We start from the raw sequence: 144179 nt of genomic DNA, 5'->3' as shown, positions 1-144179 counted from the left end.
TAAAAGGCCTGGACAGATACGGCAAAGTTATTTCCCATGGTAGAGGATTCTAGGACAAGAGGGTACAACTTCAGGATTGAAGGAGGTCCTTTTAGAACTGCAATGCGGAGAAATTGCTTTAGTCAGGGAGTGGTAAATCTGTGCAATTTGTGACCATGAGCAGCTGTGGAGGCCATGTCATTGGGTGTATTTAAGGCATGGATAGATAGGTTCTTGATTAGCCAGGGCATCAAAGGGTATGGGGTGAAAGCAGGGGAGTGGGGATGACTGGATGAAGTGGATCAGCTCATGATTGAATGGTGGAGCAGACTTGATGGGCTGAATGGCCTACTCTTGCTCCTATATCTATGGTCTTATGGTCTAACACAGTTTTAAAGCCCGAGCTGGTATCACATCCACACATTTTAAATTTGAAGATGAAGCTGATCCATAGGTCACACAGCCATAATCAAGTACCAATTTAGACAGATATAAATAATCCACAGAGATTTTTGTGTAGCACCCCAGGAATTACCACAGAGACCCGAGGATATTTAATGCCCCTTTACAGTTATCAATTATTTTACTGATATGGTGCTTCCATGTCAGGTTATTATACAGCCACATGCCAAATAATCTGATCACTGACACTTCCAGAGTTTGACAAATTTCAAACCAAGTGCCGGTCCATTGATCCTCTGTAAAACACAACACTTGTGTTTTAGTGACTGAAAGCTTCAAAGCCCATCTATTTGCCCACTGTTCAACCTTATTAATCACTAATTGCATTCTATATACTGTTAAATTCATACTTCTATCTCTAATCCACAAAGCTCCATCATCTCCAAATCGTGATTTACCCACCCTGTATCCGTCTCAGAGAAAACATCATTCATCTTTAGGATATCTTGCACAATAAAGGGCCACACTATAGAGTACATAGCTGCATTATGTTCCCCTCTGCAATTATAACAATTAATGTTACACCTTCACAATCTTCATATTTATGTCCCCCGCCACACTTACTACATCTCAGTTTCCCACAAGGTACTGCCGCAACATTCCCAAACCTGTGACATTTGTAATGTTTAAGAGGAGGTGGGACATGCTCATAAATCAATACAGATAAACTATCTATCCTTTCCACATTTCTGACAACTTGCAATCTCTTTACCTCCTTAACCTTGCCTCCCAATAAATGAGATTTAACCTCTTCTATCGAAATCTCCAACGGAACTCCTGTATAACACTCCTGATGCCTCTATTTTCATTCAGCAACATAGATACTACCTTTTGCCAAGTAATGTCTTCAAACGGAATGCCTTCTCACACTGATTCTTATCACTACAAATGATTAACACATCACCTCCTCGTAAAGTACGAGCACAATCTATATTCCCTATAGCCGTTTTTAACTCTGTAGTTGATAGAAGAAGGCTGTTCCAGGTCAAGCTTAAACGATATTTTGAAGCTTTCTTCCCTTATTTTTTCAAAATATCCCGCCCTTCCTCTCATTCACTTGAAATTATTCAAATATTATGTTTCTTTTTTCATTTTCCAGATCTAGATTCAACTTCATTCCAACCTCCTTCCACCAACCCAGATGCACCCAAATCCTCCATTTGCAGTTTCCTGTTCAAATCCTCACCCCGACCTGAACTCACACTATTTCCCAACATCCCCACACTGTTCACAGCCTGCGCTACCAGCCGCCACACCTCCCAGCCAAGCCTCGAACCCCCAACTGAACCTCTTCCCCTTCTGATTTTAATGGCGGTTGGCAGTCCAACCTAAAGGTGCACTACCACCACCACCTGGACTGGAGTGTGTTGCAGAGAGTTGGGAAATAAATACCTGCTCGCTCTTTATCAGATGAAGACTAAATTGCCCCAAAAGGCTCTATGGATGGTAAGTAATGGAAGACAATATTGTGAATGAAATTAAAGCCACTTCCATAACTTGGTAAAGTTTTTTAATGAAAACTATCAATTCCCAAGATGCTAGTGCGGCCTGCATTTGCTTTCAAGCAACCTTATGTGGTTTACATTGTAAAAGAATGTGTTCAACTGTTTCACAATGATGACAACAGAGTGATGTTTCCAGCAAGATACAAGGAACAATTAAGCATAGAATGCCCAATTCTAAGTCAAGTCAATATAATTCCTTCATTTCTTACCCCCTTCTCCCATCAATCCAACAGTTCTGTGTATTCAGTGAAGGTGGCTCCCTTACGGTCATTATCCCACAAGTCTTGCTATAATCCCCTGATTCTTAGCCCCACCACCCTTTCACCTTCTGATTTGCAAAGTGGAAGGTCTATACCCACAGATGAACTTTTAACAGCTTTTTTGGTCAAATAACCAACCCGGACATTCCCCTCAACACCTTTATGTGCAGGGACCCATAAGAAGTAGACATATAGACCAATACTTTGAATATGGTCTATGGGGTGTCAGGGAGGGGTAGCACCTCTGGTGGGGGAACATGTCGCGTCCTTTTCAGGGCGGTTAGTCCACCTTTGGTCCCCACCTGGCACTCAGCTCTCACCAGTGGCTCCCCGTAGCTGTTTGCATGCGACAGCAGCCACACCCCGGGCAACGGCTTCGACAAGCCGGCTAAACCAGGTGAGGGTAGCCGACGGGTCTCAAACCCTCGGTGAGACAGGGAGTTGTCTATCCCAGCACGTGAAGACAGACTCCGGTGGATTGAGCGGACGAGACCAATGGAAGATCCAACAGTCAAGAAGGCGGTCTCTGCAAGCGTCGTGGAACGTGTAGGGCAGGACAAGACACAAAAGACGTCCTGGTCATCCACTGCGCCTCGTCCCATCTCCAGCCGTCTCGACTCTGTCTTGCCACTGGACCCAGATGGGAATTGGGAAGAGAGAGTGAGGCTGATGCTACGCAACTCTCCCTCACTTAAATCCAAATCATGCGCTAGTCTATGGTGTCGAGGTCCTCATCGACGTCAATGATGGACGAACAACAACTTTGAATATGAAGTAAAGTTTGAAGAGCTTCCTGCAATAAATCTGACCTACTGCTAGAATGACCTTTTTTAAGACTCATCAAAGCCGAAAAATAATCTGAACAAATTACAACTTTACAAGAACAAATTTCTTTCATCTATTGTAAGCCCAAAATGATGGCAACCAAATTCTGCTGTATACACTGATAAACGGTCAGTAAGACGTTAGTTTATTGTTACCTGTAATTCAGGCACACCAACATTCCCAGTTAAATTATCTTTGGATCCACCAGTACAAATGGTTAACATATCAAAATAATTTTCCTTAACATACTGATGAACCAGGATCCTTAGACCATTAAGTCTTGCAACCTAAAATCAACTAAAGTGGGACATACTGCATAATCCAGCAAACCCATATTCCTAGCATGATGAGAATCCGGCCACTCAAAACTAAAAACACTCTTCTTGTGATATTCCCAACAGTCTTCCAACACACTTTTAACAGGATGATCATTCCTCTGCCCCCTCAATTTAACCCAGTGTGATAACAATAACTTCAAACTCCACAACTGTAAGGGTAATTGTCCCATTACAACAGTAAAACTGAAACAGGAGATGGCCTTACTGCACCACAACACAGTATTAAAGCCTGAGATTGTATCACATCCAAACATTTTAAGTTTGAAGATGAAGCTGATCCATAAGCCACACTTGGATTGGAGGATAGGAGGATTGTGGATGTTGTTCCCTTATTCAAGAAAGGGAGTAGAGATAGCCCAGGAAATTATAGACTGGTGAGTCTTACTTCAGTGGTTGGTAAGTTGATGGAGAAGATCCTGAGAGGCAGGATTTATGAACATTTGGAGAGGCATAATATGATTAGGAATAGTCAGCTTGGCTTTGTTAAAGGCAGGCCGTGCCTTATGAGCCAGATTGAATTTTTTGAGGATGTGACTAAACACATCGATGAAGGTAGAGCTGTAGATGTAGTGTATATGGATTTTAGCAAGACATTTGATAAGGTACCCCATGCAAGGCTTATTGAGAAAGTCAGGAGGCATGGGATCCAAGGGGACATTGCTTTGTGGATCCAGAACTGTCTTGCCCACAGAAGGCAAAGGGTGGTTGTAGACCGGTCATATTCTGCATGGAGGTTAGTCACCAGTGGTGTGCCTCAGGTATCTGTTCTGGGATCCCGGCTCTTCATGATTTTTATAAATGACCTGGATGAGAAGGTGGAGAGATGGGTTAGTAAATTTGCTGATGACACAAAGTTTGGGGGTGTTGTGGATAGTGTGGAGGGCTGTCAGAGGTTACAGCAGGACATTGATCGGATGCAAAATTGGGCTGAGAAGTGGCAGATGGAGTTCAACCCAGATAAGTGTGAGGTGGTTCATTTTGTTAGGTCAAATATGATGGCAGAGTATAGCACTATGGAGGATCAGAGGGATCCTGGGGTCTGAATCTATAGGACACTCAAAGCTGCTACACAGGTTGACTCTGTGGTTAAGAAGGTGTACAGTGCATTGGCGTTCATCAGCCATGGGACTGAGTTTAAGAGCCGAGAGGTAATGTTACAGCTATATAGGACCCTGGTCAGACCCCCACTTGGAGAACTGTGCTCAATTCTTCCTATAGTCGCCTCACTATAGGAAGAACATGGAAACCATAGAAAGGGTGCAGAGGAGATTTACAAGGATGTTGCCTGATTGGGGAGCATGCCTTATGAGAATAGGTTGAGTGAACTCGGCTTTCTCTCCTTGGAGCGACGGAGAATGAGTGCTGATCTGATAGAGGTTGATAAGATTATGAGAGGCATTGATCGTGTGGATAGTCAGAGGCTTTTTCCCAGGGCTGAAATGGCTAGCACGAGAGGGCATATCTTTAAGGTGCATGGAAGTAGGTACAGAAGAGATCTCAGGGTAAGTTTTTTTTACTCAGAGAGTGGTGAGTGCATGGAATGGGCTGCTGGCAACGGTGGTGGAGGCAGAAATGACAGGGTCTTTTAAGAGACTCCTGGATAAGTACATAGAGCTCAGAAAAATAGAGGGCTATGGGTAAGCCTAAGTAGTTCTAAGGTGAGGACATGTTCGGCACAGCTTTGTGTGCTGAAGGGCCTGTATTGTGCTGTAGGTTTTCTATGTTTTTTTATGCTTCTACATGGATGATTTGTGAATGCTAGAATTTATGAAATTTATATGTATAGAAACACAGAAACATAGAAAATAGGTGCAGGAGTAGGCCATTCGGCCCTTCGAGCCTGCACCACCATTTATTACGATCATGGCTGATCATCCAACTCAGAACACCGCCCCAGCCTTCCCTCCATACCCCCTGACCCCCCTAGCCACAAGGGCCATATCTAACTCCCTCTTAAATATAGCCAATGAACTGGCCTCAACTGTTTCCTGTGGCAGAGAATTCCACAGATTCACCACTCTCTGTGTGAAGAAGTTTTTCCTAATCTCGGTCCTAAAAGGCTTCCCCTCTATCGTCAAACTGTGACCCCTCGTTCTGGACTTCCCCAACATCGGGAACAATCTTCCTGCATCTAGCCTGTCCAATCCCCTTAGGATCTTATACGTTTCAATCAGATCCCCCCTCAATCTTCTAAATTCCAACGAGTACAAGCCCAGTTCATCCAGTCTTTCTTCATATGAAAGTCCTGCCATCCCAGGAATCAATCTGGTGAACCTTCTCTGTACTCCCTCTATGGCAAGGATGTTTTTCCTCAGATTAGAGGACCAAGACTGCACACAATACTCCAGGCGTGGTCTCACCAAGGCCTTGTACAACTGCAGTAGTACCTCCCTGCTCCTGTACTCAAATCCTCTCGCTATAAATGCCAGCATACCATTCGCCTTTTTCACCACCTGCTGTACCTGCATGCCCACTTTCAATGACTGGTGTATAATGACACCCAGGTCACGTTGCACCTCCCCTTTTCCTAATCAGCCACCATTCAGATAATAATCTGTTTTCCTATTTTTACCACCAAAGTGGATAACTTCACATTTATCCACATTAAATTGCATCTGCCATGAATTTGCCCACTCACCCAACCTATCCAAGTCACCCTGCATCCTCTTAGCATCCTCCTCACAGCTAACACTGCCACCCAGCTTCGTGTCATCTGCAAACTTGGAGATGCTGCATTTAATTCCCTCATCCAAGTCATTAATATATATTGTAAACATATTGTATTGTAAACATATTGTAAATATATAATTAGTGAACTCTACAATTACTGAAAGCTGTAGGTACTTTGCAAATCTTTAGTTTTTGAAATCTTTATGTAAAATTTGTGATCACTTTAATCAATGAAAGTTAAATATGAGAAAGCTTCATCTACAACTTCTCAATGCTACATTGAAGCTACATCTATAATTTGTGAAATGCACCATTTGAGAATGTTACAATTTATGTCCACAATTTTTCAAAGCTACTGGTATCATTTGTGAAAGTTACAATTTATGAAAATAGCATCTATATCTTTTGATGGTTACAAATTAATGAATATTAACATTTTTGAAAGATATACATATTTTGAAGTATAAAAATTTGTTAAAGCTACATCTATAATTTCTAAATGGTACAATTTGAATGCTATATGTATAATTCATGGAAATTATTATTTATGAAAATTATGTGTATAAGAACTCAATATTGCAATTTCTGAATGTGCATAAATATTGAATGTTAGAATTTGTATAACTTCTGAAAGCTGCAGTTTTTGAAAGCTACACATATAATTTCTGAAGATGACAGTTTGTAAAATTTACACAGTTAATTCGTGATCTGTACAGTTTTTGAATGCTAAAGCTAAAAATTGTGAACACAACACAGTTTGTGTTGTGTATTTACAGATACTTTTACTATGATTTGGAATTTGGTATGATTTGGAATTGGGTATGATTTGGTATTGTTAGAATTTATGAAACAACAGTGTAATTTGAGAATGCTACAATATGTGAAGGCTGCAGGTATAATTTGTGAATACTACATTATTTAAATGTACACTTATAAATTCTGAAGGTGAAGTGTTTGTGAAAATTACCATTGATGTAAACTACATATATAAATTTGAAATGCTAATATTTGTATATACTGCACTTTGTGAAAGGTACATGTATACTTTGTGAATTCTACAATTTGTGAAATCTAATGTATAACTTCTGAATGCTCAGATTTTGAAAGCTATGTTAATAATTTGTGAATGTTATGGTTTGTAAAATTACATATATAATTTGCATACTTAGTGGATACTATAATTGGTGAAGTCTACAATTTATGAAAATTACATACATTTTATATGGGCTAAAAATTTGTGAATGCTACAATCACTTATCACAATTTTTGAAAGGTATCATTTGTGAAAGTTAACAATTTATGGAAAAAATTCATATATATACAGTGAATATTACAATTTTTGAATGCTAGAATTTGTGAAAGCATAATTATAATTTCTACACGTTCCAGTTTGCGAAGGCTACAGGTATAATTTGTGAATTGTAGAATTTGTGAACAGTTCATGTATAATTTGTGAATGTGCCAATTCTCATTTTCACAAATTGTGTGTTACAATTTATAAAATTACATATATAACTTCTAAATTCTAAAATGTATGCATACTGCAATATGTGAAAAGTACATGTATACTTTGTCACCGCTATAACTGGTGAAATCTAATATATAATTTGTGAATGCTATATTTTTTGAAAGCTTCATGTTTAACTTCAGAAAGCTACAATTTTTGAAATCTACACATATAATTTCTGAAGTTTGTAAAAATTACACAGGAAATTACATAGATAATTTGTAAACTGCATAATTTTTGAAAGCTACATGAATAAATTATGAATGCTACAATTTCTGAATGTAACAGGTTTTGAAAACAACAGTGTAATTTGAGAGTGTTCGAATTGATGTTCTCTACAGTTTGTGAAATGTAGATGCGCACTTGGTGAATGCTACAATATGTAAAACTACATGTATAATTTGTGATTGCTACAATTTATAAAGTATACATGTGTATTTTGTGAATAACACAATTTTTAAATGTATCCATATAAATTATGAAGGTAACAGTTTGTGAAAGCCTCATGCATAATTTGTGAACCTGGCAGTTCGTAAAAGCTACATATATACTTTTTGAACTGTACAATTTGTAAAAGGTACATGTAGAATTTTGACTTTTCAGTTTGTGAAAACAACATTTTGTGAAAGTTTCTTGTATATCTTTTGAAGGCTACAGTTTTTGAAAGCTACCTGTATAATTTGGGAATGTTACAGTTTGAAAAAGTTACAGATGTATTTTGTGAAATGTAGAAGTTTTGAAAACTATTTTTGAAAGCTACCTGTATAATTTGGGAATGTTACAGTTTGAAAAAGTTACAGATGTATTTTGTGAAATGTAGAAGTTTTGAAAACTACAGGAATGATTTGTGAACGTTAGAATTTATGAATTTTATACATATAAAATTCTAGACAAGAATAGGATTACTGAAAGCTATATGCACTTGTGAATGCTATAGTTTTTGAAATCTATATGTACAATTTGCAAGTGCCATAATTTATAAAAGTTAACTATAAGAAAGCTTCATCTATAACTCCCTCTATAACTATAACTACCATCTGTGAAAGCTACATATGTAAATTCTGAAGGTTACACTTTGTGGAAACTACATGTCTCCTTTATGAAAGCCACAATTTTGAATGTTACTATTTGTGAAATTTACACTTATAATTTGTGAATGTGGCACATTGTGGAAGATACAGGTATTATTTGCGAGCGCTACACTTTCTAAACTCTATATGTATAACTTGTTAATACTACAATTTGTGAAAGACAGGTATATGAATTGTAAAAGTTACTTAGATTTTTTTTTACAGGCTACAGTTTTTGAAGCTTTATCTATAATTTGTGAAATATCTAATTTGTAAACGCTACAAATTCTGTCACAATTTTTGAAAGGTACTGGTACCATTTGTGAAAGTTACAATTTATGAAAACTACATATACATTTAGTGAATATTATAATTTCTGAATGGTTTATAATATATAAATTCTGAATGTTAGAATTTGTGTATGCTTCACTTTAAAATCTAGATGTTATAGTTTGTGAGCTAAATGTATAATTTATGAACTGTTGAATTTGTGAAAAGTTCATGTATTATTTGTGAATGTTATAATTCCTCATCATCACAATTTGTGAAAGTTACATATATAACTTTAAAGTTCAAAACATTATGCATACTGCAATATGTGAACATATATGTCTATTTTGTGAATGCAGTAATTGGTGAAATCTAATGTATAATTTGTGAGTGCTGCATTTTGAAAACTTCAATTAAAGCTTTGAAAGCTACACATATAATTTCTGAAGGTCACAGTTTGTAAAATTTACAGATTTATTTGATATGTACAGTTTTTGAAAGCTAAGGCTATGAGTTGTGAATGCTGCAATTTGTGAACCTGACAGATTCTGTGTAGTGTATTTATGTATACAATTATAAATACAGGTATTTACAGGTATGATTTGGAAATGTTAGAATTTATTAATCTTACAGGCATAATTTGTGAACGCTACAATATGCGATGGCTGCATGTATAATTTGTGATGGCTACAATTTGTTAAAGATATATGTATAGTCTGTGAACTGTACAATTTGTAAAAGGTATACAGTATGTAGAATTTTGAAAGCTACAATTTGTGAAAACAACATTTTGTGAAAGTTTCACGTATATCGCTTGAAGGCTACAGTTTTTGAAAGCTACGTGTACAGTTGAGAATGCTGTGGCCTGTAAAAATTACACATGTATTTTGTGAAATGTAGAATATTTCAAAACCTCCGCTATAATTTGTGAATGTTAGAATTTATGAATTTTACATGTATAACTCCTGAACATTACGACTACAGCGAGCCATATGTGTAAGGTGTGAATGCTATAGTTTTTTGAAATCTATTTGTAGAATTTGCGAGTGCCACAATTCATAAAAGTTAAATATAAGAAACTCCTCAACACTATAATTTATGAATGTCGGTGCATTCGTGAGGGCTACACTTTTGAAGGGTATGTTAGTTGAAGTCTACAATTTCTGAATGCAACAGGGATAATTTGTAAGTGTTAGAACTGATGAGATTTACATGTATAATTTGTTAGCGCTACTATCTGTGAAAGTCTCATATATAAATTGTGAAGGTTACACTTTGTAGAAACTACATGTATCATTTGTGAATGGCACAATTTTGAATGTTACTATTTGTGAAATTTACACGTATAATTTGTGAATGCAGCACATTGTGAAGATACAGGTATTATTTGCGAGTGCTACACTTTCTAAAATCTATATGTATAATTTGTTAATCCAGTACTACAATTTGTGAGAGGTAGGTGTATAAATTATAAAAGATACCATTTGTGAATCCTATGGGTACAATTTCTGAACACTATAATTTATGAAAATTACATACATACTTAATGAGTGCTGAGATTTGTGAAAGCTCCTTATGTAATTTCTAAAGTCAATGCAGTTTTTGAAGCTACATCTTTAATTTGTGAATGCTACAATTTCTGATCACTAGTGGTACTACTAGTATAATTTGTGAAGTTACAGTTTATGAAAATTACATGTATAAATACTCAATATTACAATTGCTGAATGGTTTATATGTAAAAATTTTGAAGTTAGAATTTGTGAAAGCTTCATTATAATTTCTACATGTTACAGTCTGTGAAGTGTAGAATTTGTGAACACTACAATTTCTATCATCACAATTTATGAACATTTCAATTTATGTAAATGACAACGGTAACTTTAAAAATTCTAAAAATTATGCATACTGCAAAATGTGAAAACTGCAGGTATACTTTGTGATGACTATATTTTATGAAGTCTAATATATATTTTTGAACACAACAATACGTGAAGGTTGCATGTATAATTTGTGAATACTACTTTTTAACATGTACACATAAATTGTGAAGGTTAAAATTTGTGAAAGTTACAATTATGTAAATTACTTATATAATTTAAAATGCTAAAGTATGTGATGACTGCCGTTTGTGAAACTTACTTTATGAATGCTAAAGTTTGTAGTTTTTGAAAACCACGTGTATAATTTGTGAATGCTATGATTTATAAAGTTACATATATAAATTTTGAAAGCTATATGTACGACTTAACAATACTACAATTTCCGAGCGCAGCAATTTTTGAAAGCTACAGGTATACTTTGAGAAAGTTGCTGTTTATGGAAGTTACATGTATTCTTTGTGAAGGCCACAAAAGCTGAAAGGTGTAATTATGAAAAGTACGTGTATACTACAATTTGAGAAATCTTCCTTTATATGCTATTAATTGTATATTATGCAGATAATACACCTATCATTTCTGAACGCCACAACTTGTGAAATGTACAAGTATCATTTGACTACGGTACAATTTGAGCATATTGCATGTTTAATTTGCGAAAGCCATTATTTTTACAAGCGACATGTGTGTAACTTGTGAACGCAACAATTGGTACAAACTACATGTAGAATTTGTGAACGGTACATTTTGTGCACGCAACATGTATAATGTGTAAATATTTAAACATTGACTAGCTGTGAGCGTGCCTGACTTTGACTTAGTTGAGGAAAGAAAATGCGGACAATAGGAATTCATGAAATTCGGAATAATTTCAGGTGTGTGTGCGTCCGGAGTTTTGCCGCCCGCCGGTGAAGGCAGAGGTAATGGACTCGTGCTCTTCCGTTGCTTCTGTCCAATCGCAACCCAAGGATGCAACGGTAATACCCCTCTCCGCTTTCCGCAGAGATCGTTTCCTCCGCGTCTCCCTGGTCCACATGTCCCTCCCCACGGATCGCCCACCCGACACTTATCCCTGTAAGCGTAAGTGCTACACCTGTCCCTACACCTCCTCTCTTGCCACAATTCAGGGCCCTAAACAGTCCTTCCAGGTGCGGCAACACTTCACTTGTGAGTCTGTTGGGGTCATCTGTTGCATCCGGTGCTCCCGGTGCGGCCTCCTCTACATCGGTGAAACCCGACGCAGATTGGAGGACCGCTTCGTCGAGCACCTCCGCTCCATCCGCCAAAACAGACAGGATCTCCCAGTAGCCACCCACTTCATCTCTGCCTCCCATTCCCATTCGGATATGTCCATACATGGCCTCCTCTACTGCCATGATGAGGCTAAACTCAGGTTGGGGGAGCAACACCTCATATGCCGTCTGGGTAGTCTCCAGCCCTTTGGGATAAACATTGAATTCTCTAACTTCCGGTAATTTTCTCCCCCTCCCTTCCCCTATCCCTATGTTACTCTGCCCCCTCCCCAGCTGCCTATCATCTCCCTCACGGTTCCGCCTCCTTCTACTACCCATTGTGTTTTCCCCTACTCCTTCTTCACCTTTCCTGCCTATCACCTCCCTGCCTCCCTTCTCCCAGCCCTTCATCTTTCTCCTTACTGGTTTTTCACCTGGAACCTTCCAGCCTTCTCCTTCCCACCCTCCCCCCACCTTCTTTATAGGGCCTCTGTCCCCACCCTTTTCAGTCGTGACAAACGGTTCCGGCCCGAACCGTTGACTGATCGTTTCCACGGATGCTGCCCGACCTGCTGAGCTTCTCCAGCGTGTTGTGAGTGTTGCTTTGACCTCAGCAACTGCGGAGTATTTTGTGTTTATGCCCATGAATTGTGTGTGTGTCGCCGGGGCGAGGAGAAAACCCACACGTTCTGCTCGGAGCCACGTTGTCTTCTTTGGACTCAAGATGTGGAGCCAAATCGTTCTAGCATGGTATGTACTCAGGTACGGGTCCCGGGACTAACGATGCCCCATCACTGAGAGGAAGGGAACCGATAACCGATAAGGGTTCAGTGAAGTTAGCGGCATCTGGACTTGTGGACGAGGCCGGTTCTATGAGTCGTGTTGACGAGGGTGGAGTGGTAGAAAGACGAGGAGGCAGTGGGAGAGTTTACGAAGAGAGGACACGGCCACAGAATAGAACAGAGACGAGGGATTTCTGTCGACAGAGGTAAAGGATTTTGTGGAATTCATTGCTTCCGATAACTTTGGAACATTTTTGGGATACATTTAAAGCGGAGGTTCTTAGGTATTTAATGAGTAACAGCGTTAATGGTTATGGGAGAAGGCGGGTAATGGATTTGAGATGGATATTAAATCAGCCACGAATGGCGGACTAGACTCGATTGGGCAAATAGCCCGATTCTGCTTCTACGTCGAGAGAGAGTGAGAGAGAGAGCGAGCGAGGGAGAGAGAGAGCGAGCGAGCGCTAGAGCGCGCTAGAGAGCGATCGAGAGAGAGAGGGAGAGAGAGAGCGCGCGCTAGAGAGCGAGCGAGAGAGAGAGCGAGCGAGAGAGAGAGCGAGCGAGCGCTAGAGCGCGCTAGAGAGCGAGCGAGAGAGAGAGCGAGCGAGCGCTAGAGCGCGCTAGAGAGCGAGCGAGAGAGAGAGCGAGCGAGCGCTAGAGCGCGCTAGAGAGCGAGCGAGAGAGAGAGCGAGCGAGCGCTAGAGCGCGCTAGAGAGCGAGAGAGAGAGAGCGAGCGAGCGCTAGAGCGCGCTAGAGAGCGAGAGAGAGAGAGCGAGCGAGCGCTAGACAGCGGGAGAGGGAGATAGAGAGATAGAGAGCGAGAGAGAGAGCGCGCGCTAGAGAGCGACAGAGAGAGAGAGCGCCATGGGAGAGTGTTCCAAAGAAAGAAAATATAAAACGTACGTCACGCCAGACTACCCTAAAGTGTACCCCTGCCTAATAGGGGTCAAAAATAATGACAGTGTTGCTCGCCGCACTGTTTCCAACAGTGACTTTTCAATTGCCCATGGTGGGTTAAGACTGTAAAAGACATAAACACAAGGAATTCTGCAGATGCTGGAAATTCAAGCAACACACATCAAAGTTGCTGGTGAACACAGCAGGCCAGGCAGCATCTGTAGGCAGAGGTGCAGTCGACGTTTCAGGCCGAGACCCTTCGTCAGGACTAACTGAAGGAAGAGCTAGTGAGGGATTTGAAAGTTGGAGGGGGAGGGGGAGATCCAAAATGATAGGAGAAGACAGGAGGGGGAGGGATGGAGCCAAGAGCTGGACAGGTGATTGGCAAAAGGGATATGAGAGGATCATGGGACAGGAGGCCTAGGGAGAAAGAAAAGGGGGAGGAGGAAAAACCCAGAGGACGGGCAAGGGGTATAGTGAGAAGAACAGAGGGAGAAAAAGGAGAGAGAGAGAGAGAAAGAATGTGTGTATATAAATAAATAATATTTGGGGTACCAGGGGGAGGTGGGGCATTAGCAGAAGTTTGAGAATGTTCATGCCATCAGGTTGGAGGCTACCCAGACGGAATATAAGATGAAGCCACACTCAGGTTGGAGGAACAACACCTTCTATCTCATATCCCGAACATTCCTCCAATTACCTTAAAATTATGCCCACTTCTGCCCTGGGAAAAAATCCCTACCTATGGCTTATCATCTCGTACTCCTCTATCAAGTCACCTCTCATCCTGTTTCTCTCCAAAGAGAAAATCCAGAGTTCACTCATAAGATGCGCTCCGCATTCCAGGTAGCATCCCGGTAAACCTCTTCTGTGCCCACTCGAAAGCCTCCACGTTCTCTAATGAGGATGCCTGCCTAACGCTTGCACATCTCTATCGTATCTGCCTTCACCATGATCCCTGGCAGCACATTGCAGGCAGCCAACACTCAGCTAAAAATAACACGTGCCCCAACTTGTATCGAGGCGAAAAGAACTGAGTGAACCAAACTGGTTTGATCAATCTGCAGCATAACTTGCTGACTCTTGAACTCGGTGCTTCGATGAATCAGAATCTGGTTCATTATAAGATCGGTATGTTGCAAGAAGTGTTTTGCCACAGCAGTACAGTGCAAGACAAAAATTAGTGTAGGTTATACACAATTAAACAATGCAAATGGACTGATTCATCATTCGTAATAAACACATACATGCCATACACCTTCTTTACCATCTTATCAATTTGTGCGCCACTTTCATGGAGATCTAGACAAGGATCCAAAGATTCACCTGCCCAACACTATTATTGGTCCTGTCTTTAAATGTGGCCTGTCCCTTTAAATCTGACCTCTTAAAAAGAGCAAAACCTCACACTTGTCCCAATTAAGCCTCACCTGCCATTTCTCTGCCCATCTCTGTAACTGATCTGTATCTCACCGTTTCTGTTGTAATCTTCTGCACTATCCACAATGCCACCAATCGTTGTATCTTTGGTGAACGTAATCACCCATCCTTGCTTTCATCCAGATAATTTACATACATTTTCTTTAACTAGAGAGTCATGAATCTGCAGAATTCTTTGCCATGGGCAGCTGTGGAGGCCAAATCTTTATGTATATTTAAGGCAAAGGATGATAAATTCTTGATTGGTCAGGGCATGAAGGGATACAGGTAAAAAGCCGGATATTGGGGCTGAGAGGAAAGTTGAACCAGCCATGAGATGATGCAGCAGACTCAATGGGCCAAATGGCTCACTTCTGCTCCTTTATCCTATGGTCTTGTATATGATGGTGAACAGGGATTACAACTTGCTCGACACAACACCAGATTGACTGTTTCTAATGAGGCCGTTGTTTTCAAAGTGCCCATAAATCATATCCCATAGAAATATTTAAGGGCAGGTGGAACATTGGCAGAGAACAGACAGCTAGCTGCATAGTTCCAGCTTTCAGATTCTGCAGATTAACTCTTCAAATCAACATTTATTTTTCCTCAGGTGTATCATAGTCTGTATGATCATGGGCAGATCTACTCCTGGTAAGTACATCCTGTCCAGAAGGAACTTCAGACAATGTCTGATCCTGTGTGTGTGTGATGGCACAGTGTGGAGAACAATTAACTCTGTGGCCAAATCCAGAAGTTTGTGATGAGAAGGTGCTGAGTGAGTTTCACCCTGTTTCTGTCCCAGGAAGCGTGTGATGGAATGGAGTGGGAGGGAACTTGACTCTGTGCCTGGATCTGGAGGTATATGATGGGACAGTGTGGAGGGAGCTTCACTCTGTGTCTGACACCAGGAGTATGTGATGGGATGGTGTGGAGGGAGCTTCATTCAGTGTCTTCCCCAGGAGTGTGTGATGGGACATGGTGGAGGGAGCTTCACTCAGTGTCTTCCCCAGGAGTATGTGATGGGACAGTGTGGAGGGAGCTTCACTCTGTGTCTGACACCAGGAGTATGTGATGGGACTGTGGGTGGAGGGAACTTCATCCTGTATCTGAACCTGGGAGTGTGTGATGGGACGGTGTGAAGGGGGATTCACTTTGTGTCTGACACCAGGAGTGTGTGATTGGACAGTGTGGAGGGACCTTCACTCTGTGTCTGACACCAGTAGTGTGTGATGGGACACTGTGTAGGAAGTTTCACTCTGTATCTGTCCCTGAGAGTGTGTGATGGGATGGTAGGGCAATGAAGGTGGGGAGGTGAGGATGATGACCCCCCCCCACCCCCGACCCCACTGACTGCGAACACTCCTCTCCCGACAGTTCCACGGGCCACCTGCTCTTTCAATGAGGCCAATAGTACCCTCATCTGCCGCTGCGTCCTGACTGCTGGGGAGAGCCTGTACCTTAAGGACCACCAGTTGTCTGTCACGGATGTCTGCATCAGGGGTGAGGAAGATGAACTGTGCTGTCGAAACTCCAGCCAGGGTTGGATGGTGGCTGACTGTGTCATCCTGAAGTATCACCAGGGTGACATCCCCAACACTGACTTCTGTGAGATTGGCTTCGGCATTCCAAGTAGGTGCTGGGGGAGAGGCACGTTCCATGAGGGTTTGATACTCCAGAATCCCACTCTTCCCATTGTTTGGTGTCTGGACAATATTCCCCCACACATCCCTTGCAGGGGCACCTGGTTTCCTGTGTTCTGATCTAAATATAACATGAGCCAGCACAGTACGGGAACAGGCCATTCAGCCCAATATGCAGTGCTAGACTATATATTTAATATGTTCATACTTGAATAGTCCCTTCTCCCTACATCACATCAACATTCCTCCATTGTCTGAACAGTCATCTTTCTGTCTAAGAACCTATCAAATGACTGCTGCGTCTGTCTCCACCACCACCTTGGCAGGTCAATCGAGCCACTCAGCACTCGTGGGTCAACAATCTAATTCATTTGCCGTGTACTGTTCCATGTGTTGGAAATTTGCTGTGGTGCATCCCTGTAAGGAGACCTGGCTCAGCACATCTCCTTTGAATTTGCCCCCTTTCACCTTACATGCACACCCTTTGTACACTTTAATCCTGGGAACAAGAAGATACTAGCTTTTGTAATTTCATTACGAGTCTCTACGAATCAAACTTCTTGGAGAGCCAAAACTTGTTGTAAAGTCTCTGAGAAAAAGATTGCAACTGCATGTCTGTAAATTGTTTTGCTGGAAAATGTGTTCTAGTACTTTGTAACAATCAAGCCAATAAGAGTTGAGAGTTTAAGTTGGAATAACTTCCAGAAGTCTGGAAGATTAGCTCATCTTCCAGCTGAGCGGCATGGCAGGTTATTGGATAGTTAATGGACAACTCTGTGGTGTAATGATTACTGCAGGGCTGTCATCATTTCAATCGAGGGGAGAGAATTACAAGATCAAGGTCAGTCATTTCTACTGGAAGATGGTACTGTCAATACTCTGCCCCAGAGGATGTGAAGGATGGACTACTGAGGGAAAGGCATAAAGGTCAGGAAGATTGTGTGGAGGGGGTTTGTAGTAGGGATTGACACCCATGGAAATTGGGACACGAGAGAACATGGGACTTCCACAAGACATTGGTAAGGTGGCACTTGGACGATTGTGTTCAGTTTTGGTCACCTTGCTATAGGGAACATGTCATTGAGTGGAAAGAGTACAGAGGAGCATCACGTGTCTGTTGTCAGGACACCATTCTGAGTTATGGAGATGGGTGGGCAGGTTAGGTCCTTATTCAGCGGAGGACAGGAGACTGGGTTGACCTTAAGGAGGTGTATAAAATCATGAGGGCCATGGGTAGGGTGAAGACGCATGGTTTTTTCCCTAAGGTTGCAAAATCAAGAATTAGAGGGCATGATTTAAGGCAAGATAAGGAAGATTTACTATGAATCCAAGTGGAAATCTTTACACCCAGAGGGTAGTTCATATGTGGAACAAGCTTCCAGAGGAAGTGGCTCAGGCAGATACATTACACTTAAAAGATAGTTCAACAGGTACATGGATAAGAAAGGCTTGGAGGGATATGGGATTGGCTTAGATGAGCATCTTGTCTAGCTGGACCTGTTTGCTTGCTGTGTGACTGTATCTCTGAGCTCCGGAGCAAGCTTGAATGGTGCTCCCATGGCCCTAAGTTCACCAACCATTTACCGACCTCTGGAGAGTGCGGATTTACAGAGAGCATCTCAGAACTAAGACAGAACCCCTGTGCTTTGCAGACTGGGAGTGCCCCAGACAGATGACTGTGGTGGACCAAGTGATTAGCCCACCGGAAGCGATAACTTTGGAGCCAGAGCATGCCTGGAGGAATGGATTGGGCGGAGGAGATGTGCAGGGTGGAACTACAAGTGTGGCTGGGTGGATTGCAGCTCCAGGTGAGGTTTCTCATTCTGAAACTGGGACTTGAGATGAGTGTCTGGAGGGTGTCAGGTTCAGAAGGGGTTAAAAGAACCCAGCAGTAACTGGGCTGTCCTGTCCTCTGTCCCTGGATTACAGCCCCTCTTCCTCTCTATTCCCCTATTGCTCTGCTGTGGGGGCAGTTTTAAACCAGAAGATACAGGAACTGAATAAGACCATTTGTCTCATTGAGTCTGCCTTTCCATACATTCATGGCTGATTTTTTTTTTCCTCAGCCCCACCCTCCCACTTTCTCCCTGTAACCCTCACACCTTCACCCCTCTTCTCAATGTCAAAACTTATTCATATCTGCCTTCAGTACCCTTTCCCAATGGCGATGTCCACAGCCAATGAATTCCACAGTTCTGTGCTCCTCATAATTTTATTCACCTCTATAAAGTCATCTCTCAGTCTTGTATACTCCAGACAATAAAGTCCCAACCTCTCTCCATAACTTAGTCCCTCGATCCTCGGCAACATCTCAGATCTAATCTGCACTCTTTCCAAATTCAGGGCAACTTTCCCCATATCAAGTTGACCAAAGCTGAGCACAATATTCCAAGTGTGGGCTCACTAACAACTCGTACAACCGCAACGTGACCACCCAAGTCCTGCTGTCAGTACCCTGACTGATGAAAGCTCATGTACCAAACACCTTCTTCACCATCTTGTCTACCTGTATCACCACTTTCAGGGAACAATTGATTGGGATTTAAGAAGGGGATAGATAGACTTTTTAATATAACAGACCTGTGATGGAGAGTGAATGGGATTGTAATATGGATGAAGGTGTATCTGGGATGGGTGTGGATGGTGGAGCAGGCACCAGGGGTAACGGATGTCCCATTGTATGTTTCCGGTTGATTTACTCTAATTATATCATTTCCGTTCAGCAGTGACTGTGGTAGTCATCGTGCTTGTTGCTGTGGTTCTCATTCAATGGTAAGTGACTTCGTCCCTTCCTGGGAAAACTCTGAACCACAACTGTGGCTTCCCCTGCACCCCTCTCAGTTCTTCTAGTCCCTACACCCCGTCAACCCATCTCTGTGACCACCCCCCAACTCTGGCCCCTAGGCTCCTCCCATTTCTGTAACCACCTCCAGTCCCTAGACTCCTCCCAATCTCTGTAACCCAATATCTCCCCTAACCCTTCCCAGTCTCTGACTCTTCCCTCCATCTGCTACACCCCTCTTTGACTGCCTCCAACCCTTTGCCTCTGTGATTCTGTGACCTTCCTTTCTGTTCTACTTGCAGATACCCGAAGTGACATCACAATGTGAGACTGGTGAGAACGTTGGCCTGGATTGATCCCCAGGGAACGTCTACACACAGTTAGAACTGATTAACAGCATGGACTGCCTGAAAGGAGTTAGATTAGCAGTCCACTGGAATATATTTTAATATCTGATAAAATAAAATAATCGGAGGCAGAGCTAAGTGGATGATGGCGCCCAACAGCAACTCTTTTGCTTGCATCTTCGGAAGCAGTCCTATTTCCATCATTAATATCTCTATATTTCCCTTTCAGGGTTCCTTTGAAGACCCTGACTATGGTTCTTTGTGGGAATGGGACCCACTCTCGAGGTTCCACGATCAGCCGCTATTCGGCATGCCGTGGTCTCAGCCTATGATTTGACACAATTTCAGAAGCCTAGGTTCTCGATTGATTGGAGTCGCGCAAGTCAAGGGTCAGTGTCACCACAAAAGATCCGTGTGTCATTGAGGGAGTCGGAACATCTGCTGTACACCTGGGATCCATTTAATCTCCAGGTATAGAGCTCGGAAAAAGCGACATAACGGACTTTTAACATCATAATCCAGCGAGTTGTTTGTTATCTCTCTCACTCATTGGAAAATGGACTCACCTCTTTCTCCCTTATTAGGAGAGAGAGAGCCTGCAGCGTGTCAAACTATCGGGTGAACAGTGTAGTCTTTGGGGTAACTGCAAGTCTGTGTCTTTGCTATTGCTTTGCTCACGCTTGAGTGCTGGTAGTGGGTGTGCTTTGTTTTTGCCAGTAGGGGAGGGGGGATTGTTGCTCGCTGCTGCTTACACGTGGGGGACCGGGGAGCCAGGGGGGACCTTTGGGGTTCTAACATTTAACTGTCATTCATTCTTTGGGGCGCTTCTCTGTTTTCATGGATGGTTGCGAAGAAAAGGCATTTCAGGATGTATATTGTATACATTTCTGACATTAAATTGTACCTTTGAACTTGTGAATATCTGTGGTAATATTACTCTGTGTTATGTGTGTACACCCTGGTCTGGAGGAATTTTGTTTCATTTGGTGGTTTACATCTAACAGTTGAATGACAGTAAACCTTAACTTGAGCTTGAACTCAAACTCCCACCCATCAGGCATAAGTCAACTTCTCACCAGCTGACACGAGTCTGATTTACAATAAAGATCAAATAACTGGCTGTGATCTTGCACCTTATCATTTCCCTGCACTGCACTTTCTAATTAACGCTTTATTCTGAATTGTGTCCTTGTTTTATCTCGGTACTACCTCACCATACTGACGTGTGCAATGATCTGTCGGGATGAAACATAAAGCAAAGCTTTTCACTGTATCTCGGTACATCTGTGAAAATAGTAAACCAGAACTGGGCAGCAGACCAAGGTACTTATCAAACGGCTCTGTGTGTTGGGGGGCGTCCCTGATGGGGAAAAAGCACAGTGCCCATGTGGGCAAGGTGCAGACAAGGGCTCTCAGTATGTTGACAGGAGAACATATGTCACTGTGTCACAAACACCCAACATCCTCAGAGCCCCACACACCAACAAGCTCCCACAATGCTGTTAAATTCAGAAGACAACTTTTCATTGCAGCATACACAAACTGCTGAAAGAAGATGTAGTTGGTAAGTAGGACACCTTCAAAAGTGAAAATCTGAGAGTACAATCACAAACAAGAGAAAATCTGCAGATGCTGGAAATCCAAGCAACACACAAAGTGTTGGAGGAACTCGTGAGGCCTTTTCCCTCTCTCACCCATCACCTCCCCCCTTTTCTTTCTTCCATGGTCTTCTGTCCTCTTCCATCAGACTCCCACCTTCTCCAGGCCTCTATCTCTTTCACCGATCAACTTCCCAGCTCTTAACTTCATCCCTCCCCCTTCAGGTTCACCTTTCACCTTGTGTTCTTGCTCCCCTCCCCCACCTTTCAAATCTACTCCTCAGTTTTTTTTCCCATCCTACTGAAGGATCTCGGCCTGAAATATTGATGCTGCCTGGCCTGCTGCGTTCCTCCAGCATTTTGTGTATGTTGTTTGAGAGTACAAAGCTTGACGTGCCCGTCAGAATAAAAGGCAAAGATGATAGATTTAGGAAACCCTGTTTTTCAAGAGAGATTTTGAAGGTTGGTTAAGAAAAAAGTGGTGTCTAGCAGTTACAGGCAGGTAGGAACAAATGAGGTACTTGAGGAGTGTATGAAATTCAAGAGAACACCTAAAGAAATCAGGGGGGCTAAAATAAGGCATGAGGCTTCTCTAGCAAACAAGGTGAAGGAGAATCCTAAGAGCTTCAACAGATATGTTAAGAGCAAGAGGATTGCCAGGGACAAAATTGGTCCTCTGGAAGGTCAGATTGGTAACCCTATGCATGGAATTAAGTGAGAGAGACGAAATCTACAGATATGAGGCAAAGTGGCAGTGCGGTCACTACACAGGTGTTTGCAGTTTTGGGACAAATCTCCAGGGCCTGACAAAGTGTTCCCTCAGGCCCTGTGGAAAGGACAGTGGTTGGCACAATGCATCACAGTACCAGTGATCCAGGTTCAATTTCTGCTGCTGCCTGTAAGAAACTTGTACTTTTTCCCCGGGACCGTGTGGGTTTCGTCTGGGTGCTCAGATTTCCTCCCACAGTTCAAAGATATATCAGTTAGAAGGTTAATGGTCACTGTAAATTTTCCTGTGATTAGGCTAGGAATAAATCGGGGGTTACTGGTAATGAAGGGCCAGAAGGGCTTATTCCATACTGTATCCCAATAAATAATTAAAAACTAGGGTCCTTAGCGGACAGGTGAGATACCTGGAGGATAGCTAATGTTGTTCTGCTGTTTCAGAAAGGCTCTAAGAATAAACTAGGAAATTATAGGCTGATGAGCATGACATCAGTAATGGGAAAGCTATTGGAAGGTATTCCAAGAGACTGGATAAATATGTATTTGGATTGATTAGGAGTAGTCAGCAAGGCTTTGTGCACAGCAGGTTACATCTAACTAATCTTAGAGAGTGTTTTTAGGAAGTTACTATGAAAGTTGACGACAGCAAGGCAGTGGCTGTTGTCCAGATGGACAAAGCATTTGACAAGGTTCCACATGGAAGATTGGTCAAGTAGGTTCAGTTGCTTGGTATTCAAGATGAGGTGGTCAATTATATTAGGAACTGACTTTGTGGGAGAAGCCAAAGGTTTGTAGCGGTTGATTGCCTCTCTGACTGGAGGCCTGTGACTTGTGAAGTCCCGCCAGTGTCAGTGCTGGGTCCACTGTTGTTTTTCATCGATATCAATGATCTGGATGATAATGTGGTTAACCAGTTCAGCAAATTTGCAGATGAAACCAAGATTGTGGGTGTACTGGACAGGGAGGATGACTATCAAAGCTTGCAGTGGGATCTGAACCAACTGGAAAGATGGTAGATGGAATTTAATGCAGAAGAGTGTGAGGTGTTACACTTTGGGAGGACCAACCAGTGAGCAGTAGGGCACTGAGGGGTCAAAGTAGAACAAAGGGATTCTGGAATACAGGTCCATAATTCATTGAAAGTGGTGGCACAGGTAGGTAGTGTCATTAAGAAAACTTTTGGCACATTGGCCTTCAAAGATCAAAGTACTGAGTACAGGAGTCAGGATGTTATGTTAAAATCGTATACGGGTTTGGCGAGGCCTAATTTGGAGTAATGTGTGCACATTTGGTCACCCAGCTACAGTAAAGATATAAATAAGATTGAAAGAGTACAGAGAAAATTTACAAGGATTTTGCTGAGACTGAAATACCTCAGTTATAAGGAAAGATTGAATAGGTTTGAACTTCATTCCCTGGAACATAGAAGACTGAGGGGAGATTTGCAAGAATTTAAATTATGAGGGCTATAGACAGGGTAAATGCAAGCAGGCATTTTTCACTGAGGTTGGGTGGGATGGCAAGCAGAGGTCATGGGTTAAGGATGAAAGGTGAAATATTTAAGGGGATCATGAGGAGAAACTCCTTCACCTGGAGGGTGGTGAGTGTGTACGAGCTGCCAGCGCAAGTGGTGCAAGTGATTTTGGTTTTCATGTTCAAAGAAGTTTGGATAGGATTATGGATGGGAGGGGCATGGAGAGCGATGGTTGGTCAGAGTTGGCAGTTTAAGCAGTTTGGCATGGACTGGATAGCCGAAGGGTTTGTTTCTGCACTGTAGTTTTATCTGATTTTATGACTCTAACTCAGCTGGTCAGGCAGCATCCATGGAGATGAACAAACAGTCGGGGTTTCGGGCCAAGACCTTTTACACGATTGCAAAAGAAGGAGGGAGAGGCCAGAATAAAAAGTTGGGGCAGGGGAGGGGAGATAGCCGGAAGAGGTTAGGTGAACCCAGCTGGGTGGGAAATGTACAGGGCTGGAGATGAAGGAATCTGATCGGAGTGGAGTGTGGACCATTGCAGAAAGAGGAGGAATACAACGGGAGGTGATAGGCAGGTGGGAAGAGGTTAAGGGCTTGAATGGGGAACAAAAGATGAGGGGAGGGGGAATCTCGCGAGACTCTTCAATGAATCCCACAAACTGGGGGAATCTCGCGAGACTCTTCAATGATCCCCACGGACTCGTGTGCCGAGTAAAGAGCAGAACACGCTACAGTATGTGTAATGTGTCAGTTTTAGCAGCAGTACTCCCTGAACAAACAATTGTTATTTTCCTGTCTTCACTGGGAAGCGGAGGAAAGCAATCCCGGCGCCGCACAGAACAAAATGGACGTCATGACTCAAAAGAATTTATTCTGCTTACGTTTAGATAAAACGCGGCTACTGCAGAAACTAACCGCTGGACCAGGTGCCCTGTATGCTACATATGTAAATCTGTATGCAACATGGCTTAGAATGGAAGGAACAAGACAAAATCTGCAGATGCTGGAAATACAAGTTACACACACCTAAATTGCGGAGAAACTCAGCCGGCCAGGCAGAATCTGATGAAAGGTCTCGGCCCGAAACGTCGACTGCACTCTCTACCATAGATGCTGAGTTCCTCCAGCATTTTGTGTGACTTACACAGGAAGGAGCGTCTTCGCTCTGTCGGCCGCAACAGTCAGTATTTCCCACTGGCCACCCAAACCAATTGCTCTTCCTATTCTCACGCTGAATTTTCTGTCTACGATTTCCTCCAATGCCTCAATATGAGCACTAATTCTGTCCAGTCTGATGACATTAACATTGATTGATCTAACTTCTGGTAGCAATCCCCTTAGTTCCCTCTCCCACATTTGGCTTTCCCCTCATTCTATTCATCCTTTCACCTTTGGTTTCCTGTTCCCAACCCCTCCATCTTGTTCCCTTCCTCCTTCCTTTTCTTCCATGGGACACTACCGTCCCCTCTGGTGCTGTATTCCTTATTCTCCAGCTTTTGCCTGTTACAGATTTCTCTCATTATTCCCACCACTCCACCTGCTACCTATGTTCCCCTCCTTCACCAGGTCGAGCACCTGTCGCCTGCGAGCGGTTCTCCTCCCCCTCCCTTCACTGTCTTATTCTGCGCTCTTCCCTTTCATTTCGAGTCTTAATACAGGGTGTTGGTCCAATACGCCGACTGTCCATTTCCCTCCACAGATTCTGCCAGATCTTTGCCTCCTGTCCTGCATTCCAGTATCTCTGTGAGGTCACGGTGGGGAACCTGCAGGGATGGTCGCTACAACTGCAGGGCAGCGGGGTCGCTCGGGAACCGCCCCTCGCGGAGAGAGGAGGGTTGCTTGAGGAAGTAACCCACACACAATGCTGGAGGAACTCAGCAGACCAGGCAACACCTATGGATAAAGAGTACTTGAGGGAGTGTCTGGGACCTCCTCCGTCGCGGGGGCCACAGGGTGGACTGAAGGAGACCTGAAGGGAGAGGGCATCGTGGAAGGTGAAGCAATTATGGGCAAAGGCTTGCCCGAACAACACAATCAAACATCAAATGTATTACTTACCTCTTTTTTTCTGGAGACGCCGAGGAAAGCAGTTCCGATGTGGCGTGGAATGCGGTGGTAACAGAGAGTTCATGTTCATTACTTTCAAAACTAAATACCCTACAAACTAACAGCTGACAATCTCACTGCGAACGGTGTCCTGTCCACGGTTTGTGTAACAGTAAGTGGAGACGTAGAAACACAAGGAAATTAAATGAACTTATCTCTTGTGATTAACTCTCGAGAGTCTGCAAAGTTCCCCACAGACTGGAGTAACAAGTAAACGGCAAACACGTCAGCGAGCAGATGTCAATCAGGTGCCCCGGGCGCAGCGGGAGCGCAGATGACAGGACGAGTTCGCGGCCTGTCATCTGAGCTCTCCAGGTCGGAATCAAAATCAGAATCAGGTTTATCATCGCCGACGTGTGTAGTGAAATTTGTTAACTTAGCAGCAGCAGCAAATGCAATAAATGTTAATATAGAAATTAAAAAAGTAAATCAATGACAGTAAGTATTTACGTATGTATTTTGAATAGATTAAAGATTGTGCAAAAGTCATATCTATTTAAAAACTGAGGTAGTGTTTCTCGGTTAAATGTCCATTTATGAATTGTATAGAGATGGGGGAAGCTGTTCCTGAATCTCTGAGTGTGTGCCTTCAGGCTTCTGTACCTCCTTCCTGATGGTAACAACAGGAACAGGGCATGTCCTGGGTGGTGGGGTCATTAAGATAGACGCCACCTTTCTGCTTGCAGATGTCTTGGGATGCTACGGAGGCTAGTTCCCGAAGGTTAATTCCCGGGATGGCAGGACTGCCAAATGTCGAAAGATTGGAGCGACTGGGCTTGTATACTCTGGAATTTAGAAGGATGAGAGGGGATCTTATTGAAACATATAAGATTATTAAGGGATTGGACACGCTGGAGGCAGGAAGCATATTCCCGCTGATGGGTGAGTCCAGAACTAGGGGCCACAGTTTAAGAATAAGGAGTAGGCCATTTAGAACGGAGTTGAGGAAAAACTTTTTCACCCAGAGAGTGGTGGATATATGGAATGCTCTGCCCCAGAAGGCTGTGGAGGCCAAGTCTCTGAATGCTTTCAAGAAAGAGTTGGAGCTCTTAAAGATAGGGAATCAAAGGTTATGGGGATAAGGCAGGAACTGGATACTGATTGTGAATGATCAGCCATGATCTCAGTGAATGGCGGTGCTGGCTCGAAGGACCGAATGGCCTACTCCTGCACCTATTGTCTATTGTCTATAAATAGAGCTGACGAATTTTATTGCAGCTTCTTTTGGTCCTCTGCAGCAGACCCCTCTCCGTAAACTGAAGAGTGATGCAGCCTGTCAGAATGCTCTCCACGGTACATCTGTAGAAGCTTTTGAGTGTTTAAATTGACAAATCAAATCTCTTCAAACTTCGAACGAAATATAGCAGCTGTCTTAATATAACGGGCTTAGGTTATATCCTCAGTGATCTTGACATCCAGGAACTTGAAACCATTCACTCTGTCCACTCTGATACCTCTATGAGGATTGGTTTGTGTTCCTTTGCTTTACCCCTCCTGAAGTCCACAACCAGCTCTTTCGTGTTACGGACATTGAGTGCAAGACTGTTGCTGCAGAACCACTCAACTAGCTGGTATATCTCACTCCTGCACACCCTTTCATCTTAATCTGAGATTCTACCAACAATGATTGTGTCATCAGCAAATTTATAGATGGTATTTAAGCTATGCCTAGCCACACAATCCTGGGTATAGATAGAGTAGAGCAGTGGGCTAAGCAGACACTCCTGAGGTATGCCAGTGTTGATCATCAGTGAGGAGGAGGTGTTATTACCAATCCACACAGATTGTGGTCTTCCAATTAGGAAGCCGTGGATCCAATTGGAGAGGGATGTACAGAGGCCCAGGGTATCAATCAGGACTGTGGGAATGATGATGTTGAACGCTGAGCTGTATTCAACAAAGAGCATCCTGGCATAGGTGTTTATATTGTCCTGGTGTGGAAGAAAATTCCGAATAAAGGGTTAAATATCTGAGTTGTTAACACCCTGCAACTTAGCAATATGCCTAGTGCTGGCCTTGGAGCACAACACAGCACTGTAATCAAGATGGAGACTGCGAAGTTCATAAATTGTCAGGAGGACCCCGTGGGCTGTTAAGTTTCTGACAATTAAAAAGTCTGGTTCTTCACCTCTCTGGTACAAAATACAAAACAAGTTATACTTTTGGACTTAATGACTTACTAGATCTAAGGATTTAATGAACCTTCTGTTTTCCATAAATAAAGACTCACCATTTGGCCTGGGTTCTCAGCACACTTGAAACTTCTTAGTTTCAAAGATGTTCTAACAACTTATCTCTGTGTGTTATGGGCGGAAAGGAGACTGTCTCTGACATTTTTGTGGAAATTGATAAGACGCACAGAATTGACTTTGTTTAACTTTGTAGTATTTGACTTTCTGTGTGCATGTACAGTAAAAAAAAAGGCTGTGACTATTGTTCTTTGGAAGACTTGACAAGTCATTCTTCCCTTATTCACAAATGAAGGTATTCTCTAGTTACTTCGAATTCCTTGTCCAATTTAGTGATGACCAATTTTAATTGAATTTACTTAGCAAATTCATTTCCCTAACAATTTTGCAATGAGGATGGGATCCCTTTTATATGGGGTCCAACGAACCGTTATACTGTGAGTTACACTTGGGAGGCATTGTCATGGTCCGGTCCGTGAAGTCCGTGTTCCGGTTCACAGTCCAGTCCATGGTTCCTTGTTCCAGGGTTTCTGGTTTTCCCCAGTTTCTGTTGTGGGCACATGATTCTCGTTCTGGGGCTGAGACATAAATACCTCTGCAAACCAGGGATTCCCTGCTCGATTGTCCTGTTCCCCTCCTTGTCTTCCCCCCCCCCCTCACCTGACTCTGCCTGCTCACCTAGCCCGGATACCCCACCTGTATCACTGAAGTTTTACCACTGGAGCATGACCGGAGCCTGGTTAGGTCAAGATAAGGAACTGCCTTTTGTTGTGTGGAATTGTCTGTGTCCACGCCTTCGCTAGGTAGGTCTGGCCGTTTGCCACTACCTAGCGTTGGGAAATGTCTCTGTGTCCTCGCCTTCGCTAGGTGGGTCCAGCCGTTTGCCGCCATCTTGTGTTGGGATCTGTCTCTTCATGTTCAGTGTTCTGTGTATAAGTCCCAGCCCTACATCCTGTTCCCAAGGAGGGGTGTGGCTCTGTGTTATGTGTGAGAGTTCTGGCCCCATGTCCTGTTCCCAAGGAGGGGTCCCAGCTTTGCGTTCCATGCTCCTGTCTCTTCTAGTCCAAGGTTCCGTGCTCCTGAAGGCCCTCATCCAGTCCATGCCTAGTCCAGTCCTATCCGAGTCCTGTCCATGTGCCTTCACCTGTCCCTGTGTCTCGCCCTATGCAGGAGTTCCTCACCCAAGCCATGTCCAGTCCTGTAGCCTCGTCTTGTCCTTGCTTAGTTCTGGAGTCTGAGCCTGAGTCGAGTCCCAGGTTCTGGGTCCTTGTCCAGTCTCTGGCTCGAGGTCCAAGCCCTAGTGTGCATTCCTGTCCCTGCTCCTCGTCTGTATCCTGTCACGTCCCTACTCTAGTCAAGTCCTGTTCCTTGAACATCAGTGTCTGCATCTTGCATTTGGGTCTGTTCCCAACGCCCAATTGTGACAGGTATTTGTGGGGAACGTTTGACCATGAGCCGCTGTAAGTCTCCGGGGCAGAAATGACCAGTAGGGCAAGACTGGTGCAGATATGGGGCCTGCCCAGCCAGTGATGGGCGGGACAAGTTCCTGGGGAGGGACAAGACGGTAGATGGAAGACAGGGTCTGAGACCCATATAGGAAGACAATTGGGCCATTTGGCCCATCGAGTCTACTCTACCATTCCACCATGGCTGAACCATTTTTTCCTCTCAGCCCCAATCTCCTGCCTTCTCCCCGTATCCCTTCATGCCCTGTCCAATCAAGAATCTATCAACTTTTGGCCTTAAGTATACCGTTGACTTGGCTTCCACAGCCATCTGTGGCAAGAAATTCCACAGACTCACCACTCTCTGGTAAAGAAATTCCTGCTCATTTCTGTTCTAAAAGGACATCCCTCTGTTCTGAGGCTGTGTCTTCTGGTCCTAGACTCTCTCACCATAGGAAGCATCCTCTCCACATCCACTCTATCAAGGTCTTTCACCATTCAAAAGGTTTCAATGAGGCCACCCCCTCATTCATTTGAATTCTAGTGTATAAAGGCCCAGAGCCATCAAGTGCTCTTCATTTCACAAGCTGTTCGATCCTGGAATCATTTTCATGAAGCTCCTTTGAACCCTCTCCCGTGTCAGCACATCCTTTCTCAGATAAGGGGCCCAAAACTGCTCACAATACCCCAAGTGAGGCCTCACCAGTGCTTTATAAAGCCTCAACATTACATTGTCTGAGATGCTGTTGTGGAACCACTCAGCCAGATTTTAAATCAACTTTGATTTGGCCAACATCGATAGTGTCATTATACACCTTTAAGTATGTTTCATGTTAACCATGCAGCATTTTGAAATGACTTTGAATGTCGGCAAATAATACATTGAGCTTTCACAACTTTTAACATGACAAATTCTACATCTAAATTTAGTGCACTTTTGATTTGACAATTTGACGAATGGCATATGTACCTTAATGTTGGCAGATGTCACATGGAGATGTCATGATCTTTAATGTTGGCAGACATCAGGGAGAATTTTTGATCTTTAAAGTTGGCTAGAGGCTGCAGAGAACAGAGGGAGTGAGCTGGATCTATTACACTTTTTACCATGATCAAGGAAGATCTACAAGATGCGATGTCTCAGGAAAGCGGCATTCATCATCATGGACCCCCACAAACCAGGCCGGAGGTACAGGAATCTGAGGCCCACACCTCAAGGCTCAATAACAGCTTCCTTTCCGCTTCCATCATATTCTTGAACCTACCTAAAACCCTGACACTGTCTCTGATTGTATTGTCCCCACCTTCAGTCTGCACTGATGTCAGGATATTTAAAAAGTTTGTCAGTAATGAAGAGTGAAGCTGTTGCGAACTACCCCAGGTGTGTCTCCTGTGACAATCCTAAACTGCTCAACAATACAGATTGTGTGAGGGTGTGCGTAGGTTGTGTGTTTGGCAACTGAGGGTGTCAGTAGGTTGTGTGTTTGGTGTGTGAGGGTGTCCTTTGGTTGTGTTTGTGTGAGGATGTCTGTTGGTTGTGTGTTTGTGTGAGGGTGTGTTTGGGTTGTGTGTTTGTGTGAGGGTGCCTGCAGGTTGATGAAGGGAGATTGGGGCATTCAATGGATTTCTTGTTTCAGCCGAGAAACCAGACACACCGGTTAGACAGAAATAGCAGTCTGTCACATGATCCTTCTGCTTCTGCCATGTCATCACGACAGCAGACAGAATTGACTTCTGAGTACTTCTGAGCCAAGCTTTATGATCGACTGTGCATGTTTTGCAACAAATGCAAGCAGCCCAGGCTTTGTCTGAATCGCCAATTTTCCACCCAACGTAAAGCTCATGGGCTTTCTTAATAAGAGGAGTCAATTTCCGTCTTTGAGATTTTAGTGTATACTCGTCACAAATGTAACAAAGAATCAGAGTTGTTGCAACGTCAGCAAGACATTTTTTTGTACAAATACTCCTGAAAATACAGTTACTTTATTATAATGAATGCATGCACACCAATGTGACAGCAAACCAATATATATGTAAACACAATGCATAGAATGGTGTGTGTGAGATGCTTTATTGCTTTTTCTAAAACCTGTCCTGCCCTGTAGGATCCACCCTGCCTAAACATGCCAAGGAATACCTGGACATGATGCAGAACTTTTCAATTTACCTTGTTGGTAACATTTTAATTGACTTTAATAATAAATTGAAATAACAAATATAGGTGAGTTTTTAAAAAAATGCTGTGTGATAGGGAAATTTCATGGTGATTTTGCATGATCAGCAGCCTAAAGTCCATAAAGTTCACCCAAAAGTATTCAGGAAGCAAATTCTTTGTTGTCCAGTGTTATTGACTTCATGAGAAGAAAACCAGAGGCCATGAGCCACTCCTCATCGGAAGGTCAGAGGTGGAGAGGATCAGCAGCTTTAAACTCCAAGGTTATGATTTCAAGGGTTATGGGCCCAGCAAATGAATGCAATTATGAAGAAAGTACGGCAGCACCTCTACTTCCTTAGGAGTTTGCAGAGATTCAGCGTGACTTCTAAAACTTTGACAAACTTCTGTAGATGTGTGTGCGGAGAGTATATTGACTGGCTGCATACAGTCTGGTGTGGAAACACCAATGCCCTTGAATGGAATACAAAAAGTAGTAGATACGGCCCAGTCCACCACGGGTAAAGCACACCCAACTATTCATTCCCACTCCTGCCAGTGAACCATAGCAACTTACGAGCTGCTCGGTGCCATCTCTCTCTCCAACTCAGCAGAAATCCAAAAGTTACTTCCAGTGCCTTAAAGTGACAGTCCAACAGTTAGTCTTCGTCTCTCTCTCTCTCTCTTCAAAACAAGATATCGATGTTAAATAACTCTCTCTCTTTTCAAAAGCACAGTTAATAGGGGTAAACGAGCACAATTTATAGGGGTAATTCAGGATTCTGTCACACTCCCTTTCTTCAGAAAAAAAAATTGACGATGAATTTTTTTTGTCTAAATGTAAAGTACAGAGTTTGAAAGTACAGATAAAATCATTAGATGACAGAGCAAAAATGTGTACAATTTCCAACTTAATATCTGGATAACTAATCAGCTATAATATTGTCAGTATCTTTCACATGTCTGATTGTCAGATCAAATTCTTGCAATATCAGACTCCAATTTAATAACCTTCTATTCTTATCCTTCATTTTAGTTAGAAACACCAACGGATTATGATCCGTGTAAATTACAAGTGGTCTCTGGGCAACAGAAAGATTTCGAGGTCTTTTTTTTTAACATTGGCCTCAAAATGTTGTAAGGCCAGAATAAGTGCTAGTAATTCCTTTTCAACAGTTGAATAATTTTTCTGGTGTACATTAAAGTTCTTTGAGAAATAAGCTACTGGATGTTCAATGTTATTCACTCTTTCCTGTAACAGTACTGCCCCAGCAGCTTTGTCACTAGCGTCTGTTGCTATAGAAAATGGCTTGGAAAAATCTGGTGCTTTGAGCACAGGATGGTTTTCAGATGTTCAAATGCCTCCTGGCAAAGGTCATTCCATACAGATCTTTCACTCTTCCCCAGGAGTTTTGTTAGGGGTAGAGCGATGTCAGCAAAGATCTTACATAACTTACAGTAATACCCAACCATTCCTAAAAACCTTCTTAAAGCTTCCTTGCCGGTCGGAACAGGAACTTCAGCAATCGCTTGAACCTTGGGCTGTACAGGAGCCAGGGGGCCCTGGCCTGCTGCATAGCCAAGATAAATAACAGTAGCATGACCAAACCTACTTTTAGCGAGGTTCACAGTAAGATTGGCCTTGGAAAGTTTTGTCAAACTGTTTTTCTACAGCTGCAATCTACTTTTCCCACGTGTCCTTCCAGACCACTAAATCATTGATATAAACCCTGTGCTTTCTAACCCTCCAATCACAGAACTGACCATTCTTTGAAATGTCCCCAGAGCATTTTTCATCCCGATGTGTAAAACATTGTACTCATACAGACTAGATGGTGTCACAAATGCTGATATCTCTTTAGCCCTCTCTGTCAAAGGAACACCCCGTATCCTTTTAACAAGTGTCACGTACCCCGTGACAGGGGTTAGGAAACCAGCAGAGATGGAAAACACTTTGGAGTCTCGTATTGCTATAAAGGAATAATATTTATTAGTAACTACGCAATACAGTAATATAAATGCAGATAAATCAAACAGGTTAGCAATGATTATATACAATAGTAAGTGTGGAATATATATGTATGAAAAAACTAGCTTCTTTAAGTCTAGGAGTAAAAAGATACAGTCTTACGATGTTGAGTAAAGTTCAGTTCAGTTCAGTTCAGTTCATGGTATTTAGTTGAGTAGTGATGGAGAGAGAGAGAGAGAGAGTGAGTTGAGTCTTCAGGTGAGCTGATGGCGTCGATCTTCTCGTCGTCCTCCGAAATCCTTTACAAGTCACCGACTGTGACTTCAACCAGGGGGACCGGTCTTCCTGTGGTGGAGCTATCACCCAGGCGAGAGTGGACACATAGACAACTCCCCACCAGTCAACCCCTTCTTCACCGTTGGAATGGCAATTTTGTATTGATCCGCCTGATCGATCCTCCAAAACCCACTTTCTCTGCAGGCACAACGATGCTCATTCAGTGTCCAGATCATGTGTCTGAGGTCTGTATCATCTGACCTCCTATTTATTTCACCAGGCTGAGCATCACCTGTCACTCAAAGAGTCCCTCCTTCCTTTGTCTGTAAAGGAATGCAAGCAGGCAACCTGTCCTTGAAGAAATATCAACAACCAATCAGATGGATGGATCAGACAGACGCTGCAGGAAAGAACCCGGAATGCATTGACTGACGGGAGGTGTTTGCGGCGGCAGAGTCTGCACTGAATGATGTGGAGAGGTGAGAAGTCGTGTTTCATTGTTCATCCCGAGCAGTTGCGTGACAGAGGACTCTCACATCTCCGGGCTGTTCGCAGGGACACACAAGGAGACGGACATCAATTGCAGCCGGCAGATCATCAACTCGGTGAAAGGCGCCTTTGGTCCGCCCGACCTCATTGGTCATCGAGATGTCCGTGGATGGGAGCTGCCGAATGGCGACAAGACACCGTGCTGAGGGAGGCGCTGAAGCCGGGTTCAGGCACCGCAGGGCTCGGTGAGGAAGCGCCACAGTGTAATGTTCCTTCACTACTGGAGAGGGCGGGGCCGGGTTGGGTGAGGAAGCTCCTTAATTACTGTAGCAGTGTACAAGAGTGACAACGATCCAAATGTTATTAAGGAATGTAATCGAACACTAATGAAAGCATTCACTATGAATTTAAGAACGAAAGGCCATGGGGTGAATCGCTGAGCAAACGGCAGAACGCCTCATCGCCTGATCGCAGTAACAAGCACAAAGACATCGCTAGGCCGAGCTGAAAATGTCCCTCCCGGTAGGAACCTTCCTCTATCATTACCACAACACGTTACCTTCGGGACGGCTGTGATCGGGTTAATCTCTGTCAGCTGTGAAACGAAGGATTCGCTGAGAAACAGACTATTTCCCAGGTCACACACAGACGGGCATCAAATTCTACTGGAAGATCATCGGCTCGATGAAGGACGTCCTTTGGTCTGTCGGAAATTTGTTGGTCTCTCCTGACAGTGAGATGTCGGTAGGAGAAAGCTGGTTGCTGGCACAGTCCAGGCCGCAGGAGGACGTACTTAGGGAGGTGTCCTGGGTCCGCCAGCAGTGATGGGGCTTTTTCTCCACTGTCGCTGTCGCCTCAGAGTCCGCACTTTACGGAACGACCGCCAGTGGGCGCTCGGTGCGCTGGTTCGCTGTTGCTCTTTGGGAGCCGGTACACGGTGGTCAGGACTAGGAGAGCGAGCGCCTTCAGGACGAGCAGGATGTAAAAAGGCAGTGGCTCCCGAGGAGAACCTGAGAGTAAATCGGAGTTCAGAGTGAGACGGTTCACCGAGGCGAACTAAGGATGGGATGTATTCTGAGGTTTCAGGGGTTTATATAGAGAATAACATTGCTGGGAGTGGGTTACAGGCTGGGATCTAATCCAAGCGTTCTGGGGGAGGGGTTATATATGAAATAACAAAACTGGACCTGCGATCCAATCCCAGGAGGAATCATGTAAGCGGCGGTGAAAAGTGAACGAGGGGAGAGATACCGGCGACTCACCTCGTACCAGGAGCACGGTCCCATTCCCTCGGAGCAGCAGCCGCCGGTCGGTAAGATGAACGGACGCCAGGCAGCGGTAGGTGTTGGAGTGGCTCGGTCGGAGGTGCCGGAGTTGGAGGGAGAGTCCCGTGCCGATCTCGCTCTCAGGTAGAGCATCTTGCTGCCGGGATCCCTCGGGAGTCGGATAGACGATACGTTCCTCTCCCTCGTTCTCTGTCCCGCCGACCACCCAATAGGGGTAGATTATCACCCGGGGCTCCGTCAGCCCCAGAACTTCGCAGTGCAGCGTCACGTTGGAGCCACTCGGGACCTCCAACCTCCGAGGCCACTGGGACACGTAGAGGGTGGCGAGCGAGATGTCTGTAACACAGTGAGAGAGGGAGAATGTTGAGGGAGCGTCTGTAACACATGGAGAGAAGTGGAGAGAGTAGTGAGGGAGGGTCTGAAACACAGGGAGGGAGGGAGTAGTGAAGGAGCGTCTGTACAGAGAAAGAGGATGGGAGGGGCAGAGATTAAACGTGGAGTGATCTCAAACTCTAAGGAAAGAGTTAAACATGATTCGTCTTTGGTATGTGCCAAAATAAAAAGGAAGTCGGCCAGAGAACATGGTGTTAACCCGGAGTGGAACTGATTTGAGGAAGTTGAATGAGTACAAGTCTCCAGCCTGGAGAGTAGATCATGGATTAAAACAAGTTTGTGTGGGGAAGGCGAGGCCTTTTTTCAGGTACCAAACAGTGACCCATCAGGGAGAGTTCTGGGGTATGAGTTCTGTTAGAGTTTTAAAGGGATATTGAAGGGTGTAGATACGGGTTTTCTTTGTGCAAGTGGGGAGAATTTTCCATCAGACCACGTTACGACCAGTGATAATGGTTTAAGAGTTGGCGAAGATAGAGACAATTACGTCCAGTGAGAGAGAGAGGGAAAGAACTGAAAGTTTGTGGTATCTGTGATTCCTTCCGGCATCTGCAGATCAGTTCGTTCAGTGGACGAGAAGTGTTTGTTTTTGGCGACATCATTAACCCTTCGTTTTCCTTTTTGCATTGCATGTTTATATAACCCTAGTAAAACAATTTATTGTCGTTTAACATGTGTACAGTTGTCCCCTTTGTGTGCAAATATAGACCGGAATGCTTATTGCTGCATCAGGAAAGACCACAGAACGACATTTTAAACAATTATCGTTACGCAAACACAGCCCCAAATCGGGCAAACTCTGCCTAACCCTCCCACTTCTCCCCATATCCCTCCTCCCATTCCACCCGTATCCATGACATTTCCTTCTCCTCCTCAGGCGTCCCCTCCTCCCTCTCTCCTACAACAATTCTCCAGCTCCCTCATCCCCTCAGACTTACACAATTTATCCAAAGATACACAGATACACTACTCGTGAGCCGGTTAGAGACTGGGATCTAACCCAGCAAGTCAGGAAAATTATATATATTAAAACTGAACATGATATGGGATCGGATCCCAGGAGGGAAGCGGGAATCTGGGGGCAGCTAGTGGGGAACAAGGGTAGTGGGACCGGAGACTCACCTCGTACCAGGAGCACGGTCCCGTTCCCTCGGAGCAGCAGCCGCCGGTCGGGAAGGTGAACGGACGCCAGGCAGCGGTAGGTGTTGGAGTGGCTCGGGCGGAGGTGCCGGAGTTGGAGGGAGAGTCCCGTGCCGATCTCACTCTCAGGTAGGGCGTCTTCCCGCCGGGTTTCTTGTGGGGGCGGGTAGACGACACGTTCTTCTTCCCCCTCCTCCGTCCCGCCGATCACCCAATAGGGGTAGATTATCACCCGGGGCTCCGTCAGCCCCAGAACTTCGCAGTGCAGCGTCACGTTGGAGCCACTCGGGACCTCCAACCTCCGAGGCCACTGGGACACGGAGAGGGTGGCGAGGGAGCTGTCTGTAACACAGTGAGAGAGAATAGTGAGGGAGCGTCCGTAACACATGGAGAGTGGTACAGAGAGAGAGTGGAGAGGGCGCGTCTGTAACACAAGGAGATAGGGAGAGAGTAGCGAGGGTAGAGGTTGGGAGGGGCAGAGAGTAAACGTGGAGTGATCTCAAATTGTAAGGAAAGAGTTAAACATGATTCGTCCTTGGTATGTGCTAAATAAAAAGGAAGTCTGCCAGACAACATGGTGTTAACCCGGAGTGGAACCGATTTGAGAAAGTTGAATGAGTACAAGTCTCCAGCCTGGAGAGTAGATCGTGATTAATACAAGTTTGTGTGGGGAAGGCGAGGCGTTTGTCCAGGTATCAAACAGTGACCCATCAGGGAGAGTTCTGGGGTATGAGTTATGTTAGAGTTTTAAAGGGATATTGAAGGGTGTAAATACAGGTAAATCTTTGGGCACGTGGGGAGAATTTTCCATCAGACCACGTTACAACCAGTGATAATGGTAAGAGTTGGGGAAGATAGAGACAAGTGTGGTGAGGGAGCGTCTGTATCACCGGGAGGGAGCGGAGCGGTGCAGAGAGTGACCCGGATGCGGCGTCCAAAACAGCTCAAAGTCAGGCAACCTCTGCTCAATATCAACCAGCACCTCTCCCCGTAACCAATGACCTTTCCCGAATCCATGACACTCCCCTGTCAACAACACACACCCCTTCTTCTTCTTCTCTACATTGACAGCCTAACTCCTTCACCCCGAAACGACGGAAATTCTTCCCAACACTCCGACCCTTCATGCATACTGTCACTCTATGGGGAACGGGCCACACAGACACAGAATCTTTCGGTCATTTTCTCAATCTCTCTCTCTCTCTCTCTCTCTCTCTCTCTCACACACACACACACACACACACACACACACACACACACACACATACACACACACACGTGTCCCGAGCAGAAAGAGAGGTTCTCTTACCCAGTAGCAGAAGGAGCAAGATCAGTTTTCGGAGCTGCGCCCTCATCATCGCATAGTCAAAGTATTTTCAATTAACACAGCTCTGAGGACGCATAAAGAAACACCTTAGCAAGTGTCGGCGGACGAAGGGACGAAATACTTTGCTGTAGTGAAATGATCTGGACTGACGTGCAGAACAAAGTTTTTCACTGTGACAATGATAAACCAAGTTACCAGTTACATATTTTCACCACCCCATGCACACGTTGTCTCATTCAGGGAGCTGTGGACCTGCTCGAATCTGTACATCAACTGATGTGCAACCCCCTCCCGTCACACCCCCACCCCCCCCACACACACACACTACTTGTTTCCTCTGTCCAACGTTGCTGTAATTTTGCACAGAACTGAAAAGCCCCCTTTGCAAACCTGTCATCTACAATCTCTCTCCGAATTTGATCATACTACACCAAAATTGTTTGATAAACAACCGTAACTCTGCAGGAAGACGTCATTTCGAGGATAATCCGGTTTCGATTCCCGTCGCTGCCCAAACATTTGGGTTTCCGGGTGCTCCGGTTTCCTCCCAAATTCCAAAGGCGTACGGGTACAGATTAGTCAGTTTTGCACAGGCTATGTTGGCACGGGAGGCATGGAGACATTTGCGGGCCCAGTACAATCCTGGCAATGTGTTGGTCATCGATGCAAACAACCCATTTCACTGTCTATTTCCATGTCCATATGACAAATAACGCTGGTCTTGAAAGCAATCTTAGTAAGTTGTGGGCATCCTAAGTGGCGAAACTGCCCGGTGGGCTGCCTGGCACAGCACATTGAAATGATCTTTCACGCAGAGAATATTATTTATATATTGAATTAGTTCAGTTTAAAGGGAGCAACGAATTGGGTCCCTGTGGTTTTAAAGGGAGCGGCAGACGGGTCCAGTGGGTTTAAAGGGAGCGAGCAACTGGTCCCTGTGGGTTAAAAAGAGCGGGAAATGGTTTCGGTGGATTTGCAGAGAGAGAATCAAACTGTGCGTTGTGGAGCGGGAAGCGGGTCCCGGTCGGTTTAACGAGAGGGAGAAACTAATCCCTATGGGGTTAAATGAAGCGGGAAACGGGTCTCGGTGGGTTTAAAGGGCGCGGAAAACGGGGTCGTGGTGGGTTGAAAAAGGAGCGGGAAATGGACCTCGGTGGGTTCAAAGGGAGCGAGAAACGGGTATCTTGAAGCATCAGGGCCCTGAACAACTGGATTGTGGATTACCGGAATTCTGCTGAAACCTCGGAGCAGCGGCTGCCATTCGGGATGCCAGTCAGTGGTCGGTGTTAGAGTGGCTCGGTGGGAGAAGGCGAGGTGGAGGGAGTCCCGGAGCCAATCTCAGTTTCAGTGAAGGCTGCACCCAGCCGGGATCGCTCACGGATAAACTAATCGATTAGGAGTAGATCAAAGCCCGTAGGTCCATCATCCCCCGAACATCGCTGTGGACTCTCACGTAGGAGCTACTCGGAGTCCCTAACGAGCGTGTGGTGAGGAAGAGGGTAGTGAGGGAGCGTCTGAAACACCGGGATGGAGGGGAAGGTGCAGAGGGTGACGAGGTCCAAAGACTGGCAACCTCTGGCCAATAACCGTCCCCAACTCTCCCCGTGATCCCCTACGCAAACCTTCTATCCGTAGCCATGACATTACCATCTCCCATATAGACGCCGGCTTCATTTACCACACAGTCCTCTCAGTTCCCTCTCCCTCTCCCTCTGCGCCCAGTGGGCTAGCCCCAATACGACAGGCAGCAAATCGGCCGTTCTTCCAACAGAGACCAGCATCCTGTCACAGGTATTTGTATTGTCCTCGTAATCCAAGGCCGTGTGAAGAGTCTTTCAGATCGCATCCGCCGTAAACCTTCCTCAACCTGTCCCTTTCCAATCTACATTTGTTTCTCTCTCTCTTTCTCTCATTTTCTGCCCTCTGTTTCTCTCTCTCGTTTCCAATCTCAGGCTCTCTTCCTCCTACTACCCCAAGATATTTTTTCAGCCCACACTCCCTCCTTATATATTTCCCTCTCTCTTCTTCACCCCATCCTCCTCTTCTTCACTTTTCTCCTCCTCACACTGCCCCTTTCTCTCTGCTCCCTCGCTTTTCCTGCACCCTCACTCACATCCCCCACCTCCGCCTGGTGTCATCTACACCACATCCTGTTCACCACGTCTCCCCCTCTCCTGTGTTTCGCTGTGACTAATTCACTGACCGCACACTGGCAGGCCAGCTCCGTTCCGCAGTACAGTAACTGTGTGTGGTGCGGACTCTGTGACAACACTCCCACCCGATTTATTTCAGTGCTACCGGGTGTCACCTGCACTACATGATCCCGGGCACCGGAAGATGACCCGCCAGTTATACAAATGGGTACGGGAACCTCTTTCTCCTGAGTTACCACACTGGTCGTGCGATCCCTCACTTGCCCTGTCTCCTCACCGCCCCTCCCGCTGTGGTTCCTCAGCAGAGACGTTCAAACTGATCTGCACCGAGAATCGCCATCTTTGTGATTCAGATCAGGGTGACAAGACACAGAGAGAGGGAAAGAGTAAGAGCGAGAGCGATGAAGAGAAAGAGGGAGGGAGATGGGGTCATGGAGATGTGGGGAGACAGAAAGAATGGTTAGGGTTAATGGAGACGGAGAGACAGGCAGATACTCATAGAGCTCCGGGCCGCCATCACCTCCTCACTCTCCACCTGCTCATAGGCTGTCCACTGAGTTCAGTCAGCGGCTCCGATCTGTCGCTCCCTTCCCCGCCAGGCGAGCTCTCCTCTTCGGTTGGGACCAGCCGATCCCTCTGGAATTGCTTTCCTCTCGGGGTCGAGCGCTGGCGCTCCGGACACCCGACACGAGAGGAGCTGCGGCCGCTCAGCCGGGACAGGAAGGTGCGGCAGCGAAAGTCAGGTCCCCTTTCACTGTCTGACGTCCTGTCCGGGGGCCGGACTGTACCTGACCGTCCGGAAACTCATAACACCGTTCCATCGAAGTGGGGGGGGGGTGGGGGGCGGGTGGAATAGCTGCCTTGAGGCGGACCGAGGGAGCAGCCTTGAAGAGGGAACGTCACGGAATAAACGGCGAGGAGTGAGAAAGGGACGGAACACAACGGCCACTGCATCCCTTTCATCTACCCTCTTCCCCTATTCCTAATCGCTACAAATCCTTCCTTCACCCCTCCCGACTCCTTCTACCCGAAGCCCTATCCTCCCCATTCTGCCCCCCACACAGACAATGGTGCGAGAAACACAACACATTCAGTAAATGGCAGTTCTATTGGTGAACCCGCCTTGTTAATGAGAGGTCAGACTGGTTCAAGCTGACGGGTTGGGGACAGTAACTCAAATAATCACGCGATACAACAGTGTGTGCTAAAGCCCCCCTGAATGTCCAACACATCGAACCTTGCAGTGGATGACGCAGGTCACGAGCACACGGTCAGTGGCCACTTTATTAGGTACAGGGGGTTCCTGATACAGTGTCCGCTGAGCGTAAGTGGTAACGGCGCCATGGTTCAAACTACTGGATCAACCAAATGACACGAAATTTGCATAATATGTACAGTATTCTATTATGAATAAGGTTTATTTTTGAAATTAAAATCGTTCCAGTCAGCTGGATAATTGGAGTTTTAAACAAGGCCAAGTCTTAAAGTGTGAACTGTTAAGCGTTGCAGACAGAGACGCCTAGCGGTATAAGGTTGTAATTCACTGATAAACTGGGCGGTGCAGAGGGTGTTAGGCACACCAGCCATCATGCGTCAGGGAACTGAGTACAGGAGGTGGGACGTCATGTTACAGTTGTACAAGACATTGCTGAGACCGTACTGGGAGAATTGTGTGAGTTCTGGTGACACAGCAATAGGAAGGATGTTATTAATCTGGAGGTGATGCAGGAAAGATTTATGAGGATGTTACCAGGACTGGAGGTTTTGAGTTACGTATGACAGAACGGGAGTGTTTTCTTTGGAGCGAAGAGGGCTGGCGGGGGGTAGGGGAGGTGGTAGGGGTGTACCTCATCGTTGTTTTGAACATAATGAGGAAAGGTTTAGAGGGAAGTGGGCCGAAGGCAGTGAAACGGGACGAATCCAGGAACACAACTCAGTCGACATGGATAATTTGGGCCGAAGGGCCTGTTCTCTGCTCCGTATAGCTCCAGGACCTTTATTGTGCCTGGTCTCTCAAGCTTACTAAATGACTACTGTGATACATCAGTAAACATCTGTTCTCCCTGGCCAGTCACCGATACAGCCGGGGAACAGCTGGGCATTGACTCTAGGAAGCAGGCAGAGTACACGTCCCTGTCCCTGCTGAGGTGGAGATAGTTGAGAGCTTCAGGTTCCCATAAGTCAGCATCACCATTTGTCCTGGTCGAAACACATACACCCTGTGGCCAAGAAGGATGCCGACGTCTGTTCTCCTCACAAGACGAAACATTGCCATAGCGCAGCTGCTAGTTCCAGGCGTCAGAATTCAGAGTTCAATTCCAACGTTGTCTGTGAGACGTTTGTACGTCCTTCCCATGAGAGTGTGGGTTTCCCCAGGCAGTCATGGTTCCTCCCTCAGTCCAACGATATAATTTAATAGGTCATTATAAATTGTCCTGTCATTCGGCGATAGTTAAATAGGTGGATTACAGAGCGGAGCGACTCCTTGGACAGCTTCTGTGTCGTATCTCGAAATAAATAAAAAATAAAAACCAAAATTTCCCCTTCTACCTTCCTATCTCTGCCACTCTTTCCCGGAACTCCTCTCTGACCCCTCTCACTTTACCTGGCCCTCTGTCCTCCTGCCCCTTTCCCCCTTTTCCTTCGTCCTCCTACCCCTTTCACCCTCGCTGTCCTCCTGCCCTTTTCCCCTCGCCCTCTATCCTCCTGCCCCTTTCCCCTCTCCCTTCACCCTCCTACTCTTTTCAGCCTCTCCCTCATATGCTTTCCCCCGTCTCTGCCTACGCATTCGTTGCCATGCTTCGTAATGCCCCCGCTCCTCTCCTCTCCCTCTCTCTGACCCTCCCTGACCACCCCCTCTCTCTTCTGTTCTTCTCTGATGTAGCAAATGACATTAGTAAACAAACGAGGCATTGTACACGTATAACATCGGCCGGTGGTTTCGTGGCATCAGCACCGGACTTCAACCCCAAAAGGTATCTGGTTCGAAATCGACCGGCTCTTTCCATCCTTTCTATCCGTGCTGCGTTGAGCTCCGAGTTAGCAACTCGACCTCGTAAAAAAGGCAATCGCTGAGGAAACAGCAATGAATACCGTCCGACGCAAAAAGGAAAAACAATTTGTTAGTTCTATAAAACATGTAATGAAGCATTACTGAAATACTTTTCATCCACCGTATGAGCTGATCCACAGAATGACAACAAACTTTTTTCTCTCTTTCCTTCTCTCTCTAATTACACCTTTTATATCGCCTCGAAAATCCCTTACCCTACTTTCTCATGCATTAGATACCTGCACCTGCCTAATGTTCTCCCCTTCTCCTGACAAACATGTTATTCACCATTATGGCTGTAGATTTGTCCTCCTTAACTTTCTCAAATAGTGGTCTGGTTCTTTTACACTTTCTCAAAACACTGCAAGCTAACACCAACCTTCCACTCTATTTTAGCGAAAGGAAGGAAGAATCACATTTAACTTTTTTCTTTTCCATATTATGAATTGAACTAAAATCACTTTCATAACTTAGTAAAGTTTTTAAATGAGAACTGTCAACCCCCAAAGCTTGTAGTGCAGATGTGTTCAATTATTTCATAATGACAACCCAGAGTGATGTTTTGCAACAAGATATGAGGAGTAATGAAGCATAGTACAGTATGCCCAATTCTAAGTCGAGTCAATATAATTCCTTCACTTCTTGTCTTACCTCCTTCTCCCGTCAATCCAACAGTTTCATGTATTCTATAAAGGTGTCTCTCCTTATTCCCATTATCCCACAAATCCTGCCATCATCCCCTAATCTTATCCCCACCAACCCCTTAGCTTCTGATTTGCTTCATGGACGGACTATATCCACAGATGAACTTTTAACAGCTCTTTTGGTCAAACAATCAACTCGTTCATCCCCCTCAACACCTCTATGTGCAGGAACCCATAAGATGAGACATTAATATTTTAAAGGTGAAATAAAGTTTGAAGAGCTTCCAGCAGTAAATCTGACCTACTGCTAAAATAAACTGCTTTAAAACTAGCCTAAACAGAAAAAGAATCTTAAATAATTATAAATTTGTAAGGACGATTTCCTCCACTCACTGTAAGCCTAGAACGATGGCAACCAGTTCTGCAGTATACACTGATATATAGTTAGTAAGGCATTTCTTCATTGTTACCTGTAATTCAGGCACAAACACAGCACACGGTTATTTCCCGTTATATTATCTTTCGAGCCATCAGTAAAAATGATTACCATATCACAATAATTCTCTCTAACACACTGATGAACGCACAGACTCTCGGGCATTTCAGGAACCTTGGATTTCATTAAAATATTCAATCTATAATCAACTAAAACCATTGGGGAAAAACCATGATGGGGTTACCGAAAAAGATACAGTGGGACAAATTACATAGTCCAACAAACCCATATTCCTAGCCTGATGAAAACGCAGCCAACGGAAACTGAAAACTCCCTTCTTGTGATGTTCCCAACAGCCTTCCAGCAAACTTTTAACAGGGTGATCATTCCTCTGCCCCCTTAAGTTAGCCCAGTATGTCAACAACAACTTCATCCTCCACAACTGCAAGGGTAATTGTCCCATTTCAACCAGTAAAGCTGAAACAGGAGTTGACCTGACTGCAGCAAACTCAATTCTTAGAGAATGTGCAAAATGCATTCTTAAAGAATGTGCTCAATTATTAAAGAATGTGAGTGGGAACGGCAGTGGGTGTGGAGGCAGCTGGGATGTCTTCGATCGCGTGCACAACATGCTGAAGCGGGAGGGTGATCAGCCAGATGTCATGGTACACATCGGTACCAATGACATAAGAAGAAAGAGTGAGGAGGTCCTGAAGAGTGAGTATAGAGCTTGGTAGGAAGTTGAAAAGCAGGACCTCGTGGGTGGTAATCTCAGGATTGCTACCTATGCCACCTGCCAGTGAGGGTAAGAATAGGATGCTCTGGCAGATGAATACGTGGCTGAGGAACTGGTGTAGGTGGCAGGGTTTCAGATTTCAGGATCATTGGGACCTCTTCTGGGGTAGGTGGGACCTGTACAAGAGAGACGGGTTACACCTGAACTATAAGGGGACCAATATCCTTGCAGGGAGGTTTGTTACTGCTTTTGGGGTAGGTTTAAACTAGATTTGCAGGGGAATGGGAACCAGAGTGCCAGAGCAGATAGTGGAGCGGGGGTGAATATAAATGACGTTAAAAATTCATGCAAAGTCACAAATAGAAGGGTTGTGTGTGTCGGTAATAACCTTCTGAGGTGTGTCTATTTCAATGCGAGGAGTATTGTGGGAAAGGCTGACGAGCTGAGGGCATGGATTGGCACATGGAATTACGACATTATAGCCATTAGTGAAACTTGGCTTCAGGAGGGGCAGGACTGGCAGCTTAATGTTCCAGGATTCCGATGTTTCAGACGTGAGAGAGCCAGAGGAATGAGGGGTGGGGGGTGGCATTGCTAGTCAGGGAAAATGGTACAGCAGTGCTCAGGCAGAACAGATTAGAGGGTTTGTCTACCGAGGCCATATGGGTGGAGCTGAGAAACAGGAAAGGTATGACCACATTAATGGGGTTGTATTATAGACCACCCAATAGTCAACGAGAATTGGAGGAGCAAATCTGCAGAGAGATAGCAGTCAACTGCAGGAAACATCAAGTTGTGATAGTAGGGGATTTTAATTTTCCACATATTGATTGGGATTCCCATACTATTAAAGGTCTAGATGAGTTAGAGTTTGTAAAATCTGTTCAGGAAAGTTTTCTAAATCAATATATAAAGGTACCAACTAGAGAGGATACAATATTAGATCTCCTATTTGGAAATGATTTAGGACAGGTGACAGAAGTGTGTGTAGGGGAACACTTTGGTTCCAACGATCAATTAATTTCACCATTAGTTTCAACTTGATCATGGATAAAGATAGATCTGGGCCTCGGGTTGGGGTTCTAAACTGGAAAAAGGCCAAGTTTGAAGAAATGGGAAAGGATCAAAAAAGCGTGGATTAGGACAGGTTGTTCTCTGCCAAGGATGTGATTGGTAAGTGGGAGGCCTTCAAAGGAGAAATTTTGAGAGTGCAGAGTTTGTATGTTCCTGTCAGGATTAAAGGCAAAGTGAATAAGAATAAGGAACCTTGGTTCTCAAGTGATATTGGAGCTCTGATAAAGAAGGAGAGAGCGATGTATGACATGTATAGGAAACAGGGAGTAAATAAGGTGCTTGAGGAGTATAGAAAGTGCAATAAAAAACTTAAGAAAGAAATCAGGAGGGCTAAAAGAAGACATGAGGATGCTATGGCAGTCAAGGTGAAGGATAATCCAAAGAGCTTCTACAGGTATATTAAGAGCAAAAGGATAGTAAGGGATAAAGTTTGTCCTCTTGATGATCAGAGTGGTCGGCTATCTATGGAACCAAAAGAAATGGGGGAGATCTTAAATGGGTTTTTTGTGTCTGTATTTACTAAGGAAACTGGCATGGAGTCAATGGAAATAAGGCAAACAAGTAGTGAGGTCATGGAACCTATACAGATTGAGGAGGAGGAGGTGTTTGCTATCTTGAGGCAAATCAGAGTAGATAAATCCCCAGGACCTGACAGAGTATTCCTTCGGACCTTGAAGGAGACTAGTGTTGAAATTGCAGGAGCCCTGGCAGATATATTTAAAATATCGGTATCTACGGGTGAGGTGCCGAAGGATTGGAGGATAGCTCATGTTGTTCCGTTATTTAGAAAAGGCTCTAAAGGTAATCTGGGAAATTATACGCCAGTAAGTTTGACGTCGGTAGTAGGTAAATTATTGGAAGGAGTACTAAGAGATAAGATCTACAAGTAGTTGGATAGACAGGGACTTATTAGGGAGAGTTAACATGGCTTTGTGCATGGTACGCCATGTTTAACCAATCTATTGGAGTTTTTCAAGGAGGTTACTAGGAAAGTGAATGAAGGGAAGGCAGTGGATGTTGTCTACATGGACTTCAGTAAGGCCTTTGACAAGGTCCCGCATGGGACGTTAGTTAGGAAGATTCAGTCACTGGGTATACATGGAGAGGTAGTAAATTGGATTAGACATTGGCTCAATGGATTAAGCCAGAGAGTGGTAGTGGAGGATTGTTTCTCTGAGTGGAGGCCTGTAACTTGTGGTGTGCCACAGGGATCAGTGCTGGGTCCATTGTTATTTGTCATCTATCTCAATGATGTGGATGATTGGTAAATTGGATCAGCAAATTCGCTGATGATAGAAAGATTGGTGGTGTAGTGGACAGTGAGGAAGGTTTTCAAAGTTTGTGGAGGGATTTGGACCAGCTGGAAAATGGTCTGAAACATGGGAGATGGAGTTTAATACAGACAAGTGTGAGGTATTGCACTTTGGAAGGAGAAACCAAGGTAGAACGTACAAGGTAAATGGTAGGGCACTGAGGAGTGCAGTAGAACAGAGGGATCTGGGAATACAGATACAAAATTCCCTAAAAGTGGCATCACAGGTAGATAGAGTCCTAAAGAGAGCTTTTGGTACATTGGCCTTTATTAATCAAGGTATTGAGTATAAGAGTTGGAATGTTATGTTATGACGAGGTTGTATAAGGCATTGGTAAGGCCAAACCTCGAGTATTGTGTTCAGTTTTGGTCACCAAATTACAGGAAGGATATTAATTAGGTTGAAAGAGTGCAGAGGAGGTTTACAAGGATGTTGCCGGGACTTGAGCAACTTGAGGGGAAATTTGATAGAGGTATATAAAATTATGATGAGTATAGATAGAGTGAATGCAAGCAGGCTTTTTCCACTGAGGCTAGGGGAGGAAAAAAACAGAGGAAATGGGTTAAGGGTGAAGGGGGGAAAGTTTAAAGGGAACATTGGGGGGGGGCTTCTTCACACAGAGAGTGGTGGGAGTATGGAATGAGCTGCCAGATGAAGTGGTAAATACGGGATCACTTTTAACATTTCAGAAAAACTTGGACAGGTACGTGGACGAGAGGTGTATGGGGGGATATGGTCCAGGTGCAGCTCAGTGGGACTAGGCAGAAAAATAGTTCGGCGTAGCCAAGAAGGACCAAAAACCCTGTTTATGTGCTGTAATGTTCTATGGTTGTATGGAATGCCCGTTCTGGGTCGGACACTTCCAGTGATTCAAGATGTAGGGTAGCTGGAGGGGTGGGTGGGGGACAATTGCTCTGTGTGAGAGACAGGCTCGTTCCCCAGTTAGGGTTAGGTATGGAGATGGGAGACGGAGACGGAGACAGAGACACCGACACAGACCCGACCCCAGTGAGGGTCCTCCTGTGACGAGTCCCGTCCGCCTGCGGAGCTGGGGTTTTGATCTTGCTCCGCCCGCTGTCCCATCTCGGAATTACAGCGGCCTCTCCCTCTGCTTGGAACAGGAACTGCGGAAAATGTCTCCCGGCCGAGGGAAGAAGCGGCTGGATCCAAACCCGTCCCCGGACATTAGCTGCGATCAAGCGGGACGAGTGCACAGTATCATCCCACTACAGGTACATGCCCCGGAATCGGAGGAGTTGGGTTTGTGGAAACATTCCGACAGAGGAAATCGGGAACCGTACGATCAGTGGCGAGCAGCGGGAGGTGGGCTTCGGTCAGGCCAGGCCGGTATTACGAGTGGACAGAATCAGGGGTAGAATCACCCTCAGGAAGGCGGGACCCAGGGGTGAATTACCCCGGAGCTGAGACAGTATGAGGCGCAGGGTTTTGCCTGTTGCCTGCGGATCAGAATCAGGTTTCTTTATAAAGGTGAAATGCAAAGGCTTAAGATCTCTAAAGAATAATGCAGAACAAGGCGTTGTTGACAGTTCGCGCGTCTCCTTCTCACCGCCCCTATGGGGTCTTTTCTTCACCCCCTCCATTGGGGAAGAGTCATTTGTCCGAAAAGAGGAACCAAAACTGCAAAACAAAACCAAAACAGGACTGTAACCGCGGCCTCACCAACGTCATATGTAAACAGCATTACAACCCCAACTCCTGTACTCAGCGCCCTGGCTAATGGAGAGCAGCGAGCCAAGCTCTTCCTTCCCCACCCTGTCTACGTGTGACTCCGCTTTCAGTGAACTCTACTCGTACTTGGAGGTCCCTCTATTCCATTGCACTCCCCAGGGACCCTACCATTCATTGTACAAGTTCAACCCTTGTCTGATCTCCCAAAACAGTACCCGTTTCACTATCGTCTGCAAAGTTCCCATCACTTGTGTCCTATTTCACATCCAAATCATTTATATGACTTAGAGACAGCAAAGGACCCAGCACTAACCCAATGGAATTCCACTGGACACAGGCCCCCAATTCCACAAGCAACCCTCGACCATCACACACTGCTTCCTACCACTGAGCTGTTCTAAATCCAGTTCACTGTCTCCTCCTAGATCCTGTAAGGCATAGGAGTGTGTTAGGCCTCTTGGCCCATCGTGTCTGCTCCACTGTTTCATCGTGGCTGATTTGTTATCCCTCTGAACCGATTCTCCCACCTTCTCTTGTAACCTTTGATGCCTGAACCAAGAAGGCATCAGCCTCTGCTTTAGGCATATGCAATGACTTGGCATCCACAGCCACCCATGGCAATGAATTCCACAGACTCTGGCTACAGAAATCCCTTCTCAGTTCTGTTTCAAATGGATGCCCTTCTCTTCTGAGGCTGTGCCCTCTTGTGTAGGCCTTTCAATATTCCTCCCCTCCCTCCTCCGTTCCTCTAAACTCCAGCAAGTCCAGGAACGTAACCATTCAATGCCCCTCATTCTTTAACCCATTAGTTTGCAAATTCATTATCGTGACCCTCTTCTGAACCTTTCCAATGGCAGCAAATCTTTTCTTTGATAAGAGGCCCAAAACTGCTCACAATACCCCAGTCTGACCAATGCCTCATAAATTCTCAGCATTACAGCCTTGCTGTTATATTCTAGTCCTCCCAAAAATGAATGCTAACATTGCATTTGCCTTCCAACACACAGAAGCAATCTTCAGAGAATCCTGCATGATCTCCTAAGCCCTTTGGCTCCTGATTTTTAAATTTTCTCCCTGTTTAGTAAATAGTCTACATCTTTATCCTTCTTCCAAAGTCCATGGAAATGCATCTCCATGCACTAAATTCCATCTGTCACTTCTTTGCCCATTCTCCCAATCTGTCCAAGTCCTTCTGCAGACTCCCTGCTGTTTGGAAGGTCGGGTTTCCAAAGTTTACAAACTAAAATTAATATCCTGATGAAGGATCCCGGGTGAAACCTTCAATGTTGACTGTTTATTCCCCTCCATTGATGTTGCCTGTCTTGTTGATTTGCCCAGCATTTTTGTCAGTGTTGCTCTGAAGAACTTGTGGGTTTAAAATTAACAAGAAATTGTATATAATAGCTGTTGTGTTTATTTTGTTTCAATGCGAGCATGCAAACTACACACAGCTGCCACTTTGCTCTTCCCCATTCTGATGTCTGGTCTAAACAACATCTCAAACTCTTGAGTCTTCTGAACTTTATGCATTCAGTTGCTGATACATGATTGGCTGATTCCTTATTTACAGTAACCAACAACTGTAGTTAACTTGTTGAATGCAAACTTACTATACTGTATTGCAGCTGGGAAAAGCTATTTTGGTGACATTTATACCTGAGGTGTGGCTGCTGTGACAATCTGGGAGACAACAATGATTAGCTTGACATCAGACTTTTGAATTTAATTACGTTATGGCTTTCTGGGTTTTGTAAATCTGGGGCTCTGTTCTCACTTTCTACCTGCTCCCATTCACTTGGTGACCTCATCTGCATCTTCTCCCCAAAGGCACCTTGTTTTTGCCCCATCAGAGATACCACCCCCCCTTGCCATTTAATAAGCACCTTGTGTCTGCTGCCTGTTTCCAGAGGATTGGTAACTGGCTTTCAATTGTCACATGTACCAAGACACAGATCACGAGTTCATCTTTTTGGGTCCGAGAGGTTTGGTGCTGGTGGGACAGGCGTTGTCCTTGATTCTAGTCGGATGAATTTCAAATGTTTGTATATTCTGCCTGACAGGAGGTGGGAGAGGAGAGAATGCCTAGGGTCGGATGGGTCCTGATTTCTGTTGAGTGGGATAAGGCTGACCCTCCCGTCCTCTACTGATAGTGAGATCTCACTGCGCGTAGACGCCCCACAACATTATTCCTGGGCCAACCTTCCCATAAGCCATGAAGTATGAAGACAAAGAACACCTGGCATATGGGACTACAAAGACTGCACTTAGCAATGAACCAAGTTGTGGTGCTGGTGGGAGCATTTACTTCCTCAGGAGGCAAAATGAATTACTCCGTTGACCCTTACCAATCTATTATTAAGACATCACTGAAAACATCCTGTACATACCTTTCACATTTGGTACGGCAGATGCTCTGTACAGGATCACATGAAACTGTAGTAATCTGTAGACACAGCTCGACATATCACAGAAACCATCCTCCCATCCATGGACTGATTATGCTGGCTGCTCGACAGCTGTACAGACAAATGACAGATCCCTCTATTCCCCACTCTGGTCTCTACCTCTTCACCTGATCTGCCTCTCACCTCACCCACATGCCTTTCTTCCCTTTCTCCCATGATCCATTCTCCATTCGCAACAGTTTCCCTCTTCCCCAGCCCCTTCCATTTCCCAAACACCGGCCTTCATCCCTCACCTCTGTCTAGTCCTCCTCTCCCGCTCCCCCCCCCGACCATTTAGTTCTTTCCTCTTCCCTTTCAGTCCTGTGAAAGTACCGAAACTTCAACTGTTTAATGATTTACAGATGACACCTGACTTGCTGACTTCCTTTGGCATTCTGTGAGAATTGCTCTGGGTTTCCAGTATCTGCTGAATCGCTTGTGTTAAAGATTCCAGCCACCCCAAACAGTCCCTTTCCATCCCCTCCCATAAGTCAGAGACACAGAAATCTGACAGACGTACCACCAGACTCAAAGACAGCTTCTGCCCTTCTCTTCTCAGACTGTTGTGTGGTTCCTCAGTGCAGTAGATTGTCTGGGTCTCATTATGATCCTGCACTTTATCGTTTACCTGCACTGCACTCTCACTGTTGCTGCTACACTTATTTCTGCTTCCTGTCATTATTTTACCTTGTTCTATTGTGTAGTGATCTGATCTGTATGAACAGTTTGCAAGACAAGCTTTTCACTATCTCGGTACACATGACACAATAAACCAATTCTGATTTCTAATATGATTAAGATCTTCAGGAAGTTCTTGGAAACCGATGTGATTGTGCAGAGAATGGAGGGATTTGGACCATGTGCATTCAGGAGGGATCCGTTCAGTTATGGGTTTCATTACTGGTTCAATCAATTTGAAGTATTTTGGGCCAAAGTGCCTATTCCTGTGCTGTACTGTTCTAAGTCTAGAAACCAGAGTCTCCGGCTAGTCAATAATTTGGATGATGGAATTGGTGATTTTGTGCCCTAGTTTGCCAGTGATATGAAGATGAAGATATCAATGATGTGCAGATAGAACTGAGGAAGCAGGGTGACTGCAGAAGACCTGCACTGATTCACAGAATGGGCAAAGAAATTACTATTTTCTAAATGGGGAGAGAATTCAAAAATCTGAGATGTGCTGACATTGGAGATGGATCATGATAATTATTCCTGTAAGTAAAGGCTTATCTTAGGAGGAGCATTTGACGGCTCTGGTCATGTACTCGATGGAATTTAGAAGAATGAGGGGGGATCTCATTGAGTTCTATCGAATGTTGAAAGGCCCAGATAGAGTGGATGTGGAGAGGATGGTTCCTGCAGTGAGGGAGTCTGGGACCAGAGGACACACCCTTAGCTGCTCATTTTTAAAGGAGGTCTGGAGGAATTTCTTTAGCCATGGCATGATGAGTCTGTGAAATTTATTGCCGCATGTGGCTGTAGACACCGGGGTGTATTTAAGGCGGAGGTTCATAGTTTATTGATGAGTCAGGGCATGAAAGGTTATGGGAAGAAGGCAAGTAAATGGAGTTGAGAGGGAAATGGATCAACCACCATCAAATGGCGGAGCAGACATGATGGACCAAATGGCCAAATTGGTTCCTCTGTCTTATGGTCTAAGTCGCTTTGCTCACCACACCCTCTTCTCATTACTGCTGTGAGGGAGGAGGTACCGGAGACTGAGGACACTCACTCATCGTGGACAGCACAGTAGCATAATGGGTAGCAGGTCACTATTACAGAGCCAGCGACCCAGGTTCGATTCCCACCACCGTCTGTAAGGAGATGTATGTTCTCCCCGTCACCGCATGGGATCCGACGGGTGCTCAGGTTTCTAGTTTCCTCCCACATTCCAAAAGGGACAGGTTTGTACGGAGTAACGCACAGTGCAGGTTTGTCCAATTGGAAGGGCCTGTCACTGTGCTTTATATCTAAATAAAAATTTAAACAATACTTTTTTAGTACAACTTCCAGTTTACCATCAGATTTCTGAATGGTCTATGAACCCATGGTCTACCTCACCATTTTGCTCCTTTTTCCTGGTTATATCCCTCTTTGTTGACTGTCCCTGATCTGTCCCTGTCAATCCAGTCCCGATAATACCTTATCATAACTTGTCCACCATTAATGTCAGACTCACTGGCCTATAATTTCCTGGATTATTCACAGAGTCTTCCTAAAACAGCAGAGCAACATTAGCTATTCTCCAATCACCGGCTACTTCACCTGCTCTAAATATCTCTGCTAGGGCCCCTGCAATTTTTGCACCTGCTTTTCAAAGGGACACCTTGTCAGACCCTGGGGATCTGTCCACCCTGACTTGCCTCAGGACAACAAACACCTCTTGCTCTGTAACGTGCACAGAATCCACCACCTCTCTCCCATCGACTCTGTCCATCTCCTGACTGAATTCATATGCAAAACGTCCAGTTAAGATCTCCCCTCTTTCTTTTGGCTCCAAGCCTTGATGAACATTCTGATCTTCCAGAGGGCAAATTTTCTGCCTTGCAATCATTTTGCTCCTTCACCTTGTTTGTTATTCCAAGCTCATGCCTTCTTTTAGCCCTCCTGATTTCTTTCTTTAGCGTTCTGCATTCCTCCAACTCAACTACCTCATTTGTTCCTATCTGCGATGCACCTCCTTTTCTTCCTTAACCAGGACAGCAATCTCTCTCAAAGCAAGGTTCCAGAAACCTGTTCACCTTGCCTTTTATTCTGACTAGCAAATACAAGCTTTGTCCTCTGAAAATTTCAGATTTGAAGGCCTCCCCCTTACCATGTTACCTTTGCCAGAAAATACCTTATCCGAATCCACACTTGCTAGATCTTTCTGATACTGTACATCTAAATCACCCTTTCTCCAATTTGGAATGTCAACCCCAGGACCAGACTTATCCTTTTCCATAAATACCTTGAAACTAATGGCATTGTGATCACTAGATGCAAAGTATTCCCCTACACAAACATGTGTTTCACTTCCCTGAGTTAAACTCCATCTGCAGTTCCTTGATTCAGTTCCCAGTCATCTGGAACCCACTATCACATGAGATAACACCCTTCATTGCCCATTACCTCACCATATTTGGTGATATGTGCAAACTTATTTGAATAGCATGAGGGTGTCTGTAGATTGGGTGTTTGTAAACCTGTGACGTATGGTCTCCTGTCTGTTCTCACTCCCTAACTGCTCCCAATCATTCGGTGAGCTTGTCAGCACCTTCTCCCCGTGGTTACCCCGGTTTTATCCCATCAGAGACATCCTCCATCCCCACTCCCCCCGGCAGTTCCACAAACAGAATTTACAATTTACCCACTTCTGCATTTTGATAATTGCTTTATTATTCTCACTTGTACTGAGGAACAGTGAGGAGCTTTAATTTGTGTGCTGTCCTGTCCTGAAAGATCATGTCTACATCAACTCATCAGAGCAGTGCAAATGGGAAACAGAATACATAATAGTGTCAGAGTTACAGAGAAAATCGGCTGCAGGTAAACAATCAGGGCCACAATGTGCTCATTGGAAGATCGGGAAGTCACAAGACTCGTACAAGAGCTCCCACAGATACTGCCTGACCTGCTGAATGTTTCCATTATTTCCGGATTACATTTCCAATCTCCATCCCCCACTCCCTCACTCTGAGCCGAACACTTCAATATAACAATAACATATTGCCATAACTACAAGATAACTACAATAAATATTTACAACACTGATCCCTCTCGCAGCAGGGAGGGATAGTTGGTGTTCACATCCCAGAAAGCAGACTTTGTCATTCCCACATCCAATCCTTTGAGAGATGTGTGGAAAGGCAGTAATGACTCCCATGAGATTGTGGATTGCGTGAAAATCCCATGCTTAGTATATGCAGTTGAATGCCTGGAAGCCAGGTTTTACATAACTGACCCAGGGACGCACATGCACCCAGGGGCCCAGAAGTTCCCCCATACATTGGACGCCTGGTAGACTAATGACCATCAATTCCAAACGGGAATTGGTTGACCTGGAATGTCACAGAACTACACAGGCCCTTCAGTTCCTCCTTGCACAGGAAAATTCAGCCCCTCCCACAAAATCTTTTAAGGAGGTAACTGTAAGGATTGACAACAACAGTGAGGTAGATGTTACCTACATACACTTTGGTTCGATCTTTGATAGGGAGAGCTGGTCCAGAGGCTCTTGAGGTCCAAGGTAAGCTGGTTAATTGGATCCAACATTAGCTGGTGATCAGAAGTTGATGGTAGAGTTGGGAGGTTGCAGTTCTGATTGATGTCTGTTATTCTGTGATGTATCAAAGGGTAACTCGTGTGATATGATAACAACTGAGCTGTGAATGTTGAAGACATAATTGGTCGGTTTGTGGCAAAGACAAGACGGTATTGTGGAGAGTGAGGAAGGTTGGCTCGGATACAGATCGGATGGAAAGTTGTACAGAGAGAGGTAGATGGAGTTTAATACAAAGGAGGACAAGGTGGTGTGTTCTGCCTTGATGGAATGGTAGAGTAGATTCAATGGGTTGAGTTCCTTATCCTGTCCCTATCTATTATGGTCTAAATGTAAGAGAGTAGAGTGTGTGTGTGCACGTGTGATTGAGCTGACTGGTCAATCTCCTTCCCTGTGATGTAGATGCTCCCTCACCAACCTTTTACCTTTACTCTCCCCTTGTTCACTGCCCGCCACTTCATGCATTCCTCCTGTTGTACTTCGAGAATCGCTGAAACTGGAAGGTGCTACACCACACTCTGATTTATTCTAAACCTGCAGCAGTGCACGAACGGCATTGGGACAACAACCTTCTGATTTCGAGACGGGACAGAATTGTCGATGGCAATCTGCCTGTTATACTTCTATTAATAGTGAAACAGTGAATACATGTCAATAATGAACACGGCATTCTTTAAGGAAAAAGTACATATTTATTGTTACAAATGAATCAATCATAAACTCTGCTCAAAATTACAATGGCACACGAGAGAGTTCGCTTTAGAAGATTATTCCCCATTTGGGCACGTGTGATGAAAAAATAATATTCACTCCAGGCTGAATACTTTAATTTAATAATGTATTGTCATAAATACAAGAATATTTTATAACCATAAATATTAAAATTAATATTCATAACACTGATCCCTCTCACACCAGGAGTAGCTTCTGTTCACATCCCAGAAAACTACCTTCATCATTCCCACAGATTTGGGAAAGAGGCAGGAGATCCAGGAGATCCCGGACTGTGTGCAAATCCCACCCCTGGGCTTGCAGAGCTGACACAGAGGTGTATGCTCACCCAGGGGTCAGCAGATTCCCTTACACATGGCCTATGTTTCCTCTAAGCTGTGCATGCACACGTTTTTCAACCAGCGCACAAAGGAAATTAATGTGCACACAAAAGTTTAGTTACCTAAAATAATGTAGTAATGAATAATTATACTTATTAAAAATAATCTTTTAGCTCACTGTTTCTGTTAACTAGTTAGTCGCTTTTTCAAATACCACAATGCACCTCACAAATTTACGTCACCTCACCTTTCCTGTTCCGGTTTGTACAGCTGCATCACGTTGGCAGCCATGTTTGGTGGACAGTGTTTATATCGTAAAGCTTACAAAGATCTGTTTCAAATCCTGCGGATAGCTTACTAAGTTCTTATTGACAAAAAATTATTTCACTATGTCGAATTCAAAAGAAGTGAAGTGTGTGAAGTGCAAAAGAACTGCAATTTTTTAAAAAGTTGAATGGCTTAATAGTAGAAATTGCTACACCGAAAGCTCATGAGGTCATGAACGTTCAGCTACGAGAAACAGAACCTGTTACAGGAGTGCTACGCGTGTTATGGTTGAGTACAGATGAGCGAGAGCAAAAACCATCCAACCCAGAGGAGATCAAAGTTCTTAAAGACAGAGGCAAAATTAACAAGATAAGAAAGCGGTATCTAGGGGACAATGTTTTGTGGAGTGACAAAGTTAGAGTTTTGCTAAGCGAACAACATGAAGAAAATGCCACAGTAGATACAAGTTCGCTGTTGACTTCTATAAATTGTCTTTGTGCTCATTTAGAAGACAGGTTTCCTGAAGGTGAAGTACAAGAATGGTCAGCTTTTGATTTCTCTGCAATTGCAGATTGTGACTTCACATTCAGCAATGAACAAGTTAATGCCTTATGTATAAAATATTGGGATTTACCAGCTGAAAATACTGTAATAGTTAGACAGTTTAATGACTTCAAATTTTCCATGCAAGAAAAAATTAAATCCAAACTGATTTCAAACTTTGCTCAAATGGTGACATTTGGACTTCAAAATGAACAGTTTTGCGACCTTGCACAGTTGGTACATGTTGGGGGAACCTTTCTTGCATCTAGCGCGGACTGTGGGCGAAGTTTTAGCTTAATGAATCAACTCAAAAAGCTGAGAAACCGTTTAGGGAATGTCATTTGGGTATGTTAATGAGAGTCAAAAGCTATCAATTGGATAGAATTTCCATCAGTCTTGATAGAATTTACAAAGAATGGGTAAATGCCAAAGACAGGAGAGAGAAAAAAATAACTGAGTGACTTAAATACGTATGTGATTTTGTTGTTATTCTGTGCCGTTTTATGTCAAATATTCAGTAAACCTACATAAACTGTGCCATGTGTGCATTCAGTGCACACATACTTTTGTCACAGGAAAAAAATTTGCACAACATAAGATTTTTGCACACACTGACTACTAAAAATTAGAGAGAAAATTGTACATGGCACATCCTGGGAGATGTGCTATTTACAAGGGACAACCATGGATCCGACTGGCTTTTGGCTGGGAAAGTCACGGAATTTTCGAGATACAGGCACTTCAGCTCATCTTTGTAGCTCATCCTGTCAATCTAATTTGCCTGAGTTTTTTTAAGGTGGTAAAAGGATTGATAAGGGCAGTGAGGTAGATGTTATCTACATACACTTTAGTAAGATCTTTGATATGGAGGACTGGTCTGGAAGGCACTTGAAGTCCAAGATGAGCCAGATAATTGGATCCAACATTGGCTGGTGATCAGAGATCAAAAGTAGTGGAGGGAAGATACATTTCTGACTGATGTCTGACCTGTGGTTTACCACAGGGTACCAAATGTGTGAGTTGTAAAGGTTGCAGGGATAATTGGCAGGTTTGCAGTTAAGGCAAGCTGGTGGTGTTGTGGAAGGCGAGGAAGTTTTTCAAGAATTCACCTTAATTGTACAAGAGAATTACCAGGCTGAAAGGTGTCTTTCATGATGCTGGCAACAGGAGCAGTGTTTCCAAATGGAAATGTTAACTCCATGTCTCCCCCCACAGATGTGTCTGACCAGCTGAGTGTTTCCATCATTTCCAGATTACATTTCCAATCTCCATCCCCCACTCCCTCACTCTGGGCTGAACACTTCAATATAACAATATGTTGTCATAAATGCAAGATAACTAAAATTAATATTTACCACACTGATCCCTCTTACAGCAGGGATGGATAGTTGGTGTTCACATCCTAGAAAGCAGACGTCATCATTCCCAGAGGTGTGGGAAAGGCAGGAATTAGTCGCATGAGATTTTGAACTGTGTGAAATGCCTGTGCTTGGTATACACAGTCCAATGCCAGGATTTACATAGATGACCCAGGGATGCACGTACACCCAGGGGTCCAGCATTTCTCCCCCACCCCCCATACAATTGGACACCTGGGAGACAACCAATCGTCAATTCTAACCCGGAATAGGTTGGCCTGGAATGTCACAGAAATATACAGCACAAATACAGGCCTTTCAGCTCATCCTTGCACAGGGGAATTCCTCCCCTCCACAAGTTTTTTTAAAGAGGTAACTGTAAGAATTGACAAGGTTGGCTTGGATTCAGATCGGGTGGAAAGTTGGGCAGAGAGAGGCAGATGGAGTTTGATACAACTGAGGACAAGGTGATGTATTCCGGCAAGTCAAATTCAGGAAGAGCATCCACAATAAATGATGGGGCACTGGAGGTGTGGAACAGAGAGTCCGTGGGATACAATTACAGAGACCCCTGGGATCAAGGTATGCAATGTAAAAGTTAGGATGTTATGTTAGAACTTGACAAGATACTGGTCAGACTGCACTTCAATCACTGTGTTTTCAGCTGACTGCAATACAGGAAGGCTGGGCTCGCATTGGAGGGAGAGCCGAGGAGATACACTGTGATGTTGTCAGGATCGGGTGGTGGGGGCTTTAGTCACGTGGAAGGATTGGATGGGTTGAAGCAGATTCCTCTGGAGTGTCGGAGGCTGAGGGGAGACCTGATGGACATGATGCTTGAGGTACCAACATTGCTGATAGTGGGATCTCCCTGTGCATTGGCACCCTCTGCATCTCCATCCGGGCCAACAATCTTGGACACATTTTATGATGTTGTCTCCTGGAGCTACAACAGAGGGGAAGGTCACTGAGATTCTGTTCACTGAGCGACAGAGATGGGTCATGGAGACGGTGAGCGAGGTGGGGCACCGGAGGGACGGTGAGCGAGGATGCTGCAGTTGAGAGAACTGAACACTAGGCTACCCCAGGAAGCAACAAGGTTACTTACCACAGAACGACAACCAGGACCACCAGCACGCTGACTCCCACCACCCCTGTAGAATGGAAATGTCACAATTACACTGGTTTGACCAGAAACATACTGGAATGATATGGGAAACTCTGATACCCATCCTCCTCCCCACTCCCATGGCTGCATCACCATCCACACCCATCCCGGCTGTACATCCATCCATCCCATAGTCCCACTTACTCCCCATCTTCACTGCCTTTTGTATCTCTCCATCCCCTTTCTAAATCACAAGTACAGGGTTCTGTAAACATGGTGTCACCAGTAGACAGGATGATGAAGAAGGTGTTTGGCACACTGGCTTCCATCAGTCAAGTCACTGAGTATAGAAGCTGGAACATTATGTTGCAGTTGTACAAGACGTTGGTGAGGCTGCATTTGGAATATTGTGTTGGTCAATGTGTTTCTAGTTACTTTGAATGAAAGGTGCCATTTGGGGGTCAGTCCAGAAGTTCACAATAACTCCTGAGAAGTGTTTGATGTTCCTGGGAGTTCTGAATGATGAAGGAAGGGGGTCTCATTGAAGCCTCCTGGATACAGAAAGTCCTGGATAGAGTGGACACAAGGAGGACATTTCCATCAGAATCCGAGGAAACAGCAACAGGATAAAGGACACACACAAAATGCTGGAGAAGCTCAGCAGGCCCGGCAACATTTACGGAAAAGAGTAAACAGTCAACGTTTCAGGCCGAGATCCTCCATCCTGAATGACATACTCTTTTCCATTGGTGGTGTCTGGCCTGCCGAGTTCCTCCAACATTTTGTGTGCACTGCTTGGATATCCAGCATCTGCAGCTTTTCTCTTGTTTGTGATGGGATAAAGGGAAGTTACTTTGGAATTATGATGAGGAATTTCACCATTCCGAAAGTGTTAAATCTGTGGAAATTCACCTGCAATTGCTATCTTCTCATGTGCACTCGTAATTCTGTCCTGCACCTGTCTTCCGTCTGTCTCAGTGGACACTGGCGTCTGAGATGTTATCTGTGGTGGGACAGACAACTGGTCTACTTGTGTCCTCTGGGTAGGATCCTCAACACCTGCAAAACACAGCAGGTACACCTCAGGGCCGAGCTGCTGTCCCTCGATCCGCGCTTCTCCGAGGTCGGATGAGTCCTGTGGGGAGGAGCGGTGAGCTCGGTGCAAAGGGAGCAAGGGGTGAGCCTGTCCCACAGAGCTGGTCTGTCCCAGGACTCAGTGTCACAATCACACACCATAGAAACATGCCCTTTGGGGACAAACCAACAGAGCCAGTCCCATTGACTTGTATTCATTCTGAAACCTTTCCCATCATGTACCTTTCTGAGTGACTTTTAAACGTTGTTATTGTAACCGGCAACAAACACTTCTGGCTGCTCATTCCAGGTATGGACCTTCTTCTGGGTGAAGATGCTGCTTAAAACTCTGCATAACCTTGGGAGAAAGGCTATGTGTATTCACCCCATCCATGTCCCTCATCATGATAGATAGATTATCATCAATCACCTTATCGTTTACCTACACTGCACTTTCTCTGTTGCCGTTACACGTTTTTCTGCTTCCTGTCATTATTTAACCTTGTTCTATTGTGTAGTGATCTGATCTGTATGAACAGTTTGCAAGACAAGCTTTTCACTATCTCGGTACACATGACACAATAAACCAATTCTGATTTCTAATATGATTAAGGCGTGAAGGAACCTTTTAGAAGCCGATGTGACTGGGCAGGGATATGGACCATCGGGCAGAGACCAGAGCCACGTGGCCATCGGGCAGGCAGAAGAGAGTTATTTAGTTTTGAGTTAATTACTGGTTTAATCGATTTGACCAAGTACTTTGGGCCAAAGTGCCTGTTCGTGTGTTGTACTGTTCTAAATCTAGAAACCGGAATCTCGCTCTAATGGCACGGAGAGAATAAACATCGGAATGGTGGCAGTCTGGAGTATCAGACCCTCATACTACTCCCTCTCCCATCAGCACTTACCTGATGTGTTGCTGGAGATCTCACAGTAGACGGTGCCAGGGATAACCCGGGTGTAGTTCAGGGTGACTCTGTCAGCTTCCACCCTGGCCTGGCTGGCAATCTGACAGTGGAGTTTGTTGCCTTTTCCCCTGGTACAGTTATCTTGGAACTGTCGGAGGTTGTGAAGCCACAGGATCTGGGACCAGGATATTGTGCAGGGACAGCTGAGGGAGATGGTGTTTGGAGTGAACTGACAGAAGCCGTGATCACCTGTCAGGAGAGGAGTATCATGGTCAGTGGGTTCAGAGGGAGATCATCCTCCCCTTCATAGAGTGGTTCCCTATACACTGCCCCATCACAGCCCCAGGGTCAGACAAACAATGAATCTCTCCCTCTCCCTACAGACCCATAATACCATACTGGAACCAGATACAGGGTGAAACTCCCTCTGCAATGTCCCATTGCCCACTCCATGGGTCTGATGAAATGCAGTTCCCTGCACACTGTCCTATCACAGGGATCAGACACAGATTGATTCTCTCTCTATGCTATGTTGTACTTACGAGCAGCCGTTACAACCATGAACAGCCACACACAGACTGCGATGGACCTGAGGAGAAAGATAGGTTGAAGTGAGGAGTGAACTCCACAGAATCTGATCCCACCTCAGATAGTCATGAACAGCTGAAACTGTCCAACTGTCTGCTCTTAAATGTTCCTTTGGGTTAGTATTCATTGGAAAACCATGGCTGAATTGGGGTCAGTCAGCCTGCTGTTGTGTGGGGTAAGTCGTGTGATTCTTTTGACTTGATTGAATTTTTTGATGAGGTGACGAGGGTGATTGATGAAGGTCGAGCTATGGATGTTGTCTACAAGGTCTTTGACAACATCCCCGATGGGAAGCTCATCCAGATTAAGATACGTGGATCCACAGTGAGTTGGCTGTGAATCAGAAGTTGGCCGTTTGGATTTAGAAGACAGGATAGTGATTGATCAGGTGTCAAAGACTTCCAGTTGGAATACTGGAGCTGTTCTGCAAGGTTTCTGTACTGCGATTTCTGCTGGATGTATGGGTCAATGTGTTCGCAGATGATGGTCGATGAAGTCCAGTCCTGGCAAGTTGAGGTGTTGGAGTTTGAGAGATCAAATGTAACGGGACAGTGCACGATTAAAGGCCAGACCATTAACATTATTGGTGTACAGAGGGATCTAGAATGTGGCTGCACTGTTTGATGGGGTTGTTTGTGGAGCGTTTGAGAGTGAGGGGACATCTTATGTCATTACCAGAGGCATGGACAGCCGCCATCTTTTCCTTGGGATTGTAATGGCTAACACTAGGAGGAATGCAGCTATAAAGTTGGTTGAAAGAGGATGTGCGAGGCAAGCTTTCATTCATGGTGAATTCCTGGAATGTGCCAGTGGTATTTGATATGACGAGTGTTTAAAAGGCTCTTAGATATATCCATGAACAGGGATATGGACCAATTGACCAGAAACTCTGGATCCTATTGATCTCTGGTGCTGGAACAGAGGCTGTTGAGGTAGAGCTGGCAAATATCACATGTGGGGCACTTTGTAGACAAGATAACGCTGGCCTTCCGGGGACACGGCTCTCTCCTCCTCCCCTCCTACTAGGGGAACATGCTCGGAGGCAGGGGTAGGTCTGGCAACCACATACCCAATAAGTACTGTTCAGCAGACAGGGAGAACTGAGATTGATCAATTCCATACGTACAGCTTTACTGCTCCCCAGGTACGGGTATTTACCCTTCATGTTACCTGATCAAACCCTGCGTTCCAGTAACAGGCATTTGAAACCCTTTGAATTGCTGAGGAACCTTCAGTGAATAGAATCAAGTCTTTGGCAGAGTAATAACTAACAGGATGCCGTCAGTCTCCTGTTCTTGAATTAAGACTGTTATCATCTGTTTCTCATTGACAATTCAGTGCAGCTGTATCAGATACTTAATGGAGGACAGAACACATTGTCAACTTTTGGCTGTTCTTTAAGAATCAGAGGTTCATCCTTCAGCAGATGAATGAGCAATAGTTGATCAATCTGCCACTAGCATGTCAATAAATTAATTAGCAATAGTTTCATCTGACATAGTTGACAATCTTTTTGTTTCATCACTGTCATTCTCACGTGAGCTGCTAGGGGCTCCTGTAGAATCCATATCGTGTCCATTCCATACTTCCTCGGTGTCGCTGTTCCCGAAGTCTTGTAATTCTCATGTGGCCTGTTTACACAACTATGTTATTAATAAAAACGCTGGAGACGGGAATTAAGTTTCATGGTTCTTTACTGGTAAAGTCCGAACTTGACACACACAACAGATCAATACTCCTCTAATAGCGCATGCAACAACACATTAATAAAACATAAAGTAGTCACTTATTATAATGTAAGCTCTACGGTACACTCCTCCCCTTTTATTTTAAATGTTTTTTTAAAAATCTGGGGCACTATGCTAAACAAATATGTTTACCCTTAACATATAAATGCCTACCATTTGTTTACAAATTATAACAAAGTAACAATAATATCAAATTATAACAAGCTTTTTTTTTTACTTTTTACTTTTGGTCTAAGACTCATTTATAGCTCAAGTCTCTGGTGAGGCCTTCTCTGCCTCTCCGGGTAACGTCTGTCCTGAAACGTTTGCTTTGGGGAGTGAGTCTCCACTGATACATCAGCACTGCTGACAGGCTTATCTGTAGATGAGGCTGATGTGGTCACATGAGGAGTGCTTGCTTCTATGTCAGGGGATTCTGGATGAGGTGTTGTGTTTTTCACCTGAGCATCCAGGATTTGGTCCACACGACGTCTCCATACGTTCTCTCCCACCTCCACTGTATACATCAGTGGCCTGTCTATGGCGGAAATAGTACCCGGCTGCCACTTTTCAGTCGAGTAATCACGTGCAAGAACGGACTGTCCCTCACTGAAGCTCCATGTTGACTTAGCGTTCAAGTGTTTGAACTGTCTGTTCTCCACATCATGCCGTACATCTGGTTTGAGAAGATCTATGCGGGATCTCAGGTTCCTGTTCAGAAACATCATCGCTGGAGTCTGATTAGTGGTTGCATGATAGGCAAGGAGGAAGTTGTGTATCTTGTGTTGCAGTGATTGATTTTCGCTGTCCCTTGCCTTGAGGGCTTTCTTGAATGTCTGCACAAATCTTTCTGCCAAGCCATTTGTGGATGGATGGTAAGGAGCCGATGTAAAGTTCTTGATTCCATTGTTCTTCACAAAACTTTGGAATTCTTCAGAGACAAATTGTCATCCATTGTCTGTGCAGATTTGTTCTGGTATGCCATTCCTGGCGAACATGGCCCTCAGAACTGTAATGGTATTTTCCGATGTGATTGTCTTCATTTAACCACATATTACTGTTCGCCGACACACTGACAACTGTTCCTTCCTTGCTGAGAAGGCTGGAAACAGTGTTTCCATGTGCTGGCCATCCCTTTACCGTGATGTCATACACTTTTGACAACATACGGTCATTGCGTGTTTCTCTTTCAATGAGGCTGTTTGTTCACCTATTGTGTGAAAGACCTCTGCTGAATCCATTTGTGTAGTTATTGCAGAAGTCAGTAGTGGTAAACGTGACAAGCCATCTGCGTTACCATGTTGCTTGGTCCCCTTGTGTTCAATCATCACTGTCATCACTGTGTCATCACTGGAACGCCTTTTCTTGGGTTGAAGATTGACACGAGAGGCTGATGGTCAGTCAACAGGGTAAACTTTTGACCATACAGGTAGTGATGGAATATCTTGAATCCCCAAATGAGGCTTAGGGCCTCTCTGTCAATCTGTGCGTAGTTGCGTTCAGCTGAAGTTAGCATTCTCGAGGCAAAGGCTATTGGTCTTTCTGAGCCATCTGGAAACTTGTGCGATAACACAGCTCCTATCCCATGGGGTGAGGCATCACAAGCCAGTCGGATTGGTAAAGAGGGGTCAAATTGTGCGAGCACCCCTTCTGAAGTTATGAGTGTTTTAGTTTCTTCAAACGCTCTCTCACAGCTCTCAGTCCACTTCCATCGTGTCCCTGTCTGTAATAGTACATTTAGTGGGTGTGGGACTGTGGATAGGTTAGGCAAGAACTTGTGGTAACAGTTCACTGGACCAAGATATGCTCTCAGCTGCGACACATTTTCAGGTGGTGGTGCCTAAGCACCGCTTCTATCTTGTCTTGAGACATATGTAGGCCATCCTTGTTGATCACATGCCCACAGTATGAGATTTCCTTCTGAAAAACTCACATTTCTGTTGATTAGCTCTGAGCCCATATTCTCATGACCTGGTGAGCACTTGTTCAAGTTTAGAAATATATTTGTCGTCATCTTTGCTGGTGACAATGATGTCATCTAGGTAACACTGGGCCCTGGAATCCCCTGCAGAACCTGGTCCATTGCCCTTTGCCAGATTGCAGGAGCTGATGCTATCCCAAACAGCAACTTATTGTACTGATAAAGTCCTTTGTGTGCATTTATTTCAGCCATTTCTTAGATGCTTCATCAATTTTCGTATGGAGATAAGCCTGGGCCAAATTGATTTTTGTGAAATGTTCCCTTCCTGAGAGAGAAGCAAAGATGTCCTCAATACAAGGTAGAGGATACTGTACTGTGCGGAGAACTGGATTAACAGTCACTTTAAAGTTTCCATATATGCCCACACTGCTTGGTTTTCCTGGTTTTGTGCTGGAGGTTTTCTTCATCACTGGAACAATAGGCATGGCCCATTCACTCTAACTCACCTTTGGCAGGACCCCAGTCTGCTCCAGATTTTTCAGCTCTGCCTGTACTGTGGATGGATTGCAGATGGCACTGGTCTGACTTTGTGAAATTTTGGACATGCATTTTCCTCAATCTCAGTCTTTGCCTTCATGCCCTGAAGTGTTCCTGTTCCTTTCATGAAAACTTCCTCAGAGTCAGCAAGAATTTGTGACAGTCTCTCAGATGTAGCCTTGCTGCCCTCCTTTGCTGACACATCTAGTGCCTTGATGGTGTGCCAATCCAACTGGATTTTCCTGAGCCATTCACGTCCCAGCAATGGTTGTCCTCCATTTTTCAGTACATAGAGGTTCGGCTGCTGTGTTTTGTCTCTGTAGGTCACTGTCACTTTAATTTTACCTTTGGGACACACTCCCTGTCCTGTGTAAGTCTTTAGCAGTAGTTTCGTTTGTTGCAGAGGTATGTGAGAGGCAGTCATTTGTAGTCGTATGCAAAGATCACTGTTAAAGCTGAGCCTGTGTCCAACTCCATTTTCAGTCTCGTGCCTGCCACTTGTGGAGTGATCCATATTACTCTTCGATCATCTGTCTCTTTCACACTGTGAAGTTGCAGACAAGACAATTCACTTTTGTCTGAGTCATTTTCATCAGAACTGCTTTCCTTCATTTTGTGTACTGTTGTGTTTCCCTTTCTGGGGTTTCTTGTTTCCCTGTACTTTGTTCTTTTTCTGCTGTTTACTAGCTTTGCATACTCTGCCAATGTGGCCCTGTTTGCCACAGTTTCTGCATTCTTTGTCTTTAAACTAGCAGTCCTCTGGGTCATGTGACATGCTCCCACAGCGGTTACATTGCTTCCCTTCATTTCTGTTCAGTGACATTTTACTTGCAGCATATTCCAGAGATTTTTGTTGTATCTTTGAAGCACCCCGTGCTGCACATTTCCAGTGATATTGCAATTTCTAGCGCATTCTCTAATGTAAGGTCTTTTTCACACAGAAGGTTCTTCTGTGTGGTTTCACAGTGCAGGCCACACACTAACCTGTCCCTCAATGTGTCCGATAGACCAGCTCCAAACTGTTAATGTTCTGATAATTTGCACAACTCAGCACAATATTCAGAAATGCTTTAATTTTTGCTCTGATTCCGTTTGTGAAATTTAAATCTTTCAACAATATTTACCAGTGGTTTGGGGTTTGAATGCTGTTTTGAGAGTGTCTACTATTTGCTTGAACGTTTTGTCAGCTGGCTTCTCAGGGATTGACAAGCTCCGTAGCAGCCCCTATGTTTTTGCTCCCATAACACTGAGTAAGACGCTGGCTTTCTTTTCATCATTAACACCGTTAGCATCACAATATAACTCCACTTTTTCAATGTAAGTTACCCAGTTTTCAATGCCACTATCAAATACTGTAATGACTCCAATCATCGCCATCTTTGTTATGATAATTTAGCCCGTTTTTCCTTGTTTTCTTTACACGTTTCAGGGACACGTCATTGCACGTTTCACTTGACTCACGTGTCCTTTTTGCTAGCGCAATGAGCGCACTCCGTCTAGATGTGTGTGTCACTCCTTTCCATCTCCCTTCTCTCTCTTTTCTGAGTGTCATTATTGTGACGGGGTCCTGAATTACCCCTTTGAACTGTGCTCGATTACCCCTATTAACTGTGCTTTTGAAAAGAGAGAGAGAGATATTTAACATCGATATCTTGTTTTGAAGAGAGAGAGACAAAGACTGACTGTTGGACTGTCACTTTAAGGCACGAGAAAGAACTCGTTAACTTTTGGATTTCTGCTAAAGTGGAGATAGCACCGAGCAGCTCGTAAGTTGCTATGGTGACCGAGGGCGTTATTAAATGGACAATTGATGTTATGATTTTCGGCAGGTTATTGATACTTCTTCAAGGACTTTTGCCTGCTTGCATTTTCTTCACAGAGAGAGGAAGGAGGAGTTATTTGAGTGACAGTTGATGCTCAGCACGGGAAGATAAAATAGGAGGTCAGATGATAGACCTCAGACACATGATCGGGACACTGAATGAGCATTGTTGTGCCCGAAGAAAAAGTGGGTTTTGGAGAATCGATCAGGCAGATTGATCCATTGCTCTTGCAGTGGAAAAGAAAAGGGTTGACTGGTGGGGAGTTGTCCATGTGTCCACCCTCGCCTGGGGGATAGCTCCACCACAGAAAACCGGTCCCCTTTGTTAAAGTCACAGTCGGTGACTTTTAAAGGACTTTGAAGGACAACGAGAAGATTGACTGCATCAGCTCACCTGAAGACTCAAATCTCTCTCTCTCTCTCTCTCTCTCCCCATCACTACTCAACGAAATACCACAAACTGAACTGAACTGAACTTTACTCATCATCGTAAGAGCATATCTTTTTACCCCTAGACTTAAAGAAGCTTGGTTTTTCATACATATATTTCCACACTTACAGATATACTTGCATATTATATATTATTCTATATAATCATTGCTAACCTGTTTGATTTATTTACATTTATATTACTGTATTGCATAGTTACTAATAAATATTATTAGTTAATAGCAATACTGGACTCCAAAGTGTTTTCCATCTCTGCTGGTTCTTTATTCCCGTCACGGGGTACGTGACATTATCAACTAAAACACGGCGTTCTGATAAGATGTAGGTTCATAATTCTCATCACCAATTTGTTGTGTATGTGGCCTGTTTACATAACTATGTTATTAATGAAAACGCTGGAAACGGGAACTAAGTTTCATGGTTCTTTACTGTTAGAGTCCGAACTTGACACACACACACACACACACATAGCAATACGCGCCTTAAGCCCAATTTATACTTCAGCATCAAATGTATGCCGTAGGATGATGTGCACCTCGCAATCACGCGTCCTGGCGACACAGACCGCAACAATTGATATTGGTCCGCTTCGTAGCATCGCATTTCCTCCTATGCATTTCCGGTTGCTTTTCTCCATCAAGTCTGTACCCTGACGCGAAATAAATGGTTGGAGACAACGAACCAAATCATCAACTCTACCTGCCGACATCCGATAATATTTGAAATGCATTTCCTTGCCCTCACGAAGAAACTCACAGTGGCATAGAAACCCCACAGCCAACTAGCGCTTTGGCGGTGAATGATTATACTTCTGCGTTAACTCGACGCGGTAACCTACGCAAGTGACCTACCATACCTATCATACCGTGCCTGCCATGACACTGAACTCTTCTTCCGTCGCCTACATCTCCGAGCCTACTTCTTTGGCAAGGATTCCCCTCCCGCTATAGATGACCCCTTCTCCTGTCTTCAACCCTCCTCCTCCTCCTGGACACCCCGCCCGGGCCTTCTACCTGCACTCGATCTCTTCATCTCCAACTGGCGCTGAGACATCGACCGTCTCAACTTCACCACTCTTCTCTCCTGTTCCAACCTCACTCCCTCTGAACACACTGCCCTCCACTCTCTCTGCACTAATCCCACCCTCACCATCAAACCTGCTGACAAAGGTGGTGCCGTAGTAGTCTGGCGGACGGACCTCTACCGCACTGAGGCAAAACGGCAGCTCTCTGACACCTCTTCTTACTTACCCCTGGAACAGGACCCCACCAGAAAACATCAAACTAATGTCTCCCGTACCATCACCGCCCTTATCAACTCAGGAGACCTTCCATCCTCAGCCACTAAACTCATAATTCCCGCACCCCATACTGCTCGGTTTTGCCTCCTCCCCAAGATCCACAAGCCTGACTGTCCCGGTAGACCCATAGTTTCTGCCTGCTCCTGTCCCACCGAACTTGTATCTGCCTACCTGGACTCCATTTTGTCACCCATAGTTCAGTCCCTCCCCACCTACATCCAGGAAACATCCCATGCCCTCCATCTCTTCAATAACTTCCAATTCCCTGGTCCCAACCACTACATTTTTACTATGGATGTCCAATCCTTATACACCTCCATTCCCCATCAAGAAGGCCTCAAAACCCTCCGCTACTTCCTGGATAATAGACCTCACCAGTTCCCCACCACCACTACCCTCCTTCGGTTGGCAGAACTGGTTCTCACACTTAATAACTTCTCTTTTGGCTCTTCCCACTTTCTTCAGACTAAGGGTGTAGCTATGGGAACTCACATGGGACCCAGCTACGCCTGCCTCTTCGTTGGTTATGTGGAACAGTCTGTACTCCAGACCTATTCTGGTACTGCTCCCCAACTTTTCCTTCGGTACATTGACGACTACATTGGTGCTGCTTCCTGCACCCATGCTGAGCTCGTCAATTTCACCGACTTTACTTCTAACCTCCACCTAGCCCTCAAATTCACTTGGTCTATCTCGGACACTTCTCTCCCCTTTCTCAATGTCTCGGTCTCCATCTCTGGAGACAGACTGTCCACTGACATCTTCTACAAGCCTACTGACTCTCATAACTACCTCAACTATACCTCTTCCCACCCCACCACATGCAAAAATGTCATTCCCTATTCCCAGTTCCTCTGTCTCCGCCGCATCTGCTCCAAGGATGAGGCTTTCCATTCCAGGACATCTCAAATGTCGTCTTTCTTTAAGGATCGTGGTTTCCCTTCTACCATCATCAATGATGCCCTCACTTGCATCTCCTCCATTTCCCGCACTTCGGCCCTCACCCCATCCTCCCGCAACCACAACAGGGTCAGTGTTCCCCTTGTCCTTACATACCACTCCACCAGCCTCCGGATCCAGCACATTATCCTCTGCAACTTCCGCCACCTTCAACAGGACCCCACCACTAAGCACATCCTTCCCTCTCCACCCCTCTCCACTTTTCGCAGGGATCGGTCCCTCCACGACTCCCTTATCCACACGTCCATCCCCACTGATCTCCCACCTGGCATTTATCCCTGTAAGCGTAAGTGCTACACCTGTCCCTACACTTCATCTCTTGCAACGATTCAGGGCCCCAAACAGTCCTTCCAGGTGAGGCAACACTTCACTTGTGAGTCTGTTGGGGTCATCTATTGCATCCGGTGCTCCCGGTGCGGCCTCCTCTACATCGGTGAAACCCGACGCAGATTGGGGGACCGCTTCGTCGAGCATCTCCACTCCGTCCGCCACAACAGACAGGATCTCCCGGCAGCCACCGACTTCAACTCTGCTTCCCATTCCCATTCAGATATGTCCATACATGGCCTCCTCTACTGCCATGATGAGGCTAAACTCAGACTGGAGGAGCAACACCTCATATACCGTCTTGGTAGTCTCCAGCCCCTTGGTATGAACATAGAATTCTCCAACTTCTGGTAATTCCCTCCCCCTCCCTTCCTCTAACCCTATTTCACTCTACCCCCTCTCCCAACTCCCTCATGGTTCCACCTCCTTCTTCTACCACCCAATGTTTTCAGGGCTATGACGTCATTGCTTCCCCTCCCCCATCCCTTTGTCTTTCAAATTACTGGTCCCTCAACTGACGCTACAAGCATTCTTCATATACCAACAGAATCAACAAACTCATTCGTAAGGCCGGTGATGTTGTGGGGATGGAACTGGACTCTCTCACGGTGGTGTCTGAAAAGAGGATGCTGTCCAAGTTGAATGCCATCTTGGTCAATGTCTCCCATCCACTACATAATGTACTGGGTGGGCACAGGAGTACATTCAGCCAGAGACTCATTCCACCGAGATGCAACACAGAGCATCATAGGAAGTCATTCCTGCCTGTGGCCATCAAACTTTACAACTCCTCCCTTGGAGGGTTAGACACCCTGAGCCAATAGGCTGGTCCTGGATTTATTTCATAATTTACTGGCATAATTTACATATTACTATTTAACTATTGATGGTTCTATTACTATTTATTATTTATGGAGCAACTGTAACGAAAACCGATTTCCCCCGGGATTAATAAAGTATGACTATGACTATGACTAAATCCTTCCCTATCTTTCATTCTTCCGTCCTGACGAAGGGTTCCGGCCCGAAACATCGACTCATCGTTTCGATTGATGCTGCCCGACCTGCTGAGTTCATCCAGCGTACTGAAAGAGTTGCTTTGACCTTTTACAGCATCTGCAGTTTATTTTGTATTTGCAAGTGACCTACGCGGATTGCGCGCATTCAGAGCGACGCAGACACACCTACGCATGCTCGCTACGGCGTAGGGCTACACAAAAGTAATCAGCCCTACGGCGTACTCCGTACGCACAAGTATAACTCAACACATGCATTATCTAACGTAAAGTAGTTCCTTATTCTAATGTAGGCTATACGTACAGTGGCATTGAATGTTCCATTCCCCGAGGCGTTCTGCACAAGCTGAGCATCCACCCAAGCGAAACTTCATACCTATACCGAACACCTTAAGGTTCATGCAAAGATTTGCTTTTTAGATTATTTTTTCACTATCATGTTTTTGTAGTTTATCGCATGTTTGGCGATTCTTTCGATTAGCTTTACAAGTCTCGTTAACTTTCTGTCGTTCACACGTTTCACTAAGTCGAGAAAACCTGCAGAAACTGGAACTCCAAGCAACCACACAAAATGCGGAGGAACTCAGCAGGCCAGATAGCATCTATAGAAAAGAGTAAACATTCGATATTTGGGGCAGAGACCCTTCAGCAGGACTGGAAAGCAAGCCTCTCGGCCCCAAACATCGAATGTTTATTCACTTCCATATATGCTACCTGCTGAGGTCTTCCAGCATTTTGTGTGTTTTGCCCCGACGCTTTCTGTCACTATTCCTCCCGACGGTCCAGTTCCTAACTCAACCTCCCGCTTCCTTCGGTAGTGACAGGTCGCGTTCCAGGTAGATCCTCCGGCGTCGGTTCAGCTGTTTCGCTACACAGGCTCTTCACCCCACCCCCACCCCCACCCCACGCCTGCACACCTCACCGCAACACGACTCCCGCACCGGGAACCCCACTTCAACAATCACCGCACGGTATTGTCAGAAAGGCTTGAGGCTTGAGGATTAAGGCTGGGGTCGTGGGTCTTGGGTCCTGAGGCTTGAGGCTTGAGGATTAAGGCTGGGGTCATGGGTCTTGGGTCCTGAGGCTTGAGGCTGGGGTCGTGGGTCTTGGGTCCTGTGGCTTGAGGTTTGATGCTTGAGGCTGGGGTCATGGCTCTTGGGTCCTGAGGCTTGAGGCTGGGGTCGTGGGTCTTGGGTCCTGAGGCTTGAGGCTGGGGTCGTGGGTCTTAGGTCCTGAGGCTTGAAGCTTGAGGCTTGGATCTTGGCTCTTGGGTCCTGTGGCTTGATGTTTGAGGCTGAGGTCGTGGCTTTTGGGTCCTGAGGCTTGAGGCTTGAGGCTTGAGGCTGGGTTCGTGGCTCTTGGGTCCTGAGGCTTGAGGCTTGAGGCTGGGGTCGTGGGTCTTGGGTCCTGAGGCTTGAAGCTGGGGTCGTGGGTCTTTGGTCCTGAGGCTTGAGACTGTGGTCGTGGGTCTTAGGCCCTGAGCTTGAGGCTGAGGTCGTGGGTCTTTGGTCCTGAAGCTTGAGACTGGGGTCGTGGGTCTTGGGCCCTGAGGATTGAGGCTGGGTCGTGGGTCTTGGGTCCTGAGACTTGAGGATTGAGGCTGGGGTCCTGGGTCTTTGGTCCTGAGGCTTGAGGCTTGAGGCTGGAGGCTGGGGTCGTGAGTCTTGGGTCCTGAGGCTAGAGGGTTGAAGCTGGGATCGTGGGTCTTGGGTGATGAGGCTTGAGGCTTGAGGCTTGAGGCTGGGGTCTTGGGTCCTGAGGCTTGAGGCTAGGTTCTGGAGTCTGAGGCTTGAGGCTGGAGGCTGGTAACTCGGAGGCTGGGGATCAGAGACTGGGAAATGTACATCAACATAGAGCCGGGACTTACCCTTCAAAAAGTGGGGACTCAACTTTATCCCCATACCAAGGTGGGACAGGTCCATCCGTCAGGTAATGGCAGAATGGCCTGACTTACCCCACAGATGTGAGGACAAGACAAGACAAATGCCCCACAGGGCAATAGCTGAACTGCCTGACTTACCCTCTGGAGGCGAGGACAAGAAGAGACAAACACCGATGCACAACAGACAGTTCCATCTCTGCATAGGGGTTGCTCCGAGTCGCAGTTACGGCCAGCAACCTTGGCTGGCTACAGAAAAGGCCGGATCCCTACCTCACTCGGAATGGAGGATGGCCACTCAGCTGGCCCGGGAAACGGCGGAATACATACAGCAAAGACAGCTCCAACTACTGACATCAAGGCTCCATGAAGCGATGGATGTCCAGCATGACCTGAAGATGGCAAGTGGCCACTCTAGCCGTCCTCCGGCAGGTTTCTCCCAGGGGGTCTTGACAACACAAACCAGTAGCCCACACTCGACCCCAAGGCTACTTATATTCCAAGCCCCAAGATGGGAATTAGGTTCCTAGGAATAACTCAACCAAAACAAGGGACAGCTGCAAGACCCAGAGTCCTGAGTCCATGGACCGGACCGTGAACTGGAAAGCAGACTTCACAGATTGGACCATGACAACTCGGAGGCACATGATCAAACAGGCCACAGTCAGCATATGTTTGCTTGAGGGAAAGCCTAGCATGACAGATCTCTTGGGATTCTTTGAGGAAATACCAAGCAGGATAGACAAAGGATAATCTGTGGATGTTGTGCTTGGATTTTCAGAAGGCCTTTGACAAGGTGCTGCACATGTTAAGATAAGATAAGAGATAAGAATCCATGGTATGACAGGAAAAGAACTAGCATGGATACAGCATTAGCTATTGGAAGGAGGCAAAGAGTGGGAATTAAGGCTGCCGGTCTCTAGTGGTCTGTGCCAGTTGTTTTAGGGAGTGTTTCTTTGCACGTTGTATATAAATCATTTGGATGACAGAATTGGTTCTGTGCCCCAGTTTGACAATGGTATAAAGAAGGGTGGAGGGGCAGATAGAATTGAGGTAGCAGGGAGACTGAAGACTTGTACTGATTAGGAGAATGGCCTAAGAAATTACTATTTTCTAAATGGGGAGAGAATTCAAAAATCTAAGATGCAAATGGACTTGGGTGTCCTCATGCATGATTCCCTAAACATTAACGTATAGGTTGAGTCAAGAGGTGAGGAAGGCAAATGCAATGTTAGCATTCATTTTGAGAGGACTGGAATATATGTAGCCCTCTGGTAAGCCTCAGGCTCGCTCAGCTCGCTTTCGTCTATGGGGAGTGGCCTTGGTCCCCGCCAAACTGTGTCATCAAGTTTGTGTAGATGCTGTGTGATGTATCCCAACACGCCAAATAACAGACAGTACACCATATGCGATTAAATGATTACACTTTATAACTCTTACTTTCACTATGTAGATAGTAAGGAACAAAATAAGAACTGTTTAACTGTTTTTTTAAAAAAGGAGACATTATTATTATCCAGTTTGTGTGCACACATCGTTGGAGCTCTTACAGAACCGGTTCCCCCTTCCTCCAGTCGATGTCCTCCGAACTCCGCCAACCCACGAATGGGACCACCCTCGGTGATCAACCAAACACTCTACTTGAGTTTGTCTGTGTCTCCTCTCATCGCCGAAGACACTGGGCCTCGGACTCCTGCTCGGGGTCCGTTCCTTCGCCCAGCTTACAGCATCGCATCTCCTCTCTATGTCCCCATCGCGCCTTCTGCACAATGCCCGCGAAAACAATAGCTTACAGACACACAAGAAAGAATAACATCTACCCCAATTGGTTAACAAATGAATACAATTCTCGTTATCAGTAATTATAACCCAAAACAAGCTGCTATAGAGAACCACTGTCTCAGCAGTTAACATCACAGAGAAACCATTTTATTATAACATAACAACGAAGCCATTTTATTAGCCTTAGCAGTAACATAAAAGAAGAAGCCCATTACACTCTCCCCCCACCAAATTTAGTCATGTCCTCATGACTTCTAAATAACTCGCCAACCCTTCCTGCAGGCACAAAAACTCAATCCCGGTACAAACAGAAACATTGCTCCCCGAACAGTAGACCTTACGCCCTGTCCCTCAGGCGCTACATAGGTCAACCTATCTGGGAGTTTCCTAATCCTCCGAGACCTCCGTACCCCCTCACCTAAACCCTTCAGGCTCGGACACTACTGGGGATACCTCGGGTCTGTTTGCCAAATCTTCTCTCAATCTCTCACTCATGTCCCCACTGCAACTCGGAGCCCCCTATACCGTGTCCAAGGCCCCGCAAGAATGGGAGGAGCAGCCAACAGTATTAAAGAGCATTCCCACACGGGACATTCTCTCCTCTCCCCGCTCTCGTCAGGCAGAAGATACTAAAGTTTGAAACTGGTCCTACCAGACTCAAGGATAAGCTTATTAAATTCAAAAATCTAACGTCAAGTTCATTGTCGTTATCTGCAAGTTGTCACGGCAGACCTACCCCGGGTATAAATGTCCCAAAGATGAGTTTTTGCAACAGTACAGGACATTAGTGCACTCAGTGGCCACTTTATTAGCTCCACCGACTTGGTGATGAAAATATCTAATCGGTCAATCATGTGGCACGAACTCAACGCATTAAAGCAGGCAGAGTCAACAGTCAAGAAGGGAAATTAATCAATATTTGATATCTCCGCTGAGACCCTTCGTCAGGACGTTAACTTTAGTTTGTTCCCACAGCACTTCTGGAACCCCTGTACCTAATAAAGTGGCCACTGACCGTGTGCTCGTGACCTGCGTCATCCACTGCAAGGTTCGATGTGTTGGACATTCAGGGGCGCTTTAGCACACACTGTTGTATCGCGTGATTATTTGAGTTACTGTCCCCAACCCGTCAGCTTGAACCAGTCTGACCTCTCATTAACAAGGCGGGTTCACCAATAAGACTGAAATTTACTGGATGTATTGTGTTTCTCGCACCATTGTCTGTGTGGGGGACAGAATGGGGAGGGTAGGGCTTCGGGTAGAGTGAGTCGGGAGGGGTGAAGGAAGGATTTGGAGCGATGAGGAATATGGGAAGAGGGTAAATGAAAGGAAAGCAGTGGTCGTTGTGTCCCCTCCCTTTCTCACTACTCGCCGCTTATTCCGTGACGTTCCCTCTTCAAGTTTTCTCCCTCGGTCCACCTCAGGGCGGCTATTCCACCCGCCCCCCACTTCCGATGGAACGGTGTTATGAGTTTCCGGACGGTCAGGTACAGTCCGGCCCCCGGACAGGACGTCAGACAGTGAAAGGGGAGCTGATTTTCGCTGCCGCACCTTCCTGTCCCGGCTGAGCGGCCGCTGCTCCTCCCGTATCGGGCGTCCGGAGCGCCAGCGCTCGACCCCGAGAGGAAAGCAGTTCCAGTGGGATCGGCTGGTGCCAACCGAAGCGGAGAGCTCGCCTGGTGCGGAAGGGAGCGACAGGTCGGAGGCGCTGACTGAACTCAGTGGACAGCCTATGAGCAGGGGTCGGGTGAGGAGCTGATGGCGGCCCGGAGCTCGGTGAGTATTTGCCTGTCTCTCCGTCTCCATTAACCCTAACCACTTCTTTCTGTCTCCCCACATCTCCATGACCCCATCTCCCTCCCTCTTTCTCTTCATCGCTCTCGCCCTTGCTCTTTCCCTCTCTCTGTGTCTTGTCTCCCTGATTTGAATCACAAAGATGGCGATTCTCGGTGCAGATCAGTTTGAACTCCTCGGCTGAGGAACCACAGCGGGAGGGGCGGTGAGGAGACAGGGCAAGTGAGGGATCGCACGACCAGTGAGGTAACTCAGGAGAAAGAGGTTCCCGTTCCCATTTGTATAACTGCCGGGCCATCTTCCGGTGCCCGGGATCATGTAGTGCCGCTGAGACCCGGTAGCGCTGAAGCAAATCGGGTGGGAGTGTTGTCACAGAGTCCGCACCACACACAGTTACTGTACTGCGGACGGAACTGGCCTGCCAGAGTGCGGTCAGTGAATTAGTCACAGCGAAACACAGCAGAGGGGGAGACGTGGTGAACAGGATGTGTAGATGACACCAGGCGGAGGTGGGGGATGTGAGTGGGGGTGCAGGGAAAGCGAGGGAGCAGAGAGAGAGGAGGAGAAAAGTGAAGAGGAGGATGGGGTGAAGAAGAGAGAGCGAAAGACATAAGGAGGGAGTGTGGGCTGGAAAAATATCTTGGGGTAGTAGGGGAGTGAGATCCCGAGATTGGAAACGAGAGAGAAAAACAAAAGGGCAGAAAAATGAGAGAAAGAGAGAGAGAGAGATAAACGTAGATTGGAAAGGGACGGGTTGAGGAAGGTCTACGGCGGATGCGATCTGAAAGACTCTTCACACGGCCGTGGATGACGTGGACAATACAAATACCTGTGACAGGATGCTGATTATTGACTACAGCTCAACAATTAACACAATCTGTCCTGCAGTTCTGATCAACAAGCTGCAGAACCAGGGCCTCTATACCTCCCTCTGCAACTGGATCCTCGACTTACTGAACTGGAGACCACAATCTCTCTGTCTGAATTGGAAATAACATTTCCACCTCGCTGACAACACCGGCGCCCCTCTGGGACGTGTCCTTAGCCCACTGCTCTATGCTCTCTACACCCTCACAGCTCAAATGCCACCTATAAATTTGCAGATGGTACAACTATTGTTGGCAGAATCGCAGATGGTGACGAGAGGGCGTACAGGAGCGAGGTGTATCAGCTTGTTGGGTCGTGTCACAGCAACAACCTTGCACTCAATCTCAGAAAGACTTCAGAAAGGGTAAGACAAGGGGACACACATCAGTCATCACAGAGGGATCAGAAGAAGAAAGAGTAAACAATTTCAAGTTCCTGGGTGTCAATATCTCTGAGGATCTAGACTGGGCCCAGCATATCGATGCAATTACAAAGATGCGGCGGTGTATATATTTCATTAGGAGTTTGATGAGATTTGGTATATCACCGAAGACACGGAAATTTGTTCAGAAATTCATGTCCATACAGATCATTATTTTCACTACAGCAAGGTATTATGTCCCTTCGGCCCGGCGAAACTATGCTAAGATATTTCTTTTTGCCCCCTCAGAGATGTGTTAATTGAAAATACTTCGGGCGATGAGGGCGCAGCTTCGAAAACTGATCTTGCTCCTCCTGCTATTGGGTAAGAACCTCTCATACTGCTCGGGACACGTGTATGTATGTATGTGTGTGTGTGTGTGTGTGTGTGTATGTGTGTGTGTGAGAGAGAGAGAGAGAGAGAGAGAGAGATTGAGAAAATGACAGAAAGAGTCTGTGTCTGTGGGGCCAGCTCCCCATAGAGTGATAGTATGCATGAAGGGTCGGAGTGTTGGGAAGAATTTCCGTCGTTTGGGGGTGAAAGAGTTAGGCTGTCAATGTAGTGGAGAAGGAGAAGGGGTGTGTGTTGTTGACAGGGGAATGTCATGGATTCAGGAAAGGTCATGGATCGTGGGGAGAGGTGCTGGTTGATGTTGAGCAGAAGCTGCCTGACTTCGAGCTGTTTTGGACGCTGCATCCGGGTCACTCTCTGCCCCGCTCCACTCCCTCACCGGAAATACAGACGCTCCCTCACCACACTTGTCTCTATCTTCCCCAACTCTTCTCATTATCACTGGTCGTAACACAGAACATAGAACATAGAACAGTACAGCACAGTACAGGCCCTTCGGCCCACAATGTTGTGCCGACCCTTAAAGCCTGCTTCCCATATAACTCCCCACCTTAAATTCCTCCATGTACCTGTCTAGCAGTCTCTTAAAGTTCACTAGTGTATCTGCCTCCACCACTGACTCAGGCAGTGCATTCCACACACCAACCACTCTCTGAATAAAAAAACTTCCTCTAATATCCCCCTTGAACTTCCCACCCCTTACCTTAAAGCCATGTCCTCTTGTATTGAGCAGTGGTGCGCTGGGTAAGATGCGCTGGCTGTCCACTCTATCTATTCCTCTTAATATCTTGTACACCTCTATCATGTCTCCTCTCATCCTCCTTCTCTCTAGAGAGTAAAGCCCTAACTCCCTTAATCTCTGATCATAATGCATACTTTCTAAACCAGGCAGCATCCTGGTAAATCTCCTCTGTAACCTTTCCAATGCTTCCACATCCTTCCTATAGTAAGGTGACCAGAACTGGACACAGTACTCCAAGTATGGCCTAACCAGAGTTTTATAGAGCTGCATCATTACATCGCGACTCTTAAACTCTATCCCTCAACTTATGAAAGCTAACACCCCATACGCTTTCTTAACTACCCTATCTACCTGTGAGGCAACTTTCAGGGATCTGTGGACATGTACCCCCCGATCCCTCTGCTCCTCCACACTTCCAAGTATCCTGCCATTTACTTTGTTTTCTGCCTCGGAGTTTGTACTTCCAAAGTGTACCACCTCGCACTTCTCCGGGTTGAACTCCATCTGCCACTTCTCAGCCCACTTCTGCATCCTATCAATGTCTCTCCGCAATCTTCGAGAAACCTCTACACTATCTACAATACTACCAACCTTTGTGTCATCTGCAAACTTGCCAACCCACCCTTCTACCTCCACAACCAGGTCGTTAATAAAAATCACGAAAAGTAGAGGTCCCAGAACAGATCCTTGTGGGACACCACTAGTCACAACCCTCCAATCCGAATGTACTCCCTCCACCACGACCCTCTGCTTTCTGCAGGCAAGCCAATTCTGAATCCACCTGGCCAAACTTCCCTGGATCCCATGCCTTCTGACTTTCTGAATAAGCCTACCGTGTGGAACCTTGTCAAATACCTTACTAAAATCCATATAGATCACATCCACTGCACTACCCTCATCTATATGCCTGGTCACCTCCTCAAAGGACTCCATCGGGTTTGCTAGACACGATCTTCCCTTCACAAAGCCATGATGACTGTCCCTGATCAGACCATGATTCTCTAAATGCCCATAGATCCTATCCCTAAGAATCTTTTCCAACAGCTTTCCCACCACAGACGTAAGGCTCACTGGTCTATAATTACCCGGACCATCCCAATTACCTTTTTTAAACAAGGGGACAACATTCGCCTCCCTCCAATCCTCCGGTACCATTGCCGTGGACAATGAGGACATAAAGATCCTAGCCCGAGGCTCAGCATTCTCTTCTCTCGCCTCGTGGAGCAGCCTGGGGAATATTCCGTCAGGCACCGGGGACTTACCCATCCTAATATATTTTAACAACTCCAACACCTCTTCTCCCTTAACATCAACATGCTCCAGAACATCAACATCACTCATATTGTCCTCACCATCATCAAGTTCCCTCTCATTAGTGAATATCGAAGAGAAGTATTCATTGAGGACCTCGCTCATTTCCACAGCCTCCAGGCACATCTTCCCACCTTTATCTCTAATCGGCCCTATTTTCACTCCTGTCATCCTTTTGTTCTTCAAATTACTGAAGAATGCCTTGGGGTTTTCCTTTACCCTGCTCACCAAGGCCTTCTCATGCCCCCTTCTTGCTCTGCTCAGCCCCTCTTAAGCTCCTTTCTTGCTACCCTATATTCCTCAATAGATCCATCTGATCCTTGCTTCCTAAATCTCATGTATGCTACCTTCTTCCACCTGACTAGATTTTCCACCTCACTTGTCACCATTGGTTCCTTCATCCTACCATTCTTTATCTTCCTCACCGGGACAAATTTATCCCTAACATCCTGCAAGAGATCTCTAAACATTGACCACATGTCCATAGTACATTTCCCTGCAAAAACATCATCCCAATTCACACCCGCAAGTTCTAGCCTTATAGCCTCATAATTTGCCCTTCGCCAATTAAAGATTTTCCTGTCCGCTCAGATTCTATCCTTTTCCATGATAATGTTAAAGACCAGGGAGCGATGGTCATTGTCCCCCATATGCTCACCCGCTGAGAGATCTGTGACCTGATCCGGTTCTTTACCTAATACTAGATCTAGTATGGCATCCCCCCCAGTCGGTCTGTCAACATACTGTGACAGGAATCTGTCCTGGACACACTGAACAAACTCTGCCTCGTCTAAACCAATGGAACTAATCAGGTGCCAATCAATATTAGGGAAATTAAAGTCATCCATGATAACAACCCTGTTATTTTTGCAACTTTCCAAAATCTGCCTCCCAATCTGCTCCTCGGTATCTCTGCTGCTACCAGGGGGCCTATAGAATACCCCCAGTAGAGTAACTGCTCCCTTCCTGTTCCTGACTTCCACCCATACTGACTCAAAAGAGGATTCTGCGACATTGCCCACCCTTTCTGTAGCTGTAATAGTATCCCTGACCAATAATGCCACCCCTCCTCCCCTTTTCCCCCCTCTCTATCTCTTTGAAAGCACTGAAATCCAGGAATATTGTGTATCCATTCCTGCCGTGGTGCCAGCCAAGTCTCTGTAATGGCCACGACATCAAAATTCCATGCATGTTTCCAAGCTCTCAGTTCATCACCTTTGCTCCTGACGCTTCTTGCATTGCAGTACACACACTTTAGCCCTTCTACCTTACTACCTTTACATCCTTTATTCTGTTTCTCTTTCCTCAAAGCATGTTTATATGTTAGACTGGCTTTACTCCATGCACTATACTTGCTGTTCTCACATGACCTTTATCCTCCTCCACTTCACTATCTGCTCTAACACTCTGATTCCCCTCCACCTGCAAATCTAGTTTAACGTGGTCTGATGGAAAATTCTCCCCACTTAAACAAAGACTTACCCGTACTTACACCCTTACAATATCCCTTTAAAACTCTGACATAACTCTTACCCCAGAACTCTCCCTGATAGATCACTGTTTGGTACCTGGACAAAGGCCTCGCCTTCCCGACACAAACTTGTATTCATCATGATCTACTCTCCAGACTGGAGACTTGTACTCATTCAACTTTCTCAAATCAGTTCCACTCCGGGTTAACACCATGTTGTCTGGCAGACTTCCTTTTTATTTTAGCACTTACCAAAGACGAATCATGTTTAACTCTTTCCTTACAATTTGATATCACTCCACATTTAATCTCTGCCCCTCCCATCCTCTTCCTGTGTACAGACGGTCCTTCACTACTCCCTCCCTCCCTGTGTTACAGACGCTCCCTCACTACTCTCTCCCTCCCTGTGTTACAGACACTCCCTCACTCCACTCCCTCCTTCCTTGTATTACAGACGCTCCCTAACTACTCTCTCTCCAGGTATTACAGACTCGCCACTCCCCCTCCCTCACTGTGTTACATGAACTCTCTCATCCACCGCTCCCTCTCCTTCCCTCTATGTGTTACGGACGCTCCCTCACTATTCTCTCTCACTGTGTTACAGACAGCTCCCTCGCCACCCTCTACGTGTCCCAGTGGCCTCGGAGGTTGGAGGTCCCGAGTGGCTCCAATGTGACGCTGCACTGCGAGGTTCTGGGGCTGACGGAGCCCCGGTTAATAATCTACCCCTATTGGGTGATCGGCGGGACGGAGGAGGGAGAAGAGGAACGTGTCGTCTACCCGGCCCCAGAGGAATCCCGGCAGGAAGCCGCCCTACCTGAGAGTGAGATCGCCACGGGACTCTCCCTCCAACTCCGGCACCTCCGACCGAGCCACTCCAACACCTACCACTGCCTGGCGTCCGTTCACCTTCCCGACCGGCGGCTGCTGCTCCGAGGGAACGGGAGCGTGCTCCTGGTACGAGGTGAGTCTCCGGTCCCACTGCCCTCGTTCCCTGCAAGCTGCCCCCAGATTCCCGCATCATTCCTGGGAGCTGATCCCATATTCGGTGCAGTTTTTCCATAGATACATTTCCGTCGAAGCGCTGGGGAAGATTCCATCTGTAACCCGATCTTGGGGAGTATATCAGTGTATCTATTTGTGTGTGTGTCTGTGTACAAATTGTGCGAGTGGGGAATGGTGGAGTTGTGAGTGGGATGTGGAAATGGGACTTGGGTTGGGAGAGAGGGAGCAGGGAACGCCTGAGGACGAGAGGGAAATGTCATGGAAACGGGATGAATGGGAGGAGGGACATGGGGAAAATGGAGGTGTTAGGCAGAGTTTGCCCGATTTCGGGTTGTGCTTGCCTAACGATAATTGTTTAAAAATTCGTTGTGTTCTTTCCTGCGTTAGCAATAAGCACTCGGGTCTGTATTTGCAAACAAAGAGGACACCTGTACACGTGTTAAACTGCAATAAATTGTTTTATTAGAACTATGTAACCATGCAATGCAAAAAGGAAAAAGAAGGGTTAATGATGTAGCGAAAAACAAACACTTCCCGTCCACTGAACGAGCTGATCTGCAAATGCCGGATGGAAAACTCTCTCTCTCTCTCTGGACGTAACTGTGTCTATCTTCCCGAACTCTTACCGTTATCACTGGTCCTAACGTGCTCTGATGGAAAATTCTCCCCACTTGCAGAAAGATTTACCCGTACCTACACCCTTCAGTATCCCTTTAAAACTCGAACATAACTCGTACCACAGAACTCTCCCTGCTGGGTCACTGTTCGGTACCTGGCCAAAGGCCTCACCTTCCTGACACAAACTTGTATTCATCATGATCTACTCTCCAGACTGGAGACTTGTACTCATTCAACTTTCTCAAATCAGTTCCGCTCCGGGTTAACACCATGTTGTCTGGCAGACTTCCTTTTTATTTTAGCACTTACCAAGGACGAATCATGTTTAACTCTTTCCTTACAGTTTGATATCACTCCACGTTTAATCTCTGCCCCCCCATCCTCTTTCTCTGTACAGACTCTCTCCCTCCCTGTGTTTCAGACCCTCCCTCACTACTCTCTCCCTCCTTGTGTTACAGACGCTCCCTCACACCACTCCCTCCCTTTCTGTGTTGCAGACGCTCCCTCACTACTCTCCCTCTCTCTCTCTCCATGTGTTACAGACGCTCGCTCACCGTTCTCGCTCTCCCTCTCTCTCTCTCCATGTGTTACAGACATCTCGCTCGCCACCCTCTCCGTGTCCCAGTGGCCTCGGAGGTTGGAGGTCCCGAGTGGCTCCAACGTGACGCTGCACTGCGAAGTTCTGGGGCTGACGGAGTCCCGGGTGATCATCTACCCCTATTGGGTGGTCGGCGGGACAGAGGAGGAGGGAGAGGAACGTGTCGTCTATCCGCCCCCCGAGGGATCCCGGCAGCAAGATGCTCTCCCTGAGAGTGGGATCGGCACGGGACTCTCCCTCCAACTTCGGCACCTCCGACCGAGCCACTCCAACACCTATCACTGCCTGGCGTCCGTTCATCTTCCCGACCGGCAGCTGCTGCTCCGAGGGAACGGGACCGTGGTCCTGGTACGAGGTAAATCGCCGGTATCACCTTTCACCGCCACTTCCCTGATTCCTCCTGGGATTGGATCGCAGGTCCAGTTCTGTTATTTCATATATAACCCCCTCACCCAGAACGCTTGGATTACATCCCACCCTGTAACCCACTCGCAGCAATGTTATTCAATATATAAACCCCTGAACCCTCAGAATACAACCCATCCCTAGCTCGCCTCGGTAAACCGTCTCACTCTGAACTCCGATTTACTCTCAGGTTCTCCTCGGGAGCCACTGCCTTTTTACATCCTGCTCGTCCTGAAGGCGCTCGCTCTCCTAGTCCTGACCACCGTGTACCGGCTCCCAAAGAGCAACAGCGAACCCGCGCACCGAGCGCCCCCTGGCGGTCGTTCCGTAAAGTGCGGACTCTGAGGCGACAGCGACAGCGGCAGCGGAGAAAAAGCCCCATCACTGCTGGCGGACCCAGGACACTTCCTGAAGTACCTCCTCTTGCGGCCTGGACTGTGCCAGTAACCAGCTTTCTCCCACCGACATCTCACTGTCAGGAGAGACCAACAAATTTCCGACAGACCAAAGGACGTCCTTCATCGACCCGATGATCTTCCAGATGCCCGTCTGTGTGTGACCTGGGAAATAGTCTGTTTCTCAGAGAATCCTTCATTTCACAGCTGATTGGGATGAACCGGTACACAGACTCTTGCATCCGTCTCCACGGTCTGCTGAGAGGTGGTGACCGTGAGTTCCCGATCACAGCCGTCCCGAAGGTAATGATAGAGGAAGGTTCCTACCGGGAGGGATACTTTCACCGCCAGCCAAGCGATGTCTTTCTGCTTGTTACTGAGATTTGGGGATGCGGCGTTCTGCCGTTTGCTCAACGATTCACCCCACGGCCGCTGTCCCGCAGTGTCTGCAGAAAGTTCCGCGCAGACCACTGCCCGATGGATTTGTGGTGAGAGGTGTTGGCTTAGAAGAATTCCCAATGGTTTTGCAACATTTTTATACTTGAAAAATATCTTTATTCATAATTTTAAAGAAACAAGAACAAGCGCCTTTCGTTCTTAAATTGGTAGTCAATGCTTTCATTCGTGTTCGATTACATTCCTTAACACCATAACACCACGTTATCAATCATGTACACTGCTACAGTAATTAAGGAGCTTCCTCACCCAACCCGGCCTCTCCCTCTCCAGTAGTGAAGGAACACTACACTGTGGCGCTTCCTCATCCAGCCCTGCGGAGCCTGAACCCGGCTTCAGCGCCTCCATCAGCACGGTGTCTTGTCGCCATTCGGCAGCTCCCATCCACGGACATCTCGATGACCAATGAGGTCGGGCGGACCAAAGGCGCCTTTCACCGAGTTGATGATCTGCCGGCTACAATTGATGTCCGTCTCCTTGTGTGTCCCTGCGAACAGCCCGGAGATGTGAGAGTCCTCTGACACGCAACTGCTCGGGATGAACAATGAAACACGACCTCTCACCTCTCCACATCATTCAGTGCAGACTCTGCCGCCGCAAACACCTCCCGTCAGTCAATGCATTCCGGGTTCTTTCCTGCAGCGTCTGTCTGATCCATCCATCTGATTGGCTATACATCTGTGACTGACAGCGGCTGGTTCGTTCCCGGAGAGGTACAGTTGCCGGCGAGCTCCGCACCGTGTTCAGTATAAAAGGTACAGGCCCTGGTGAGGAAAATAGTGAAGTTTGCGAAAAAGGTTTTACGGGTGGTCGTATTCTGATAGTATTAGAAGCGATATTAAACTTGGAGGTAATTGGGGAATGATTAAAAATGAGTGGTGGGGTAATTCATAGGGCTAGTAACATTTCAATATTGATTAAAGGTAGTACGATTGTTACTGAAACAGAGAAGGTTGAGTTACTGGCTTGGTCATTTATTGCAATTCATAATCAAGATTATTGAAGTGAAGAGGCTAAGCAATGTAGAGATAAGATTCTAAGTGAATACCCTGATGTGTTGGAAGTTAGCTGTAGCAATGATGGTATTAGAGATGTAGAGTTTTCTTTTTGTGAATTTATGAAAGCTATATTCAGACGGCTAGAGAATGGGACTGCACAAGCGGTATTTGTAGCCGCTTATTGTTTAATGCCATTTTGTCCGAAATAGGCACTTTTTGCAGATGATGGAGCTTTATGGATCAGAGGGGATAAAAATCAATTTAACTGTATGTAGGATACAATTAGCGATTAATAAGTTCGAACGGTGGGCAAATAGATGGGATTTTAAGCTTTCAGTGGGTAAAACACAATTTATATCTTTTACAAGGAGGATCAATAGACCAGCACTCAACTTGAAATTGTATAGTCAAACTCTTGAAGAAGCGTCAGTGGTAAGATTTCTTGGTATCTGGCTGGATAATAAGCTGGCATTGAAACAACATATCAATAAGATTCTTGACAAATGTAAAAAGGCATGTGGGTATTTTTGGGATGCTACCCGAAAATTTCTGTTGACTTTATATATTTGTTTAATTATATCGGTACAGTACTTGATTATGGCTGTGTGGGTTATGGATCAGCTTCATCTTCAAATTTAAAATGTTTGGATGTGATACCAGCTCTGGCTTTAAGACTGTGTTGTGGTGCAGTAAGGTCATCCCCTGTTTCAGCTTTACTGGTTGAAAAGGGACAATTACCCTTGCAGTTGTGGAGGATGAAGTTGTTGTTAACATACTGGGTTAATTTGAGGGGGCAGAGGAATGATCACCCTGTTAAAATTGTGTTGCAAGACTGTTGGGAACATCACAAGGAGAGTGCTTTTAGTTTTCGTTGGCTGGGTTCTCACCACGCTTGGAATATGGGTTTGCTGGATTATGTAATTTGTCCCACTGTAGCTTTTTCATTAACCCCACCATGATTTTTTCCAATGGCTTTAGTTGATTTTAGGTTGCATGATTTAATGAAATCCAAGGATCCTGATAAGCCTGAGTCTGTTGGTTCATCTGTATGTTAATGTAAATTATTGTGATATGTTAACCATTTTTACTGACGGATCAAAAGATAATTTAACAGGGAATGTCAGTGTGGTTGTGCTTGTGCCTGAATTACAATAAAGTAACAATAAATGCCTTACTAACTAGTTATCAGTGTATAATGCAGAACTGGTTGCCATTGTTTTGAGCTTATAGTGGGTGGAGGAAATCTGTCCTTGCAAAGTTATAATTTGTTTAGATTCTTTTTTGGTTTTGACTAGTCTTAACACAGGTTGTTCTAGCAGTAGATTTGATTGAAATAGCTGTTTCTGTGACCAAAGTACTGACATCAGGTAGCATGTCACTGCAACTTGGAGGGTGAATGCCTCTCCCAGGGAGCAGTAAAGGTCTATATACAGATCTGATAAATTACAGCCCTCCTCGTCCACTGAACAGTACTTACTGGGTATGTGGTTACCAGACCCACCCTTGGCTGCTGTACATGTTCCCTGAATATGAAGGACAGTGGAGACTGTTGTGGCCCGGGAAGGGCTGTGGTTATTATGCCTACGTGGTCCTCTACATGCAATACTTGGCGTCACTACCTCACCACCCTCTGGTCTGGTGGCACCAGACATCCATAACAGAGGCCGAGTGATTCTGGATGATTGCCTTTCTGGGATATGGGACTGCAAGACTGTCCTGCGAATTAATTAATATGCATCGGATTTGTAGAAAATAATGAATGAAACTACACTTGCCTTTGATCACACCCAATAAGCATTAACCAAGTTGTCGGCAGAACCAATGGCTGCTCGTACACTTGCATTACAGGACAGAGTGGCTTGGGATTCTATTCTTTCAGAGAAAGGGGTCACCTGTGTTGCTGTACTTACAAACCTGAACAATCAGAAAATAGAACTAACTTGGCAAACCACATTGGAGAAGCTACCAAAGAGGGGGATCAATATGACAACTATTACACTCTGGGAGGTGGATGGCGGACTTTCAGGACACTGGAAGCATGGTGGGCAACCATTCTGTGTTCTAGTACAGGTATAACTATTGGAATTATAGAAATGGCTGGTATTCTTTTACAATTATTGTGTGAAATAACAGGATAAAGGAGAGGATATTAAAGAAAGGAATTGGCACTCATTAAGGTGGACGGATGAAAAGGGAATTTTGGAGTTGGGCTTTGAAACTGCATCATTTCAATTACTGTATTTGGTGAAATGTAGTGTTGTCATTAAATGACAAAAAGGAGGCGATCTGGAAATATATTTTACTTGTCATAACAAAATGGAACCTAAATTGTACCAGAGTGCTTTGCAACATTATGCATATGAATCCCGAGTCCCAAAGATGAAGAAGTATTCTAAAGCGAGGATGAGGGAACCGCAGCTAAGAGGGCATTTAATAGAGCAACTATTAGTGGGATAATAGGGAAGCTTTAAAAACCAACAGAAGGCAGCAAAAAAAAAACATGGGGGGTGAGGAAGATGAAATATGAAGGTAAGCTAGCCAATAGTAAGCAAGAGGGTACAAAATATTTTCCCCGAAATACAAGAGAGGCCAGAGTTAATATCAGACCGTTGGAAAATGTCACTGGAGAGGTAGTAATGGGGACAAAAATATGAACTAAACAGTATTTTCCTTCATTCTTCACTTTAGAAGATAATAGCAGAATGCCAGAAATGCGAGAGTGTCAGGGGGCAGAAGTGAGTGAAGTTGCCATTACTAGGGAGAAGGTGTTTGGGGAACTGACAGGTCTGAAAGTAGAGAAGTCAGCTGGACCCAGATGAACTACCAACACTCCAGGATTCTAAATGAAGTTGCTGAAGAGACTGTGGAGGCGTTTCAAGAATCACTGCAATCTGGAATGCATCCTCTGGACTGGAAAAATATAGATGTCACTCCACTACTTAAGAAGGGAGAGAGGCAGAAGGAAAGTATGGGCCGTTTAACCTGCTTTAGTTGTTGGGAAGATGGTGGAGTCCATTGCTAAGGAGGAGCTTCAGGGTACTTGGAGCCACAAGATTGAATAGGCCAAAATCTGCATTACTTCCATCAGAGGAAATCTTGCCTACAAATCCATTGGAATTCCTTGAGGTGTTAACTGGCAGGATAGATAAAGGAGTGCCAATTCATATTGTTTATTTGGACTTTCAGAAGCCCTTTGACAAGGTGTTGCACATGACACAGTTTAACAAGTTAAGAGCCCACGGTATTACAGGAAGGATACTTGCATGGATACAAGATTGGATACCTAGCAGGAAGGAAAGAGTGGGAATAAAGTGGCCTATTCTGTTTGGCTGACTATATCTAGATTGTCCCCCTGGAGAATGGCATCATCCCACAGCCGAATACCCTCAGGTAAAGATCCCAGGATCGGGATGGTGAGGTTTTTCTTCCGACAACAGAGGGCAGCGATTGCCAAAGTGGGGATCCTGGAGCAGGAGTCCCATTAGGGCAAGGTGAGGCATAGGCGAAGAGTCTGTGTAGTGAAACTGTGCTGAGCCGAGGCTGGAGTTTGACAGTCTCTCTCTTTCAGACACCGACTGTCCCCACCACTCTATCTCACACACGGACCGACCGTCCGTCTCTCTCTCTCACACACCGACCGTCGGTCTCTCTCTCTCTCTCTCTCTCTCTCTCTCATCCAGAAGATAAAATGCATGGGAGAAGAGGAATGCGGTAGTCGTAGGGGATTCCATAGTCAGGGGAACGGACAGGAGATCCTGTGAGCCTGATAGAGATACCCGCATGGTGTGTTGCCTCACAGGTGCCAGGGTATGGGATGTCTCGGATCGGGTCCTGAATATTCTGAAGGGGGAGGGTGAGCAGCCAGTTGTCTTGGTACATGTTGGTACCAATGACATAGATAGGACAAAGGAGGAGGTCCTGAAGAGAGATTTCCAGGAGTTAGGAAGGAAGCTGAGAAGCAGGACCTCCAGGGTAGTAATCTCGGGATTGCTACCTGTGCCACGTGCTAACGAGGGCAAGAATAGTAGGATCAGGCAGATGAATGCGTGGCTGAGAGACTGGTGCAGGGGGCAGGGCTTCAGATTCTTGGATAATTGGGATCTCTTCTGGGGGAAGCATGACCTGTTCAAAAAGGACAGGTTACACCTGAACCTGAAGGGACCAATATCCTGGCGGGAAAGTTTAATAGAGCTGTTAGGGAGAGTTTAAACTAATTTGGCAGGGGGCTGGGAATCGGAATGATAGAGCGGAGGAAGGGGAAAACAGAAATAAATCTAAGATAGTGAGCAGTAAAGATGTCAGGAAAGACAGGCAGGTGATGGGGCAAATTTGTTGCCATTGGGATGAGTTGCAGTGCAATAAAGTTGCAGTGAAATCAAATCGAAAAGTACCAAATACTGGTCTTAAGGTGTTATACTTAAATGCACGCAGCATAAGGAATAAGGTGGATGATCTTGTCGTACAGCTACAGATTGGCAGGTATGATATTGTGACCATCACTGAGACGTGGCTAAAGGATGCATGTCTCTGGGAGCTGAACGTCCAAGGATACACGGTGTATTGGAAGGATAGGAAGGTAGGCAGAGGGGGAGGTGTGGCTTTATTGGTAAGAAATGATATTAAATCATTAGAAAGAGGTGATATAGGATCAGAAGGTGCAGAATCTTTATGGGTTGAGCTAAGAAATAGCAGGGGTAAAAGGACCCTGATGGCAGTTATTTATAGGCCTCCAAACAGCTGCTGGGATGTGGACTACAAATTACAACAGGAAATAGAAAAGGCTTGTCAGAAGGGCAGTGTTACGATAATTGCGGGGGATTTTAACATGCGAGTGGATTGGGAAAATCAGGTCGGCACTGGATCTCAAGAGAGAGAATTTGTAGAATGTCTGCAAGATGTCTTTTTAGAACAGCTTGTTGTTGAGCCCACTAGGGGATCGGCTGTACTGGATTTGGTATTGTGCAATGAACCAGAGGTGATTAGAGAGATTGAGGTGAAGGAACCCTTCGGAGACAGTGATCATAACATGATTGAGTTCGCTGTGACATTTGAAAAAGAGAAGCCGAAATCTGATGTGTCGGTATTTCAGTGGAGCAAAGGAAATTACAGTGGCATGAGAGAGGAACTGGCCAAAGTTGACTGGAAAGGGACACTGGCTGGAAAGATGGCAGAGCAGCAGTGGCTGGAGTTTATGCAAGAAGTGAGGAAGATGCAAGACAGGTATATTCCAGAAAAGAAGACATTTTTGAATGGAAAAAGGATGCAACTGTGGTTGACAAGAGAAGTCAAAGCCAAAGTTAAAGCAAAGGAGAGGGCATACAAGGAAGCAAAAATTAGTGGGAAGACAGAGGATTGGGAAGTATTTAAAACCTTACAAAAGGAAACTAAGAAGGTCATTAAGAGAGAAAAGATTAACTATGAAAGGAAGCTAGCAAATAATATCAAAGAGGATACTAAAAGCTTTTTCAAGTATGTAAAGAGTAAAAGACAGGTGAGAGTAGATATAGAACTGATAGAAAATTACGCTGGAGAAATTGTAATGGGAGATAAGGAGATGGCAGAGGAACTGAACAAGTATTTTGCATCAGCCTTCACTGCGGAAGACATCAGCAGTATACTGGACGCTCAAGGGTGGCAGGGAAGAGAAGTGTGCGCAGTCACAATTACGACGGAGGAAGTACTCAGGAAGCTGAATAGTCTAAAGGTAGATAAATCACCCGGACCAGATGGAATGCACCCTCGTGTTCTGAAGGAAGTAGCTGTGGAGATTGCACAGGCATTAGCAATGATCTTTCAAAAGTCGATAGATTCTGGCATGGTTCCGGAGGACTGGAAGATTGCAAATGTCACTCCGTTATTTAAGGCGGCGGCAAGGCAGCAAAAGGGAAATTACAGACCTGTTAGCTTGACATCGGTGGTTGGGAGGTTGTTGGATTCGATTATCAAGGATGAGGTTACAGAGTACCTGGAGGCATTTGACAAGATAGGCAGAACTTAGCAAGCATGGATTCCTTAAAGGAAAATCCTGCCTGACAAACTTATTACAATTTTTTGAGGAAGTTACCAGCAGGCTAGACAAGGGAGATGCAGTGGATGCTGTATATTTGGATTTTCAGGAGGCCTTTGACAAGGTGCCACACCTGAGGCTACTTAACAAGATAAGAGCCCATGGAATTACGGGAAAGTTACATACGTGGATAGAGCGTTGGCTGATTGGCAGGAAACAGAGAGTGGGAATAAAGGGATCCTATTCTGGTTGGCTGCCAGTTGCCAGTGGTTTTCCACAGGGATCAGTGTTGGGGCCGCTTCTTTTTACGTCCTACATCAATGGCTTTGTGGCTAAGTTTGCGGACGATACGAAGATAGGTGGAGGGGCCGGTAGTGCTGAGGAAATGGAGAGTCTGCAGAGAGACTTGGATAGATTGGAAGAATGGGCAAAGAAGCGGCAAATGAAGTACAATGTTGCAAAGTGTATGGTTATGCACTTTGGCAGAAGAAATAAACGGGCAGACTATTATTTAAATGGGGAAAGAATTCAAAGTTCTGAGATGCAACGGGACTTGGGAGTCCTTGTACAGGATACCCTTAAAGTTAACCTCCAGGTTGAGTCGGTAGTGAAGAAGGCGAATGCAATGTTGGCATTCATTTCTAGAGGAATAGAGTATAGGAGCAGGGATGTGATGTTGAGGCTCTATAAGGCACTGGTGAGACCTCACTTGGAGTACTGTGGGCAGTTTTGGTCTCCTTATTTAAGAAAGGATGTGCTGACTTTGGAGAGGGTACAGAGAAGATTCACTAGAATGATTCCGGGAATGAGAGAGTTAACATATGAGGAACATTTGTCCTCTCTTGAACTGTATTCCTTGGAGTTTCGAAGAATGAGGGGAGACCTTATAGAAACATTTCGAATGTTGAAAGGCATGGACAGAGTGGATGTGGCAAAGTTGTTTCCCATGATGAGGGAGTCTAGTACGAGAGAGCATGACTTAAGGATTGAAGCGCGCCCATTCAGAACAGAAATGCAAAGAAATTTTTTTAGCCAGAGGGTGGTGAATCTGTGGAATTTGTTGCCACGGGCAGCAGTGGAGGCCAAGTCATTGGGTGTATTTAAGGCAGAGATTGATAGGTATCTGAGTAGCCAGGGCATCAAAGGTTATGGTGACAAGGCGAGGGAGTGGGACTAAATGGGAGAATGGATCAGCTCATGATAAAATGGCGGAGCAGACTCGATGGGCCGAATGGCCAACTTCTGCTCCTTTGTCTTATGGTCTTATGGGATCCACAGTGAATTGGCCATTTGGTTTCATAGAAGTCAGAGTAGAGGCGGGAGACCCATGTGTACTGGTATTCCGCAGGGATCTCTCTGGATCACTGTTGGTTATAATAGCAATGACTTGGATGAGAATATAGCTGAGTGGTTTGTGGCGTGTGGCCGTGTGGTTTGGGTGTTCGACTAGCGACCTGAAGGTCACGAGTTCGAGCCCAGACAAGGCAGCGTGTGTCCTTAAGCAAGGCACTTAACCACACAATGCTCCAGTGTACCCAGCTGAACAATGGGTACCGGCAAAAAATGCTGGAGGTCAACCTCGCGATAGACTGGCGTGCTATCCAGGGTGGAGAGTCTCGTACTCTCAGTCGCTTCACGCCACAGAAACTGGCATAAGCACCGGGCTGATGAGCCACAAAGGCTCGGGACAGGACTTTGACTTTGGTTTGTAGACAGCTCACTGGTATTGTGAATAATATTGTGTATAAGTCTGGCAAAGGATAGAGCGGGATGCAGGTACTGGCAGAGAAATGGAATATGGAGACCACTTTCCAGATGATTGATAGGGTGGTAAAGAAGGTAAAGTAAAGCAATCTCAGTAAAATGTGTCAGTGATTGAAAACTTACAAAGTCAGATTCAGGATCAGTTTTAAAATCACACACATACGTCGTGAAATCTGTTAACTTAGCAGCAGAAGTACAATGTCATACATGATAACATATAGAAAAATAAATGATTTAAAGCAACTTTATACATGTATATTAAATAGTCACATGAAGAAACAGCGCAAAAACAGAAATAATAAAAGTGCAACATCCATTTAGAAATCAGATGGCAGAGGGGGAGGAGCTGTCCCGGATGTGTTAAGTGCGTCTTCAGGCATTTAATGGCAACGATTAGAAAAGCGGGAAAAAATTAAAGCAAACAACAGGAATTCTGCAGATGCTGGAAATTCAAGAAACACACATAAAAGTTGCTGGTGAACGCAGCAGGCCAGGCAGCATCTCTAGGAAGAGGTGCAGTCGACGTTTCAGGCCGAGACCCTTCGTCAGGACTAACTGAAGGAAGAGTGAGTAAGGGATTTGAAAGTTGGAGGGGGAGGGGGAGATCCAAAATGATAGGAGAAGACAGGAGGGGGAGGGATGGAGCCAAAGGCTGGACAGGTGATTGGCAAAAGGGATACAAGAGGATCATGGGACAGGAGGTCCGGGAAGAAAGGCAAGGCGGGGGGGGGACCCAGAGGATGGGCAAGGGCTATATTCAGAGGGACAGAGGGAGAAAAAGGAGAGAGAGAGAAAGGATATGTGTATAAAAATAAGTAACAGATGGGGTATGAGGGGGAGGTGGGGCATTAGCGGAAGTTAGAGAAGTCGATGTTCATACCATCAGGTTGGAGGCTACCCAGACGGAATATAAGGTGTTGTTCCTCCAACCTGAGTGTGGCTTCATCTTTACAGTAGAGGAGACCATGGATAGACATGTCAGAATGGGAATGGGATGTGGAATTAAAATGTGTGGCCACTGGGAGATCCTGCTTTCTCTGGCGGACAGAGAGTAGGTGTTCAGCAAAGCAGTCTCCCAGTCTGCGTCGGGTCTCGCCAATATATAAAAGGCCATATCGGGAGCACCGGACACAGTATATCACCCCAGCCGACTCACAGGTGAAGTGTTGCCTCACCTGGAAGGACTGTCTGGGGCCCTGAATGGTGGTAAGGGAGGAAGTGTAAGGGCATGTGTAGCACTTGTTCCGCTTACACGGATAAAAGTGCCAGGAGGGAGATCAGTGGGGAGGGATGGGGGGGACGAATGGACAAGGGAGTCGCGTAGGGAGCGATCCCTGCGGAATGCAGAGAGAGGGGGGGAGGGAAAGATGTGCTTAGTGGTGGGATCCCGTTGGAGGTGGCGGAAGTTATGGAGAATAATATGTTGGACCCGGAGGCTGGTGGGGTGGTAGGTGAGGCCCAGGGGAACCCTATTCCTCGTGGGGTGGTGGGAGGATGGAGTGAGAGCAGATGTACGTGATACACCTCCTCTTATTTACCCCTCGATCGTGACCCCACTAAGGAGCACCAGGCCATTGTCTCCCACACCATCACCGACTTTATCCGCTCAGGGGATCTCCCATCCACTGCTACCAACCTTATACTTCCCACACCTCGCACTTCCCGTTTCTACCTCCTACCCAAGATCCACAAACCTGCCTGTCCTGGCCGACCTATTGTCTCAGCTTGCTCCTGCCCCACCGAACCCGTTTCTGCTTACCTCGACACAGTTTTATCCCCCCTTGTTCAATCCCTTCCTACCTATGTTCGTGACACTTCTCACACTCTTAAACTTTTCGATGATTTTAAGTTCCCTGGCCCCCATTGCTTTATTTTCACCATGGATGTCCAGTCCCTATATACTTCTATCCCCATCAGGAAGGTCTCAAAGCTTTACGCTTCTTTTTGGATTCCAGACCTAATCAGTTCCCCTCTACCACCACTCTGCTCCGTCTAGCGGAATTAGTCCTTACTCTTAATAATTTCTCCTTTGGCTCCTCCCACTTCCTCCAAACTAAAGGTGTAGCTATAGGCACCTGTATGGGTCCTAGCTATGCCTGCCTTTTTGTTGGCTTTGTGGAACAATCTATGTTCCGTGCCTATTCTGGTATCTGTCCCCCACTTTTCCTTCGCTACATCGACGACTGCATTGGCGCTGCTTCCAGCACGCATGCAGAGCTCATTGACTTTATTAACTTTGCCTCCAACTTTCACCCTGCCCTCAAGTTTACCTGGTCCATTTCTGACACCTCCCTCCCCTTTCTAGATCTTTCTGTCTCTGTCTCTGGAGACAGCTTATCCACTGATGTCTACTATAAGCCTACTGACTCTCACAGCTATCTGGACTATTCCTCTTCTCACCCTGTCTCTTGCAAAAACGCCATCCACTTCTCGCAATTCCTCCGTCTCTGCCGCATCTGCTCTCAGGATGAGGCTTTTCATTCTAGGACGAGGGAGATGTCTTCCTTTTTTAAAGAAAGAGGCTTCCCTTCCTCCACTATCAACTCTGCTCTTAAACGCATCTCCCCCATTTCACGTACATCTGCTCTCACTCCATCCTCCCGCCACCCCACTAGGAATAGGGTTCCCCTGGTCCTCACCTACCACCCCACCAGCCTCCGGGTCCAACATATTATTCTCCGTAACTTCCGCCACCTCCAACGGGATCCCACCACTAAGCACATCTTTCCCTCCCCCCCTCTCTCTGCATTCCGCAGGGATCGCTCCCTACGCAACTCCCTTGTCCATTCGTCCCCCCCATCCCTCCCCACTGATCTCCCTCCTGGCACTTTTATCCGTGTAAGCGGAACAAGTGCTACACATGCCCTTACACTTCCTCCCTTACCACCATTCAGGGCCCCAAACAGTCCTTCCAGGTGAGGCAACACTTCACCTGTGAGTCGGCTGGGGTGATATACTGCGTCCGGCGCTCCCGATGTGGCCTTTTATATATTGGCGAGACCCGACGCAGACTGGGAGACCGCTTTGCTGAACATCTACGCTCTGTCCGCCAGAGAAAGCAGGATCTCCCAGTGGCCACACATTTTAATTCCACATCCCATTTCCATTCTGACATGTCTATCCACAGCCTCCTCTACTGTAAAGATGAAGTCATACTCAGGTTGGAGGAACAACACCTTATATTCCGTCTGGGTAGCCTCCAACCTGATGGCATGAACATCGACTTCTCTAACTTCCGCTAATGCCCCACCTCCCCCTCGTACCCCATCTGTTACTTATTTTTATGCACACATTCTTTCTCTCACTCTCCTTATTCTCCCTCTGTCCCTCTGAATATACCCCTTGCCCATCCTCTGGGTCCCCCCCCTTGTCTTTCTTCCCGGACCTCCTGTCCCATGATCCTCTCGTATCCCCTTTTGCCTATCACCTGTCCAGCTCTTGGCTCTATCCCTCCCCTTCCTGTCTTCTCCTATCATTTTGGATCCCTCCCCCTCCAACTTTCAAATCCCTTACTCACTCTTCCTTCAGTTATTCCTGACGAAGGGTCTCGGCCTGAAACGCCGACTGCACCTCTTCCTAGAGATGCCGCCCGGCCTGCTGCGTTCACCAAAAAATTAAACCCTTCTTTTCGCGCCCAAAACACGTGCGCTGGTTTGTTGACGGTAGGTTGACCTGAACAATGAGTGACAACAAGTTGCACCAATCAGCGCTCTTGAACTCGTGGCGGAGCCTATAGAAATGCATCAGATCAGCCACCGTCTCTCCACAGCGGCAGTGATGGGGTTAGGAGCGGCTGCTTCCTTCGGTCACGGCATCATCTCACAACTGAATACCCTCAGGTAAAGGTCCCGGGATCGTGACGGTGAGGCTGTACTACCGGACCGCTGTTGCCGAGACGGGGACGTTGTGAGGGGTCGGGTTGGGTTGGTGACGGGGGCAGATACCAGTACCGGCGACGCTTCCCATACAGGGATTGGACGGGGGGAAGAGAAAGAGTCTGTTTGCAGGGAAACTGTGCTGAACCGGGGTCGGGGTTTATACAAGAAACGGGACTATCCAGGTTTTCTTTTCTGAGTAAAGCGTGCGAGCGACTGAAAGTTAACGAGAAGAGTAAAGTCCTTTACTAATCGAAAAAACTCGAGATTTGGCGACACAACCTTGCCACCCTCTGGTCCGGCAGCACCAGAGGTCGATGCGATGCAGAGGGATTCTGATCCAGTGCTTCATATCCCTGTTCATGTATACAGCTAAGTGCCTCTTAAACGCCTGTCATTTCAGTGATTCACTATTGTAATGAAAACATACCTCACACATCCGCTTTCAACTAGAGCGGCTGTGAGCGGGGTGTTTGGAAGAGAGCGAGCGATAGAAGACGTGCTACAACCAGCACGTTCCAGGAATTCACTACAAATGAATACTCGCCTCGCACATTCTCTTCCAACCAATTTTGTAGCTGTGCGACTCCTAGTATTAGAGTCGAACATTTCGATTCCGAGGAAAAGCTAACAGCTGTCTATGCCTTTGGTAATGTCATAAACTTCGATCAGATTCCCCCCTCCCCCAAACGCTCCACAAACAGCCCCAGTTTGTCGAACCTCACCATGTAGCATGTACCCACTAATCCAGGAAACATCCTGGTTAACTTCTTCTGCACCCTCTCCAAAACTTTCACACCCTTCCTGTAATCGGTGACCAGAAATTAACACAACTGGTCAGAGGATGCGGCTTCATAACCATAACTGCTGGACTCTTCAACTGGATACCTAATAAAGGCAAGCATGCCGGATGCTTTCTTTACCATCCTACCAAACTGTGCAGCCACTTTTAAGATCCTCATGTTAAAGTCTGGCCATTGACCTTGCACTGTTCCTTTAAATTTAATTCCACAAACACCCCACACTTGCCCGGACCGGACTCCATCGGCCATCGTCTCAAAACATATTGATACATACACATTTAAAGCAAGGATTGATGAGGGCGTGAAAAGCCACAGGCATAAATTGGGTAAACAGGTCCTACTGAAGGAGCTCGGCCCGACACATCGACTGTAATGTTTTCTACAGATATTACCTTGCCTGCTGAGTTACTTGAGCAGTTTGTGTGTGTGTTGCTTGGATTTCAAGCATCTGCATTATTTCTCTTGTTTGTCATTGGATTACACCACCACATTACTGGGCATTATTATTTATAATTTCTAAGCCATCGCACTGTACTGTTGTGCAAAACCTTTATAAAAAGACCCGATTCTAATATGCAGCCAACGGACAAAAACCCTCAGTTTATTACTGTCTCAGCTCCGGGGTAATTCACCCCCGGGGTCCCGCCTTGCTGACGGTGATTCTACACCTGATTCTGTCCACTCATCCTGCCGGCCTGACCTGGCCCAACCCCACCTCCTGCTGCTCGCACTGACCACACGGTTCCCGGTTCCTTCCCTCTGAACGTTCCCCACCCTGCCCCCTCCGATCCCAGGTCATGGAAGATACTGTGCTCTCGTCTCGCTTCACCGTCGCTAAAGCAGGGACGGATTTGATAGGACAGCGAGGGGGTGAGGTTTGTCACAGGAGGAGCCACACACAGACCCTCACTGGGATGGAGTCTCTCTTTCTCACAGCCTCTTAGGATTCCTGCATGAACGCTCTCCGGAATTCCTGGTCACAGGGAGCCAGAACTGTGCAGAATTAGAGTCCTGGGTCTCCTGCTCTTCCTAACAAGATCAACTTTTCCCGCGCTGAGGGTTATTTCGCCCCGCGTGTCCAGGCTTCCTATTGGCTGTTCAAGTAATCCCCGCCCATCTAGAGATCCCACCTCCTACCAATGAGGACAGGGACGGGGAGATCGCTTTCTCGGTCACGTGTTTCCCACTACCGTCCAAGGGGATCGAGAGCAGAACAGTGAGAAAGAGAGATATCTAGTGTTAGGCTGCAGTTTCCTAGCAATTTTTTTTTCGGATGGAAAGCGATGGAAGGAGGAGCCGGTCTGATTCGAACCATTACCTCTGGCCTTGAAGTCTGGTGGTCATGCCGCGAAACCAGAGAGGGGAGAGTGGGTGGTCAGAGACAGAAGGGAGGGAGAGGGAGAGGAGGCAGCACCGGGGGGGGGGGCGCAGGAAATCAGGGGGATAAAATAAGTAAAGTAAGGGCACTGCAGGGAAAGGGGGCAATTTAGGAAGGTAGTAAGGGGTGGCAATTATTGTTTAATTTTTATTCGTTTATTTCAAGATACAACACACAAGCGGTCCAATGAGCCGCATTCCCAGAAACACACCTATTGAACCATCGCCGAATTACAGGACAATTTCTAATGACCTATTAACCTACAGACCTGGGACGGGCGCATCCATTGTCTACTTAGACAGACGGAGCCATGGATGAATGAATGATTAACCTACATCACATCGGCACGTGTCAGGACATTTGTTAACTTAGCAGCAGCAGTTCAATACAATATAATATAGAAGAGAAAAAATATAATGAATAAGGAAATCATTTACAGTATACCTATATTGAATAGATTAAATATTATGCAAAAAAACAGAAATAATATATATTTTAAGAAGTGAGGTAGTGTTCAAAGGTTCAATGTCCATTTAGGAATCAGGTAGCAGAGGGGAAGAAGCTGTTCCTGAATCGCTGAGTGTGTGCCTTCAGGCTTCTGTACCTCCTACCTGATGGTAACAGTGAGAAAAGGGCATGCCCTGGGTGCTGGAGATCCTTAATAATGGACACTGCCTTTCTGGGACACTGCTCCCCGAAGACGTCCTGGGTATTTTGTAGGCTAGTACCCAAGATGGTGCCAACTAAATTTACAACCCTCTGCATCTTCTTACAGTCCTGTGCAGTAGCCCCCTCCCCCATACCAGACAGTGATGCAACCCATCTTTTTCCCCACCCTGGAGAAAGACTGTGGCTTACCAAAGCCCCTCAATATTTAAAAAAAACTATGAGATACCCCCAGCCCCTTTGCTCCAGAGAAAACATTCTCATCCTGTCCTTGTCCATAACTCAAACCCTCCAGTCCTGGTAACATCTTCATAAATCTTTCCTGGACCCTCTCCAGCTTAATGTCATCCTTCCTATAACTGGGTAAGCAGGACTTCACAGAATTCTCCTGGTGCGGTCTCAGCAACGTCTTGTACAACTGCAATATGACGTCCCAACTCCTGTGCTCATTTCCATCATACATGATGCCCAGTGTGCCAAACACCTTCTCACCGGCCTGTTTACCTGTGTGACCTCATCAGTGAATTACGTTCCCATACCGCCAGGTGTCTCTGTCTACAACTCTCAACTGAGAGGGCGAAGACGTCCTCAGAGTGATCTCCAGGCCCATGAGACATCTTGCGAGGGCAGGGACGCGGATGACTGTCTGGACTGAGGCAGTCTGGCTGAGTGCTTGCCTTCATCGACTGACTAGCCACTGTGAGCCGAGCTGCCTTGCTGAACCACTGGCTGACTGACTGTTCTCTCAAAGAATCTTACGTCTTACTCCTATCTATTTGCTGTGTCAATGTGCAGTGGGTGAGGGACAGGAGCTGTGAAATATCCTGGGAGGGGGCCGGATTGGCACCTGCTGCCCTGTCCCCACACCTGAACAGGTCTGGTCCGGTTCCATGGCTCACTCCTGATATCAACCTTTCTCCCTCCTCAGATTCCTTGCAGTCTGTGTCTCCATGATAACTGTCAGATCTGTTCTTGGTAAGTATACCCCAGTGTAGAGGGAGCTTCACTCTATGTCTGAGCCCGGGAGTGTGTGATGGGATGGTGGGGAGCTTCACTCTGTGTCTGACGCCAGGGGTGTGTGATGGGACAGTGGGGAGCTTCACTCTGTGTCTGACGCTGGGGGTGTGTGATGGGACGGTGTGGAGGGAGCTTCACTCTGTGTCTGACCCTGGGAGTGTGTAATGGGACGGTGTGGAGGGAGATTCACGCTGTGTCTGACCCTGGGGTGTGTGTGATGGGACAGTGTGGGGGAAGCTCCACTCTGTGTCTGACCCCGGAGCATGTGATGGGACAGTGTGGGGGGAGCTTCACTCTGTGTCTGACCCCGGGGGTGCGTGATGGGATGGTGGGGAGGGAGATTCACTCCGTGTCTGAGCCTGGGGGTGTGGGATGGGATGGTGGGGAGGGAGCTTCACTCTGTGTTTGACCCCAGGGTTGTGTGATGGGATGGTGGGGTGCTGAAGGAGGGGAAGTAAAGGTGATGATATCCCCCGACCCTATTGACCAGGAATACACTTCTCTCGACAGGTCAGCATGGCACCTGCCATTTCACTCCAGACACCAGCTCCTTCAGCTGCCCCTGTTTTCCGACTGCTGCACAGAGCCTGCACCTTCACGACATTGGAGGACCCTTCAGAGATGTCTGCACCAGGGGGGAGGGGAACAGCCTCTGCTGTCGAAACGCCAGCCAGGCCAGAGTGGATGCTGACCATGTTATCTTGAATTACAGCTGGGTTATCCCCCGCACTACCTACTGTGAAATCAGCTTCGGCACATCAGGTAAGTGCTGGGGGAGAGGGTCCGATACTCTGGGATCCCACTACTCCGATAGCTTAATATCTGCGTTTCCCCTGTCTCCCATCTGGATGTCCACGGAAGACCACCTGTGCTCCCCCTTGAACTGTTAATTAAATGCCTAACTAACCTAATCCCCTCTGTCTACACAACGTCCATATCCCTCCGTTCTCTATACATTCATGTGTCTATCTAAGGACATTTTAACTCTTGTATTGTATCCGCTTCCACCATCACCCTTGGTAGCACATTCCAGCAATCCATCACTCACTGCGAATTCCAAAAAAATTAACAGTAAAAATTTTACAAATTTACCAATTTTGGTTAAATGTCTGACCTCTAGTGTTGGACATCTCGACAGTGGGGGAGTGATGTGGCTGTCTTCTATTTATCTATCTATCATGACGAGGGACATGGATGGGGTGAATACACATAGCCTACCTTCCAAGGTTATGCAGAGTTTTAAGCAGCATTTTCACCCGGCAGAAGGTCCATACCTGGAATGAGCAGCCAGAAGTGTTTGTTGCCGGTTACAATAACAACGTTTAAAAGTCACTCAGAAAGGTACATGATGGGAAAGGTTTCAGAATGAATACAAGCCAATGGGACTGGCTCTGTTGGTTTGTCCCCAAAAGGCATGTTCCTATGGTGTGTGATTGTGTCACTGAGTCCTGGGACAGACCAGCTCTATGGGACAGGCTCACCCCTTGCTCCCTTTGCACCGAGCTCACCGCTCCTCCCCACAGGACTCATCCGACCTCGGAGAAGCGCGGATCGAAGCTCTGCTCTGAGGTGTACCCACTGTGTTTGCAGGCGTGGAGTGTCCCAGGCAGAGGACACTAGTAGACCAGTTGTCTATGCCACCACAGATTACATCTCAGATGCCAGTGTCCACTGAGACAGACAGATGACAGGTGTGGAACACCACTACGAGTTGCACATATGGAGATAGTAATTCCAGGTGAGGCTTCCCACTCTGTACCTGAAGTTTGAGGTGAGCTGTTCTAGAATGTAGAAGCAGAATGTGGCGTTTCAGCCCATTGAGTCCTTTACTCCATTCTGGCTCGGCTGATTTTATTCTCAGTCCCATCCTCCCACATTCGCGAGAAGCAAGAGTGGATACTGCACCACTGGAAAATTAGGCTGGAAAAGTAGTAATGGGGGACAAAGAAATTGCTAATCAAATCAATGGGTATTTTGCATCAATCTTCACTGTGTAAAACGCCAGCAGTATGCCAAAAATCTGAGAGTGTTGGGGCAGAAGTGAGTATTGTTGCTATTTCTAATGAGAATGTGATTGGGAAGCTGGAAGGTCTGCAGGTAGATACGTCACCTGGACCATGGACGATACACCAGGGTTCTGAAGACATTGAGGCATTGGGAATGATCATTCAGTTAGCCCGACTTCCTTGGTTGGGAAGATTGAGGATGAGGTTTCTGGATACTTGCAGGCACATGATGAAATAGGCCAAAGTCAGCATGGTTTCCTTCAGAGGAATTCTTGCATGACTAATCTTGATGGAGCTCTTTGAGGAAATAACAGGCAGAATAGACAAAGAAGAGTCAGTCGGTGTTGTTTACTTGGATTTTCAAAAGACCTTTGATAAGCTGCCACACAAGAGGCAGTTAAACAAGATAAGAGCTCATGGTACTAGATGGAAGATACTGCAATGGATGGAAGATTGGCTGACTGGCAGGAGGCAAAGAGCTGGGGGGGGGTGCATAAAGGGAGACCTTTTCTGGTTGGCTGCCAGGAGGGCCACAGTAAGTCAAAGAACTACAAATTATGGCAGTGGTGTGTTGAAGAGCATCTCTGAACACTGTTACGTACCCCGTAACTGGGTTGCCAAACCAGCAGAAATGGATCACTCAGTTGGAGTCTGGATTACTGGAACTAAGAAAGTTTTATTAAAGAAATAAACCATACAGTACTCTAATAGTAAGGATATAAATGCAACAGGTTAGCACTGAATAAACACACATGTACACAGAACTGGGATAATAGGATCAATCAAGCTCTATCGCAGTCTAGGGGTAAAATGATCAATCACAAGTGACAGAGTTCAGTTTAGTTCAGTTCGCAGTAATCGCCGTCGTGCCGTTGGGGGGAGAGAGAGAGAGAGAGAGCGAATGCTGATATTCAAATCGGATTCAACAGACTTTTGATATTTCTCGCAGTTAGCTTTCGGGCAAGCCCTTTGTAATGTCTTCTGAGGTCACCAACTGTGACCCCTCCGTTCCAGATACGATCGTTCCTCTGTGGTGAACCCAGCACCCAGGCAAGGGCGGACACGCACCAGGTTCCCGCCGACCGTATCTTTCCACCCTGTGCGTCTATGGCCAGTCCCGCGATCAGTCCTCCAAAAACTCCCACCGACTTGTGGGGGCACACCGCTTCCAGGGTCTCGTTACCTCATGGTGCCGTGTGTGGTGTCTGTTGCCTTAGCGAACCCGTCCCATTTTATCCCCCTGTTGGGGTATCGCCTGTCCATCACTTCAAACAGTTCAGGTTCAAAGCAAACCAGTCTTGACAATACCCAGACCGGTGTCTCCTTCCGTTAATCTCTCTCGTCTCCTCATTAACGTTTCCAAATGCTGCTCCATTGTCTTACTTATCTCTCTCCTGAAGACAGGTGGCAGATCAACTGATGATCCCACTTGTGATAGCACAGGACAGTTAACATCTTAGTCTATGTGTACTTTTGTCACCCTCTTTCGTCACAAAACATAAAATTTCAAACCATGAAGTGGATGGGCTACAGCAGCAGAGACCATACACGTACACACAGCGGCTACTTTGTCCATCTCATGACTTGGTCTCAATCTGCAGATTCAATACTTTCTACAAACCCTCATCTTATTTCCAAAGTGACTTCCCTTTATCCCATCACAAATGAGAGAAAAGCTACAGATGCTGGATATCCAAGCAATGCGCACAAAATGTTGGAGGAATTAAGCAGGCCAGGCAACATATATGGAAAGAGTAAACTATTCCCGATGAAGGGTCTCGGCCTGAAACATTGACCGTTTACTCTTTTCCATAAATGTTGTCTGGCCTGCTGAGCTCCTCCAGCACTTTGTTTGTGTCCCTTTATCCTGTCGCTGTTTCCTGCAATCCTGATGGAAAGCTCCTCCCTGCGTTCACTCAATCCAGGACTTTCTGTATCCAGGAGGCTTCAATGAGACCCCCTTCTTTCTTTGTTCAGAACTCCCGGGAACATCAAACACTTCCCAGTAGTTATTGTGAACTTCTGGACTGACCCCTGAATGGCTCCTTTCATTCAAAGTAACTAGAAACACACTGACCAACACAATATTCCAAATGCAGCCTCACCAATGTCTTGCATGACTGCAACGTAATGTTCCAGCTTCTATACTCAGTGACTTGACTGATGAAAGCCAGTGTGACAAACACCTTCTTCACCATCCTGTCTACCGGTGACACCATGTTTACGGAACCCTGTACTTGCGATTTAGAAAGGGGATGGAGAGATACAAAAGGCAGTGAAGATCGGGAATAAGTGCGACTATGGGATGGATGGAGGTACGGCCGGGATGGGTGTGGATGGTGATGCAGCCATGGGAGTGGGGAGGAGGATGGGTATCAGACTTTCCCATATCAATCGAGTATTTTTCTGGTCAAACCAGTCTAATTGTAACATTTCCATTCTACAGTGGTGGTGGTGGGAGTCATTCTACTTGATGCCCTGGTTCTCATTCTGTGGTAAGTGACCTTGTTGCTTCCTGGGGAATCCTAGTGTTCAGTTCTCTCAACTGTGGCATCCTCACTCACCGTCCCTCCGGTGCCCCACCTCGCTCACGGTCTCCATGACCCATCTCTGTCGCTCGGTGAACAGATTCTCAGTGACCTCCCCTCTGTTGTACCTCCAGGAGACATCGTCAGAGAATGTCGGCCTGAATAGAGATGCACAGGGTGTCAACGCACAGAGAGATCCCACCATCAGAAGTGTCGATATCTCAAGTAGCACGTCCAACAGGTCTCCCCTCAGCCTCCGACACTCCAGAGGAATCTGCTCTGACCCGTTCAATCACTCCACGTGACTAAAGCCCCCACCACCCGATCCAGACAACATCAAAGTGTATCTCCTCGGCTCTCCCTCCAATGTGAGACCAGCCTTCCTGTAGTGCAGTCAGCTGAATACACAGTGATTCCAGTGCAGTCTGACCAGTATCTTGCCAAGTTCTAACATAACATCCCAGCTTTTATATTCCATACTCTGATCTCTGAAGGCAATTACGCTACACGCCTTCTTCACCACCCTGTCTCATGGTGCAGTTGTTTTCATGACATTTCGATGAATCCCTGGATGTAACGCAAACAGCTCAGTTTGTTGTATTTGTCAGAATGGCTTTCCAGGATTTTACAACAAAGGAGGCCTTCCTCACTCTTTTGCAATTAAAGGAGCGATGGAGAGGTGAGGATATTTACAATGAGTTTAAAAAATATGTCTGTGAAAATGACATCCCCATTCATAAACTGGTGGCAATTACTACTGATGGGGCCCCAGCAATGCGCGGTGTGCGCGTTGGTTTTATAGCACTGAAAGTCAGTGCCTACTTCGGGTCAACTTATCAATGTGAAATTGCATTCTCACAGATGAAAATTATTAAATCCAAGTACGGGTACTGTCTTACTGACAGACACCTTACAGACTGTCTCAGACTGGCTGTCTGTAGTTATGAGCCAAATTTCGGGGAATTAGCAAAAAGTATTCAACCCCAGTCATCACACTGGGTGCAACAGTCAATTTTTATTCATTTATTTTTCGTGTTGAAATAAAATTAAATAATGAAACTTAGAACTAAAGGTGTGAAGTGTTGTAATATTCTTAAAGAAAGACAGCTATGGCCTGTTTTATATGCTAGTGTTTTCCTGTTTGAATTAATTTGAAATTTGACAGAAGTATTTTGTGTAATTCAAATGTAATTAGCCCAAATAAAAGGCCTCAAATTGGAAGTACAATCTGATCTGTTTTTTCTCACGATTCAGTAGGTAGATTTTGCCTTTCACTAAGGTCGAAGTAGGGGATCTTGGGCTTAAAAAGGTTGGTGACCACTAGTGTAGTGTCTTTCAAGGGCTCTGGAATTGTATCGCATGAACTCTCTGTTCCACACCCCCGGTGCCCCATCATTAATTCTGGATGTTCTGCCTGAATTTGACTGCCCAGAATACATCACCTTGTCCTCATTTCTGTTAAACTCTGTCTGCCTCTCTTTGCCCAGCTTTCCATCCGATCTGTTTCCAAGCCAACCTTGTCAATTCTTATAGTTACCTCTTAAAAAAAGACGTGGAGGGGAGGAATTCCCCTGTGCAAAGATTAGCTGAAGGGCCTGTATCTGTGCTGTATAGTTCTGTGACATTCCAGGCGAACCTATTCTGGGTTGGAATTGACAGTTGGTTGTCTCCCAGGCGTCCAATGTATGGGGTCGGGGGGTGGGGGGAGGTATACTGGACCCCTGGGTGTACGTACATCCCTGGGTCAGCTATGTAAATCCTGGCATTGGACTGTGTATACCAAGCACAGACGTTTCACACAGTTAAAAATCTCATGCAACTAATTCCTGCCTTTCCCACACCTCTGGGAATGATGAAGTTGGTGTTCTGCGATGCGAACACCAATTAGCCCTGCCTGCTGTGAGATGGATCAGTGTTGTAAATATTTATTGTACTTGTAGTTGTGATGATCAATTATTGTTATATTCAAATGTTCAGCCCAGAGTGAGTGAGGGAGGGGGGGATGGAGATTGGAAATGTAATCAGGAAATGATGGAAACACTCAGCTGGTCAGACAGCATCTGTGGAGGGGAGACACAGACTTAACAATCCATTTGAAAACACTCCATCTGCACTCCCCTTGCCTCAGGAAAGCTGCCAGCATAACGAAAGACACCTTTCATCCTGGTAATTCCCTTCTACGATGAAGGTGAATTGTTGACAAACTTCATCACCCTCCACAACACCACCACCTGGACCAGTTCTCCCTATCAAAGATCAAACCAAAGTGTATGCAGATACATCTACCTCACTGCTGTTGTCAGTCATTATAGTTATCTTCTTAAAAAAAAATTTGCGGGAGGGTGTTGAATTCTCCTGTGCAGGGAGGAGCTGAAGGGCCTGTATAGTTCTGTGACATTCCAGGTCAACCAATTCCCATTTGGAATTAATGGTTGTTTGTCTACCAGGCCTCCGATGTAAGGGAGAACTTCTGGACCCCTAGGTGCATGTGCGTCCCTGGGTCAGTTATGTAAAACATGGCTTCCAGGCATTCAACTGCATATACTAAGCATGGGCTTTTCACACAATCCACAATCTCATGGGAGTCATTCCTGCCTTTCCACACATCTCTCAAAGGATTGGATGTGGGAATGACAAAGTCTGCTTTCTTGGATGTGAACACCTACTATCCCTCCCTGCTGTGAGAGGGATCAGTGTTGTAAATATTTATTGTAGTTATCTTGCCTTTATGACAATATATTATTGTTATATTGAAGTGTTTGGCCCAAAGTGAGGAAGTGGAGTATGGATATTGAAAATGTAAACTGGAAATAGTGGGAACATTCAGCAGGTCAGGCAGCATCTGTGGGAGCTCTTGTACGAGTCTTGTGACATCCCGATCTTCCAATGAGCACATTGTGGCCCTGATTGTTTACCTGCACCCGATTTTCTCTGTAACTCTAACACTATTATGTATTCTGTTTCCCATTTGCAGTACATTGATGTGCTGATGTAGACATGATCTTTCAAGACAGGACAGCACACAAATTAAAGCTTCTCGCTTTTCTTCAGTACAAGTCAGAATAATAAAGCAATTATCAAAATGGAGAAGTGGGTAACTTGAAAATTCTGCTTGTGGAACTCCTCGATGTGTCTGTTACTATTGGGTGGCCCATAAAAAGCACCCAGTAGAGTTATTGACCCCTTCCTATTCCTAACTTCCACACACACAGACTCCGTAGACAGCCCCTCCATCACTTACTCCTTTTCTGCAGCCGTGACACTATCTCTGGTCAGCATTGCTACGTCCCCATTGCTTTTGCCTCCCTCCCTGTCCTTTCTGAACCATCTAAAGCCTGGCACTCCAAGTAGCCATTCCTGCCCCTGAGCCATCCAAGTCTTTGTAATCACCACAACATCATAGCTCCAGGTGCTGATCCACGCTCCAAGCTCATCTGCTTTGTCCATCATACTCCTTGCACTAAAATAGGCACATCTCAAACAATCAGTCGGAGCGTATCCTTTCTCTATCAACTGCCTATCCTCCCTCTCACACTGTCCAGAAGCTTTCTCGATTTGACAGCCAACCGTCCCTTCCTCGGTCTCTTCAGTTTGGTTCCCACCTCCCAGCAATTCTAGTTTAAACTCTCCCCAATAGTCTTAGCAAACCTCCCCGCCAGGATATTGGTCCCCCTCGGATTCAAGTGCAACCTGTCCTTTAGTCAAGGAAAAGGAAACATAGAAAGGTTTAGGAAGCCAGGGTCAAACAGAGACCTTGTGGACTCTAAGGAAGCCAGTAAAGAACTCAAGAAGGGAATTAGGAAACCCTAGAGAATTTCTCTGGCAAGTGCAACTAAAGAGAATCCAAGCCACGTACATCAAGAGCAAGAGGATAACTGGGAGAGGTAGGGACACTGATGGATTCAGGATGAACATGTATTTGGTCATGGAGGATGTGGACAAGGTCCTAAATGTGTAATTTCCATCAGTATTTAGCAAGGAGGAGAGTGAGATCAGTGTGAACTGCGCTAATTTACTGGGGCACCTCGATATATACAACTGGAGCTAGAGTTGGGTCTTTTGGAACACATTGAGGTGGATAAGTCCTTAGGGCCTGATGTTGTATTCCACAAGTTAGTGGTAGAGATAAGAGAGGAGATTGCTGTGGCTTTGACCAGTATCTCCTTGCCCTCTCTAGCCACAGGACTACTGCATCGCTAATGCTGTTCCATGAAGGGAAACAGGGACAATCTTTGAATCTATAGACCAGCGAGTCTCACGTCAGTGGTAGGGAAATTACAGGAAAGGCAGCTCAGGGATAGGATTTATGCGCATTGGAATTCCATTGCCTAATTAGGGACAGGCACTCTGGCTTTGTGTGTGATAAATCGTGTCACTTGCTTGAGTTTTTTGATGAGGTGACGAGGATGATAGAAGTAGGTGGATATTGTCTGCATGCCTTTTAGTCATCAACTTGACAGGATCCTTCATGAGATGCTTGTCCAGAAGATCAAGATGCATGGGATCCACAGTGAATTGGCCATATGGCTTTATAGAAGACAGAAGGTAGACTAAGGGACACAAGGGAGACCCGTGAGTAATGGTATTCCGCAGGGACGTGTCTGGGAGCTACACTGTTTCAGACTTAGGTGAGAATATGGATGGGTGGTTTGGTAAGTCTATAGACAACATGAAGATCACTGGTGTTGTAGATAGTGTCGAAGTCTGGCAAAGGACACAGCAGGATGTCAGTTACCGAAATGGGCAGAGAGATGGCATATGCAGTTTAATTTGATCAAGTGTGAGGTGTTGCTCTTTGGGAGATCAAATCTAAAGTGACGGTACACCATTAATGGTGAGACCCTCAGAGATGGGAAGAGAAGGCAAAGTAAAACAAGCTCAGCAAAATATGTCAGCAATTAAAGTCAGAATCAGAATCAGGTTTATTATCACCAGTATATGTCGTGAAACTTGTTAACTTAGCAGCAACAATACAATGCATTACATGATAAAATATAGAAAAGTAAATATTAAATGAATTGCAGCATATATAAATTAAAAATAATGCAAAAACAGAAATAAAACTGAAGTAGTGTTCATGAATTCAATATCCATTAGGAAATCAGATGGCAGAGGGGGAGAAGTTGTTTCTTGTTTGTGTCTTCAGGCTTCTGTACCTCCTTCCTGATGGTAACGGATGTAGGTAGGAACAGACGGAACTAGGGGTATGCAGACACAAGTTTGGTGGGGCAGGAACAAGCAAGAATAATGGGTCTACCTGCACAGGTAGTTGATGGAGTTTGGGTAGGAGGTAGAAACGGGACATGTGGTGTAAGGGAACAATGGGGTTGGATGCAACATCTCCAAGCCCTCCTTATCTGCAGGCTTGATGGTGAGGTTAGGATTAGTGCGGTGAGAGTGGAGAGCAGTACATTCAGAAGGATAGAGGTTAGAATTGGAGAGAGGAGTGAAGTCAAGACAGTTGATCTCTCATCGGCAGTTAGCAATGAAAATACCTAGGGTAGGCAGAAGTCCAGAGTGGGGTGTCCAGGAAGAGGAGGAGAGCCGAAGACAGAAGTATGGGCTGCAGAGTCAAAGAAGTAGTTGTAGATCTATAATGAAAAGCTTCATACTGACAGCAGAAGCAGAGGAATTGAGAGAAGGGGGATGGCATTTCTACGCCTCCTCCTTCTTCAAAGAAATGGGCTTCCCTTACTCCATCATCAATGCTGCCCTCCCCTATATCTCCTCTATCTGCCTGCCACACCACCAGAGATAAGGTGTGTGTTTGGATTTTCAGCATCTGCCAATTTTCTCCCTTATTAGGAAGGTAGAGAGAGCCTGTGGTCTGTGGAATATGAGTAGTCTTTGGGGCACGCTTGAGTGCTTGGAGGTGGGTGCCAATACTACTTTTGCTGGTGGGAGAGGGAGGATTGTTGCTTTGCTGTTGCATACGCGTGGGTGGCGGGAACTGGAGGGCGTGGCAGAGGGGTTCTAACATTTAACTGTAATTCACTTTTTGGGGGCTCTCCTCTGTTTTCCTGGATGGTTGCTAAGAAAAAGCATTTTAGGATGTATGTTGAATACATTTCTCTGACATTAAATGTACCTTTGAAACCTTTGAAATTTCTATGATTCTATGTCCCAACAAGGGACTACGCAATACTTGGATCTCCTACTGAGGAACGAGACAGAATCATCAGGTTTAATATCACTGGCATACTGTTTCTTGTGAAGATAAGAATTTGGATAGACAGGGATAGTCAAAATGTATCTGACCAATTTATAGAGATTTGAAGAAGCTGCCGGGAAAGTTGACGAATGCAGAGCAATGGATGTTGTCTGCATGGACATTAGCAAAACCATTCGGAAGCCATTGCCCTCCACAAGAAAATTCAATTGCTTGACATTCAAGGTGAGGTAGTAAATTCAGTTCAATATTGGATCTGTGGGAGAAACCAAACATGGTTGTCTCCCTCTCTGAAAACATGTGACTGGTGGTGCGCCGCAGGGATAGGTTCCTGGCTCGCTGTTGCTTGTCAAGTACACCAAGGATTTGGATCATAATGTGGTTAACTGGAATAGCAGATTTGCACATAATGCCAAACTTAGATGTGCACTGGACTGCAGCAACATCTGGACCAGCTGGAAAAATGGCCTGAAAGATAGACCATAGACAATAGGTGCAGGAGAAGGCTATTCGGCCCTTCGAGCCAGCACCGCCATTCACTGTGATCATGGCTGATCATCCACAATCAGTATCCAGTTCCTGCCTTATCCCCATAACCTTTGATTCCATTACCTTTAAGATGGCAGATGGAATGTGATGAAGAGAAATGCGAGGTGTTACACCTTGGCAGGTCAGACCTGGGGAGCACCTGCACGGTGAAAGGGACGACACTGAGGGTGCGGCAGAGGGTTCTGGGAATACTGATCCATAAATCCAAACGATTAAGTACAGGAGTTAGGATGTTATGTTGAAGCTGGATAAGAGATTGATGATGCTGAACTGGGAGTATTGTGTGCAGTTCTGATCGTCTACCGACAGGAAAGATGCCAATACGTACAGATAAAATTTACAAACAGCTACCAATACTTGAGGACCTGTGAAAGATTGAAAAGGTTAGGATTTTTTTCCCTCGCGCACAAGAGCATGAGGGGATATTTGATAGAGGAATAAAAAATTATGAGGACTATAGTTAGGGTAAATGCACGCAGGCTTTTCCACTGAGGCTTGGTGAGACTAGAATTAGAGACCATGAGGTAAGGGTGGAAGGTGAAATGTTTAAGAGGAACATTAGAGGGAACTTCTTCACTCAGACAGTGGTGAGAATGTGGATGCAGGTTGAACTTGAACATTCCAGCATTATGGATATGTACATGGATAGGAGGGGTATGGGGTGCGGAGCAGCGGACAGGTGCAGGTCGATGCAACCAGGCAGGTTTGGCATCGACTAGATGGGCCAAAGGACCTGTTTCTGTGCTGTAGTTCCTATGACTCTGATTCTATAAAAGGTGTTAAAGACATGTGTACCATTTGGGGTGGCATGGTAATGTAGTGGTTTGCATAATTCATACTTTATTGTCGCCAAACAATTGATACTAGAATCTACAATCATCATGACGATATTTGATTCTGCGCTTCCCACTCCCTGGCTTATAAATATTAAATATTAAAAATTTAAAAAATAGTAAAAATTAGTAAATATTAAAAATCTCTACCTCATTGACAACCAACACTGGCACCCCTCAGGGGTGTGTGCTTAGCCCACTGCTCTGCTCTCTCTACACCCATGTCTGTGTGGCTAGGCACAGCTCAAATGCCAGCCATAAATTTGCTGATGACACAACTATTATTGGCAGAATATCAGATGGTGACAAGGAGGCATTCAGGAGCGAGATAGATCAGCTGGACAAGTGGTGTCACAACAGCAACCTTCTTCCTTGCTGCCATCAAGGAGGACACTCAGAGCCTGAGGTCACAAACCTAACGTTTCAGGAACAGCTCCCCCTTCACCATCAGATTTCTGAATGGACTATCAACCCATGTACACTTCCTCACCATTGTTTTGCTCTCTGTTTCTGCTATTTTTATATATATTATTGCAATTTATAGTATTTTTATTATTATGTATTGCAATGTACAGTTGCCACAAAACAAGGTCAGAGAAAGGAGGTTCAATAGAAACTAAGGGGCAGGTTCTCATTCTGAACCTGGGCCATGAAGTGAACTGCTGGAGGAGTCGGGTTCAGAAAGGGTTAAATGACCCCAGCAGTGAGTGGGTCTCTCCCCTACTCCATGGATCCCACCTACTCTCCCAAACTTTTCCCCAATCCCCATGTACAAGACACAAATGAACATTTTACAGGTTAATTTTGCTTGTGCGTTGTGGCGCCAATATTTTTTCGCGCCCTGAAGTTTGTTGATCACCGCGATGTTCAGATGACCTGAATCATGAGCGACATCAGGCTGTACTGGAGCGGGGCCTGCTAGAACAAATCAGATGTGGGAGGGCCCAGCAGTACAGCTGGCGCCTCCCCACAGCGGCAGTGATGGGGATTGGAGCATTTACTCCCTCCCACCGGGTGCACAGCATCATCCCACAGCTGAATACCCTCAGGTAAAGGTTCCGGAATCGTGACGGTGGTTGTACTGTCGGACACTACCAGAGCATTATTGCCAAAACAGCGACGTTGTGATGGGTCGGGTTGGTGAAGGGGTCAGATACCCGTACTGGCGACACATCCCACACTGGGAGCCAGACCCAAAGGAACCCCACGCAGTCACGGGGAGTATGTACAGGCCTCGGTGGGAACTGAACCTATGAGCCTGTACTGTAAAGCGTTGTGCTAACCACCACACTACAGTACCCCCCTGTGTCTTACGGTCTTGTCTCACGGCCTCCCCAGTGGCTACATCTGTGGGAAGTGCACCCAGTAGTTACTTGGGAGAGTAGTTTGGAAGGGACTGCGAAATTTACTCAAAATAGTGAAGGTATAATCATTCTGTTGCCGTGGGTGATTTCAATTGCTCCAATATAGACTGAGACAAAAGAGATTAAAGAGGACAGCATTTGTTAGTTGCATCCAGAAGGGTTGATACTGGACCTGGAGTTGTGTAAAAAGCCTGGCCAGGTGACTGACATTCCCATTGAAGAATTGTCAGGGAACAGTAACAAGTTTTAAGATAGCTACCGATAAGGGCAAGCACAGATCGTGCAATAATATTAAATTACAACACAGCCAATTACAAGATACTGAAGCAGGAACTAGGGAGAGTCAATCGGGAACAGGAGTCTTTAGGCAAGTCCACATCTGACCTGTGGAGGGTGTGTAAAGACCAATTTCACAGAGTACAGGACAGATATGCTCCCTGTACAGAGGACAAGGATGCCCAAGTCTGGGAACGCTGGATGTTGTGAGAGATCCGTGTGGTAAGTACAGCTCCAACACCATCTACAAGTTTGCTGATGAGACCAGTGTTGTGGGCTCCATCAAAGGGAGTGATGAATCAGCCTACAGGGAGGAAAGTTGGCTGAGTGGTGTTATAACTACAACCTCTCACTGAATGTCAACAAGGCCAAGGAATTGATTGTGGACTTTTGGAGAGGGAAACCAGAGGTCCATGAACCAGTAATCATCGGAGGATCAGCAGTGGAGAGGGTCAGTAATTTTAAATTCCCTAGGTGTCACTATCTCATAGGACCTGTCCTGGACCCATCATATAAATATTATTGCGGAAGCACGGCAGTGCCTCTACTTCCTCGGGAATCTCCCGATGTTTGGCATGTCACCTTAGCAAACGTCTATAGACGTGTGGTGGAAAGTGCGCTGACCGCCTGGTATGGGACGAAAGAGCATCCAACACTCTCTACACAGACAGTAAGAGCAGGAGCATAGGGACACTGACGGATTAAGGATACGACCTGTGTTTGGAGCTGGAGGCTGTGGGCAAAGTCCTAAATGAGTAATTTCCATCAGTATTCACCAAGGAGGACAGTGAGATCAGTGTGAACTGAGCTAATTTACTGGGACATCTCAATATACACCCCTGGAGGTAGATTTGGGTATTTGAAAAACATGAATGTCGATAAGCCCCCATGGCCTGATGTGATATAGCAGATTGGTGACAGAGACAAGAGAGGAGATTGCTGGGGCTTTGACAAATATCTTCATGTCCTCTCCGGCCACAGGAGTATTGAGAAGCTGCTGTTGATCTGTTACTTAAGAAGGGATATAGGAACAATCCTGGAAACTATAGACCAGTGAGTCTCACGTCAGTGGTAGGCAAATTGCTGGAGTGGGTGCTCAGGCCCAAGCACTCTGGCTTTGTGTGTGACAAATTGTGTCTCGCTCACTTGATTCAGTTTTTTGATGAGGTGACAAGGGTGATAGAAGGTCGAACTGTGGATATTGTCTGCATGACTTTTAGTTATGCATTTGACAAGATGCTTGTCCAGAAGATTAAGATACATGGGATCCACAGTGAATTGGCCATTTGGTTTCATAGAAATCAGAGTAGTGGCTGGAGACCCATGTGTACTGGTCTTCCACAGGGATCTCTCTGGGACCCAAACTGTCGGTGATAATAGAAAGGACTTGGATGAGAATATAGCTGGGTGGTTGGTAGACAGCTCACTGGTGTTGTGGATAGTGTAAAGTCTGGCAAAGGATACAGTGGGATGTAGATCAGTTGCAGATACGGCCAATGGATCTACAAATGGCATTTGGAGTTTAATTTGGTCAAGTGTGAGGTGTTGCTCTTTGGGAGATCACAGTGCTGGTACACCATTAATGGTGAGACCCTCACAGTTGGGAAGATGAATCTCCGAGTCCGAGTCAGTTGCTCCCGCCACTTTCCACGCAGACTGATAGGGCGGTAAAGAAGGCAAAGTAAAACAAACTCAGGAACATGTGTCAGCGATTGACAGTTAACAGGCGAGTAGTCAGAATCAGTCTTTAAATCACCCACAAATGTCGTGAAATCTGTTCACTTAGCAGCAGCAGTACAATTCAAGACATAATAGAGAAGAATTACAGTCAGTATATATGATATTAATTAGTTATATTAAAAATAGCGCAAAAACAGAAATAATAAAAGTGAGATAGTATTCATGAGTTCAATGTCCATTCAGATTATCAGATGGCAGAGGGGGAGACGCTAAGTGTGTGCATTCAGGCCTCTGTACCTCCTGACTGTAGTAGCAATGAGAAGAGGGCACGTCCTGGGTGAGGGGGTCGGTGCTTAATAATGGACACTGTCTTTCTGAAACACTGCCCCGCCCATCCCACCTCCCAACGCTAATGCTGGCCCGGTTCTGTCCCAGTATCTGAATTATGTCCCCCCAATGACTTCCATCCGCTGAAAATGCAGTAAGATACTAATGAATATGTTACAGGTAAATTTTGTTTGTATATAATGGCGCCAAGTCATTTTGCGCGCTGAATGCAGAATTTACTTAATTAAGATGATGGTGGTGAGTTACCACAGGCTCTACTAATCAGCGCAAGCTGGTCACTTAGGAAGTTCGTGCGGGAAGAAGATGTAGAGAAGGCGTGGCTAAACTCAGATCGTGGTGTCCGTACAGCGTGATGCCGAAACACGTACAGAGGGGAGGACGCCAACGGGAGGGTTGGGCGCAAGGCTCCACCCGTCAGAGCGTTTGGGAGGTCACTTCGGAACTGGCACTTTTAAAAGCAGCGAGCCGGTGTCTGTGTGTCCATTTCAGCGACAGTGTGTTTGAAATGGCTGTCTCCGCCGTCCTACAGTCAAACACCCTCAGGTAAAGGTCCCGGGATCGTGACGGTGAAGTTGTTCTTTCATACAACACTAAGCGGTTATTGGCGAAGTGGGGTTCTGGACGGAGTCGGGTTGGTAATGGGAGCCGCACCGATGACATGCCCGTGCCGTAGCGGGAGGGAGAGAGAGAGAGCGGCCGGAACGGGGGTGGGGGTGGGAGGAGAGAGAGGGGATCGCGGAGAGCGGTAACTGCAAAGTTTGTTGATTACCCACGTTGGTGGGTAGATGGTGAGTTGTCAGGCTGCACCGATCAGCGCTCAGATCCGTGGTGGGAGGTGGGATCACAGGAATTGCATCACATGTTGGCGGGGGCCAGAAGCAGAAAGCCGGTGTTCCTGCACAGCGAGATTGTTTGAAATGCCTGGGTACCCCTGTTGGGGTGGGGAGGGGGACTCGTGAGGGTTCCGGCACCGGCAGGAAGAAGGCGTGGCTCAACAAGGCTCGACCTATCAGCGCTAGGGGAATGTTCTGGACAGTTTCATTGAATCAACACACAAACACACACACACACCTGGTGGAACTCAGCATCTATAGGAAGAAGTACAGTCGACGTTTCGGGCCGAGACCCTTCAGCAGGACTAACTGAAAGAAGACAGAGTAAGGTATTTGAAAGTGGGAGGGGGAGGGATGAGGCTAAGAGCTGGAAAGCTGATTGGCAAAGGGATGGAGAAGGGGGAGAATCATGGGACGGGAGGCCCAGGGAAAAGGAAAGGGGAAGGAAGAACTTAGCAGATCGGGCAGCATGTTGTGAGTGTTGTTTTGACCCCAGCATCTGCAGAGTATTTTGTCTTTAAGAAATGGGTAGGGGAGCCCAGAGGAAATGGAGAGCAGGCAAGGAGTGATAGTGAGAGGGACAGAGAGAGAGGAAAAAAAGGAAAATACTATATAAGGGATGGGGTAAGCAGGTGAGGAGGGCCATTAACGCATGTTAGAGAAATCAATGTTCATGCCATCAGTTTGGAGGCTACCCAGACGGAATATAAGATGTTGTTCCTCCAACCTGAGTGTGGCTTCATCTTTACAGTAGAGGAGGCCATGGATTGACATATCAGAATGGGAATGGGATGTGGAATTAAAATGTGTAGCCACTGGGAGATCCTGTTTTCTCTGGCGGACAGAGCGTAGATATTCAACAAAGTGGTCTCCCAGTCTGTGTCGGGTCTCGCCAATATATAAAAGGCCACACCGGGAGCACCGGACGCGGTATATCACCCCAGCTGACTCACAGGTGAAGTGGCGCCTCACCTGGAAGGACTGTCTGGGGCCTTGAATGGTGGTGAGGGAGGAAGTGTAAGGGCATGTGTAGCACTTGTTCCGATTACGAGGGTAAGTGCTGGGAGGGAGATCAGTGGGAAGGGAGGGGGGCGATGAATGGACAAGGGAGTCGCGTAGGGAGCGATCCCTGCAGAAAGCAGAAAGAGGGAGGAAGGGAAAGATGTGCTTGGTGGTGAGATCACATTGGAGGTGGCGGAAGTTATGGAGAATTATATGTTGGACCCCAAGGCTGGTGAGATGGAAGGTGAGGACAAGGGGAACCCTATCCTTAGTAGGGTGGTGGGAGGATGGGATGAGAGCAAATGTGTGTGAAATGGGGGAGATGTGTTTGAGAGCAGAGTGATGGTGGAGGAAGGGAAGCCCCTCTCTTTAAAAAAGGAAGACATCTCCTTCATCCTGGAATGAAAAGCCTCATCCTGAGAGCAAATGCGGCGGAGACAGAGGAATTGCAAGAAGGGGATAGCATTTTTGCAAGAGGGAGGGTTTGGAAGAGGAATAGTCCAGGTAGCTGTGGGAGTCTGTGGGCTTATAGTAGACATCAGTAGATAAGCTGTCTCCAGAGACAGAGACAGAAAGATCAAGAAAGGGGGTGGGGAAGGTGTCAGAAACGAACCAGGTAAATTTGAGGGCAGGGTGAAAGTTGGAGGCAAAGTTAATGAAGTCAACAAGCTCAGCATGCGTGCAGGAAGCAGCGCCAATGCAGTCGTCAATGTAGCGAAGGAAAAGTGGGGGACGGATACCAGTATAGGCTTGGAACATGGATTGTTCCACAAAGCCAACAAGAAGGCAAGCATAGCTGGGACCCATGCGGGTGCCCATGGCTACACCAAGAGCTTGGAGGAAGTGGGAGGAGCCAAAGGAGAAATTATTAAGAGTAAGGACTAATTCCACTAGTGGGAGGAGAGTGGTGATAGAGGGGAACTGGTTAGCTCTGGAATCCAAAAAGAAGCAGAGAGCTTTGAGACCTTCCTGATGGGAGATGGAGGTATATAGAAACTGGAAATCCATGGTGAAAATAAGGCAGGAAACTTAAAATCATTGAAAAAATTCAAAGCGTGAGAAGTGTCACGAACATAGGTGGAAGGGATTGAACAAGGGGGGGATAAAACAATGTCGAGGTATAGTTTCAATGAATGTTAACAAGGAATGACTGGAAGGAGAAAGCCAGTGTTCCTGCATGGCGAAATTGTGTTTGAAATGCCTGTGAGAGCGCGTGCGAGAGAGGGGAGACCGTACAGATGTTGCCGACATGGATTTTAGTAAGGTCTGGCAATTAACATGCACTGTCCCTTTAAATTTCATCTCACAAACACCCAATACCACACAATTGCCTGGACTGGATTCCATCGGCCATCGTCTCCAAGTATATTGACCTATACATCCACAGTTTCATCCAGCTCAGGTCCCAGTATGGATCCCTGCACAATACCACTGTCAAATACTTCCAGTCAGAACACATCCCATCAACCTCTACCTTCTGTCTGATGTTGGCAAGCCAGTTCTAAATCCAAACAGCCGATTCACTCTGGATGCCACGTACCTTAAACTGGATGAGCTTCCCATCAGGGACTCTGTAAAATACCTTGCTTAAGTCCATGTAGGCAATATCCACTGTCCAGACCTCATCAGTCACCCTCCACCTCGTCAAAATATACAATAGAGTCAAAACCACACAACTGACCCCGCACACGGACAGGCTGACTGACTGATCCCAATTCGGCCATGGTTTTCCATTAAATCCAATCACAAAGGAACATTTAAGATCAGGCTGCTGGCTGGACAGTTTCAGCTTTTCATAACTAAACTCTAGCAGTTGTTGACAGCTCCTGTCTGAGGTGGGGTCAGGTACCGTAGAGTTCACTCCTCAGGTCCATCGCAGTCTGTGTGTTGCTGTTCATGGTCAGATCTGCTGCTGGTAAGTACAACGTAGGATTGAGGGAGATTCTGTGTCCAGGGTCGAGTGAGAGTCATTCTGGGTCTAATCCCTGTGACGAGACAGTGTGCAGGGAACTGCATTTCATCTGACCCATGGAGTGGGCAATAGGACATTGCAGAGGGAGTTTCACCCTGTATCTGGTTCCAGTATGGTATTATGGGGCAGTAGGGAGAGGGAGAGATTCATTCTTTGTCTGACCCTGGGGCTGTGATGGGGCAGTGTATAGGGAACCACTCTATGAAGGGGAGGATGATCTCCCTCTGAACCCACTGACCACGATACTCCTCTCCTGACAGGTGATCATGGCCTCTGTAAGTTCATTCGAAAACCCATCTCCCTCAGCTGTCCCTGCACAATATCCTGGTCCCAGATCCTATGGCTTCACAAGCTCGAAATGTTCCAGGATACCTGTACTAGAGACAAAGGCAACGAACTCCACTGTCAGATTGCCAGCCAGGCCAGGGTGGAAGCTGACAGAGTCACCCTGAACTACACCCGGGTTATCCCTCGCACCGTCTACTGTGAGATCACCAACAACACATCAGGTAAGTGCCGATGGCAGAGGGAGAGGGAGGGTCTGATACTCCAGACTGCAACCACTCCGATGTATATTCTGTCCGTGCTACTAGAGAGAGACTCTAGACTGAGAACAGCATAGCACAGGAACAGGCACTTTGGCCCAAGTTACTTGGGGATCTGGGGAGAGCAGCTCAGCACTGAGGTATACCCATCATGTTCGACAGGTTCGGAGATTCCCAGACAGGAGACAGTGGCGTATGGGACGTCCACCTCGCCACCGGTGACGAATTCTGAGATTGTGTCCACCAGGACAGACAGTTCCAAAAGAGGAGAAACGCGGGATATTATTATGCTGATGGGAATTCGAGGTGAGGTTTAAATGACTCTCAGAAGTGAGTGGGTCTCTCCCCTCCTCCTGCTCTTTTCCCCGTTGCAGTGCTGGGCAGTTTGACAACAGAGGGCAGGGGGGCAGAATAAGGCCATTCAGCCCATTGAGTCTGTGCTGCCATTTGAACAGCGGCTGATTTTTCTCAACCCTGTGCTCCCTTTTAAATGTTTCTTTTCACTTTAAACCCCTGTCTCCTCGATTCCACAACTCGGGTTCAGAAGAATGTGTTCACCTTATTTGCATCCCTCAAATTTTATGCCCCTCTCTCAGATCACCTCTCAGTCTCCAGCACTACTGTGAATAAAATCCCAACGAGTTCAGCTTCTCTCAATAGCTCCGTCCCTTGAGTCTGGGCAACATTGTCAAATCCCCTCGGCTCTCATTGCAGCTGAACGGCATCTGTCCAACAGCAGGGTGATCAATATTGTAAATCTCCTGACTGACGAAGGCCAGCACTCCTGTCTACCTGTGCCACTGCGTACAAAACACTTACTTGACACATAAGGCGATGGATATATTTCTTGACACAAAATGCAGTGGGATAGGGTGGGAGAATTTGTATTCTCTGTGTTTGTTCCATGTACATTGAAACATACAGTGAAATGCATCGTTTGTGTTAACGACTAACAGCCGAAGGAGGTGCGGGGGCAGCCTGCAATTGTCACCACACATTCTGGTGTCTGCAGTAAATATTCAAATCAGAACAGAAGAAGCAACAAACAACATCGGCAAGACCACCCGGTTCCATCGATCCCAATCAGAGTGCACAATGGAATAGATGGAACTGCACGGTGAGGGGTGGATGTAAACTGACTGTTCCACATCTATACTGGACGTTTCTGCTCAATTTGCTCTAATTGTAATATTTCTGTTCCCCAGTGACAGTGGGAGTCTGTGTGCCTGTGGTTGTGCTTCTCTTTCTCTGGTAAGTGACCACATCCATTCCTGGAGAATCTCTGTTCCAGAGCTCCCCATTCGTTCCTTCGCTGTACCCCTTCCGTTCTTCAGTTCCCCGTCCAGCTGTTAACCCCCTCCCCATCTCACCGTGTGTTCAGACTCTCCATATGGCCTTCTGTTCTACATGCAGGTGCGGAATGTGTGGCTCGTGATAAAGGCTGGCCCAGACAGAATGTTGTGGGGCGGCTACGCACAGTGAGATCCCACTATCAGCAGAATTCAGGACCCTTGGCACTTGAACATTCTCTCCTCTTCCACTACCCGTCAGCAGAAGATACAAACATTTGAAACTGGTCCGACAAGACTCGAGGACAACCTCTGTCCCGCCATCAGCAAACTTCTCGTACCCAAGAAGATGAACGCGTGATCTATGTCTCGGTATTTGTGACAATCGTAAACCAGTTACCAACGCTCCGGAAATAGGCAGCAGATACAAGGTGCTCCTTAAATGGCCAGGGGAGATGAGTGATACATTTGCCCTCAGTGGCCACTTTTACCTTCACCTGATGAACACAAATATCTGATCAGGCAGTCATGTGGCAGCAACTCAATGCATTGAAGCCTGCAGACTGAAGTTCAGACGTTGATCAGAATGGGGAAGAATAAAGAGTCTATATTGAGAGTCTGCATTGAAGCCTGCAGACTGAGGTTCAGACGTTGATCAGAATGGGGAAGAATAAAGAGTCTGTATTGACAGAGTCTGCGTTGAAGGCTGCAGACTGGAGGTTCAGATGTCGATCAGGATGGGGAAGAATAAAGTGGCTGCTGTGGCCTTGTTTGCATTCAGACAAAATAAACATAACAACAGCAATTATATAATTTCATGTTAATTTTAAACACAAACGGTTCTTCAGAGCAACATAGACAAAGTGCTGCAGGGACTCGACAGAACAGGCAGCATCTGTGGGGGAAAAAGTACAGTCGACGTTTCAGACCGACCCTTTGGCAGGACTGGAGGGAAAAAATGATGAGTAGATTTAAATGGTGGGGGAGATGGAGAGAGAAGCACAAGGTGATGGGTGAAACCAGGATGGGGAGGGATAAACTAAAGAGCTGAGAAGTTGATTGGTAAAAGAGATACAGGGCTCGAGAAGGGGGAGTCCAACAGAAGAGAACAGAAGGCCTTGGAAGAAAAAGACGGTGAAGCACCAGAGGGAGGTGATGGTAGGCAAGTAGATGAGGTGAGAGGGGGAACAGGGGATGACTGGTGTTGTTCCTCCAACCTGAGTGTGGCCTCATCATGACAGTAAAGGAGGCCGTGGATTAACATATCAAAATCGGAAGAAGAATTAAAATAGATGGCCACTGGGAGATCACGCTTCTGCTGGCGGACAGAGCGTAGGTGCTTGGTGAAGTGTCTCCCAGTCAATGTTCCCGTGTTGACTGAAGACTGACTGCTTTCCTTGCAGACAGAGCAGAAGACGCTCTTGCTCACTGACTGTTTGGGGCCCTGAAGGGTAGTGAAGGAGGAGGTGTAGGGACAGGTGTTGTACTAGATCTGCTTGCAAGGAGATCAGTGGGGAGGGACAAATAGACGAGGGAGTTGCGTAGGGAGCAATCGCAACGGAAATCAGAAAGTGGTGTTGCTGAGAAGCTGGTTCAGGGGGCAGGGCTTCAGGTTCTTGGATATTTGGTGTCGTTTCTACGGGAGGCATGACCTGTTCAAAAGTGACGGGCTGCACCTGAACCCGAGGGGAGCCAATGTTCTCGCAGTCAGTGTGTTAGAGCTGTTGGTGAGGATGAAACTAATTTGGCAGGGGGTTGGAAACCGGTGCACGTCAGATTGTCAGGAAGGGTGGGCAGGTGATGGGATGTAGTTGCAGCCAACAAGCTGAGTATGAAATCATTGGAGATACAGAGTTGGAAAGGACAGTAAATATGGTACTCAAGGTGTTTAATCTAAATGTGTGTAGTATAGGAAATAAGGTGGATGATCTTGTTGCAATATTACAGATTATTAGATATGACCTTGAGGCCATAACTGAATCATGGCTGGAGGATTGTTGTAGTTGGGAGCTGAATGACCAAGATCACATGTTGCCTCGGAGGGATAGGAAAGTAGGCATCCAATTAGTAGAAAGATGTGACATGGGATTGGAAGGTGTTGAATTCTTGTGGGTTGAGTTAAGAAACTGCGAGGGTAAAAGGACCCTGGTGCCAGGCCTCCCAAAAGCAGCGGGGATGTGGACCATTGATTACAACGGGAAATAGGAAAGGCATGTCAAAGGGGCAATGTTATGTTAGTCATGTGAGATTTCGACATGCTGGTCAATTTGGAAAGTCAGGTTGGAAATGGATCCCAAGAGAGGGTGATTGTGGAGTGCCTATGAGATGGCTTTTTAAAGCAGTTTGTCATTGAGCCTATTAGGGGATCAGGTATAGTGGATTGGGTGTTATGTAATGAACCGAAGGTGATAAGGGAGCTTAAGATATAAGAGCCCTGAGGAGCACAATATCATTGAGTTAAACTTGAATCTTGATAGTGAGAAAGTAAGGTCTGACATAGCAGTATTTCTGTGGATTAAAGGAAATTACAGTGGCATGAAAGAGGAGTTGGCCAAAGTAAACTGGAAGATGTTGGCAGGGATGCCAGCAGAGCAGCAATGGTGTGAGTTTCGAGGAAAAATCAGGAAGGTGCAGGAAAGATGTGTTCCAAAAACAAAGATATACTCAAATGGCAAAATCATACAACCATGGCTGACAAGGGAAGTCAAAGTTAATGTAAAAGCAAAAGAAAGAGAGGGCATACAACAAAGCAAAAATTAGTGGGAAGATAAAGGATTGGAAATCTTTTAAAACCCTACAGAGAGCAACTAAAATATTCATTAGGAGGGAAAAGATGAAAAATGAAGCAAGGTAACAAACAATATCAAGGTGGATAGTAAAAGCTGCTTCAATTATGTAAAAAAAAGAGATGAGAGTGGATATAGGACCACTAGAATATGAGGCTGGAGAAATAATAACAGGGGCCAACGAGATGACACATGAACTAAATGAGTATTTTGCATTAGTCTTCACTGTGAAAGACACTAGCAGTGTGCCAAATGTTGAAGGGTGTGAGGGAAGAGAAGTGAGTGAAATTAAAAGGTGCTCGAAAACCTGAAAGGCCGAAAGATACACAAGTCACCTGGACCGGATGAACTGTACCCTGGGGTTCTGAATGCGGTAACAGTATGGATTGTGGGGGCATTTGTACTGATCTTTTAAGAATCATTAACCTCTGGCATGGTGCCAGAGGACTGGGAAATTGCAAATGTCACTCCACTCTTCAAGAAAGGAGGAAGCTGCAGAAAATAAGTTATTGACCAGTTACTCCGACCTGAGTGGTTGGGAAGATGTTGGAGTCAATTTTTAAAGACGAGGTTATGGAGTAGACAATGGACAATAGGGGCAAGATTAGGCCATTCAGCCCTTTGAGCCAGCACCGCCATTCACTGTGATCATAATGATCATCCACTATCAGTCTCCAGTTCCTGCCTTATCCCCATAACCTTTGATTCCACTATCCTTAAGAGCTCTATCCATCTCCTTTTTTGAAAGCATCCAGAGACTTGGCCTCCACAGCCTTCTGGGGCATTCCATATATCCACCACTCTCTGGGTGAAAAAGTTTTTCCTCAACTCCATTCTAAATGGCCTACCCCTAATTCTTAAACTGTGCCCTCTGGTTCTGGACTCACCCATCAACGGCAACATGCTTCCTGCCTGCAGCGTGTCCAATCCCTTAATAATCTTATATGTTTCAATAAGATCCCCTCTCAGCCTTCTAAATTCCAGAGTATACAAGCCCAGTCGCTCCAATCTTTCGACATATGACAGTCCCGCCATCCCGAGAATTATCCTTGTGAATCTCTGCTGTACTCCCTGAATAGCAAGAATGTCCTTCCTCAAATTTGGAGACCAAAACTGCACACAGTACTCCAGGTGTGGTCTCACCAGGGTCCTGTATAGCTGCAGAAGGACCTCTTCGCTCTTATACTCAATTCCCCTTGTTATGAAGGCCAGCATGCCATTAGCTTTTTTCACTGCCTGCTGTACTTGCATGCTTGCTTTCAGTGACTGATGTACAAGAACACCTAGATCTCATTGTACTTCCCCTTTTCCTAACTTGACTCCATTTAGATAATAATCTGCCTTCCCATTCTTACCACCAAAGTGGATAACCTCACATTTATCCACATTAAACTGCATCTACCATGCATCTGCCCACTCACCCAGCCTGTCCAAGTCACCTTGCATTCTCATAACATCCTCCTCACATTTCACACTGCCTCCCAGCTTTGTGTCATCAGCAAATTTGCTAATGTTACTTTTAATTCCCTCATCTAAATTATTAATATATATTGTAAACAGCTGCGGTCCCAGCACTGATCCCTGCGGTACCCCACTGGTCACTGCCTGCCATTCCAAAAGGGACCCGTTAATCGCTACTCTTTGTTTTCTGTCAGCCAGCCAATTTTCAGTCCATGTCAGTACTCTTCCCCCAATACCACGTGCCCTAATTTTGCCCACTAATCTCCTATGTGGGACTTTATCAAGGCTTTCTGAAAGTCCAGGTACACTACATCCGCTAGCTCTCCCTATCCATTTTCATAGTTACATCCTCAAAAAATTCCGGAAGAAGCATTGTACTTGGTGACACAGAACAAGATTGGACAAAGTCAGCATGGTTTCCTGAAGGGAAAATTTTGCCTAACAAACCTGCTTGTATTCTTCGAGGAGATTACACGTAGGATAAATAAAGGGGATGCAGTGGATGCTGCATATTTGGACTTCCAGAAGGGTTTTGACAAGGTGCCTCACATCAGTCTGCAAGATAGGACCACATGTCATTACAGAAAAGTTACTGGCATAGTTAGAGCATTGGCTGAGTGGTAGGAGGCAGTGACTGTGAATAAAAGGATCCTTTTCTGGTTGGCTGTGCTGTTCCACAGGGATCAGAGATTGGACACTTTTTGTGCTGTATATCAGTGATTTAGAATGTGGAATAGATGGCTTTGTTGCCAAGTTTGCAGATGATATGATTATTGGTGGAGGGGCAGCTAGTGTTGAGAAAACAAATGACGTCCGATGTTGGAAAATACATGGTCATGCGCTTTGGTAGTGAAAATAAGTGTGAAGACTATCTTCTGCAACGGAACAGAGGGACCTCCGAGTACGTGTGTAGTTCACTGAAGGCGGCGTCACACGTAGACAGGGTGGGGAAGGAAGAGCTTATCACGCTGCTCTCCGTTTGTCAGGGCGCTGGGTATAGGAGTTGGGAGGTTATAATGCAGTGTACTGAAGACGTTGGTGAGGCCGCGGTTACAGTATTGAACAGTTATCGGACAAATACTTCTTCTCCAACGGAGGGGGTGAAGAAAGGAACCCAAAGGGGCGGAGATAAAGGAGACGCGCAAACCGCCAACAGCACCTTGTTCTGCATTATTTAGAGATTTTAAGCCTTTGCAATGGTACTGTTCTGCAAAACAACAAATTTCACCTTTATAAAGAAACCTGATTCTGATCCGCCCTGCGTCTCATACCATCTCTCTGTCTCTCTCACACACAGCCCCTTCCCGCCCACCGGGGTCCAGTCGATCTTTCTCACTCACACACGGACATCTCTCCCACACCCACAGATGTCGTTCAGTCTCGCAATCCCTCATACTGACTCACTGGAAGTGTCCGACTTGGAATGTAAACAGTCCAATCTGCCTCGACAGACATCGCAGTACCTGCTGATTTCCCTCAGCCTCTCCGGAATCCCTGGATACAGATTCCTTCTGTTGTCTCCATTCAGCGCGGGGCTGCAGAGTCCTGAGTCTTCTCTTCCTGACAACGGATGAATTTCTCCCGCTCTCAGAGTTATTTTTGCGCAATAGTAATCCCCGCCCCCCCCCACTCAGGCCTCCTATTGGTTATCCATATAATCCCCGCCCATCTAGAGATCCCACCTCCAACCAATGAATGCGGAGGCGCTGGCTCGGTCGCAGATTCTAATTCGTTCGTCTCCCCAATGCAGTCCATACCGTTACTCGGGCAGATGGGATGGGGACTGTAGAGGGACGGAGATGGATGTGAGGAGACTGGAAAGCAGCAGGAGGAAGGGTGGCGAACGGGGATTGGGTGATGGCGGTGGAAGTGGTGGATAGAATGAGGGAGGGAAAGAACGGGTGAGGGATAAGGAACTTATTGCTTTCTCTGTCGGTCTCTCTCAACTCCATTTCATCGTCCCCATCTGTATCGGTGACTGGGCAGGCAGACCACATGTTTACTGATGAATCACAATGAAGCTTGAGAGACCAGGTACAATAAAAGTTCGAGGTCTCATCCGATCCTTGTACCTAACTCGTAACCTCCAGTCCCGGTAACATCCTCATCTTTCCTGCATCATCTGCAGATTAATTACATCCTTCCTATTGGGTCCCCAGAGCTCACACAATTCTCCCAGTACGGTCTCAGAAATGTCTTGTAGAACTGTAACATGACGTCCCACTTCCTGTACACAGTTCCCTGACACATGATGGCCAGTGTGCCAAACACCGTCTTCACCGCCCTGTTTACCCGTGTGACTACTGTTAGTGCATTAAATTCCTCTGCCGCTAGGTGTCTCTGTTCTACAACTTTCACCAGTGCCGCACAGTTCACGTTTTAATTCAGAATCAGGTTTAATTTCACCGGGATGTATCGTGAAATTTTTTAAATTAGCAACATCAGTTCAATGCACTACGTAATGTAGAAGAAGAAGAAACAAAATAATAATATTAAATAAATAAGTAAATCAGTTACAGTATACATATATTGAATAGATTAAAAAATCCTGAAAAAAGAGAAATAATGTATATTTAAAAATTGAGGTAGTTTTCACAGGACCAATTTAGGAATCGGATGGCAGACGGGAAGAAGCTGATCCTGAATCGCTGAGTGGGTGCCTTCAGGCTTCTGTACCTCCTACCTGACGGTAACAGTGAGAAAAGGGCATGCCCTGGGAGCTGAAGGTCCTTAATAATGGTCACTGACACCAATCCTTGAAGATGTCCTGGGTACTTTGTAGGATAGTAGCCAAGATATAGCTGACTAAATTTACAACCCTCTGCAGCTTCTTTCGGTCCTGTGCAATAGCCCCCCACCCACATACCAGACAGTGATGCAGCCTGTCAGAATGCTCTCCACGGCACATTTATAGAAGTTTTTGAGTGTATTTGTTGTTACATACCCCGTAACTGGGTTGCCAAACCAGCAGAAATGGATCACTCAGTTGGAGTCTGGATTACTAGAACTAAGAACGTTTTATTAAAGAAACAAGCAACACAGTAATCGAAAGGATAATAAATGCAACAGTTCAGCAATGATAAACACACATGTGCACAGAATTAAGATAACAGCATCAATCAAGCTCTATCGTTGTCTAGGGGTAAATGACCAAATTTCAAAGTGACACAAAAGTTCAGTCCAATTTCGTTCATTTCGCAGTAATAGTTGCCATGGCGATGGACAACGTGGGGGGAGGGAGAGAGAGAACGGGAACGACTGATCATTCAGACACGGCTTCCACTCACAGACCGGCGATATTGCTCACAAGCAGCTTTCGGGCAGGTCCTTGGTGATGTCACCTGAGGTCACCGACTGTGACCCCTCCTCCAGATGCGGTCGATCCTCTGCAGTGAACCCGGCACCCAAGCGAGGGTGGACACACACCGGGTTCCCGCTGATCGTACCTTTCCACCCTATGCGTTTAAGGTCCGGTACTTCCCACCGACTCGTGAGAGGCGCACCGCTTCCAGGGTCTCGTTACCTCGGGTGTCGTGTGTGTCCTGCCTTAGCGAACCTGTCCCTATCGCCTGTCCATCACTTCAAACAGTTCAGAGTTCAAAGGGGGAGCCGCTCCAGACAGCTTTCTCTCCCGTCCCTTCATTACACATCTCCAGATCGCCTGTCCATCACTTCAAACAGTTCAGGGTTCAAACGGGGAGCCGCTCCAGACAGCTCTCTCTCCCGTCCCTTCATTACACATCTCCAGACGCTGCTCCATTGTTCCTCATCTCTCCTTCCCCTGAGGACAGGTGGCAGGCCACTTGCTGATGCCACTGATGCTAACCCAGGCCAGCAAACATCTTAATTTTATGTGTATTCTCGTCACATTGTTGACATACCAAATCCCTTCAAACTCTCAATGAAGTATAGTCGAAGAGGTGTTGGACAACAGCGTGTGGGGCGGGGGTCTGCACTGCATATTGTGCTCTTGGTGTGATCTTTGCCCAATCCCAGGGAGAGTCTCGTTCCTGTACGCCCTCTCATCACCATCTGAGATTCTGGTAACAATGGTTGTATCATCAGCAAATCTATAGATGGTATTTGAGGCCGTCTCCATGTGTGGCCCTGGTAACAAAGCAGACCCAAACAATGAAGCTCCTTCCACCGTGCTTCACATTTTGGATGAAGTTTTGGTGTTGTTGTGCAATGCACTTCTGTCATAAAGATCAACTTTTGTCTCATCTGTCCACAGAACATTGTCCCAGAAACATTGTGGAACATCCAAGTGATCCTTTCCAAACTTGAGACATGCTGGAATGTTTTTTTTTCTGGAAAGCAGTCCTTCCATAAACAACATCCTTGTTCAGTGTTTTTCTTATAGTGGATACATAAGCAGAGACTTTAGCAGGTTCCAGAGATTTCTGCAGGTGTTTTGCTGTTAACCTTGGGTTCGTTTTTCACCTCCTTCAGCATCGCACGTTGTGCTCTTGATGTGATCTTTGCCCAATCCCAGGGAGAGCAGCAACAGTAATGAATTTCCTCCATTTGTAGCCAAGTTGCCTGACTGTGGACAGATGAACACTCAGGTCTTTAGAAATGCTTCTGTTACCCTTTCCAGCTGTGTGCATCTCCACAGTTCTCCTTCTAGAATCCCCAGAAAGTTGCTTTGATCGAGGCATGGTGCACCTAAAGAGATCTTTCTTGAGAAGAGCAGGCTCTGTCAGTAACCTGACTTTGTGTGTCTTCTTTATATGGCAGGGCACCTCTACCACCTACACCTCCAATATCATCTCATTGATTTTAAAATGGTGTACTCAGTATTGATGAGAAGTACAATTGTTTGTGTGTTATTAGTTTAGGCAGATTGTGTTTGTCAATTATTATGATGTAGATGAAGATCAGACTGCATTTTATGAGTAATTAATACAGAAAAACAGGTAATTTCAAAGTGTTCACAAACATTTTCTTTGCAACTATCTGTAGAAGTTTGTCAATGTCTTCAATGACAGCCCAAATTTCTTCAAACATCTAGGAAAGTAGAGACTCTCTTGTGTTTCTAGTAGCAATGGGGAACATATGGCATACCCCTCCATTCTGTAAACCCCCCCATAATAAAATGATCCACACTGATTATCTTCACTGCCAAATAAAACAGTGATTTTTTTTTAACAACCCAATAACAGTGAGATGTTTTCACAGGAATCGTCTCATGTTGGCTTGGCACCAGCTAGATGGTCGTGAGAAGATGGGATGTTGGAAGATACATTTTGAAATCCTCGCAGACCTGGTATACTCTCAGTATTTGGATTGTGAACATTTAACTAGCAACACTAAATCCTGTGCATACAAGTCAACTAAAGAGAAAATTTACAATACTGATGCTTTTCACACCAGGTTAGTTGGTGTTCACATCCCAGAAGGATACCTTCATTAATCCCACATCCAAATCCCTGACAGATTTAAGAAAGAGGCTGGAATTAGTCCCAGGTGATCTCAGACTGAGCAAAGCCCATGCTTGGTAAATGTGGCCAAATGCTGGGGATATTGCAGCTAACCCAGACATGCACATTCATCCAGGGGTCCAGAGATTCCCGTTATGTGGGACGTCCCGAGGGACAATTAAGCAATATGTTAATATGTTAGCAACTGAGTTGTGAATATTGGAGACATGATTGCTAGGTTTGTGACTAACACAGGTTAATGGTGCTGTAGAGAGCTAGGAAGGTTGCTGCGGATACAGATCAGAGGGGAAGTTTTTCAGAGAGAGGCAGATGGAATTCAATATAAACAAGGGCAAAGTGATGCATCCACAATTAATGATGGGTCACCGAGGGTCTGTTTGTATATTTATGTTTACTTATTTATTTATAAACATTAACATTGACTTCTCAAACTTCCGCTAATGCCCCACCTCTCTCTCGTACCCCATCCGTTATTTATTTATATACACACATTCTTTTTTTCTCTCTCCCCTTTTTCTCCCTCTGTCCCTCTCACGATACCCCTTGCCCATCTTCTTGGCTCCCCAGCCCCTCTCTTTTCTTTCTCCCTAGGCCTCCTGTCCCATGATCCTCTCATATCCCTTTTGCCAATCACCAGTCCAGCTCTTGACTCCATCCCTCCCCCTCCTGTCTTCTCCTATCATTTCGGATCTCCCCCTCCTCTTCCCACTTTCAAATCTCTTACTAGCTCTTCTTTCAGTTAGTCCTGACGAAGGGCCTCGGCCCGAAACGTCGACTGAACCTCTTCCTAGAGATGCTGTCTGGCCTGCTGCGTTCACCAGCAACTTTGATGTGTGTTGCTTGAAATTCCAGCATCTGCAGATTTCCTAGTGTGTGCATTTGCAGGTGCTGGAAATCCAAAGCAATCCATTCAAATGCAGGAGGAACTCGGCAGGCCAGGCAGCATGTATGGAAAAGAGTAAACAATCGACTTTTTCAGCCAAGATCCTTCTTCAGGACTGGAAAGGAAGGAGAGAAGTCAGAGTAAAACGGTGTGAGGAGGGGAGGAAAAGTACAAGGTGGCAGGTGATATGTGAAACTGGAGGATAAAGGGCTGGAGAAAGGATATTTGATAGGAGATGATAGACTACCATGGAAGAAAGGGAAGAGGTTAGAGCACTGGACAGAGGTGATAGGCAAGTAAGGAGATGAGGTGAAAGGGAAACAGGAATGGGAAGTGTTAAAGGAGAAGGTGGAGGCAGTTACTGGAAGTTCAGGAAATCAGTGTTCATGCCATCAGGTTGGACGGAATACAAGGTGTTGCTCCTCCAACCTGAGTATGGCTTCATCACAGCATTAGAAGAGGCCATTCACTCACAGTTTGGAATGGGAATGGGAGTGGGAAATCCCACATTTTCTGGCAGATGGAGCACAGGTACTCGTCGGAGCGGTCTTGCGATCTACGTTGGGTCTCAGTGATGTACAGGAGGACACACTAGGAGCAATGGATACAGTAGATGACCCCACCAGACTTGCAGGTGAAGTGTTACCGCACCTGGAGGTAAATGTTTGGAGCCCAGTGGTAGTGAGGGAGGAGATGTAGGCACAGGTGTGGCACTTCTTCCACTTGGAAGGATAAGTACGTGCCAGGAGGGAGATCAGTGGGGAGGGGCAAGTGGGCAAGTGAGTTGTGTAGGGAGAAATCCCTGCAGAGAGTGGGAGGGTAGGCAGGAAAAGATGTGCTTGGTGGTGGGGGACGCAGAACTTATGGATAATAATGTGCTGAACATGGAGGATAGTGCGGTGCGGCAGAGACTGAGGAATTGAGAGAAGCGGATGGCATTTTTTACAAGTGATAGCGAGGGAAGAGGTATAGTCCAGGCAGCTCTGAGAATCAGTGGGTTTATAAACGATATCAGTAGTTAGACTGTCTCCAGAGATGGATACAGAGAGATTGAGAAAGGGAAGGGGAGTGCTGGAAATGGTTAAGTAAATTTGAGGGTAGGGTGGAAGATGGAACTTTAACTCATGTGTATGACCCTTCTGAGGCCCTGATGCACGGTCTCGACCCGCAAACTCGACTGTTCACTCTTTTCCATAGATGCTGCCTGGACTGCTGAGCTCCTCCGGCATGTTGTGTAATGGGAATGTAGAGAGAGAGACTGAGATTCACTCGCCGGAGTGGATAGTGGGTGTAGAGAGAAACACAGTCAGACTGACGGACGGAGAAACAGTGCACGGAATCAGAGTTTCAACATGTAATGAAAAGAGAGTAATCGAGGCTGAGAGCCGAGGTTTAGCTGCGAGAGGAGATACAAATCGAGAGGCCGCGAAATCGTCGAGGTTCGGCATGTGAAGAGAGAGAGAGAGAGACAGACAGACAGACAGACAGACAGACAGACAGAGCGACAGAGAGAGAGAGTTGTCAAAGTGGGTAATGGGGGTGTGGAAAGTGACATTGCGAAACACTCGACAGATTCGGTTTCATAGAATATCGAACATTGAACAGCACCGCACAGGAACAGGCCATTCGGCCCACAATGTTGTGCTGAACCAGCTAAAAAAGCAAATTAAAAACACTCAAACACTAATCTTTATTACCTATTCCATATCCAAATTTCTTCATCTCCTTATCAATTTGAGAAACTTTCGTGAATACACTTAAATTCTGCCGCATCTAAAACCCTGGCACTGAGTAGGTCCCAGTTTATATGAGGGAATCCCGTTGAGAACAAACCTATTATTTTTACACATTTCATTCATCTGACTACATATCTGTTTCTCAGTGTCCCGGTGGATATTAGGGGTCTTTACTGCAACCCCATCAAGGTGATTTCACCCTTCCTGTTGCTGAGTTCTACCCGAATGGACTGTGTCCGACCCGTCTACTATGTCTCCCCTGTGATATTGTCCCTGATTAGTAGTGTACCTCTCCCACTCTCTTTTACCTCTCCGATCTTCGAAAACCTGGTACATTAATCATGCATTCCTGCTCGACAGTAGCGAGAGAGAGAGAGAGAGAGAGTAATCGAGGATGACGCGGGAGTCGCGCTGCGAGTCGAGACAGATACCGGGAGGTGGTGACACTTGACGATGGTAGGAGTGTGGAGAGGGAGAAGGAGAGGCCGAGAAACAATCGACGGAGTGCGTGTTTCGATAGTGGAGAGAGAGAGAGAGAGAAAGTAATCGAGGCTGGGGGCCGCAGTCTGCACTCGGACTGTGGACGGAGAGTCGTCAGACTCGGTGCCTTGTGGAGATAGACAGACTGAGAGGCTGTCGACAGAATCGATGCCGGAAGTGGAGAGGGAGAGTCTGATAGATATTCGACAGAGTCGGTAACATCGATTGTGGAGAGAGGGAGTGATCGAGGCTGAAGGCAAGAGCCGGAGCTGTGAGTTGAGAAAGATACTGAGAGACGGTCGACAGAGCCGGACTTTGATAGGGGAGAGGGACAGTTATCGAGGCTGAGGGCTGAAGCCTTGGCTGCGAGAGGAGAGAGAGCGAGGCTGACAAGTACAGAAAATGCCAGAGGAACAGTCGCTGTTTCGGGCCAAGACCCTTCATAGGCCCTGATGCACGGTCTCGACCCGAAAAGTCAACTGTTTACTTTTCTCCATAGATACTGCCTGGTCTGCTGAGTTCCTCCGGCACATTGTGTTTTTGCTTTGGATTTCCAGCATCTACAGATGTTCTCGTTTTAGAGAGAGAGAGAGAGAGAGAGAGAGAGAGAGAGAGAGTCTGAGAGAGTGAGAGAGAGAGTGTGTGTGTGAGAGAGAGAGAGTCTGAGAGAGAGTGTGAGAGAGAGAGTGAAAGAGAGAGTGTGAGAGAGAGAGAGAGAGAGATTGTCAGTGAGAGAGACAGGTGCGGTGGTCAGAGTGTGTAATAGGAATGTAGAGGAAGAGACTGAGAATCACTTCATAGAGTCGGTATTGTGGGTAGAGGGAGAGAGAGATATTTTGACGGGACTGATTATCGACGAGGAGAGATATTTCGACGAGAGAGAATTTCGACAGAGTCGCTGCATGGAATTATGCGAGTGAGAAAAATCGAGGCCAAGTGCCGTAGTCTGCGTTACGACTGGAGAGACAGAGAATCGTCAGAGTCGGTGCTGTGATTGTGGAGAGAAAGACTGAGAGGCAGTCTACAGAATCGGAGCCGGAAGTGGTGAGAGAGAGAGAGACTGATAGATGTTCGACAGAGTCGTTGCTGTGATTGTGGAGAGAGGGAGTGATCGAGGCCGAAGGCAAGAGCCGGAGCTGCGAGTTGAGAAAGATACTGAGAGGTGGTCGATAACGGACTGAGTCGGAGTGCGGAGTGAGAAACTGAGAAACTGAGAAACATTCAACCCATCGTTGTTTCGACATTACAGAACCTGCTATCGAGGCGGAGCGGGGGCACAGTCGGGGCTCCGAGCGCTGAGGGAGAGCGAATTAGAGACAGACAGTCCTCGGTGGCGTTGCTGTGGAGAGAGACAAGTTGGGAAGCATTCGAAAGGATCGGTGCCGGAAGTGTAGGGAAAAAGGGAGAGAGTCTGAAAGGTATTCAGAAGAGTCTCTGCTTTATTGTGGAGAGGGGGAGAGTCATCGCTTAGGGGTGGTGAGAGAGTTAAAGAGAGACTGACTGGTAGTCGGCAGTCGGTGATTCGATTGGTGAGAAATAGTGATCGAACGGAAGGGCAGAGTCCAGGCTGTGAGGGCAGAGAGAGAGTGAGAGAGAGAGAGAGAGAGAGAGAGACAGAGAGAGAGAGAGAATCGTCAGAGTTGGTAATGTGTGTGTGTGTGTTTGTGTGTGTGTGAGGTGAGACGGGGGGAGACAGAGATTTTCGACGAGAGGGATTTTTTTCTTTTCAAATCTTTTTATTATCATTATCCAAAATTAACATGAGCACATCGAAGTAAGCAACACCTAGAATGTCTCAAGAAAAAAAACATTATTTTAAAGATTGAAAAAATTTTGGTGATAATAAAAAAACCCTACTCAGCAAGAAAAAGTGGGGGAAAAACCCTATTAGGTGTTCAACCTCGGAGCCATGCTCATACAAAAAGCTTCTACAGATTAACATCAAACTGCCAGCAAGAAAAAAAATGTACCAAAAATTTACAATTAGATCGTGGAGGAAATCTATCAATTAACTCAAATGATAATAACGAGCAAATGAACCCCATCTTTTCTCAAAATTAAATATAGGTTGAAAGGTTCGACTTCGAATTTTCTCCAAAATAAGACATAGCATCACTTGCGAGAATCATTATGATAAAATGGGAGCTGATGTATCCTTCCACTTCAACAAAATGGCATTCCTAGCATTCAATGCAACAAATGCAATAGCGTGTTGGTCAGACACAGAGATACCACGGATATTTTGAGGAATTATTCCAAAAAGCACAGTTAATTTGTTAGGCTGTAAATTAATTTTAAGTGCTTTAGAAATTATCGAAAAAAACTGTCTTCCAGAACTGTTCCAGTATAGAACAAGAACAAAACATGTGTGTCAGTGTAGATGTCTCAGTTTTACATCTATCACAATAACTATCAACATTAGAAAATATTTTAGACAGTCTCTCCTTCGTCAGATGGAAATGATGTACAATTTTAAATTGAATCAGTGAATGACTAGCGCAGATTAAAGAAGAGTTTCAGAATCCGCGTCCAGTCCTCCGTCATAAAAGTCAAATTGAGATCCTTTACCCAATCTTGTTTAATCTTAAATAAAGGACGCTTTCATTTAATAGTATTGTAATAGCATTGTAATAGTAAATTATAAATTCTTCCAATAGAACCCCTCATCGAAGAGTTCATACTCATAATAGTATCTAACAGGTCAGCATCCAATATATAAGGAAAATTGCTTAAGTATTTTTGTAAAAAAATGTCTAACTTGAATGTATTGTAAAAAGTGTGAGTATGAAGAAGAATATTTATCAACGAATTGTTCAAAACACATCAATCTATCTTCTTCAAATAAGTCCAAAGAAGAATTAATACCTTTATTTTTCCAAACAAAAAAATTGGATCACTCAAAGAAGGCTTAAAAAAGTAATTTCGATAAATTAAACTACAAAGTTTAAAACTTTTAAGATTAAAATAATTGTGGAACTGGCGCCAAATTTGTAAAGAATGCTTAATCACAGGGTATAAGTTTAAATTAACAACTTTAGCTAATTGTATAGGTAAAGCAGCTCCCAATAACGAGGTTAAATAAAACGGTTTCACAGCTTTCAATTCCTGGTCTACCCAATTTGGCCGATCGTTCTTATCAACCGAATATAACCAAAAGGACATGTATCGCACATTAACAGCCCAGTAATAAATTCTTAACTTAGGCAAAGCGAGACCTCCATCCTTTTTCAACATTTGTAAGTGACATTTACTAATTCTTGGTCTTTTATTATTCGAAATATAATATAAGATAATAGAAACAATCCGATCAAAAAACTTCTTAGTCAAAAAACAAGGATATTCTGAATTAAATGTAAAAATGTTGGTAAAATCATCATGTTGACTATATAGATGTGACTAACAAGTTAAAATGTAAGTGGACTCCATCTACTAAATAAATACTTCATAGAGTCTACCATGGGAACAAAATTGTCTTCATTAAGATCCTTTTTTTTTTAGTGATTATAACACCTAAATATCTAAAAGAATCCGTGACTTTGAAAGGAGTATTATCATATATAGAGACAGATTCACTTAAATGAAACAATTCACTTTAATTAAAATTTATTTTATACCCTGAAAAATCTCCAAATTCATTGAATAATTTTAGCAAGACAGGAATAGATTCCTTAGGATTAGATATATAAAGCAATAAATCATCAGCATAAAGAGAAATCTTATGAATTATCTCATTCACAAAAATCCCATAAATATTTTTAGGTTCACGAAGAACAATAGCAAAGGGTTCTAATATTAAATTAAATAACAAAGGACTAAATGGACAACCTTGTCTTGTCCACCGTGAAAGCTGAAAAAAAGGTGACCTACAGTTGTTAGTAATAACAGTAGCAATAGGAGCTTTATACATCATTCTAATCTAATTATGAAAATTAACAGCAAAGCCAAATTTCTCTAAAACATTAAAAAAAAATTTCCATTCGACTCGATCAAACACTTTTTCAGCATCCAAAGAGACGATGCCTTATGGAGTTTTAAAAGAGGACCAATATATAATGTTAAATAGTCTCCGAACATTTGAAAAAGAATAACGACCCTTAATGAAGCCTGTTTCATCTTTAAAAATAATTTTACCTAAAATATTCTCTAACCGATTGGCCATTATCTTTGGCAGAATCTTAGCGTCGACAGTCAGTAATGAAATAGGTCTATATGAAGCACAGTCAGTAGGATCTTTATCTTTTTTAAGAATTAAAGAAATAGAAGCCTCATAGAAAGTAGAGGATAAATCACCTTTCACAAAAGAATCCTTAAACATTTCCAACATATACGGAGAAAGTAATTTTCCAAATTTTATATAAAATTCTACAGGATAGCCATCAAGTCCCCAGGGCCTTACCAGATTGCATTGAAAAAATACCTTTATAACTTTCGGCTTCCGTAATTCGGGCATCAAGATACTCATCAGAAATTTTAGGAAAAGCGATATTTCGTAAGAAAGCATTCATTTCTGAAGAATCTACTGGACATTGAGATTTATAAAGTTCAGTATAAAAATCTTATTAATTTCTTCATATTCCCAAGCCAGGGTACCATCTTTCCTACAAACTTTCAAAATTTGTCTTTTGGCTCTAGCCGATTTTAATTGAGATGCAAGCAGTTTATTATTTTTATCTCCAAAAATATAAAATCGGCTCTTTAACTTAAGCAAATAGTCTTCAACGGGATGAGTTAATAATAGGTTATATTGTGATTGAAGATCCACCCTTTGTTTGAATAAATCAATATTAGGGGAAATTGCATAAATATTATCTAAGTCTTTAATTGGTTTTGAAATCTTATCTAATTCTGCTTTTGTCTGTATTTAAGATTAGCTGAATAAGAAATGATCTGACCACGTAAAAATGCTCTAATATATCCCATATAATTCATTTGGACGTACCCCCTATATCATTAAAAATAAAAAAAATTCTTTTATCTGGGTTTCAAAGAAACTGACAAAGTCAGAGTTTTGCAATAATGTCTGAGACATGGGCCATGGTGTACGGGCAAGAATGACATCGTCAAATTCAAAAGCCAAACTCAGAAGCGCACGATCAGATAGAGCAATAGCGTCATATTCACAATTTTTAACACTAGGCAAGAAGCAGGGATAGATTATAATATAATCGATCCTCGAATATGTTTTATAAACATGTGAAAGGAAAGAATATTCTCTGTTATCAGGGTGCAGATACCTCCATAATTCGATCAATCCAAAATTGGTCAAAAAAGGAGTGAATAAGTGACGCGGGCCGATTTGGAAGTCGCTGATTGGTTGAGCTCTTGTCAATCAAAGGAGTTAACCAACAGTTAAAATCCTCGCCCATTATCAACTAATATTCATTTACAGCAGGCAGTAAAGCAATTAACTTTAAAAAAAAGGATCATCTAAGTTAGAACCGTACAGATTGACCAAAACAACTTTTCTGTTACAGATCACTCCTTTAACAATTAAATATCTACTATTAAAATCTGACTCAATATCCTCTTGAGTAAATATATTGGATTTAATAAAGATGGACACGCCCTTAGTTTTACTCTGAGAAGCGGAGTGAAACTGCAAACCCCTCCAGCATCCAAAAAATCCATTTTGATCAGCTGCCTTTATGTGTCTCTTGAGCAAAAATTATATCAGGTTGGAATCGTTTAATAATTTTAAAAGTCTTTTTTCGTTTGATAGGATGATTCCAACCACGTACATTCCATCTTATTAAATTAATCCGTTTAAATACCATACAATAATTTTATTCTACTTTACACATGCGCAGAGCACATACCAATACGGGATGATCAAAAATGGCGGCGATGAAGAATACAACCACATAGAATACACGCATGCTCCAGAACCACCCAATGGGAAAAAACTCCTAACTCTCACCCCACCTTCCTTTCCACAAAGCCCGAAAAAGGCAGAAAAAAGGTAAATAGCATATTTAACCCAAGTAAATTTTCAAAACTACCAATTAATAATATTATAAGTAATTGAACCCTCCCCTAAATATATATATATAAAATGAACCCTCATTAGTAGAAAAAACTACCAATTAGTTAATTAAGAAAGAAACAAAAAAAATCAATCCAGATATTAGGTTAAAGAAACAAGTCGCTTTATCTTCTTTTCTCAGTCGAATGTCCGAGTAACCATTTAAACA

At 45.7% G+C, this 144179-nt stretch overlaps 2 protein-coding genes across 12 annotated transcripts; one reads left to right on the top strand and one right to left on the bottom strand.

The window, feature by feature from the left end:
- Positions 1-31461: 31461 nt before the first annotated feature.
- On the bottom strand, positions 31462-41353 carry LOC140201673 (uncharacterized). 5 transcript variants are annotated; one of them, XM_072266155.1, is made up of 5 exons: positions 41115-41353; positions 38424-38505; positions 37097-37456; positions 35561-35920; positions 31462-35308 (listed from the first exon to the last, which is right to left on the bottom strand). In XM_072266155.1, exons 2-5 carry the CDS (start codon positions 38470-38472, stop codon positions 35154-35156), a joined length of 924 nt encoding a protein of 307 aa, XP_072122256.1. In that variant the 5' UTR covers positions 38473-38505; positions 41115-41353; the 3' UTR covers positions 31462-35153. The 5 variants fall into 5 exon arrangements, with proteins under 5 accessions (XP_072122256.1, XP_072122257.1, XP_072122258.1 ...); XM_072266156.1 differs by having other exon boundaries at positions 38424-38611; positions 41130-41353; XM_072266157.1 differs by having other exon boundaries at positions 41130-41353.
- A 7619-nt stretch (positions 41354-48972) lies between these two features.
- LOC140201672 (uncharacterized) lies at positions 48973-109555 on the top strand. 7 transcript variants are annotated; one of them, XR_011886926.1, is made up of 10 exons: positions 78135-78638; positions 80194-80268; positions 84424-84783; positions 86036-86395; positions 86636-88051; positions 103716-103762; positions 104315-104566; positions 105395-105542; positions 108257-108305; positions 108473-109555. XR_011886926.1 is itself a non-coding variant. In XM_072266152.1 (6 exons), exons 3-6 carry the CDS (start codon positions 80223-80225, stop codon positions 86788-86790), a joined length of 921 nt encoding a protein of 306 aa, XP_072122253.1. In that variant the 5' UTR covers positions 48973-49081; positions 78287-78638; positions 80194-80222; the 3' UTR covers positions 86791-89468. The 7 variants fall into 7 exon arrangements, 3 of the variants coding, with proteins under 3 accessions (XP_072122253.1, XP_072122252.1, XP_072122254.1); XR_011886925.1 differs by lacking the exon at positions 105395-105542; XR_011886927.1 differs by lacking the exons at positions 103716-103762; positions 105395-105542.
- Positions 109556-144179: the final 34624 nt, after the last annotated feature.

Source organism: Mobula birostris, chromosome 8 (assembly GCF_030028105.1).
Source record: "Mobula birostris isolate sMobBir1 chromosome 8, sMobBir1.hap1, whole genome shotgun sequence".
Lineage (NCBI taxonomy): Eukaryota > Metazoa > Chordata > Chondrichthyes > Myliobatiformes > Myliobatidae > Mobula > Mobula birostris.
Note: the sequence above shows the minus strand (reverse complement) of the source record. Positions and strands in the feature narration are given on the sequence as shown.

Coding starts and splice junctions, on each gene's coding strand:
- LOC140201672 (XM_072266153.1), top strand. CDS start 80,223: ATGAGGGCGCAGCTTCGAAAACTGATCTTGCTCCTCCTGCTATTGG. Junction 84,784..86,035: donor GAGCGTGCTCCTGGTACGAG/GTGAGTCTCCGG, acceptor CATGTGTTACAG/ACATCTCGCTCGCCACCCTC. Junction 86,396..86,635: donor GACCGTGGTCCTGGTACGAG/GTAAATCGCCGG, acceptor ATTTACTCTCAG/GTTCTCCTCGGGAGCCACTG.
- LOC140201673 (XM_072266155.1), bottom strand. CDS start 38,472: ATGATGAGGGCGCAGCTCCGAAAACTGATCTTGCTCCTTCTGCTACTG. Junction 37,457..38,423: donor CTTGCTCCTTCTGCTACTGG/GTAAGAGAACCT, acceptor ACTGTGTTACAG/ACAGCTCCCTCGCCACCCTC. Junction 35,921..37,096: donor GACCGTGCTCCTGGTACGAG/GTGAGTCTCCGG, acceptor ACTGTGTTACAG/ACATCTCGCTCGCCACCCTC.